Source organism: Heteronotia binoei, chromosome 4 (assembly GCF_032191835.1).
Source record: "Heteronotia binoei isolate CCM8104 ecotype False Entrance Well chromosome 4, APGP_CSIRO_Hbin_v1, whole genome shotgun sequence".
NCBI classification, from domain to species: domain Eukaryota; kingdom Metazoa; phylum Chordata; class Lepidosauria; order Squamata; family Gekkonidae; genus Heteronotia; species Heteronotia binoei.
Window position 1 is genome coordinate 18455567 of NC_083226.1, and position 144179 is coordinate 18599745.

The window sequence follows — 144179 nt, forward strand, 5'->3', positions numbered from 1 at the left end:
GCCCTGCATTGGAGACTACGCTCTGCCCCCTGGTGTTCACCTGAAGGAAAGGCTCCCTCTGGGCCGCTCTCAGTGCCGCCGGATTCTCTCCCCTGCAAGAATCAGAGGGCTTTTTTGGTTAGCAGGAACGCCATTGCATATTAGGCCAGTTCCCTCTAAGCTGAGTTAGTGTGAGCTAGCTCACCCTTTTTTTTCAGCCTCTGGCTCACACATTTTGGTCTTCGCTCACAAAAAATTGCCCCAGAGCTAACTTATTTCTGCAGGAGCTCACAACTTTAATGCTAGCAGCTCACAAAGTAGAATTTCTGCTCACAAGATTCCGCAGCTTAGAGGGAACGTTGGGCCACACCCACCCGATGTAGCCAATTTTCCAAGAGTCTACAAGGCTCTTCGTACAGGGCCCACTGTAAGCTCCAGGAGGATTGGCTACATCAGGGGGGCGTGGCCTAATATGCAAAGGAGTTCCTGCTACAAAAAAGTGCCTTATCAGAAGGAATACCTTGGTGCAGAGAGCAAGGGAATTCTCTCTGCATTCAGCCAGCAGGATAACAAAGACTGAAAAGCCACCCCACCGCATCGTTTTGGATGCCTCCCAAGGACCATTTGAGCAGCACAACCTCAGCAGAATTCTAGATTTCCTGGCCCTTGGAGAGCACAACCAGCCAGAGCATACAGGGCTTCTACTCACTTCAGCCCCAAATGCATTTGTCCAGTACAGAAGCTGGGAGCAACGCCTCTAACCCATTGCTTTCTGCCAAAGCTTTCCAAAAGTACCAAATGCGACAGCAAACGCAGCATTCAACTTCTGGAACATCTCAAGATTCTCCCCACCCACTTTTGTTTATAAACCAAGAGCATGTTTCTTTGCCAGTTATTGACAACGTCAGCTGAAACATCTAAAAGGGTTTCCAGGTAGGCAGAAATGACAGGAGCATGGTAAGGTCATGGAACCAGAGGCAGTCACCTTGGAGGAATTATGCACATCTCTAACACTTGTGCAGGAGGCAGACCTCCCTTTTCCTTGGCTCAGAACTCTGACAAACAGAATCACAACATCTTTTTTTCTCAGCAGATGAAGCTGCATATGCCTTGCCCAGTTTTTATGTTACTTAAAATTTCCTCATGCACCTTTTAAATATGAGTCGCTTGCTTGCAAATTATGGATAGGTTTTGTTTCTTTAAGAAGAACTGGATTTCTATCCCGCCCTCCATTCCGAATCTGAGAGTGGCTCACAATCTCCTTTATCTCCCTCCCCTACAACAGACACCCCGTGAGGTGAGTGGGGCTGAGAGGACTCTCACAGCAGCTGCCCTTTCAAGGACAACTCTGCCAGAGCTATGGCTGATCCAAAGCCATTCCAGCAGCTGCAAGTGGAGGAGTGGGGAGTCAAACCCGGTTCGCCCAGATAAGAGTCCGCACACTTAACCGCTACACCAAACTGGCTCTCAATTTAACCAATTAAACGTCTTGGATCACTCGGAGGGCAAGTTTAAGCCATTGACAGGTAAAACCTTCAAGGTATCCCCTGTCTGTCAAATAGCTGCAGCTTCGTCAGTCTTGTCTTCAGCATTTAAGCCAGGGCTGGGGAACCTTTTTTCTGCCAAGGGACATTTGAATATGTATAACGTCATTCGCGGGCCATACAAAAATGATCAACTTAAAAAACTGTGCTCCGGCGAGGGAGAACGATCCAGGCTGGCAAAATGAATGCAAATAATTGTTTTTCTATTTGAAATCATGTGGGGAGAGCCTAATTTGGCGTCCCCCCTGGCCTCCGCCCTAGGCAAGTGCCTAGATCCAGGGGTTTTATTGTAGAAAAAGCCCAGCAGGAACATATTAGGCCACATCCCCTAATATTAGCATATTAGGCCACGCCATCTGGGATAATCAAGTGCAAACTGAACTGGAGGTAGCTGGCTCCCACCCTTCACTCCCTGTGGAAACTGCAGCTGCTCCCAACAGACCTTTAAAGGCACCCACATACCCCAGCAGCGGCCCTTCACAATGCCCACCACTCAGGCTTCCTGAGGGCCAGACCAAGTGCTCTCGAGGGCCGCAAACGGCCCTCAGGCCTGACGTTCCCCACCCCTGATTTAAGCCTTCTAGAACTCAGATTTCTTTATTCCCATCACCGAAAGTCCGCCTGTCTCGCCGAGGCTGCGTTCCGCCCTCCGCCACAACTCGACGCACCTGTGCTCCTAGCTGCTTCTGACTCCGCCCTTGCCAAAGGGCAGAAGGTAGCCCAGCCCCCAAGGCTCCACATACACTCCAGAGGCTTTGCTGCCGTGCAGCTTGAGGAAGGCAGGGAGAGGCTTATCGCCAGCTGCCAACAAAGCCTCCCCTATGCTCCGTGCCCGGAACATGCGGTGCGTCAGCAGGCAGCCCTCCGCAGGACAACCTGCTCTCCACAGGACAGCCCGCCCTCCTTTATGGCCATGGCCCTTGAGCCGCAGTCATGAACATCAAGTAGGCCACACAAGCTCCCGCAGTGCTCCCTTTTGGGGGGGGGGGCCTCCGTGGCACAGAGCGGTAAAGCTGCAGTACTGCAGTCGGAGCCCTCTGCTCACGACCTGAGTTCGATCCCAGCAGAAGCTGGTTCAGGTAGCCGGCTCCAGGTCGACTCAGCTTTCCATCCTTCCGAGGCCGGTCAAATGAGTAGGTGAGGTGGGCCCACTGCACAGCGTGGGAAGGTGGCGAGCTTAGCAACAGTGGCGGACTGGGTCTGAAAATATTGGTTGCCTGGAGATAAAGAACTTCTATTATATTGGAACTTCTATTATATTTTCAAGTCACTAAAAGGTCATTGATGAGCCCCGTGGCCCAGAGTGATAAAGCTGCAGTACTGCAGTCGGAGCCCTCTGCTCACGACCAGAGTTGGATCCCGGCGAAAGCTGGTTCAGGTCGCCGGCTCCAGGTTGACTCAGCCTTCCATCCTTCCGAGGTCGGTAAAATGAGTCCCCAGCTTGCTGGGGGGAAAGTGTAGATGGCTGGGGAAGACAATGGCAAACCACCCCGTAAAAAGTCTGCTGTGAAAACATTGCGAAAGCAACATCACCCCAGAGTCGGAAACGCCTGGTGCTTGCACAGGGGACCTTTCCTTTCCTTTTGGGAAGGAAGTGCTGCTAGTGCGCAAGTGCGGCAAGGGCACTGTGCCTCCGGCCTCCCTCGGTGCAAATGTCGCAAAAAGCAACAGGATTGCCAAATGAGGGCTCTCAGCAGAGGAGAGGGTTGCTCTGTAGCACCGGCCGATTCAGAGACTCTGGCTCCTCCCTTGCCTATCATGTGACTGGGGTCATGTGACATCCCGCCCCACGCTTGCAGAGCAGTAGGCCCCATGTTGTTGCCCAGGGTTGAACCCAGGGTCAGAAAGCTGGAAGACATCAGATCACAACTCATTCTTAGTCCAGTGCTGGATTAAACCCTGTGGAGGCCCCTAGGCAGTTCAAATCTTGGGGGTCCCCTTGCAAATTATCTCAGCATCGGAGTGCCCACTCCGCCACCTGCGGTTTCCACTGCAGCCTGCAGGCACCTTCTCAAAAGCCCCTTTGACTAAGCTGCGGGGGAGAGGCAGAGAGAGGCATAGTTGGCGATGACGCCAGCAGCAGCCGCACCAGGCAAGTCGGGCAAAGAGCGGCTCAGTTGCTGGCTGCTCGTGAAGGCTGGGAGGGCTGCAAGCAGAGGGGAAAGCTGGCCCAGGGCCCCTAAAGGTGTGGGAGCCCATCGTTGGCCTGATTGTTAATCCAGCCCTGGTTCTTACCCAGCCTCAACTCCCATATGGCTTTGCTCTTCCTTCTATTGCAAGCAGCCGAATGCTCGGGTCCCGAATCTGTGCAGGCCAGGATTTGCGGCCTTGCTATCCACGACACACTCTGGTGTTTTTAAAGGTCTCCCACCTGAGTATTCTTGCAACGATGAAGGGTCCCACAAGCCGCAACACGTTCTCCGGACCCTCAACCGCGCACGTGGCTTTTTTGCAAGAGAAAACCCCAAAGGCTATCCTTTTCCCTTGATTGGAGTGCCTGCTATTTGGCCATCCAGCTTTTGTGCATTTTATCTTTTTTTAAGGGAACGCTTCTAAGGTTGATTTAAAGCTTGGATTGTTTTTCAAATGTCTTCGCCTGCTCCAGCCGCGGCCCCTGGTTGTTTTAGGTTCTTGCCAAACGTCAGCTGACTATCGCTAGAATAACACCCTCCTCCGTTCTGAAGCGGTTTCTGGAACTGCCAGCTCTCTGTGCCAAACCTTTTTATTGCCCAGTTATCGGTGTCACTAAAAATGTTTATACAGCATGCCTAATAATGCGCCAAAGGCAAATGCCAATTCCCCCCCACTCCCCGAGGGGGAAACCGTAGATTCATGGGGAAAGGACCACCAGTGGGGGACATTAAAAATTACTGCCGGATAGTAGCTATACAATTCAAAAAAACCATTCCTGTAATTTAGCATTGTGCCGTCCAGCATGTGGAAACGGATTACTGGAGCTAGTGCCGTTCCTTTAAGCATCAGCCAGATTCAAACACAATTTGATTGATTTCTGTTGTCACAGATTGGGTTGTGTGGATTCAGCAGCGCAGGGGTGGGCCAACGGTAGCTCTCCAGATGTTTTTTTTGTCTACAACTCCCATCAGCCCCAGCCAGCATGGCCCGTGGCTGGGGCTGATGGGAGTTGTAGGCAAAAAACATCTGGAGAGCTACCATTGGCCACCCCTGCAGAAGTGGAAGGCTGCGGCCGTCCCATTGCCTTTTCTGAATTCTCAACTATTTGGGCCGCGAGACACATCTGTGCAAATGTAACAGGTCTAAAATAAAGTAAAACAAACTGGGTTGGGGGGGGCGGGGTCTGATTACAGAGCAATTAACAAATATAAAAGGCTCACAGAAGTTTGTGAAGTCTTTCTGTCAAAGAGGAAGTCAATCCTTCACCCACTGGGCCCTGCCACAGCTGCCTAAAAGAGGAACTAGAACCGGCTGAAACTTGCTGGAATAAGCACTAATAAGCATTGAGCGAAAGTACCTAAGGAATATGTCTCAGGAGCAAGTCAAAAGCGCAGAGCATGTTTACGATGAAGGATATTGCTTAGGTATTTGCAGCGATAATGCCATGTGTGGAAAGACCCTCCCTGTCACCTCCTTGTTCCTTTAGTAATGTGACGCTTGTAATGATGTATGGCAGGGTGGCCAACAGTAGCTCTCCAGATGTTTTTTTTGCCTACAACTCCCATCAGCCCCAGCCAGCATGGCCAATGGCTGAGGCTGATGGGAGTTGTAGGCAAAAAAAACATCTGGAGAACTACTGTTGGCCGCCGCTGATGTATGGGACATGGGGGTGGTCCTTTACAGTAATTGCGTGACCCTTTACTGAAAGCGATTGCCTGTGACTATAAAACTGTAAACCTTCCTGAAATTGGGGCTCCCAGATTCTTTCGGACATGAGTCTGATCTGGGGGGGTCCGTGTGCACGTTAAATAAAGTTTGCTGTTTTCCTGACCTCGCCTGTGGCCTGATCTCTGCCCGGACCACTAATTGCTGCTACACAAACAGATCCTCCTTCTGTGTAATTTTGCTGCAAAAAAAAAAAAGAGGGGGCCAAGAGGATCAGAACCACCCGGCTGGAGAAGGGAGGGTTTGTTCTCCCTGCAGCATTTCCCCATTCGGAAGTGACCCTCCTAACCTAGGGCTGCTGGGTCCGAGTCAGGAAATAATCGGGGAACTTTGGGGGTGGAGCCAGGAGACGTTGGGGGCGGAGCCAGGAGCAACCTCGCAATAAGCACCACTGAACTCTGAAGGGAGTTCTGGCCGTCATATTTAAAGGGGCCACACGCCTTTGAAATGTTTTCCCTCCGTTGGAAATAATGGACGGGGGCACTGCCTTTGGGGGCTCAAAGAACTGGACCCCCTTGTTCAATCTTTTTGAAACTTGCTGGGGGGGGAGGGTGTTTGAGGAGAGGCATCAGATGCTATGCTGAAAATCTGGTGCCTCTACCCCCAAAAAACAGCACCCCCCCTTGAGTCCCAGATCGATTCTCCGTGATACCCTATGGGGGTTGGTCTTCGTCGGGTATAATAAGAGTGCCAACTGGACATTCAAACTTCCCTCAATCTGCTTTCTGATATCTCTTATGTGAGGGGGAAGGACTCCAAAACCAGGATTCCCCTGTTGTCTCTTCTGATGAAGATCAATCCGGCCAATGGAACTAAAGACCACCGGGGGGGGGGGGGGATTGGACAGTTTTATTTCTAAAGCGCCGCACCGCTGCTGCTGGGTTCTAACTAACGAACACAGAAACGCAGCACCTCTCTCTCTTGTTCCCCGCAGGAAAAAAAAGGGTCGTGCTAATTGTCGCACAGCGTGGAGCTTTAAGTATCATTTTGAGGGCTTTTGCACGGAGGTTAAATCAATCCCTCCCCCGCGGAAAAGACCTGAAATCTTTTCACAGACACAGTTTTGTGACTGCAGGTGATGAAAGTCTTTGGAACTGGTTCCTGGTACCTTTGCCAAACAGCTGCTCATAGGTGTCCCCTTTTAAGGTCCAGATGAAGCCGATGGAAGCCAGGGGTCCCTCCCGCCTGGTTTTCCCACCCTGGGCCTGTCCTCCGTCCCCCTTCACTAAGCTGCAAGCCAGGACTGCCCTACAGAGTGGGGAGGGGCCAGAAGAAGGTCCAGTGGGGTAAAGGGAGAGGGAAGCTGTGGCTACATCACCTGCCCCCCTTCCACACTTACTCCACATTGCAGCCTGGCAACGCCAGGTGCGAGGATCTGAGTGCAAAAGAGGTCACTCAGTCAGATGGATGCTTCTTATTCCCCACTTTTACAAAGAGGACTTCCCAGAAAGGGTCAAGGTTCACTAAAGGAAAACCCTAGAAGGTCCCGTCTGCCTTTCCCTTGTGGTCAATGAAACCCCACTAGCCTTCTGACTTCTTGATAAACAGGAGCTGCGAGGCTTTTGGCCTGTTCCGCTCCAGTCTGTAAAACTTTCTCCAGGTAAGCCCCGTCTTCTCGTAGTTTCTCGAACTCGCTCTTGATTGGCGCAAGTTTCTGAATGACCGCCTCTGCCACCACGGGCTTGTAATGAGCTGTGTCCAGACCCTTGCTCTGGCGCACCACTTCCTCTATGCTGAGCCCCGTTATGGCAGAGTGAATGGTGATCAGGTTGGAGACGCCGGGGCGGTGGTCCGGGTCGTAGGTCACCTCAGACGTGAAGTCTGTGACGGCCTTGCGGAATTTCAGCAGGATCTCCTCAGGGCTGTCGGTGACGCTGACCGTGGCCAACTTCTGAGGGTCGGATTTTGACATCTTGGAGGTGGGATCACGGAGGGACCTCACCTTCTTCGTCTCAGCTAAAAAAAAAAGATAATCATGGGAAAAGGAAGTTAAAGGAGGGCGGCTGGGGAAGACGCAAACCAGGAAGCTGACGGTTTCTGGTTTCCCCTCAGCTCCCCAGGGGTCGCCCGGCAACGGGCAGTCTCAGCCTTCGGCAATGAGAGAACAACAATGGCTGCTTTCACACATGTTGGATAAAGCACTTCCATTCTACTAGATTTTTATTCTACGTTTTCAATGGGGTACAGAAGGGAAAAAAGCGGGGGTGGGGAAAAGGGGAGAAACATCTATTCAATAAGCTTTGTTATAATTGCCCAAATATACAATATATGGGCAATTTCTTCGTTCCTTCAATTTCCTTCAGCCCACAGGGACATAGCCTATCCAACAGTGGCATTTAAAAAAAAAATCTCCTATATAACAGGGCAGAAGGGAGCTCATTAAAGCGGGCCAACGTAAACGCCCTTCGAATACGGAGACCAATCAAACGAGAAAAATACTCTGCAAGCGAACCACTAAAAGCAGCCCCCCCCCCCATTGCATCGGGGAGCAATGCCCAGAAGCAAGAAGTTCTAAATACGCTTATGGATAGCCGCAGACATCTGTCCTTTTGATAGTGGCTCTTTGACAGGGCTATTTTTGGTAGAAAAACACCAGCAGGAACTCATTTGCATATTAGGCCACCCACCCATCACCATTGTTTCACACCGGGCTTTTTTTTTTAACCCAGCAGAAACTCATTTGCATATTAAGCCACACCCCTGATGCCAAGTCAGTCGGAACTGCATTTTTGTGCGTTCCTGCTCAGAAAAACCCCTGATCTTAGAGATAATCTCAATGGGCCTTACAAGTATTTGTGTAGCAACACCATGTTCTCGAGAGTCGCAAACACTGCCTTAAAAGTCTCAAGGGCAGCAGAAGTTGGGAAGAAGGGCTAGTGCCGACTCCAAGGACCAGGGTTTTCTGAAGACAAGAAAGCACCCTTCGAGGCCTTGCATTCTCTCTTTTCCTCATGATGCAACCTCAGCTATTTTTCTTAATGGCCTGTAGCAGGAGTGGCCAAACTCGCTTAACGTAAGAGCCGCACAGAATAAAAGTCAAGACGTTTGAGAGCTGGCTTGGCTCGGCAAAGTGATTTAAAGAGAGAAACGCCTTCTTCGAGCTGGTCAGCACAGTGCTAAGGGCTTGGAGAGCCACACACGAGTGAAAGAGTCACAGTTTGGCCACCCCTGGTGTGCAGTATAGTATTGTTTTTATAGGGTTTGGGAGGTGGTTGGAACTTCAGCTGCCGTTCCTTCTGCATTGCAGCAGGTCTCTGAAGAGAACTGCATTCCCACTGGCGGCAGAAGGAAGGGCAAGTTCCAGAGGACCCCCCCCTCCTGCTGGAGCCCTTTACCTCCATACTAACCTGTGGGAGCCCAATTTCAGGGGTCACGAAGGGATGCTGTGCCAGGGTGACACTACTCATTCTTTCTAGCACCCAAGCCAAAGTTTTATCTCGAGAGGCACTTTGCGGCTGGACTCTCGAAAGCGGAATATATGTACACAGAACCAAGTTGGAGTCCAGCGGCACCTTGAAGACCCACAAGGGTTAATTCTGGGGGTAAGCTTTCGTGAGCGAGCGCACTTTAATTGAAGACGTGTGCATGCATGCGCATGAAAGCTGATCCCCAGAATTAACCTTTGTTGGTCTTCTGGATGCCACTGGACTCATAGAAGGAGAACAAGAAGAAGACTGCAGATTTATACCCCGCCCTTCTCTCTAAATCAGAGACTCAGAGCGGTTTACAATCTCCTTTATCTTCCCCCCCACCCCATAACAGGCACTCTGTGAGGTGAGTGGGGCTGAGAGGGCTCTCACAGAAGCTGCCCTTTCAAGGACAACTCCTACAAGAGCTATGGCTGACCCAAGGCCATTCCAGCAGCTGAAAGTGGAGGAGGGAGGAATCAAACCCAGTTCTTCCAGATAAGAGTCCACGCACTTAACCACTACACCAAACTGCCTATGGCTGACCCAAGGCCATTCCAGCAACTGCAAGTGGAGGAGTGGGGAATCAAACCCAGTTCTCCCAGATAAGAGTCCGCGCACTTAACCACTACACCAAACTGCCTATGGCTGACCCAAGGCCATTCCAGCAACTGCAAGTGGAGGAGTGGGGAATCAAACCCAGTTCTCCCAGATAAGAGTCCGCGCACTTAACCACTACACCAAACTGCCTATGGCTGACCCAAGGCCATTCCAGCAACTGCAAGTGGAGGAGTGGGGAATCAAACCCAGTTCTCCCAGATAAGTCCGCACATTTAACCGCTGGGACGGTGGCTCAGTGGTAGAGCATCTGCTTGGTAAGCAGAAGGTTCCATGTTCAATCCCCGGCATCTCCAGCTAAAAGGGTCCAGGCAAATAGGTATGAAAAACCTCAGCTTGAGACCCTGGAGAGCTGCTGCCGGTCTGAGCAGACAATACTGACTTCGATGGACCGAGGGTCTGATTCGGTATAAGGGAGCTTCATATGTTCATATGCTACAAAAAAAGCCCTGGATGTACACAAACTGGCTCTTCTGCTTCAGACCAAACAAAGCTACCCACCTGAATCTATATTTATAGAGATAAGCTACATTTCCTCTCATTTTACTTCGATACCAGCTTTCCCTTCTTCTCTGCCTCTTCTTCATCAAATCCTCCCTACGCATCTTTTTTACTAGACATGCAGACTTAGAAGAAGATGATGACTGCAGATTTGTACCTCGCCCTTCTCTCTGAATCAGAGCCTCAGAGTGGCTTACAATAACAATAAAAAAAAAAATACAGGTCACCCCAGCTACTCACTCAAAATGGTTTTAGGCACTGGGAAAAAATCTCCGTATTGCTTGTTGAAGCGACGGGCGAGATCTTGGGTCAGCTCCAAGTGGAGGACTTGATCTTCTCCAACAGGGATGTGAGTTGACCTTCCAACAGCAAGCACACACACAAGAAGTCTTGCATAGCATTCCCCTTATTAAGGGACCAGAGGGAATGGGCTGTGACCTCCTTCCCCCCCGCCCTAGACACTCACCACTTCCAAAATATAAGCTCCTGCAGACAAGCGGCATTTGTGCTGGCTCACCTAAAGACAGGCAACCATATCTCTCTGTAGTTTAATGGCCATAAGAACATAAGAGAAGCCGTGTTGGATCAGGCCAATGGCCCATCCAGTCCAACACTCTGTGTCACAGAAGAACATAAGAGAAGCCATGTTGGATCAGGCCAATGGCCCATCCAGTCCAACACTCTGTGTCACATAAGAGAAGCCATGTTGGATCAGGCCAATGGCCCATCCAGTCCAACACTCTGTGTCACAGAAGAACATAAGAGAAGCCGTGTTGGATCAGGCCAATGGCCCATCCAGTCCAACACTCTGTGTCACACAGTGGCCAAGAAACCCCAGGTGCCATCAGGAGGTCCATTCCAGTTGCCCTTTAATCATTCTAGCTGGCCATGCATATGCTACCCTGCTCTGAACTGAATGAACCAGGCTGGCCCCATTGTCAGACCTCAGAAGCTACGTAGGGTTGGCCCTGGTCAGGACTTGAATGGGAAACCACCAAGAAAGAAATCCAGGGTTGCTACGCAGAGGCAGGCAACGGCAACCTGCCTCTGAATGTCTCTCGCCTTGAGAACCCGACAGAGCCGCCATAATCCAAGAACCCATCACAGAGATGATAGAATCAGAGTTGGAAGGAACCTCTAGAGCCGGGGTGGCCAAGCTTGCTTAACATAAGAGCCACACAGAATAAACATCAGCTGTTTGAGAGCCACAAAACAGGAAGGAAGGAAAGGTGGAAAGAAAGCAAATAGAGGGTGGTGGAAAGGAGAGGTAGCAAGCAAGCAACTTTAACTTTCAATGCATTCAAGCCGCTGGCTGGCTTGGCGAAGTGATTTAAAGAGATCAATGCCTTCCCCAAGCCAATTGTCAGGGTGGTGAGAGCTTTGGGAGCCACACAATTCGTGTGAAAGAGCCACATGTGGCTTCCAAGTCACACTTTGGCCACTCCTACTCTAGGGTCATCTAAGAAGCAGACTGCAGATTTATACCCCACCCTTCTCTCTGAATCAGAGACTCAGAGTGGCTTACAATCTCCTATATCTTCTTCCCCCACAACAGACACCCTGTGAGGTGGGTGGGGCTGAGAGGGCTCTTACAGCAGCTGCCCTTTCAAGGACAACTCCTGCGATAGCTATGGCTGACCCAAGGCCATTCCAGCAGCTGCAAGTGAAGGAGTGGGGAATCAGAGTCCGCACCCTTAACCACTACACCAAACTGGCTCTCTCCAATCCCCTGCACAGTGCATGCTGCTGTGGATCGCAGGGACAAGAGCCAGCTGCCAAAAAGCCGTTCGTTCTCAGCTACCTCAGCCGGCCACCCTTCTCGACCACCGGTGAGCCTCCAGCTGGAAGCAGATGTGACCTGAGCATCCCCAAAACTTACTTGTACAGGAGGATATCCGCTGCCTGGAGGACAGGATACGTGAACAGACCAGCTGTTCCTTCATTCATTTGGCTGGCGCTCTTCGCCTGTTTCCAGAGAGAAGGAAAGGACATCAGCGAAGGGATTTGGAGGGGGCTGAACATATGAGGCTGCCTTCTACTGCCTCAGACCCTCGGTCCATCAAAGTCAGTATTGTCTACTCAGACTGGCAGCGGCTTTCCATGGTCTGAAGCCTGGACCCTTCTTAGTTGGAGATGCCGGGGATTGAACCTGGGACCTTCTGCTTACCAAGCAGAGGCTCTACCACTGAGCCACCCTCCCTCCCCAATCATTCTGGGTGTTCTTTTGTCAAATCAGAGCACGTGTGGTGTTGCGTCCAGAACGTCAACACCACACATGCATCACCCATGCACCACACATGGAAGCAGCCAGCATATCTTGACTCATCATGTTTTGAATATATGTGAGATATAGCCTTTATACCTCAATTGGAATATCTGACAAAGCTTACTTTTGTGAAACGGCCGGTTCCAGCTTGCGGCTCCATTATTGTAATTGGTGGGGTGCTTGTGCATATTTATTCCACTTGCATACTAAGAAGAGGGCTACATCCCTATATGAATGTCCGAATGTGCAGTGGACTTTGAAGGTGTTCTTTGCCGCTTAATGAGGACTGCTGACGAGTCTTGGTTTGAAATGAACTGTGATCGATTGCAGAGAAGGGCAACTAGAATGATTAAAGGGCTGGAGCACTTTCCCTATGAAGAAAGGTTGAAACGCTTGGGACTCTTTAGCTTGGAGAAACGTCGACTGCGGGGTGACATGATAGAGGTTTACAAGATAATGCATGGAATGGAGAAAGTAGAGAAAGAAGTACTTTTCTCCCTTTCTCACAATACAAGAACTCGTGGGCATTCGATGAAATTGCTGAGCAGACAGGTTAAAACGGATAAAAGGAAGTACTTCTTCACCCAAAGGGTGATTAACATGTGGAATTCACTGCCACAGGAGGTGGTGGCGGCCACAAGTATAGCCACCTTCAAGAGGGGTTTAGATAAAAATATGGAGCAGAGGTTCATCAGTGGCTATTAGCCACAGTGTGTGTGTGTATATATATAATTTTTTTTTGGCCACTGTGTGACACAGAGTGTTGGACTGGATGGGCCGTTGGCCTGATCCAACATGGCTTCTCTTATGTTCTTATGTTCTTATGATTGATAGATCCCTATTTGTGATTCTTTTAATCTGCCAAAAACATTCCCATGATTCTACACTGCCCACTTACATTAAGAATTGCCGCTTCCATTCCCATTTTGTCCGATGAAGTCTGCTGAAGAGCATACGAAAGCTTACATTCTGAATAAAACTTAGTTGGTCTTAAAGGTGCACCTGTCTACTGCTTTGTTCGACCGATTGATTTCACGTGTGCGCTACACTTTGTGAATATTTAAGATTTTTGCATCTCATGTCAAATTTTTGCTTAATGTAATAATTTGCCAGTAATTAATAACCGTGAGCTTTTCTATTTCCTGCTTCCTGGCATCCAGAATTAAAACAAAGCAACAGTGGCCAGGGTCTCCCTTTAAAAGCAAGGCACAGCATGAAGCGGCTCAGCAAAGCGACACTCCGGGTCAAGCCCTCAAAGCGGCTGACTAGAGCACCGCGAGGAAGAGGATGCTGATGCCCTGCAGTGCGGAGCACCAAGCTGCTCTGGGTGCCTCCCACAAGGAACTCGCACCAAGCAGAGGACGAGGGCTAGACAGGGATAGGCAAAGTGCACATGAACTTCCCACTCCGCCCCGCCCCCCACTGCTCAGTGACCCATTGTACCACCTGCACACCCACTTAAACGAAGAAATGGAAGAACCACGGGTCTGTTGACCTGCAGGGAATCCTTCGAACACAGGTACAAAGCTCATGGAGTAATTGTCTCATGCCCTTAAATGGCCACCTCATTCACTTGTGAAATCACGTGTCTATTCCAGTAAGAAATTTAGTGCACTTATTCTTTGCACTTTCCTTTTAGATGTACACAGGGGTTTTTTGTTTGTTTTGTAGCAGGCACTCCTTTGCATATTAGGCCACCCCCCCCCCCCCCGATGTAGCCAATTCTCCAAGAGCTTACAGGGCTCTTCGTACAGGGCCTACTGTAAGCTCTTGGAGGACTGGCTACACTGGGGATGTGGCCTAATATGCAAAGGAGTTCCTGCTACAAAAAAAGCCCTGGATGTACACAAATCTAAGGTTAAAGGCAGATTCTACTTTGTTAACCTCTGTACTGCAATGTTTAGACCATTCAATAAAATAGATTTCCGGGGGGGAGGGGGACTTTTGATAGACTAACCCCACCCCCTTTCAATAACTTGAGAGAGCAGAATGTTTCCTTCCCCTTTTGTAGTTTTTAATTTTCTGGTATTGTTGTTCCCAAGGAGCTACTGATAACTTCCCTCGAGACACGGAATGAGTGACTCCACAACCTCTGGGGTTGTTGAAACACAGCCTTTTTAGTTTAGCCAAAAAGCACTCCCAGAAACCTTACCTTCCACTGTGGAAAATGCTGCAGACGCGATATGTTTGTGAAGCATCCCAGAATCCAACCAAGCTCTGCATGCTCAGGCACCTGAAACAAACCAGGTATGGAATGAAGGATGTGTTTTCTCATGACAACATGCCGCCCCTCGGCCCACCTCCTCCCCCACTTCCAAAGTCAAGTAACATCCAAACTGGTGAAAACGTTTCCTTCTCCAGAAAACTTGAGGCATGTTGCACAGACTTCTTTCTACCGCTGGACCTGCTTACGGGCGCGGCAGATTTCTGGCCTCCCTAAAAACCTGAAAACCCCGTTAGGCCAGAATTTCAGCAGAACAAAGGAAGCGGCAGCTCTTGCAGACCAGCTTCAGCTCCTTTTAAACAATCATTGACTGATTCTGCTTCAGCCTTTGTCCCGGTCTCGTTTGCAAGGGGCAGGGAACACGCAGCCCCTCTATGGAGTTGCCAATGCAGAATCTGGGGGAAAGATCCCGCTCAGAAAGGAGGCAAGCACTAAATGCACTATCGGTCAGAGTCTGCTGCTAGAAACGTAGAGGAAACAGCTGAACTTTCTGGAGCAGCAAAATCTGGCCGATTCAGGCATCTATGAAAATATCTTTCCTCCTTTGACTCACGCCGCGGCGGGTCAGAGCCAAGCGACAAACCACACTCTCCATCCTCCCGTGCTTTTAAATAAAAGCAATATAAAGCAATATTAGTTTTCTCCCTGCCCTATGTTGGCAAATAAATATTAAGATAAAGTCAAAGTTTATTGCTGAATCAGTGGTCAGCTTCACAAAGTAACGGAGTCAAATATTTAAAAACACACTGCAACTGGCAATGAAAGAGAAAAATCAAATTTACAGGGTGAGGGCTATACCACCAAATCATCATCCCGGCACGGCCCATCATTGGCTTACGTGAAAGGGGCTCTAGTCGTAGCAACCAACAAAGCGAATTCTGCAACATCGTATGAATAACGTTATTTGATTTAGGACTGAGAGTTTCCATGGCTCCAATTCTGGGGTGTTTCCTATACTTAAAATAAGAAACCCACAAAGGACAGCAGCAATCAAAGCTTTTATTACAGCCAGATATATTGATTTGACATTCACATGGAATTGTGCACCGTTCATTCTCAGGTTCCATTCCAAGGAAAAGTCATGCTGAGCCCCGCAGTGTAACGCAGCATCCAGTTTTCATTAAGCAGCAGTAGTAGAAGATATTGGCTTTATACCCCACTCTGCAGTCTGAATCTGAGAGCAGCTCACAATCTCCTTTACCTTCCCCTCCCCCACAACAAAACCCTGTGATGTAGGGTGGGGATGAGAGAGTTCTCACAGAAGCTGCCCTTTGAAGGACAACTCTGGAAGAACTATGGCTGACCCAAGGCCATGCTAGCAGGTGCAAGTGGAGGAGTGGGGAATCAAACCCGGTTCTCCCAGATAAGAGTCCACGCACTTAACCACTACACCAAACTGGCTCTCTGCAGAGTTAAGCCATCCAGCAAAGGCAATTAAACACCATAAGAGAGGAAGCATGAAGAACTAAGCAAGTTAACCGCTGAGGCTCAGCTACATATGAAACCAGAAATTCAGAGCACTTATTTTCTTGAAAAAGCAGGTGTGTGAGTGTGTGTGTGTGGGGGGGGGGGTGTGTTCTCGTTTGCACTGTGACAGCAGCACAAAGAAGTGAAAGGGTTAAGCTCTGATCTTCCATTCCAAAATGGCCCCCGGAAGCTTCCATTTGCCCTGGGTGCATGTAGGTTGGTGAAAACATATAAGAACCTGTATCGGGGATGATTTCTGCTCAGCATCTTTTCTGTGGGGTGCAAATTTTAGAAGTCAGCTGAGCTGAGTGATAGAGGTTACCGTGGACAAGAGAGATAAAGACAAGACAGTGGAGTTTCCAGGACAAAACCTCGTCTAGAACCCGTTAACAACAATTACACAACAGCCACACATATGCAGCAAAAAAAACAACAACTAAGAACTCTCTCCGTTTACAAAATAGTTTCTCTATATAGTATAAATAATTTTCAACAGTTCATTTTCAAGTTACAATACGGTAATACAGTGAGAAAACCATCCCATGCACACAACATTGCTACTGTCCAAAAATCATGATATTTTCTGAATAAAGCCCAACAATAAAAGAACCGGTCCAATTTCCTTCCGGATCTGAATTGCCCTTCTTCTCCAATTTCTTTTCGGATCCGAACTATCCTTCTTCTAGGGACTGTCTTTCTCATTCATAGGTGTTCAGCAGTCTTGAAGTGCCAGTTCAGATCCGAAATGAAAAAAAAAAGATGAATATTTCTCAGTCAAGTGACAGAAAACTAGACAATGGTCACCGAAATGGGAAGTATAAAGATTGAAATTCTGTTGAGAATCTACTTTATGCACATCTGGAGAATGTATATTCATACTACTCTTGAGTGTTGAATATTCTTTACATATTCCTTGGAAGCCTGTAATTGTATTGGAACTTGGTGGTTTAGTTTATGTAATTCTGACCATTGTATTTATTGGAAACATTGTGTGTGTGTTACAACATTTTGACTTTTTTGCCATATGTATTATTAGTATTTTGCGTATTTTTCATGTATTTGTGTAATTAAGTGCATTGTTTTCACTGAACAAGGGAGATATCTGGTGTTTTCTGGTTGCTTAGTCTTTCTCTCTGTCCCTGTTTTTTCATTTATCTCCACCAAGGTGCCATTCGGGCAAACAGGGAAGTTTTTAAACACACTTCCTGTCTCACAATCTGCAGCCTCGTATCCAGCAGGCCATGGGTGAGTTCTGAAAAATGGCCGCCACCTAGCTGGCAGGCACCACACAAGCCAAACAAAAGATAACAAACCACAAAAACATGTGTGCACCAAAGGGCCACTGAAAGGAAAACAGCTTGCGACTAAAAGGGGCAGTAAAGAAAGAGCTAGAAAGTTTTGAAGCTGTGGACAATTCTGACCATTGTATTTATTGGCAACAGTGTATGTGTTACAACATTTTGACATTTTTTGCCATATGTATTATTAGTGTTTTGTGTATTTTTCATGTATTTGTGTAATTAAGTGCATTGTTTTCATCGAACAAGGGAGATATCTGGTGTTTTCTGGTTGCTTAGTCTTTCTCTCTGTCCCTGTTTTGTCATTTATCTCCACCAAGGTGCCATTCGGGCAAACGGGGAAGTTTTTAAACACACTTCCTGTCTCACAATCTGCTGCTTCGTATCCAGCAGGCCATGGGTGAGTTCTGAAAAATGGCCGCCACCTAGCTGGCAGGCACTACACAAGCCAAAAAAAAAGATAACAAACCACAAAAACATGTGTGCACCAAAGGGCCACTGAAAGGAAAACAGCTTGCGACTAAAAGGCGTAGTAAAGAAAGAGCTAGAAAGTTTTGAAGCTGCGGACAAGAAAGGATTTGACAGAAAACATCAACGTCGACTTGCGAGTGGCTCCTGAAACTAACTTGCTTAACAGAGACAAACTGGGGTCCTCCAAAGCCCTGTTCTTCTCCCCTTCGGTTTCGGGCCCAACACTAACACAATTGACTGCGCCACTTGAACGGGCAACCGACACGGTTTCGTGGCTCCCTCCTTCAAAAACCATCATAAGCCCTTTCCAAAGCACAGAGTCCAGCTCAGCTACTCTAACATCGCAAGCAGCAGTGCTTCCTTGTGAACTGGAAACAAAGAGGGAAGTTTGTGTGTGGGGGGGAAGAGGAGGAGGAAACACACAAATCTGGGCTTCATCCGCCATTTCCCAAGCCATAGAGACGACTGAGTCACTGGCAAGTGGTGATGGGAAAGATAAGGGCATCCGAAGCAGGTGCCTTTTTTGGGGGAAAGGACCATTATTTCCTCTGTATAAAAGGAATGAGCACTTAAATGTGCCCATAAATCTGGCCAAATAGCATTTTAATGGGTTTTCCTGAATCAGTTCTTCATTTTCAGTCTGGCAACTGTTCAGTGCACATTCTAATCATGCCTAGTAATTTCCACATTGCTCTGTTTGAAGGATTCATTTTCCTAGCCCATAATTTTGTCATATTTTTTGAGGGGGAAATATGATTTTATACCCCATTCTCCCCCTCCAACCCTCAAACAAACAAGGATCGGAAACCAGATGGACAGCAAACCAAGAAGAAAAGGAGTTGGTGGGGAGAGCCAGTTTGGTGTGGTGGTTAAGTGCTTGGACTCTTATCTGGGAGCACCAGGTTTGATTCCCCACTCCTCCACTTGCAGCTGCTGGAATGGTCTTGGGTCAGCCATAGGCAGTTTGGCGTAGTGGTTAAGTGCGTGGACTCTTATCTGGGAGAACCGGTTTTGATTCCCCACTCCTCCACTTGCAGCTGCTGGAATGGCCTTGGGTCAGCCACAGCTCTCACAAGAATTGTCCTTGAAAGGGCAGCTGCTGTGACAGCCCTCTCAGCCCCACCCACCTCACAGGGTGTCTGTTGTGGGGGGGAGAAGATATAGGAGGTTGTAAGCCGCTCTGGGTCTCTGATTCAGAGAGAAGGGCAGGGTATAAATCTGCCCTTCTTCTTTTTATACCCTGCTTTTTCTCTCTCTCTCCAGGAGTCTCAAAGTGGCACAGAGTGTTAAAACTGCAGTACTGCAGTCCTAAGCTCTGCTCACGACTTGAATTCGATCCCCGGTGGAAGCTGGCTCAAGGTTGACTCAGCCTTCCATCCTTCCGAGGTCGGTAAAATGAGTACCCAGCTTGCTGGGGGGAAAGTGTAGATGACTGGGGAAGGCAATGGCAAACCACCCTGTAAAAAAGTCTGCCGTGAAAACATTGTGAAAGCAACATCACCCCAGAGTCAGAAACGACTGGTGCTTGCTCAGGGGACCTTTTCTTTCCTTTTCTCTCTCTCTCCAGGAGTCTCAAAGTGACTTACAATCACCTTTTCCTTCCTCTCCCCACATCATGCACTTCGCAGGGTAGGTGGAGCTGAGAGAACTCTGAGAGAGCTGCAATTGACCCAAGTCACCCAAGCAGGCTCTCCATGTGGAGGAGGAGTGGGGAATCAAACCCAGTTCTCCAGATTAGAGTCTACCATTCTTAACCACTACACCACTGTCACACAGCAGGGGACCAGGAAGGTGCCACCACTCGGTAAGGGTCTGTCTGGGGGGGGGGGCAGAGCCCACTCCCAACCACTCAGTTTTCCTTATTACTGTTTAATCATGACCAAGGAGACATAAGGACCCAGGCAGTTTAACAACAATAACAATGTATTTATAGTGCTCAAATAACAAATGAGTCATAAAGACTATTAAAGGTAAAGCTAGTCCCGTGTACAAGCACCAGTCGTTTCCAACTCTGGGGTGACATTGCTTTCACAATGGCAGACTTTTTACGGGGCGGTTTGCCATTGCCTTCCCCAGTCATCTACACTTCCCCCCTCCCCCAGCAAGCTGGGGACTCATTTGACCGACCTTGGAAGGACGGAAGGCTGAGTAAACCTCGAGCTGGCTACCTGAACCCAGCTTCCACTGGGATTGAACTCAGGTCGTGAGCAGAGCTTAGGACTACAGTACTGGCAACAGCTGCCAGAGGAGGTGTGAGCCCTGCAGGACCTCAATCAGTTCCGCAGGGCTTGTAAAACCGTCCTCTTCTAACTTGCCTTTTAAGGTGGAATCCTGGTAATGACATCTAGGCATCTCTATAAATGTGCTGAACTGCAGCACCTTCAATTTATACTGGTTTTAACTTATTTACTTAACTTATGAATTTGTAATTTAATTGTATTTTAACTATATTTTATTGTATTAACTGTATTTTATTGTAATCATGGTATGCACCATGTCTTGTGAGCCGCCCTGAGCCTGCCTCAGCGGGGAGGGCGGAATATAAATAAATTAAATAAATAAACTAGCAGGAGCTCCTTTGCATATTAGGCCACACCCCCTGATGTAGCCATTCCTCCAAGAGCTTACAGGGCTCTTTTTGGTAAGCATTATTATTATTATTATTATCACTCTGTGCCAAGGGGCTCTTCATAAAGACTATTAGTATCCAGTGAATAAAGAAACAGTAAGGTTGGTGTAAATTTTTTTAAAAGCCCTGATGCATCTGACTAGACGTTCCCTTTCATGTTCTATTTACAAACTGTTAATGCCGCCTTTGCACAGAAAAACGTGCAAATGTAAATTAAATTGAAGTCTGCAACAGAGCAAGGCATTAGAAGAAGGGTTTAAAAACTCGCTGCTGGTTTCAGAACGTAATCAGGGATGCCTCTGGGGAAATTTAACTTTCGTTTCGTTGTCCTCTGAAAAAAAAATCACGTTGACAGTGTTGGGTAAATCAGAGGTGCAGAAACCCTTTCATACAGGCATTTGTTTTCACTGGGGGAAGGAAAAAAAACTGGTTTCCCAGTGACATCAAGAAAGAGAGCCAGTTGTTCTGAAAAACCTCCTGTTTATTTAACTTCAATCCCAAATGTAAATTCATTAAAGCATATAAGAAATCATACCTTAATCCGGAGGTTGAATTCTAGCAGGAGCTCCTTTGCATATTAGGCCACACCCCCTGATGTAGCCATTCCTCCAAGAGCTTACAGGGCTCTTTTTGGTAAGCATGTAGAAAACGCCGTTGGTGCATGTAGAAATTCTACCGGTGCATGTAGAAAAATGCTGTTGAACTGCGGCTGACTTAACGGCAACTTTTCGAGGTTTTCAACGCAAGAAATATCCAGGCGTAGTTTGAAATTGCCTGCTTCTAGGCCCATAGCTACGGTAGTGCCCAGGGGGCCCAGGCCCATCCTTTCAACCCCCTCTTCCGTCTATATGGCTCCTCCATTGGAGCGCTCCCAATCTGTCCCCTTTTCTCCCCGCTACTATGAACAAGTATTGCTGCTGGTCTTTTCCTTTTTTCCCCTCTCCCTTTTCCTAACACAGCATGCAGAGCAAAGGGGGGGGGGGGAGTTAGTTTGTGGAACTCAAGGCACCTTACAGCGTCAAGAGGCCAGGGCCACAAACAGGGTGCCCCCCGCAAAACACCAAATCCTGCTGTGGGACCCACCAAACATGAAATCCTGGCTACAGCCCTGCCTGCTTCTGCACAACTAACAACCCCGGACTTCTTTGTGGTCTTCCATCCAAGTACTAACTCTGGCCAGTCCAGCTTAGCTTCCAAGAGCTAACCACATTGGGCTAGCCTTGGCCACTTTGCTCGCAAACAATCAGAGACAATGTATAGAATGGCGCTGAGAAGTAAATTAGGGGGACAAGAACGAGAAAATACATGTCCTTTTGTTAATTTACCTAGACTTAGAGCGACATCAATTAGCAGGCAGCTTTTATTACCTTTTACGGCTATCCAAACCAAATGGCCTTCTAATTTGTCACACTGTTCCACCATACGATCCCAGTTTGCCCTCTTCACCCACCAACGTCATCTTTTTCAGTCCACTGTACCTTATTCCCTCGTCGGAAGAAGGGTGCTTTTAAGCACACAAAAGCTCACGTTCTGAATAAAACTTTGTAGGTCTTAAAGGTGCCACTTGACTCCTGCTTTGTTCAGGGACATGGGTGACACTAACGCCAGCTTCAAAGCAGACTACAAAGAGAGTTTCGGTTTGAATCGGACCCTTGAAATCAGATGGGAGTTCAGCTGAAACGGGGGTAGAACCTCGACCAGTTCCAACCATATGCCCCTCGAGAACCTTACGCAGAATTTGCAATTCTGCCACCTCCTCATTTGCTTCCCCTATACCCCTCTTGCACATTTGTAAATAAAGCCGAGACATACATGCATTACAAAGACCCTACTTAGCTTACTCCATCTTACTCAGCCAAAGGAAAAAAAACCCTGAAGACCTGCGCTTATTTTTTTTTTACAATATTACTTACATATCACGTAGATCAAGGGTGGCCAGTGGTAGCTCTCCAGATGTTTTTTGCCTACAACTCCCATCAGCCCCAGCCAGAATGGCCAATGGCTGGGGCTGATGGGAATTGTAGGCAAAAAAACATCTGGAGAGCTACTGTTGGCCACCCCTGGCATAGATGCTGGGTAGTACAGTGCAGTACATGAAATATGAACTATGTGTACACATTTGGATATCTAATTACCCAACCAAGGACAAAGTTTAAAGCAAAAAACCTGATGCTTTTAATCAAGAAACTAAGACTGAACTCTGCAATCGATGTCAGAAGGAGTGCCTTGGGTATACACAACTATCTACAGGCGAGAACAGGCATTACCACTACGCTAGTCTAAACTGTATTTGTTTATATAGAAAAAAAAACAAGTTTCATACATCACCAAAAAACCTTCCATTATAACACAGAAGTGATATTACCAGACAAGCATCAGTGAAGTATTCTGCCTTTTCTAGAGTTGTACAATGCTGTAGATAATGCAGCCCACGCAATGCATCCAAGAACACTACAATCCTACACCCCAATACTGTGTCTCGTGTGTTCTTAGAATGCTGTCATTATGTTAAGATTCGGCGCAGGATTTCATCGTTAATTCTTGATAGAGCTTCCTGATTCATATAAACTGCTGTACATAAGAACATAAGAGAAGCCATGTTGGATCAGGCCAATGGCCCATCCAGTCCAACACTCTGTGTCACACAGTGGCAAAAAAAAATTATATATATATATACACACACACACACACACACACACACTGTGGCTAATAGCCACTGATGGACCTCAGCTCCATATTTTTATCTAACCCCCTCTTGAAGCTGGCTATGCTTGTAGCCGCCACCACCTCCTGTGGCAGTGAATTCCACAATCACCCTTTGGGTGAAGAAGGACTTCCTTTTAACCATTTTAACCCGACTGCTCAGCAGTTTCATCGAATGCCCATGAGTTCTTGTATTGTGAGAAAGGGAGAAAAGTACTTCTTTCTCTACTTTCTCCATCCCATGGATAATCTTGTAAACCTCTATCATGTCACCCCGCAGTCGACGTTTCTCCAAGTGTTTTAACCTTTCTTCATAAGGAAAGTGTTCCAACCCTTAAATCATTCAAGTTGCCCTTTTCTGGACCTTTTCCAATGCTATAATATCCTTTTTGAGGTGCGGTGACCAGAATTGTACACAGTATTCCAAATGAGACCGCACCATCGATTTATACAGGGGCATTATGATACTGGCTGTATCTACTAAACAACAATGATGGGAACACAACAGATGCTGTGGCAAAGTTTCTGTAGGCTGCTCTTCTTATATGCAGTAAAAAGGTAACTGTAGTCCCCTGTGCAAGCACCCAGTCGTTTCCGACTCTGGGATGACGTTGCTTTCACAACGTTTTCACGGCAGACTTTTTACAGGGTGGTTTGCCATTGCCTTCCCCAGTCATCTATGCTTCCCCCCAGCAAGCTGGGGACTCATTTGACCGACCTTGGAAGGATGGAAGGCTGAGTCAACCTCGAACCGGCTACCTGAAAACCCAGCTTCCTCCTGGGATCGAAGTCGTGAGCAGAGCTTAGGACTGCAGTACTGCAGCTTTAACACTGCGCCACGGGGTTCTTACATATGCAGTAATGTACTGTAATTTAAATTTTTATTAGACAGATTGATAATTTTGACTTATTTTTGTATAGATTTTAGACCCTTTTAGAATGTTCTTTTGTCTTGACTCATGTTTGCATGCTTCATCTATTTGTATGCCTATGTGCGTACATCTAATTTTTCTCTTTTATCTCTCCTTTAATGCCAATAAAGGTAACTGAACTATTAAAATGACAAAGCAGCACTCAAGATGTAAGAGCACATAAAGGGAAAAGAGCCCTCAACTGCCACGCTGTGAGAAAGGTGCAAAGGAAAGGGAGAGGCATGGGGAAAGTAAATGAAGCATCAGCTACGGGGCTGTATTTGTTGTAACGCGTACGAGAGGTGAACAACCAGTAAATAAGATAAACAAGCCATTATGGTGTCGTGGTTAAGTGCGTGGACTCTTATCCGGGAGAACCAAGTTTGATTCCCCACTCCTCCACTTGCAGAGGCAAGGAAAAGACAAGGTTTTATTCCAGCATCATAGGCGGATACAGGCGTTGTTGGAACTGGCTCTCCTGCCAGCTCCCAGGTCTTATAACCCCTTGCCCTGACCATTACAGTTCAAGCAAAGCATGCCAAGCTAAGCGGGGGTTTTGCGCGGGTTCCCTCCTACTCTATCATCACCCCAGGTGTCTGTTATCTACCCCTTCGGCTACTTCTCCACCAGCTCCCTTGTCCTTGGTTGCATAGTAACATACGAATTCCCAGACATGCCACCCTCCCTCTAGATAAGCAGTGGGGATGCTTCAAAGCAATAGCCAGCATAACAAGCACAGCATTAGCATTGTGTGATTGTTAACTAATTGGATACATATGGCAAGAGGAACAAAGATGGAGTGACTCTTGACAGCACCTGCTGGAATGGCATTGGGTTAGCCATAGCTCTGGCGGAGGCTGTCCTTGAAACGGCAGCTTCTGGGAGAGCCCTCTCAGCCCCACCCACCTCACAGGGTGTCTGTTGTGGGGGAGGAAGGTAAAGGAGATTGTAGGCCATTCTGAGACTGTCCTTGAAAGGGCAGCTGTTGTGTGAGCCCTCTCCACCCCCACCCACCTCACAAGGTGTCTGTTGTGGGGGAGGAAGGCAAAGGAGATTGTAGGCCGTTCTGAGACTCTGTCCTTGAAAGGGCAGCTGCTGTGAGAGTCCTCTCCAACCCCACCCATATCACAGGGTGTCTGTTGTGGGGAAGGAAGGTAAAGGAGATTGTAGGCCGTTCTGGGACTCTGTCCTTGAAAGGGTAGCTGCTGTGAGAGTCCTCTCAGCCCCACCCACCTCACAGGGTGTCTGTTGTGGGGGAGGAAGGTAAAGGAGATTGTGAGCCGCTCTGAGACTCTGTCCTTGAAAGGGCAGCTGCTGTGAGAGCCCTCTCCAGTCCCACCCACCTCACAGGGTGTCTGTTGTGGGGGAGGAAGGTAAAGGAGATTGTAGGCCATTCTGAGACTCTGTCCTTGAAAGGGCAGCTGCTGTGAGAGCCCTCTTCAGCCCCACCCATATCACAGGGTGTCTGTTGTGGGGAAGGAAGGTAAAGGAGATTGTAGGCTGTTCTGAGACTCTGTCCTTGAAAGGGCAGCTGCTGTGAGAGCCTTCTCAGCCCCACTTGCCTCACAGGGTGTCTGTTGTGGGGGAGGAAGGGAAAGGAGATTGTAGGCCGTTCTGAGACTCTGTCCTTGACAGGGCAGTTGCTGTGAGAGTCCTCTCAGCCCCACCCACCTTACAGGGTGTCTGTTGTGGGGGAGGAAGGTAAAGGAGATTGTGAGCCGCTCTGAGACTCTGTCCTTGAAAGGGCAGCTGCTGTGAGAGCCTCTCAGCCCCACCCACCTCACAGGGTGTCTGTTGTGGGGGAGGAAGGGAAAGGAGATTGTAGGCCGTTCTGAGACTCTGTCCTTGAAAGGGCAGCTGCTGTGAGAGTCCTCTCAGCCCCACCCACCTCACAGGGTGTCTGTTGTGGGGGAGGAAGGTAAAGGAGATTGTGAGCCGCTCTGAGACTCTGTCCTTGAAAGGGCAGCTGCTGTGAGAGCCCTCTCCAGTCCCACCCACCTCACAGGGTGTCTGTTGTGGGGGAGGAAGGTAAAGGAGATTGTAGGCCGTTCTGAGACTCTGTCCTTGAAAGGGCAGCTGCTGTGAGAGCCCTCTCCAGCCCCACCCACCTCACAGGGTGTCTGTTGTGGGGGAGGAAGGTAAAGGAGATTGTGAGCCGCTCTGAGACTCTGTCCTTGACAGAGCAGCTGCTGTGAGAGTCCTCTCAGCCCCACCCACCTCACAGGGTGTCTGTTGTGGGGGAGGAAGGTAAAGGAGATTGTGAGCCGCTCTGAGACTCTGTCCTTGAAAGGGCAGCTGCTGTGAGAGCCCTCTCAGCCCCACCCACCTCACGGGGTGTCTGTTGTGGGGGAGGAAGGTAAAGGAGATTGTAGGCCGTTCTGAGACTCTGTCCTTGAAAGGGCAGCTGCTGTGAGAGCCCTCTCAGCCCCACCCACCTCACAGGGTGTCTGTTGCAGGGGGAGAAGATATAGGAGATTGTAAGCCGCTCTGAGTCTCTGATTCAGAGAGAAGGGCTGGGTATAAATCTGCAATGCTTCTTCCAAGATACATATCCTCATTCAATGTGCTTTTTTCCCTATGTTTTCTCTGGCAAATATAGCCCCTTTGGTACAACCAGTTTATATATTTAATGAGAAAACCTCTACGCCATCTCCCCAAGGAACCCTCCCAGGGCTGGTAACAAAGTAAAACGTAACAAAAACAGCTGCAGAAAATCATCACTGATGTCCCAGTCAGCGCACTGAAACAACCTCAAACCCTGAGCCCCTTGAAACGAGTTTCACAAAACGTTTCTCGGGCAAGGAGCAGACTATGAGAGCGATGTCCAAAGATCAAGCCCTTTGTTAAAAGCCTGGGTGCGGAAGCATTTTAGCCTGGCGCTTAAAAGACAGTGGCTTGCATCCCACAAACTGATTCTGTGCATTCTCATCTCTGCCACGGAATGTGCGTCTTCTTGCGCCAGGATTGGAGTGAGATCGATGGTTTTCCCTGAGCCCTGGAGCGAGAGACAGCATGGTACGTCTGGCAGAGACTTTCTAGCACACCAAGAACTTGTTCACAGGATCCAAGCCAATGGGGTAGATGCCAGGCTGGTCTTTAGGGGGAAGGCATTCCTCAGGCGAGGCGCCACCACCGAATTAAGATTTGGTGAGAATTTGCCTATCTAGAACTGTAAGCTTTGCCCCAGTTAATCCATCTTCCCTCTCTTTTGCGGTAACGTGTGTTAATCTGGAACTAAACGATGCCAGAATCCCTCCTTCTGATGGAATAAGGGGGTGGGCCTCATATTCACCGTTTTGTTTTCTATCCACTCTAATTGTTGTTTCTTCCTTTTTGTAATGCTGCAACTCTTGGCTACTACCCAATGAGAAGCCTCATGGGAGGGCTGATTTTGATTGACCAAAGCCAGATTCTCGCAGTCGGTAAGCAAGGATCCCTCTACCCCAGAACTGAAGCCTGTGTTTCTTTTAAGCTTTTCCTACACTTTTTTCTTTGGTGAAATTTATCCGTTTTGGAGGGCAAACTGGAAAAATCGCCATTGTTCTGCCAGCCTATGTGCGCCGTGCTTTAATTCAGGGGTTCCAAACTTATTTGATATGAGGACCGGATCTGACATAAACGAGACCTTGTCGGGCCGGGCCACGTGTTCCATAAAATGTAACGCCAGGTAGCAGAGATAGAAATTTTATGAAGGGCATAGACAAACACGATCAAAGATTTTTTAAAAAAAAAACTTAAAAGATGCTTAAAAGATTAGAAGACGATGATATTGGATTTATATCCCACCCTCCACTCCGAAGAGTCTCAGAGCAGTTCACAATCTCCTTTACCTTCCTCCCCCACAACAGACACCTTGTGAGGTGGGTGGGGCTAAGAGAGCTCTCACAGCAGCTGCCCTTTCAAGGACAACCTCTGCCAGGGCTATGGCTAACCCAAGGCCATTCCAGCAAGTGCAAGTGGAGGAGTGGGGAATCAAACCCGGTTCTCCCAGATAAGAGTCCACACACTTAACCACTACACCAAACTGGCTCTCTTGCAATATTACAGAAATCTCATGGTCTACGTTTTGAGCCCAGGACCCAGGGGAAAACATGAAATGGCCGGACATTGAGAGCTCTTGCATATAAGTTGCTTCATGTGCTGGCCAGCCAATGGAGAAAACAGAGGCTTTGCTCTGTAGCTCCTGTGCGATTGAGCAAGCCTGGCAAAGCAAGCTGTGAAGTGGAAGGAAGCGAGAGAGAGAGAAGGAAGCAGATGACAGTGAGTCGTTCGCGGGCCTGGTAAGAGTGCTCCAGGGGCCTGATCCAACCCTCGGGCTGCACATTTAACATTCTTGCTTTAATTGGACAGCTCGATCGACCAAAGCACCCTAAAAGATTACCCAAAGTGGACTTTGAAAGCAGATACAGAGGAGACGGCACAGAGACGCACTACGCCCACGCAAACACAGAGCACCTCAATGGGGCTTAATAAACTGGACACATGCACTGACCTGAGATTGCTGGAAAAGGATGCACTTCTGTGGATTGATGCCACAGGCCAGGAGAACTGCTGTGACATTTAGGATGCTGGCACGAAGGGCGGCTGGGTCTCTTGGAACTGTGAGGGAATGGAGGTCCACGATGCTGTATAGCACAGAGCTGCATTCTTCCTGTAGCTTCACCCAGCTTGTGAGAGCGCCAAGGTAATTCCCCAAATGAGGGACCCCAGTGGGTTGAATCCCAGAGAAGATCCTCTTCAGGCCTTTATTCTGTAACAAAACCACAACACAATACTGTTTAATATCGACTAGCAACAGTCGCGCGTAAGCAATACAGAGGCACCTGTATCTATGTGGGTACACACAAACATGTCTACATCCATTTGCACATGCACAAACAGCAAATATAGGAAGTGTGGAATAATCCCTTTCCAAAGCCTAGATGGCTATGTCACATCTGCTTCATGAGGTACCACATGTGCAGGAATTCCCATTCCTTCCAATGAGGTTCAGATAGAACAACCTTGCCCAGTGAGTTACGCTCTCAAAGTTGCCTTTCTGTAAGAATTATTCAGATACATGCTTAACACAGCAAGAACACAATTTGCTTCTATATGGAAAACAGAAGACTGTCCAACAAAAGATGTTTGGAGTGACAAATTAGCTGAGTATGCTGTAATGGCGAATCAAGTAAACAAATCAAGTAAACAAAAGACTAAGCAAAGAATTTAAACAGAAATGGAAAGTAGATTATTTGTATTATGAGTAAAGGTTATTTACTAATGTATTCTATCTACTTTAGCAAAAGTTTTAAGCCTATGCTAAGTAATCAACATGTAGAGTTCTTTATTTGGAAAAATAATTACATGGTCTGCTAAATACACACACACACACACACAAAAATTATGATAAATTTATACAACTGAGTTGAGAATAGAAATATCTCAGTTATTCTACTCTTGAAGGTCTTGATATATATATTATATGTAAAAGCTTTGCATGACTAATGACTACTTTTGTCCCCCTTCCCCTTTTTCTTTTCTGTATCCATATATATATGTTTGCCATCTGTCTGTCTGTAATTCAATGAAATTCTGATTTTCATCTTATGGAAAGTGCCGTCAAGTGACTCACAACTGATTTATGGTGACCCCACAGGAAAGACAGAGGTTGTATGCCATAGCCTGCCTCTGCGAAGTGACCCTGCACTTCCTTGGTGGTCTCCCATCCAAGTACTAAGTAGGACTCAACCTGCCTAGCTGCCAGGAATCCATACTTTATGCAGCACACAGTAACTACAGATACACTTTGTGGGCATGCAGTGCGGTACAGAGCACACGTGGCATACCTACAACTTTGCACAGCCACGAACGTTCTTCTGAAACCCCAACATGGCATGTGCTCAGTACTTAAAGGTGAAAAAATATTTATTAAGTTCTTGTAGATTGCTATGCACTTCACAATTCTCTTCATCGAGGGATCGTTTCCAAAAGTTATTTACTTTCCACCAATACTCCCTCTAAGCTACGGAGTCTTGCGAGGAAAAATTCTACTTTGTGCGCTACTGGCATTAAAGTTGTGAGCTACTGCATAAATTAGTTTGCTCGGGGGCCATTTTCCTGAGCTACGACAAAAATATATATATATATTTGCTTTTCTGTATGTAATTCAGTGAGCGGGAGGCTAAAAAACTGTGAGCTAGCTCACACTAACTCAAGTTAGAGGGAACACTGCTTTCTACCCAAGTGAATACCGTGGGAAATAATCTTCTGACAAAGCATATTGTGAAACACATGGGGATCCATAAGGATTTAATTTTTTCTACCTTGCACTCATTCTACATTTTTTTTCTGCCAAGTGGTACAGTCATTCTCGCTTTCTTTCTCAGATAAAGACATGGACATATAGCATGCACTTCACAGGTTTTGGCACAGAAAACATCAACAAATGCAAAGTAATTACACTTGCGGCCTGCGGTGCTGACCCACTTGGGAGCACTTTGCACAGGCTAGAGATGGCACTGCCTGAGGTAATGGAGGTCAACAATGCTGTACCCAACTTATGAGAGCACCAAGGTAATTCCCCAAAAGAGGGGACTTCACAGGCCGGCTTCTACTATTTACTTTATTTACTTCCCACCTTTCTCACAGATTCCAAAATACAACATAACAAAAACACCACAAACCACATAAGAGCTGTATCGCACACATTAGAAAACAATGCAGTCAAAACGAGGCTGTACAAATGACAAGCAGTACAACAAACTACAGCCCTCTTCCCTTTATGAAAATTCCCTCCTGACCCGTTTGGTTTCTTACAAACTTACTCCCTTCTATAAAAATGTTCTCCCGAATAATTCCATTTCGCACATTCCGCAAAAGGACAGAAACACGGGAGCCTCCCTGACTTCATCAGGCAGGCCTTTCTACCAGAGGCGAGCCACAATGGAGAACGTTCTGGAACAGCCAGCTGTTGCTCTTATCCATTTGCAGCACAGCGCCTTCAGAAAGCTTCGCATGGAGGCAGAAAGCTTTTGCAGCCGCACATAGCCAGGGGGAGATGCAGGGTCTGAGGCCATGAAGGACTGTAAATAATAACCAGCCCCTCGAACTGAACTCAGGTAACCGGCAAAGGGCCTGCAGAACAGGTGTGAGACAAATTTTCAAGACACTCACAGATTGACCGCATCTGTTCTAATTAGAGATGAAAAATACTCCGAAATTTTGAAGCTCAGCCCGGAGGGGGATGAAAAACCCATCCCCACCCGGCGGCGGTGGGGGGAATGGACATTTTATAAGAAAATCGAAATATATGCAATAGTTACATTATTATTGAGTCATTGTACTGCTTTAACATAAAACACATCATTTATTACTTTAATTAAAGGTATATTAAGAATATAAATCTTTCCTCCTGCCTCAGCTTCCCCAGCCTCTCTTCTGCCTTTTCTCTTTCTCCCAGATGTACCCTCTTGACTTCCTCATTCCAATACTCTTTGGCCCTCGGAGGTATTTTCTCTACAAAGGGTTCAAAATACTGCATTTACCAGATTGAAGGCTATTGTCAAATGGCATTGTTTCCCAAAATAAAACCAGCACTTGTGGATTTTGACTTGTAGAAGTAGGAATGAAGGAGAGGTATATAAGTCTCCATGCAAGCGAAGTTTAAACATCACACATGAAAATCCAGTTCCAGTCTATCAATGCTCTCAAGCACAAAAATCCCAAAAGTGTGTGAAAAGTTTACACTAAAAGCTGAAGCAAAACCAATTTTTGAAATGTAATTGTTTTACAGGGGAACATAAATGCAAAGAGGGATAAATGTATACAAGGAAATGAGACAGAGGGCTAGCAAATGGAAATCATAAAAAAGTCTGAAAACTTCCTTTGAAAGGAGAACCACATTGTTCGGTTAACTTGGAGACAATACTCCTAAGCTGTGGAATCTTGTGAGCAAAATTTCCATTTTGTGAGCTACTGGCATTAAAGTTGTGAGCCGCTGCATAAGCTAATTTGCTCTGGGGCCATTTTTCCTGAGCTAAGACAAAAATGTGTGAGCCAGAGGCTAAAAAATTGTGACCTAGCTTACACTAACTCAGTTTAGAGGGGCACTGCTCAGACAGCATGCTGTATAAAATAGGTAGCAAAATTTAAAAGCCCGGGAAGAGACAAAATCGGTAATGTAAAGTACTGTGTTCATCTAGATCCCATATCTTAAATGCCATTTTCTAAAATCTTAATAGACAGACAGAAGGATTAAAATTAAACTAAAATATGATCCTTCGGTCTGGCTTTTAAATTACGGAGAGGATGTACAAAGACAGTGAATAATAATGGTGTAAAATCTTGTAAAAACCAGAGGATGTTCCAGAAGAATTTTGGAAAGGGAAAACAGAACCTGCTAAGGGACTAGTTATTAAGATTTGGGATATGACCAAAATAGTGAAAAAACAATAATATAGTAACATTGTCAGACAAGGTAATACTTAAAGGTAAAGGTAGTCCCCTGTGCAAGCACCAGTTGTTTTTGACTCTGGGGTGATGTTGCTTTCACAACGTTTTCACGGCAGACTTTTTACAGGGTGGTTTGCTATTGCCTTCCCCAGTCCTCTACACTCCCCCCCCCCCAGCAAGCTGGGTACTCATTTTACCAACCTCGGAAGGATGGAAGGCTGAGTCAACCTGAGCCGACTACCTGAAACCAGCTTCTGCCGGGATCGAACTCAGGTCGTGAGCAGAGAGTTCACACTGCAGTACTGCAGCTTTACCACTCTGCGCCACGGGGCTCCTCAAGTAATACTTACAAATGAAGCAAAATATTTACTTCATTTATACACCACATTTCTCCCCAAAGAGGACCCCGAATGGTGTACATTGTTCTCTTCTCCATTTTGTTCTCACAGGAACCCTGCGAGGGAGGTGGGGCTGAGATTGTGTGACTGCTCCAAGGTTCCCCAGAGAGCTTCCATGGCAGAGTGGAGATTCGAACCCAGGTCTTCCAGACCCAAACCTGATGCTCTAACCAGTGTACCATGCTGGCTCTCATTACTTGGGACAAAATGGTAGTCCCCTTACTAAAATTTCACATGAAATGTGGGTCACACCTGTATCTTTTTTCTTGCGTACATCTCTGAGTGGTGTATTAAAATAAAGACATGTTTTAAAATAGATCTTATATACAATTCTGAGGTTGGCCGCAGAGGATAGATCAAAAAATCTAAACAGTGGTGTCAGGAAAATAAAGGGGGGATGGCTTTTACAAATTAGAGCTAGCCCTAGATTTGCAGGGGGTTCAATTTTTTTTTTAAACGAAAGGTATAATCCCCTATAAAAAGTGGACACCTGTGTGCATATAATTTTTTATTTTAAAAAATGTCAACCAAGACCATACAAGATCACAGTCAGCTAGCAACCTTAAACAACCAAGTGTTAGGGAAGAAAGAGCAGAGACAAGAAAAAGGGGAGAAAGTTGCGGGGGGGGGGGGGAGAAGGAATAGCAGGAAGTATGAGGGAAGGGAGGGAGAAAGCAGGGATGGGAAAGGGGGTGAGCAAGGCGTGAGGAAACAGGGTCCAGCCGATGAGACTTTCCCTCCCCCATTAAGTCCTTCCAGAGCCCTCCTCTTGTATATTCTGAGGCGGGGATATATAAAGGAATAAAGCCAACCGAGTGTTTCTAAGAGAGATCTTTTAAGTTATGAACAAATGCCAGATGTGTCTTGTTGCCATTCTAAGCACAGTTACTTGTGTGTAAACCCCAGTAAATACAGCGGGAAAGTAAATAGCCAGAGCCTTGGAAATAGCTGGAAAAGGGTTCCAGTCTACATGGAATTCTGTAAGGTCAAGCATCTTATCAGATATTATTCAGTTTTCCCACCTTTGGTTATTCTAGTGATTTTTGCTCAGCCTTTCATACTCTCATTGACAAAAAAACGTTTCAGGCATGAACTACTTCCCCTTATTCCTGTTAGAGACTATCTGTATTATCATGGATACAAACAGGAAAGCCAAACGGAAGACTTCTCAAACCGAGTTACCAAATAACTTCAGTCGCCTAAAAAAAAATCTCAGATATAAACTGGCATTAATTTTTTTTTAAAGGAATCCACTTAGATCATCAATCATAAGCGAGCCATGACAGTTTCATCTCTGAAAGAGGGAAGCAACTCTCTGGGTGGTCCCTTCAGACTTTTACTCTCCACGTTAAACGGTTCACCAGAACTCACACTCAAAATTCCAGTGCACAGCGGAAGAAATGTTTTGCCAAACAGCCGTTCACCAAAACCCACCGAGATCACACGCGCCATGGTGATGACTGAAAATTTGGTGCAGAAAACTTGCTTGCAGAAACAAAGGGTTGCCACTGTGTTTTTTTTTTTGTAGAAAAAGCCCAGCAGGAACTCAGTTGCATATTAGGCCACACCTCCTGATGTCACCATTGTTTCACACAGGGCTTTTTTGTAGAAAAAGCTCAGCAGGAACTCAGTTGCATATTAGGCCACGCCATGTGATGTCAAGTCAGCCAAAACTACATTCCCCTTTGCGTTCCTGCTAAAAAAAAAGCCCTGATTGCCACCAAAAATGGCAGATTCCACCAGAATGCCATAGTAAAACAATAGAGTTTTCATGAAATCCTAGAGCGTCACACGGACAAGCTGACAGAACTTCCAGGTTTGCCCTAAAAATGATACCGTAACATTAATTTGAATGTCCCCACTCACTAAAACTCGCCAACTGTGTCCCCTATCAAAAAGAGAATATAGTAGGTAGAATATAATAATAATACCTTTTATTTATATCCCGCCCTCCCCGCCGAAGCAGGCTCAGGGCGGCTAACAACAGAGTTCAGTATACATAGTACAAAACAACATTTTAAACCACAATTAATTAAAAGCTATTAAAATTCTAAAACAGTAAAATTATATTGTGCTATTACCTAGATGGCGAACTTACTTAGCAGTTCTAGTCTGTGAAGGCCATTCGAAACAGAATGGTCTTGCAGGCCCTGCGGAATATGTATTTTATCATTCAATTAAATCTGCCCAAAATTCCCTATGCGTTTCGCCAACTGACTTAGTGAGGAGAACCTGTTCGTCTCGCAGTAGACTGCTCTTTTACTCTTTCTGAAGAACTACTGCAAGACGAACAGATTCCCCTGATTAAGCTTGTCAGCGAAATGCATAGGGAATTTCTGGAGATTTAATCGAGTAATAAAATACATTTTTACCTGATTTTGAACTATTGGTCTCGGCCCTATTTTTTCAGCTCCTGTCCTGGCGGCAGCCAATGCAGCCCTAAGGACAAGGGAAAGAAAACATTTGCAGAACATGAAGCCATCGGAACATCAGGGTAAATTCCACTGCACGTTATAGAGGGGGTTAAATTTGGGTAGGAGAGCCAGTCTTCCGTGACATCCAACACATAGTTTTGCTCTTAGCTGAGGATATGAAGAGCATACCACGACGTCTGTAGACCCAGCAGAAATTGCTTTTAATTCTTCCTTTCGATCCATGCAGCATTGCAAACTGCTTTGGAAATGCGAAGTCGCTGAAGATGTGGCCTGGTGGACTGCTGATAGAGTGGCCGTACCACGGCAAAGCTTTGCATGCACGCAATCCAAGGTCCAGTCCCCAGACTTTAATTTAATTTTTGGATTAATATCCCGTAAGCGGGCTCACGGCGGCTTACAACAGTAAAATCAAACACAGTTAAAATAATATGATAAAAACAAAACATGACAAGATCAGGAGCAGCACAGTAAACAATCTTACAGACACAGGCGGCAAAACCACCGAACAGCATGTGGTTTATTTTATCTCTCAGGTTTATAACTGGTTGATGGCTAACAGCATAATATAAAGACCATAATGGTGAAATGCTGGGGGAAGTGATGACTTTCCAGTGCAAACTACTTCACTGTTGCAGGGATGGGAGAAAAAAACCTCAGCCCCTGCGAGCCAAAGTGGACAATACGAAAACCTAATGGATCAGGAGTATGCGGTGGCTTCATACCTTTGGTTTTTTTTTAAAAAAAAGGAAGCTTTTGGTAGCTCTTTGAATGCTGTGCTTAGTCAACTGCTAGGAAAACAATGCTGTGTGGATTCTAACAGAAGTCCAGTTTTCAAAGGACATTCCCGAAAGTAGGGAGTCCGAAGTAGGGAGGCCTTCTGTCCCTGGCCTCCCACTGCTGCCTTAGTTCAACAGTGGGAGAAAAATAGTGAGGGAATTGAAGTCACTGTGACACCACTTCTAGCATGAATCAGGAAGTGACACCACTTCTAGCACCAACAAGGAAGTGACATTAGCATGGTAGTCTAGGATTCCACCAGAACACCATGATAAAACAATAGAGTTTTCATGGAATCCTAGAGTGTCACACGGACAAGCTGACATAACTTCCAGGTTTCCCCTAAAAATGATACCGTAACGATAATTTGAATGTCCCCACTCACTAAAACTCGCACTTGGCTGGCAACCTCAGCCGGAAACTTTCCACCCAGGGCTTTTTTTTGAGCAGGATCGCACAGGAACGCAGTTCTGGCTGGCTTGGTGTCAGGGGGTGTGGCCTAATATGCAAATGAGTTCCTGCTGGGCCTTTTCTACAAAAATAGCTGGGCTTCCACCAGGAGAGTGGTTTAGGACACACAATTTTGACAACAATCAGAATGCAGCCGTGCTTTAATTAGAGGTGTAGAGGTGTAGAGCCATACAATGCCCAAACCAAGTCAACGAGCGATCATTCAAAAACAGACCTAAAAACACTTTGAGCCATTGAGGCATCTCAACAACACAAAGATACTTGGCAGTCTGGACAGAGTTCAGAGGGAATCAACTGAAATGATTAAGTGCCTGGGAACAACCAGCTGGGGGCAGGGGGAGAGATTAAAAGAATTACATATGTAGAGTTTAGCTAAATTACAGGGCCTTTAGAAAGTTTTGCTTTCTTCCATCTCAGTCTCTCCGGCTGACCAGTCTCTTGGCGACTCAGGCTGTCACGATTTGATCTATTACACTTCAAACATTCCAGGATACCTCAGCATCAACTGGAAATATTTTTATTTAAAATATTTTCCATGTGCCGTTGTCAAAGTCTGGGAAGAGGGGCAGAGGCTCTCTGGGCTTCTGAGAGAGAAGTTCCGTTTCCCCCACGAAGCGCCTCCAAACTGAATCCCGTTCAGTCGTTAGCATCCGAGAACAAATTCATTCATTCTCATCAGTCCATTAAGGACTACGGAAGGCGAACCTGGTAAGTTCCCACTGCTGTCGTGTCCCACGGAAGGAAACTGGATTTGGTTTGATGCAGTTTAGGCACATACCCTGACAGCAGCTTAAGACTCTAAAGAAGAAAGTGCAAGAATTAAGCTCCACGAAAGTTATTAATTATTAATAGAAAAATTATTTCTATCTGTATGACTTGCTCTCCCCTCAACCATGGGATATTACCTATCGCAGGCCATCCTCCCAGTTACCTTTACCAGCTTCAGAATTCAACACGTAGAACCTTTTCACTCACTAGGCTTAATGTCTTCTCCTCAACAACCCTAATGGGAAGAGTCAATAGCACACCTTTCCTCAATAGATTATGTCCCTGTGTGAGTGGTGCCATCAGACAGTATCCCAAGTGGTATCAGAATGCTGTTACTACATCAATGTATGGCACAGCATTTTATCACCAATTCTTGGTAGTACTTCCGATTTACCTGATACACACAAATTGCTTTTTCTGCTAAATAACATTGCGGAGAATATCACTGAAAATGTGGCAAAGTTCCTCCATTTATACGTAGTACGATGGCAACCTGAGCTATTTTATGATAATTTAACTCATCTTATTTTGGAATGCAACTGAAATATGGAATATGTTTTTTACACATGCGTAATGCCTTAGTTCTGCATTTCCTTTTATCCTACTCTTATCTATGCTAACGCTTTTTATAATGCTTATAAAGGAAACTGCTGTGTGGGGGGTAATAAAGGGACTAAGGGCAGGCTCTAAAATACAGAGCAGCAACTGTACCACGTTTGAGCATTAGTCCCAAAAAAGGCAAACACACCAAACGCAGTCAGAGGGCCAACCAGAATGGACCTGAATACAGTAATAAATATCCCGCATTGATTCCCAACGGACAGACCAGCTGGTGAAGTTTCAAACCCAAGGCCAGTCATTTTGTTGACCCAGCAATTTTTTAAACAATGGGTTGCATGAGGCATTTGGCTTTACTGACAAAAACCCTCCATTAAAAACTGAGAGTCCTGAAATTGTAGCACTAAAATAAAAACCGCACAGAAGATTCCGGCCTTCTCCAAACTTCTGCTCCATGTTTATTCGCCCAGCAAGAGTCAGAGAGCAGCCTAGCAGGGGCTCGGCCGGGTACCATGAAATCACGGGGCTGGAATGCGCTTCAGCAAAGCGCTGAGGTCAAGACATCGGAGCTGCCTGCTCGGGAGATCTGGAGTTAGTAAAGGGCTCCTGACGGGGAGAAAATTTAAGCCACGGATTGTCGGAGCTCGAGGCCTTGTGCTTTTGTCAAGCGTCCTCCAGACGTGAGAATTCCGTACAGACTACAGAGCTCTTCTGCTGTTATAAGGATGCATAAGCTGGGTATGGCTGTCTAGAATAAAACAGCAAGAGGACTCATACGTTGACTCCCAAGCATGTGAGAAAGGCAGGAGTCTTGCGCTCATGCCCGCAGTGAGAGTCAGACGCGGTGAGATGCTGCAACTTTCCAGAGGCCAACCGGTAAACACCAGAGCCGAGGAGGTGATCTGGAATTCCTTCAGGGAATTCTTTCACAGGGGTGCTCTGTTAGTCTACCATAGCAAACAATTAACGGGAGCTTTATGGCCCCTATAAAAGTAACAACAAATAATATTCCTGCCGGAATTTCATGGATTAGAGCCCGCTTTTTTCAGCTGCAATGCAGGGGATCCTCACTAGGCACGCAGTTCATGCAGAAGGAATAGAGAAAAACAGCAGGCTCGGGGGCCAAGAAATGCGGGACTACAAGGCGAAATTCCATAAAATACAAGCTGCACCAGGAGAACACAAGACGGGATTCAGCAATCTTTGCTGGCTTTCTTTCGACATCGTCTGAAGCCTTGTGCAGGTTTTTCTAACTTTTTCACAAAAAACCCCAACAACTTGTCTTGCTCCTCAGGTTTTGAACAGCTACACAATATAAAGATTTCACAAGTGAATTTTCCCCACCACTTCTGTCCATGGGAGAAAAAGCATCCCCTGTTTGATTTCGGCCTAGGGGATTCATGCACGAGGAGCTCGTGAGCAGGGCAAATTAGAAAGTAGCAGCAATAACTCTTTGCTTTTATATCCTTGTTTACCCGCCCTGCTTTATACTAAAAGGCCAAGGTAGTCCCCTGGGCAAGCACCAGTTGTTTTTGACTCTGGGGTGACGTTGCATCATGACGTTTTCATGGCAGACTTTTTATGGGGTGGTTTGCCGTTGCCTTCCCCAGTTATCTACACTCTCCCCCCAGCTACCTCCCCCCCCCAAAAAATCCACTGGATGCAGAATATAGCTAGAAGCATTGTTCCTCTAAGCTGAGTTAGCGTGGGCTAGCTCACGGATTTTTAACCTTTGGCTCACACATTTTTGTCTTAGCTCAGGAAGGATGGCCCCTGAGCAAACTCATTGATGCAGCAGCTCACAACTTTGATGCCAGGAGCTCACAAAGTAGAATTTTTACTCATTAGACTCCACAGCTTAGAGGGAGTATTGGCTAGAAGTCCTCAATGCACACATTACAAAAGATTCAATGCGCAAATTCTGGGCAAGCCAGCATTACCCATCGGACACAGCCACACAGGTGCCTGGAAATAATCCATTTCTAAATGCTGGGGGCGGGGGGGATAACATGCACAAGTGAATTCCTTGAAGCTAAAATAGTTTTTGAGGCACTGAAACATCAAGAGAAAGCGTATCCACCACATCTTGGGCCAGGGGTGGCCAAACTGTGGCTTAGGAGCCACATGTGGCCCTTTCATACATATTGTGTGGCTTCTGAAGCCCTCACTACCCTGTTGGCTGACTTGGAAAAGGCATTTGTCTCTTTAAATCACTTCTCCAAGACAAGCCAGCTAGCAGCTTGGAAAACACATTTAAAGTTGCTTTCTTTCCACCTCTCCCTCCCCTCCCTTCACCATCTATTTTCCTTCCTTCCTTCCTTCCTTCCTTCCTTCCTTCCTTCCTTCCTTCCTTCCTTCCTTCCTTCCTTCCTCTAACGTTCATGTCTTGCGGCTCTCAAACATCTGTCATTTATTCTATAGGGTTCTTACGTTAAGCAAGTTTGGCCACCCCCGTCCCGGATCCTTATGCAGCCTCTTATCTTCCATCAAAACTCTGCCACTGGCATCCGACTGCCTTGTGTTTTGGCAGGGGCTCCAATCTACGGCTGTTACGGCTATTTCCCCCAGACTGGAGCAGGTGAGGGGCTGCAGCAAAGCTGGTACAGGTGGTGTGAGCGTTGGTGTGGGTGAGAAAGAACTAACGAACAGGAAGAGAGGAGTGAATCGCTGCTGACATGTGGGACAGGGAAGATTGATGGCTTCCCCCTCAAGTTTTCCCCACTGCGAAGGCACACCGGGGGAGGGGGGGAAAGGGACGAAGAAGCCGCTGTGCGGGGCGACAAAGCCGGCGCGCTCTGCTTATCCCTGATTAATGAGGCGGCGGCAGCTCAGGAAACAGGGAAGGATCGGGCTCAGACTCCCCCCTCCCCTATTTCGGACTCAATTACAATTTGATCCACAGCATCCCACATGGTTTCAGTTGTGTTCGGTAGTGAGGCCTTTGCAGGCCGAGTCAAACAAAGAGGGATTTGCTAAGCCGGGGAGAAACCGTTTGAGAGGTCTTACCTTGAATCCAAAGGGGGAAGCCCGGACCTTTGAGCAAACATGGTTCCAATCAACTGCACACGCACAAGGAAAACAGAGCGCTTTCTACCTGCGCTAAAGCAGAAGAGAGGCTGGAGACAGCCCCATTACACGAAGCAGCTCTGCCCACAGTACACCTATACTTTCCTCTTAGCATCACACGCTTACGTACTTACGGGCAAGACCTATGTACATGCAGACAACACGGGGAGTCTATCGGATTAAAATAATCAGTTTCATTTGAGGGGAGAAACCCCACTCTGCTTTAAAACTCTGGGGGGAAATACATCCGAGTCCCACCTGAAAGGTCTCTTCCAAATCGTACACGGTACGCAGATCATTTACAAATGATCGAATCAACATTAAAGAGAGCCGCACGGAAAGGAAATGATACAGAAAGATGCTTCGGCAAAGGGACAGCGATGGTGGGCTATACTATGCTGCTATGCGCCATTACACTTTGAATAAAACTTTGTTGGTCTTAAAGGTGCCACTTAACTCCTACTTTGTTCTACTGCTATGCACTGTTTTGTCATGAGCTTGCTCCCGCTAAGTAACTTCTGCACTGTTTAATGCGTCGAGTTTAAATGCTTAAGCTTTGCTTCAGGTTCGGATTTAAGGCTCGTTTTCAGATTTCCGCAGTTCAAACAATTGCACCGCTTATTACATGCCCCATCCTGTTGATTCTGTTTTGAGTTATAGCAGGGGTGGCCGACGGTACCTCTCCAGATGTTTTTTGCCTTCAACTCCCATCAGTCCCAGCCATGGGAGTTGTAGGCAAAAAACATCTGGAGAGCTACCGTTGGTCACCCCTGAGTTATACTGAGTTATATACCTGAATAGCCCAGGCTAGCCTGGTCTTGCCGGATCTCAGAGGCTAAGCAGGGCTGGCCCTGGCAGGTATTTGGATAGGAGACCTCCGAGGAATACCAGGGTTGTGACACAGAGGCAGGTAATGGCAAACCAACTCTGAACGTCTCTTGCCTTGAAAACCCTATGGAAGGGGTGTCAAACATGCGGCCCAAGGGCTGAATCAGGCCCCCAGAGGGCACCTATCAGGCCCATGAGCAACTCACTGTCATCTGCTTCCTTCTCTCTCTCTTGCTTCCTTTGGCATCGCAGCTGGCTTTGCCAGGCTCACTCATTTAAACTACAGAGCAAAGCCTCTATTTTCTCCATTGGCTAACCAGCACATGAAGCAACCTGCGTACAAAAACCTCACAATGCCCAGCCATTTCATGTTTTCCCTTGGGTCTTAGGCTCAAAGCACTGACCTTGAGATTTCTGCAATTAATGTCAATAAATCAAAAGGAGGTTTGCAACTTAATAGATACACACCTGAACAGCCTACTCAAGATTGCTACAGCACAAACACTGTCTTCAGTTTTTGATGCAATAATTCAGAGCAAAAGGTGTCAGTTATCAGAAACTGTTTAATAAACAAAATATTGCAAGTGTGCTAATCCTTTAAGCATGTCTAAAAATTTTTTTTAAATCCCTAATTTGTGTTTGTCTATGTCCTTTATAAAGTTTGTATCTCCACTACCTGGCATTACATTTTATGGCACGCATGGCCCAGCCTGACAAGGACTCATTTATGTCAGATCCGGTCCTCATAACAAATGAGTTCGACACCCCTTTCTTACAGGGTTGCTATGTCAGCTGTGACTCCACGGCACTTTCCACCACCAGCACCAACTCATAATCCAGCTTGAGTCTCAGTGAGAAAGGAGGACAATAAATAATGTAAATAAATATCCCTTCATACCTTCAGCTTCAATTGAAATGTTGTGACAAATCCACATTTTAAATCTACTTAAACCTATGTATTTAAGTTATGCTCTGTCACCTGCCAACTATAAATAATGTGATAAAATACATAAAAGGCCTCTTTGCACAAGTCATATGAACATATGAAGCTTTGCACAAGTCATATGAACATATGAAGCTGAATCAGACCCTTGGTCCATCAAAGTCAGTATTGTCTTCTCAGACTGGCAGCGGCTCTCCAGGGTCTCAAGCTGAGGATTTTCACGCCTACTTGCCTGGATCCTTTTTGGAGATGCCAGGGATTGAACCTGGGACCTTCTGCTTCCCAAGCAGATGCTCTACCACTGAGCCACCGTCCCTCCCCATAAGAGTCAACTTTCACAGGCAATGAACATATATGAACTTATGAAGCTGCCTTATACTGAATCAGACCCTTGGTCCATCAAAGTCAGTCTTGTCTACTCAGACTGGCAGCGGCTCTCCAGGGTCTCAAGCTGAGGATTTTCACGCCTACTTGCCTGGATCCTTTTTGGAGATGCCAGGGATTGAACCTGGGACCTTCTGCTTCCCAAGCAGATGCTCTAACACTGAGCCACCATTCCTCCCCAAGCTTCCACTGAAACCTAACGACAAAACCAAAGCTTGAAATCTACTTAATCCTAAACATTAATTAACCAAGCAAGCCAGAAATTATGATACCGTTCTTTATAATGTGTTTGCATTTAATGACCCTGACCTGGTAGCCCAGGGTACCCCAATCTCGTCAGATCTCAGAAGCTTATCAAGGTTGGCCTTGGCTAGTATTTGGAAGGGTGACTTCCCAGGATTACCAGGGCCGTGACACACAAAAGCAGGCATTGGCAAACCACCTCTGAATGGCTCCTGCCTTAAAAACAAGTCTAGCTTGCCATCTCGTGGTGCATAATGTTAAAAGAGCTAGCACTTCTGCCTGCCAGACAATCTCCTGGCTATACTACACACAAGACCATACAATTACCATCATCATAATCAAATCTGCAACAGACAGAGCAAAGCCAGAGTGAAGCAGGCACACGGCACCCTCCCCCATTCATAAGACACACAGGTATTTCAGCATACAGAAACACAAAAATGGCAAGGTTACTTGACGCCGAAGGCTGAAGCCTGAAACATTTTGTTCTAAAGAAGAACCACTAGACCAGGTTCCCCCCATCAGTGCCTGAAGAATGCAGCAGCCGGCAGGTTCAAAATCCCAAGACGTGTGGCTTCACCACATGTAGACGCTTCGCTTAAGATAGCAGCTGCAGGGCAATAAAGCCCTCATCTTGGTGGACACACAGATATGCTAGGCCAGCATTAACAAATGCTAATTTGCTGACTCCCTCCCCTTAAGACTAGAATAAAGGTTTGCATGGGCACACATGGTCCCAAGCTGTGCAAAAAAAGTATTTTTAAACGGTGCCATTACAAAACACATGTGGAAAACATTTCTGTGGACAATTAACGGACCTCAAGCCTGCAAAGCGAAAGCAAGCAACAAAATTCCGGCACGTCGAAAAAAACAGTTCACACAACTCTTGTTTTCGACGGAGGGAAATGTTTGCTGGGCACTCCATTATTTCCTATGGAAACCAATTCCCATAGGGTATAATGAAGAACTGATCCATGGGTATCTGGGGCTCCGGTTTTTTAGATAGAGGCACTGAAATTTCAGCATAGCATCCAGTGCCTCTCCCCAAAATACCCACCAAGTTTCAAAAAGTTTAGACCAGGGGGTCCAATTCTAGGAGCCCCCAAAGAAGGTGCCCCTTCATTATTTCCAAATGGAGGGTAGGCATTTAAAAGGTGTGTGGTCCCTTTAAATGTGATTGCCAGAACTCCCTTTGAAATTGTTGCAAGCAGAATAGGCAAAATAGGTCTTAGAAAGTTGCAAGTTACATCACCAGAGAGATCTACAGCTTCCCAACAAGCTGCCTGGCCTCTCAAAATGGCTGCTGTGTAGCAGTCGGCTCTCTTTGAGAACCCAGCACTCTCCACCCCCTTTCTCCCTTAATCTCCAAACCCTCCTTCCTGCCCAGGAACTGGTCACCTTTTCCCTAGAGCACTCAAGTTCAAGCTCAAGAGCCTTTAATGGCATAAAACCTAGAGCACTCTGGGAAGAAGAGCCCCAAAGCACATCTGGAACTTCCTATTTTCATCCTGCCTCTCTAGAAGATGACTCCCTCCTGTGTGGTTAAGAAAGGGAGGGGTGAGAGAGAGAGCCGTCTCCTGCCCTTATGAGATACAACGGGGCAGCCAAACTTGCTTAATGTAAGAGCCACATAGAATAAATGTCAGATGTTTGAGAGCCTCAAGACATGAGGAGGGAGGGAGGGAGATGGGGCAGGGAGAGGTGGAAAGAAAGCAACTTTAAATGCATTCTCCTAGCCGCTAAATGGCTTGACATGGAAAAGTAATTTAAAGAGACAAATGTCTTTTCCAAGCTGGTGGACAGGGCAGTGGGGGTTTCAAGAGCCACACAATAGGTGTGAAAGAACGCCATGCGGCTCCTGACGGGAGTTTGGCTCCATCCTGAGCTGTAGCTGACTCCCTCCCACAGAACAAAGCAGACCCTTTTTAAAAGTAAGTTCCAACAAGGAAGGGATTTCATCACAGATCCCAACAAGATTTTCAGGGCATGAGCTTTCGAGAGTCAAAGCTCCCTTTGTCACATATGGGTCGGAATGGAGATCTCTGAGTCCTTATATCCCTGGGTCTCTCTGATCCTAGTCTGAAAATCTAACCACTACCCAGTTTGGTGTAGTGGTTAAGTGTGCGGACTGTTATCTGGGAGAACCGGGTTTGATTCCCCACTCCTCCACCTGCAGCTGCTGGAATGGTCTTGGGTCAGCCATAGCTCTCGCAGGAGTTGTCTTTGAAAGGGCAGCTTCTGGGAGAGCTCTCTCAGCCCCACCCACCTCACACAGTGTCTGTTGTGGGGGAAGAAGATAAAGGAGATTGTAAAGCACTCAAGACTCTGATTCAGAGAGAAGGACAGGGTATAAATCTACGGTCTTCTACACCACACTGGCTCTCATACATGGGTAGAGTAAGAAACCACTGCCACTGCCTAGATCAAAGCCACTGCCTAGACCCAGGGGCACAGCTCAGGGGGTTAATACAATGCAGGGGTTTCATTCTCCAACTTCTCTCATGGCACACCAACACATCCCAGTGCACAGTTAGCAAATTCTTGGTCAAATGCCTGGGCTTCGAAAGGTTAATTTCAATACAGTAATGTTGTGAACTGAAAACACATCAAAAGGGCAGAGTCATACCAGATTAACAATGCCAATTTATGCCCGCAACTGTTAACTGGCACAATGCAGAAGCCTGGAACAAATTTAAAATACTAAGACTCCAGTTTTTCCAAGGCTTACAGATACATCTGCACATCTTAACAAAACAGGACTGAAGCAGCAGCATATAAATACTTCTAAATATATAACAAATATATATATATCTTTAAAAACTGGTTGTCATTAATAGCCAGTATCGATTCTGTCCCAGTCAGCAATTTTTAATAAGCTCTTTGTGGGGGAGGGGAATCACTTTCTAAAGGTCATCAAGAAAGAGGTTTTCTTCTCTAACTCCGGCAAACCGTCCCAGGTTTTAAAAAAAAAAATGAGAAAAAGGTTTAAACCTATACAAGGTACAAGAGTCATTTATTAATGCCTTGAACACTTACTTAAATTGGAAACATCATCAAATTAAAGCCCTTAAAACAACAAGGCACACAGTGTTGGAGAATCCAAAGTACTGGAACAAATTCAGAAGTTCACGCATCCTAAACCACAAAATGCTCCTGTTACTTTTGACCACGGTCAGTGCAGGACAACTGTGATTTTTTTTAAAAAAACACCCTCTTATCTTATGCCACTCCACTTCACAACAATGAACAGACTGTACCACTTCAGACTGCAGGAGCTGGATGATTTTTTCAAAGTTCCCCTTCATTAATTACCGTACTTCCCTTCAAGGGGCAGACTAGCATGTAAAGTTTGTAAACAGCTAAGCACTCTCTCTCTCTCTCTAATGAAGAAGCAGGAATGCATAGGGTCAGACCTTCTGCTGGATAGGTATGTGGCAGACACGTCTAGGAGTTCACATTACCAGCTTCGACTGGTTAGCATTTACTGGGCAAAAAAGATCTGGTCACTGTGGTGCATGAGCTGGTTACATCTAGGGCAGATTACTGCAATGCGCTCTACATAGTGCTGTCCTCAAAAACCAAAGCGGTGAAGAGTGGAATATTGTGGTCAGGGCTTTTTTTGAGCAGTAATGCACAGGAATGCTTGGAGTTGGGGGGGGGTGCAATATGCAGATGAGTTCCTGCTGGGCTTTTCTACAACCCCCCCCCCCCCGATTGTGGTGATGGCTACTAGCTTAGATGACTTTCCAAATATGAGCAATAACCAGTTTGGAGTAGTGGTTAAGTGTGCATACTCTTATCTGGGAGAACCAGGTTTGATTCCCCACTCCTCCACTTGCACCTGCTGGAATGGCCTTGGGTCAGCCGTAGATCTGGCAGAGGTTGTCCTTGAAAGGGCAGCTGCTGTGAGAGCCCTCTCCAGCCCCACCCACCTCACAGGGTGTCTGTTGTGGGGGAGGAAGGTAAAGGAGATTGTGAGCCGCTCTGAGACTCTGTCCTTGAAAGGGCAGCTGCTGTGAGAGCCCTCTCAGCCTCACCCACCTCACAGGGTGTCTGTTGTTGGGGAGGAAGGTAAAGGAAATTGTGAGCTGCTCTGAAACTCTGAGATTCGGAGTGGAGGGCGGGATATAAATCCAATATCATCATCATCCATTTTAATCCAACCCTTCCTTCAAGGATTTCAAGGTAGCCTAGATGGTTCCTTCACAAGGAAGAGAGATTCAGTCTACTAATGGATATTTTCTATGACAGTTAAACAGAACCTTTATGTTCAGTTGCAGTATATCAGAATGCTGGATGCTGCAGACAAACAACTGGGAGAGAGGGTGTTTCCTTGGTCTGTTTCCTAATTTTCACAGAACACTAGGCGTTGCTGTTGGCAGCCAACTGATGAAATAACAAGCCCTTTGATTTGATATGATCTGTTATACACTTGTATCCTGACCACATGAGACACAGAAAAGAAATTTAGTTTTCAGCTTCACACACAAGACCCCTGAATGAGAGAAAGCCACAGAAACTTCAGTGTATTAAAAAAAAATCTTTTCCCACAACCAGCAACAAGATTAAATTCATGGATGACAGAAGAACTGCTTTGCAGATCTCACTTATAATTAACCGCTGTCTGTACAATCATTTCTGCAGTTGAGGTAGGGGTCCCTATACATTTTTAAGCCTTTGGGGGATCTTCAGAACTCTAACACAGGGTGGTGGGTGCAGCCACAATGTGACTGCCACAGGAAGCAAAGTCATACACACATCCAGAGAAAGTCCAAGTGAAGGGGAAATAAGGGGCTAATATGACAAATTACAGTGGGGAAGAGAAGAGAGAATAAAACCAATACTGTAATTTCAGCTGCCATAAAAGCAGTGTTATTTTAGTCACAGCCATATCAGAATACTAAAGTCAAATTAAAAGCCACGCTAGGCAAGAGAATCACCTAACCCCACCTACTTTCTGAAAACACTTTGCCGGTACCAGGAAAGGTGTCTGCAGGTGCCATGGAGCTCACAGGCGCCAAGCTGGGATCCCCTGATTCAAAGTATGGTGCACTCCATGCAATCCAACATGCATCACAAAAAAACTGCTTCAAGCCTGATGAGTAAGTATCACCTGAACGTGGCTGGTAGTACTGCCTGTGCTACTCTAGTATGCCAAAAATACTTAGGACAAGCAGTATCAAACATCCAGATTATGAACAGTTATGTTTTGCTGGCACTGGACACTGACACACCAGCAAAACTATTCTGGACTGGACTGTAAAATCAAAAGCATACTTACTTAGATCCTGCTATATGGCTGAAAGAGGTGATAGAATTCTGAAGTATCAGGATGCATTGTACCATTTCAGACTGCAGGGTGAGGGAAGCCATTCTGACCATTCCCCCATGTAAAAATTCTCTACAAATAAAAAAGTTGGCACAGCAGGGAGAAAGGTTCAAGCCTAGACCATTCCTCTTGCTGTGAATTAGTACTGAGTGGGAAATTTGGAAAATGTAATCCCTCACCTGCAGTCAGAAATGATATGGCTCATTTTGATCACATAATTCAACCAAGTCCTAGATTAGTACTTAAACACTTCAGATTTGTGAAATCAATGGGTGTTTGGAATAAAACACACATAAGGCTGCAAAATTAAAAGCCACAGGAACAGCTAGACTCATACTCTTCTCTTTTATTACTCATTTTAGTACATTCTTATTCTGCTCTTCCACCAAGGAGCTGACGACGGTATAGATAGTTCTATCTCCACTGTCTCCACTGTGTAACAACTTCTGCAGAAATGTTAGGCTGAGAAAGATTAATGGGCCCAAGGTCACCTATGGAGTTTCTTGGCAAAGCGCAGACTGGAAACCCAAATCAACCTGTTCCTAGTCAAACGCGTTAACCACTACAGCATGCTGTATCTTTTCTCTGGCATTTAGTTTCCTGGGTGGAAAGCTGCCCAGTTTTCCTGTTGTTCAACCCATGATTCCCAATCCCCACCTACAGCCTGAAGGGGAGCAGTCCAGATAGGGTTGCCAAGTCCAATTCAAGAAACATCTGGGAACTCTGGGGATGGAGCCAAGAGACTTTGGGGGTGGAGCCCAGAGAAAGGTTGTGACAAGCATAATTGAACTCCAAAGGGAGTTCTGGCCATCACATTTAAAGGGGCCACACATCTTTTAAATGCCTCCCCTCCATTGGAAATAATGAAGAATAGGGGCACCTTATTTTGGGGCTCATTGAATTGGATCCCTAGGTCCAATCTTTTAGAAACCTGGAGGGTCTTTTGAGGAGAGGCATTGGATGCTATGCTGCAAATTTGGTACCTGTACCTCAAAAAACAGCCCCCCCTTTGAGCCCCAGAAACTGCGGATCAATTCTCCATTATTCCCTATGAGAATCAGTCTCCATAGGGAATAATGAGTGCACAGCAGACATTTCCCTCCCCATCCCCACTTTCTGATGACCTTGAAGCGGGGGAAGGGTCTCCAAACCGGAGGATCCCCGCCTCCATCTGGGGATTGGCAACCCTAAATACAAACTACTGACCCTGTGCTTAGCCAGAAAGTCGGCAGACAAAGGCGACGCTGAAGCGCGGCAACAAGAAAGGCGGAATTGGTAGGCGGGAAAGCACCTGGCGGCTCAGATACGGGAAGAACCACTTGGCCGGCCGGCTACCCGAGCGAAGAACGGGGCCAAACCGTCAGAGGACAGCCCTTCGCCTCTCCCTAGGAGGAAAGGAAGGCCGCTTCCTCGCTCCCGACGAGATGCGTCTCCTCCTTCCCTGTCTCAAGCTGCAAAAAACGGCATACCTGCAGGAGGCGAGTGGAAGCTCTGGGCGCCGCCATGATGGACGAGGCGAGAGAGCGATCATGTGATAACCTCGCGCCTGCGCCCTGCCGGCCGTGTGAAGGAAACGGGGTTCGCTTCAGTAGCCAATCAGGGCTCTCGGCTGCCTGAGACTTCAGCTGTGGCAGAGGCTCTGCCCGGGCAGGATGCGGGAGTGGAAGCAGCGTTAAATTAAACGGGGCAGAATAGATTGAAGCCGCCTAGTAACAAGCGGCCAGAGGCTGGGATGGAGGATAGTTTTCTTCTTCAACTCTCCTCTAGTAAACCTGCCTGAGGGACTGCGGCGCTGTCAAAACTAATCAGGTTTTAAACACAGTATGAACTTTCTGTGGACTAGAGCCCATTTTGGCGCAAAAAGAAACAGTAATCTATCTGGTGGTGGCACTTTAGGAACGGATTTCTAAGGACTACAACCCTAGCCAAATTTTATTCCAGCATAAATTTCCAAGGACTAGAGCTGCGGTGTAAGAGCCACATAGAACAAACGTCAGATGTTTGAGAGCAAGGAGAAATGAACATCAGAGGAAGGAAGGAAGGCAAATAGGAGGGGAGAGAGGAGGGAAGAAAGCAACTTTAATTTAAAATGCATTCTCCAAGCAGTCAGCCGGCTTGGCTTGGAGATGTGATTTAAAAAGACAAATGCCTTCTCCAAGAGAGCCAACAGAATGGTGGGGGCTTGCAAGAGCCACACAATATGTGTGAAAGAGACACATGCGGCTCCCGAGCCACTGTTTGGCCTAGGGTTGCCAAGTCCAAGTCAAGAAATATCTGGGGACTTTGGGGGTGGAGCCAGGAGACATTAGGGGTGGAGCCAAGATCAAGTCTGTGAGGATCATAATTGAACTCCTTAGGGAGTTCTGGCCATCACATTTAAAGGGACGGCACACCTTTTCATTTCCTTCCTTCCACAGGAAATCATGAAGGATAGGGGCACCTTTTTTGGGGACTCATAGAATTAAACCCCCTAGTCCAATCTTTTTGAAACTTGGGGGGTATCTTGGGGAGAGGCACTAGATGCTGTACTGAAAACTTGGTGCCTCTACCCTGAAAAACAGCCCTCCCAGAGCCCCAGATACCCGTGGATCAATTCTCCATGATTTTCTATGGGAATAAATCTCTATAGGGAATAACAGAGTTCCCAGCAGACATTTCCCTCCCCTCCCCCCGCTTTCTGATGACCCTGAAGCGGGGGTAGGGCCTCCAAACCGGGGGATCCCCTGCCCCCACCTGGGGATTGGCAACCCTAGTTTGGCCACCCCTGGACTAGAGCCTGCTTCAGCAGAGACATCTACTGTAATGGCTTCTGGAGCAACAGACAGTACCAACAGTACACGGTCCATAGCAGGGGTGGCCAAACTGGTTCTTTCACACATATTGTGTGGCTCTCAAGGCCCCCACTGCTTTGTCGGCCAGCTTGGCAAAGGCATTTGTTTCGTTAAATCACTTCACCAGCAGCTTGAAGAATGCATTTAAAGTTAAAGTTGCTTTCTTTACATCTCTCTCCCTCCCCATCTCATTCCTTCCTTTCTATGGAGCAGGTCTCCATATGAAATTTTGAAATTTCTCTGAGTGCCTACATATGATATTCCATGCACCATCAACTTGGTTTGTGACTTTAAGTATTTGCAGCTATCTCGAATCGTGACTGGAGAGACTTGAATGTATTAGCGCAGGGGTCCTCAACCCCCGGTCCATGGATCGGTCCCCGTCTGTGGCCTGTTAGGAACTGGGCCTTGAGTTGTAGAATTATTTCATTATATATTACAATGTAGCAATAATAACAACAATAATAATTCCTACCCTCCACTCTGAATCTCAGAGTCAGAGCGGCTCACAATCTCCTTCCCCTTCCTCCGCCACAACAGACACTCTGTGAGGTGGGTGGGGCTGAGGGGGCTCTCACAGCAGCTGCCCTTTCAAGGACAGAGTCTCAGAGCGGCCTACAATCTCCTTTCCCTTCCTCCCCCACAACAGACACCCTGTCAGGTGGGTGGGGCTGAGAGAGCTCTTACAGCAGCTGCCCTTTCAAGGACAACTCCTACAATGGCTGACCCAAGGCCATTCCAGGAGCTGCAAGTGGAGGAGTGGGGAATCAAACCCGGTTCTCCCAGATAAGAGTCCGCACAATTAACCACCACACCAAACTAATAGAAATAAAGAGCACAATTGTATCATCCCGAACTCACCCCCTCCCTGGTCTGTGGAAGAATTGTCTTCCACAAAACCGGTCCCTGGTGCCAAAAAGGTTGGGAACCGCTGTATTAACACATGCGTGTATTGAAAATCTTCTGTATGGTTGCGAATTTTGTATTTCTCACAAATTGTTTTTTGAGTTACTTGGTATGCTCTTCAGAATCTGGTCCAATCCTTTTGAAACTTGGGGGGTATTTTGGGGTGAGGAACTGGATACTATGTTGCAAATTTGGTGCCTCTATCTCAAAAAACAACACCACCACCCCCACAGAGCCCCAGATCAATCGGTCTCCATAGGGAATAATGGACTGCCCAGCAGATATTTCCCTCCCCCTCCCCCGCTTTCTGATGACCCTGAAGTGGGGGGGGGAGGGCCTAGGGTTGCCAATCCCCAGGTGGGGGCAAGGAATCCCCTGGTTTGGAGGCCCTCCCCTCGTTTCAGGGTCGTCAGAAAGCGGGGGGAGGGGAGGGAAATGTCTGCTGGGAACTCTGTTGTTCCCTATGAAGATTTATTCCAATCGAAAATCATGGAGAATTGATCCACGGGTATCTGGGGCTCTGGAGGGGCTGTTTTTTGAGGTAGAGGCACCAAATCTTCAGTACAGCATCTAGTGCCTCTCCCCAAAATATCCCCCAAGTTTCAAAATGATTGGACCAGGGAGTCCAATTCTATGCACCCCAAAAGAAGGTGCCCCTATCCTTCATTATTTCCTATGGAAGGAAGGCATTGAAAAAGTGTGCCGTCCCTTTAAATGTGATGGCCAGAACTCCCTTTGGAGTTCAGTTATGCTTGTCACAGCCTTGATCTTGGCTCCTCTCCTAATGTCTCCTGGCTCCACCCCCAAAGTCCCCAGATATTTCTTAAATTGGACTTGGCAACCCTAGGAGGGCCCCTAAACCGGGGGATCCCCTCCCTCCACTTGGGAATTAAAACACAAAACAACCAACTGTGAAATAAATAACAAAAAGATCCAAAAACTTAATCACAATTTAACAAATGTTTAAAGCAATACAATATTAATATTCCAAACACTATAAATTAATTACAAACATCCCACAGTTACAGTTTCAATAGTAAATATCCCAAACAAGCATTTTATTCATTCAAGTCCCTTTAAAGGCATCAATTTCTGACTTTTAAAACTCATGACGATTCATCGGCTTCGACGGGCTGAATTAAAGTGCTGGTGCTCCCAGCGTGGCCATGCAAAAAAAGGGTTCCTGAAGTTTCCGCATTTTTCTTAATTGTCCAAATTCATGGCTTCCAGTGTTCATAAATGAACTTTTTGCACACAAAACTGTATGTAATTAATGAGATATAGAGGAGAATGTGATAGCAGTAAGCAGGGCTTTTTTTTTTTTTTTTTTTAAAGCAGGAACGCACAGGAACGCAGTTCTGGCTGGCTTGATGTCAGCCGGAACTGGCGGTAAGGTTGAGATTATCTCCGTGCTTGGGTGCTGTGTGCAAGTGACTGGCGGTAGAACTTTTGCAGTGGGATATGCCTCTCTGAAGAAGGGTTTTCCCGGAAACAGAAGTAAAAGCGCATTCCTGTCAGAGGCTTATATCGTACCCACTTCGGTTTTGTGTGCAGAAAGTTCATTTATGAACATTGGAAGCCGTGAATTTGGACAATTAAGAAAAATGCGGAAACTTCAGGAACCCTTTTTTGCATGGCCACGCTGGGAGCACCAGCACTTTAATTCAGCCCGTCGAAGCCGATGAATCGTCATGAGTTTTAAAAGTCAGAAATTGATGCCTTTAAAGGGACTTGAATGAATAAAATGCTTGTTTGGGCTTATATCGTACCCACTTCGGTTTTGTGTGCAGAAAGTTCATTTATGAACATTGGAAGCCGTGAATTTGGACAATTAAGAAAACTGTGGAAACTTCAGGAACCTTTTTTCGCATGGCCACGTTGGGAGCACCAGCTCTTTAATTCAACCCATCGAAACGGATAAATCGTTGTAAGTTTTAAAAGTCAAGAATTGACCCCTTTAAATGGACTTGAATGAATAAAATGGTTGTTTGGGATATTTACTATTGAAACTGTAACTGTAGGATGTTTGTAATTAATTTATAGTGTTTGGAATATTAGTATTGTATTGTTTTAAACATTTGTTAAATAGTGATTAAGCTTTTGGATCTTTTCGTTATTTATTTCACAGTTGGTTGTTTTGTGTATTGTTCCTTACTGTGATACTCTAGGCGCTCTGATCCACCTGGGGATTGGCAACCCAGCAACCCCACCCAACTGCATTGTATCAGCTCCATGTTCATTCAGCAAGAACTGGCCTGAGAAGGCAGTGGAAGGCGTGTTCTGCCTCCTCTTTTTCTCCCGAGTTTCTCTTCCCGCCCCCCCCCCCCCCCGCAAGCCGGTGAGATGTTTTTTAAGGTTAGCTTGAATTACAAAGGCCGTATTTCTATTTTGAAATAAACTTATCTTGAAACAAAGGCTCTTTTGATTGCACACATATGGAGGCTTTCATTCTGCAACATCTTCAAACCACATTGGGTCAGGAGACGGTCGGGCTCGGATTACAGGCAAACCTGAGGTGATGGGTCTCTCCCCACATTTTTGGGTTCTGCCTCAATTTTTTTTCGAAAGGCTTCAGGGGAAACAAGAAAAGGAGCTGGTGTCCCCACCCCTCTCATCTCTGAAGCAGTTAATCAGGGATGTCAAGTCCGTTAGTCACCCCTCCTTTCTCTTGAAATATCCATGTTAAGGTTAAGCCCAACTGCAGATGGGGCTTTTCCTACAAACATCTTTCCATCCCTCTTTCTACTATATATTTTTAAAGCATCTTGCCTGAGGAACCATTCTCCAGATTGGACCAGATTGAACTCCAAAGCTGGCAACAGAAATTGGAACTGTCCTGAAATGCCAGAAACTGTTCATCTTTACTGCTGTCTGCGGCCATCTGAACAATCTCTGTCACAACATGTACCCTATCTAGAAAGTTGGGACATTGTGCTGATGGAGACATGGAAGTTTCCATAGTGGGCAAAGAGAGCTTTCTTCTTCTTGTGGTTAAGTGCAGGGACTCCTATTTAGGAGAACCAAGTTTGATTCCTCACCCCTCCACACACCTGCTGACCTTGAGTCAGTCGCAAGTTCTCACAGAACTGCTCCTCTCAAGAACGGTTTCTATCAGAGCTCTCTCAGCTCCACTTGCCTCACAGAATGTGGGGAGGGGAAGAGAAAGGAGAATGTAAGCCACTCGGAGACTCCTTCAAGTACTGAAATGCAGGGTACAAATCCAATTTCTTCTTCTTCTCCTGCGGGATAGGGCGGGGTATAAATCACAAATTAAATTAAATTCTTTTAAGAACATAAGAGAAGCCATGTTGGATCAGGCCAACGGCCCATCAAGTCCAACCCTCTGTGTCACACAGTGGCAAAAAATGTTATATACACACATACACTGTGGCTAATAGCCACTGATGGACCTGTGCTCCATATTTTTATCTAAACCCCTCTTGAAGGTGGCTATACTTGTGGCCGTTACCACCTCCTGTGGCAGTGAATTCCACATGTTAATCACCCTTTGGGTGAAGAAGTACTTCCTTTTATCCGTTTTAACCTGTCTGCTCAGCAATTTCATCGAATGCCCACGAGTTCTTGTATTGTGAGAAAGGGAGAAAAGTACTTCTTTCTCTACTTTCTCCATTCCATGCATTATCTTGTAAACCTCTATCATGTCACCCCGCAGTCGACGTTTCTCCAAGCTAAAGAGTCCCAAGCGTTTCAACCTTTCTTCATAGGGAAAGTGCTCCAGCCCTTTAATCATTCTAGTTGCCCTTCTCTGCACCTTCTCTAATGCTTTTGACTCAAAGGTCTTAAATAGATCAGGACCCAACCTTCTTACAGGCAATCACTGCAACTGAATATTTAACCACTTCTCAAGTATAAGGAAAACCCAGGTAATTTTATGAGATGATAAAGTGACATAACCTAATAAGAGGGAGGACAAATAGTGTTTCTCTCAAATCAGACCGGATTTCACATTCTAATAAAAGATATTCTAAGAACCTGAGATGATGATAGGGTTGCCAATCCCCAGGTGGGGGCAGGGGATGCCCCGGTTTGGAGACCCTGCACCTGCTTCAGGTTCGTCAGAAAGCGGGGGGGAGGGGCGGAAAATGTCTTCTGGGAACTCTATTATTCCCTATGGAGATTTATTCCCATAGAAAATCATGGAGAATTGATCCACGGGTATCTGGGGCTCTGGGGGGGGCTGTTTTTTGGGGTAGAGGCACCAAATTTTCAGTATAGCATCTAGTGCCTCTCCCCAAAATACCCTCCAAGTTTCAAAACGATTGGACCAGGGGGTCCAATTCTATGAGCCCCCAAAGAAGGTGCCTCTATCCTTCATTATTTCCTATGGAAGGAAGGAAATGAAAAGGTCCCTTTAAATGTGATGGCCAGAACTCCCTTTGGCGTTCAATTATGCTTGTCACAGCCTTGATCTTGGCTCCACCCCTAATGTCTCCTGGCTCCACCCCCAAAGTCCCCAGATATTTCTTGAATTGGACTTGGCAACCCTAGATGATGAGATGAACATTTATGAACTCTGTCAGAGTACTCCATGCCTGGGAATTGGCCTTCCAGTATAGCTGAAGAAAATAATGTAACTGAGAGAGCATAAATGTTCTTCTATAATACAGGAGATCCTTAGGTGTCTTCAGCTGCTGGGCATTGCACAAGACAAGCGTTAAATACTGGGTCTGATGCATGAGGAGGCTCTTGCAAAGTGATTAAAGCTCTTTATTAGTGATTCAGCATGTTTGCTAAGTGACTACAAAACTACCGCCAAGCCCCAGAACATGTGGCAATATATACAGTTGGGGCAGGAGAAACCCAGCCCCCAAGAAGCAGAAACCCTCCTGTGATTGCCCTTTTTGGATCCCTCATTAGCATATGCATCCTCATTGGCAGATCCTAGGATCCTCTGATACTGCCTCCCAATTGGCCAGTTTGAATTATGTAGCCAATCGGGATGCAGATCTTTGAATCCTCTAAGTCTATTGTGTTGTGCCTCAATTCAGGACCCTACACCCAACATGTCCAGGCATGCCTTCACACACAATACATTTACAGGGGTGGCCAATGGTAACTCCAGATGTTTTTGCCTACAACTCCCATCAGCCCCAGCCATGGGCCATGCTGGGGCTGATGGGAGTTGTAGGCAAAAAACATCTGGAGAGTTACCGTTGGCCACCCCTGCACAACAAGGGAATTCCAAAGAACACTGGTGAGTATGCTTGCCATGGCTTCAATAAGGTGATTGTTCCATCCAACAATTTTTTTTGTAGCATTTTAGGCCACATGCCACACCCCTGATGCAGCCAATTCTCCAAGAACTTACTGTGGGTCGCCAAGTCCAATTCAAGAAATATCTGGGGATTTTGAAGATGGAGCCAGGAGACTTTGGGAGTGTAGCCAGAAGCAAGGTTGCGATAAGCATAACTGAACTCCAAAGGCAGTTCTGGCCATCACATTTACACGCCTTTCAAATTGGAAATAATGAAGGCAGAGCTTTGCTTTATTGGAAATAATGAAGGCTAGGGGCACTCATAGAATTGGACCTCCTGGCCCAATCTCTTTGAAACTTGGAGGGTGTTTTGAGGAGAGGCACCGGATGCTATGCGGAAAATCTGGTGCCTCTATCTAAACAAAAACAAAAACAGCTCCACCCCCATTCCATATACCTGTGGATCAATTCTCCATTATACTTATGGGAATCGGTCTCCATAAGGAATAATGGAGTGCCCAGCAGACATTTCCCTCCCCCTCCCTGCTTTCTTGGAGTATTGGCTGTATCAGGGGAGGTGGCTTAATGTGCAAAGGAGTTCCTGCTAAAAAACAAACAAAAAACTCTGGTTCTATCCAAATTCAGTACTGAGGGCACAGGATTGCTAGCCTTTAGGTAGTATTATAACAAAAGGGGGGGGGGGGGAAACAGTATAAATGCAACAAGATACAAGTCTTGGCTTGCTACTCTGTATTTTGAAACAAACAATTTATTATCAATATCATTGACAAAAAACACTACACGCTAAATGCCAGATTTTAACAACACTGGCAAAATTACAATAGAGGATTGAGGTTACAGCAACAGCAGCTGCAACGGATTGCCTAGGGAACTATCCATTTCATTCACCTTCTTCGGGCTGCAGTATACTAGGTAAAGCCTTGAATTCAATAACGGAATGCCCAGTATTTCCTTCAAATTTATATTTAGACACTCTCCAGCTTTTACAATTGTAGTATAGACAGTTGCAGTTGGCGCCTCAGAGACCAACAGTCTTCCATTAGGGGTTACCCTTTGTCAGATTCAAAATGTCTCTGTGCTAAGCTCAGATGTTCAGACCGGCAACAGCTCTTCGGGGTCTCTCAGGCAGAGGTCTTTCATATCACCTAACTGCCTGTTCCTTCTAACTGGAGATGCCAGGAATTGAACCTGGGACCTTATGCATGCCAAGCAGAGGCTCTTCCACTGAGACACAGCCGCTCTTCCACTTTAACTACAGTCTGAGGTACTGGAAGAGATCGCTGTTCTTGTTGGCTGTGGGACCCACAGGGAGAACTGCCGTTGTTGCACTTCAGGGAAGTCCTTAAAACATTTAAAGAAACCCCACCAGCATGCTGATGTGGTAGAGAACCGGTGTAATATAGTGGTTAAGAGTGGCAGGCTCTCATCTGGAGAGCTGGGTTTGATTCCCCACTCCTCCTCCACAGGAAGCCAGCTGGGTGACCTTAGGCCATTCACAGCTCTCTCAGAGCTCTCTCAGCTCCACCTACCTCGCAAGGTGCCTGATGCGGGGAGGGGAAGGGAAGACGATTGTAAGCCGCTTTGATCTCCTTGGGGTAGAGAAAAGTAGAGTATAAAAACCAGCTCCTCTCTTCTTCTACTACCATTATTATTTCGTGGTTCCACTGCTTTCCTTCCACATGCTTATGTTGTGTGGTTTGCAGAGGTATCAAACTCATTTGTTACAAGGGCCAGATCTGACAGAAATGCCACATTGCTGAGTTGGGCCATGTGAGCTATAAAATGTAATGTCAGGTAAAGGTCAAGGTAGTCCCCTATGCAAGCACCAGTTGTTTTCCGACTCTGGGGTGACGTTGCTTTCACTACATTTTCACGGCAGACTTTTTTACAGGGTGGTTTGCCTTTGCCTTCCCCAGTCATCTACACTTTCTCCCCGGCATGCTGGGTACTCATTTTACCCACCTCGGAAGGGTGGAAGGCTGAGTCGACCTGGCAATCTACGCCTCTCCCCTCACCACGCTCCAGCATGCCGAAGTCCTCAGGAAGTCTACTAGCGGTGCTGCAGCTATGCTACGGCCAGCCGCCACTTATGTCTGGATTGGGGTGCCCCACTCCTGACATTATCTCCCTGATGTCTGCCCTCTACTGCCCTCCATTTTGCATTGGCACTGAGACATACAGGGACATAATGCCTAACCTTTGTCATCTGACAATAAAGGTAATAACCAGTTGTTTGTGGGCTGGATAAGTGCCCTGGATGGGCCAGTCCCATTCCACATACATACGTTTGAGACCCCTGTTTTATAGTGGAGGGACGGTGGCTCAGTGGTAGAGCATCTGCTTGGTAAGCAGAAGGTCCCAGGTTCAATCCCCGGCATCTCCAAAAAAGGGTCCAGGCAAAAAGGTGTGAAAAACCTCAGCTTGAGACCCTGGAGAGCCGCTGCCAGTCTGAGTAGACAATACTGACTTTGATGGACCAAGGGTCTGATTCAGTATAAGGCAGCTTCATATGTTCATATGTTCAGTGTTTATATGAAACTATGTTCATAATATTTGTGTTCAATGTTAGATCAGTTCAGTCAGCACACTCCGACTGATGTCAACAGTATCCCATCAGCTGTTAAAAAGAAGAACACTGCAGATTTATACCCCGCCCTTATCTCTGAATCAGAGACTCAGAGCAGCTTACAATCTCCTTTATCTTCCTCCCCCACAACAGATACCTTGTGAGGTGGGTGGGGCTGAGAGGGCTCTCCCAGAAGCTGCCCTTTCAAGGACAACTCCTGCAAGAGCTATGGCTGACCCAAGGCCATTCTAGCAGGTGCAAGTGGAGGAGTGGGGAATCAAACCCGGTTTTCCCAGATAAGAGTCCACACACTTACCCACTACACCAAACTGGCTCTCCACTTGTCCACTTGATCTATGCTCCACTTAAACCTCCACTTGTCCCCTTGATCTATGCTCTTCCTGGCTATTTAAGGCCAGTGGTGCAGGGAGGGCACAAACTTTCCTGGAAGACATTATTAATCTACCCCTGAGTTCAAGGGTCGTCCTGGGAAGGTTGAAGGAAGTGGTGGTGAGGTTCCTGCATTGTGCAGGGGGTTGGACTAGATGGCCCTGGAGGTCTCTTCCAACTCTATGATTCTAAGAAACCATTGCTAGATCCTTCTGATCTGGCTAACTACTGCCCAGTTTCAAACATACCATTCCTGGGAAAGGTAGTTGAACAGGTGGTTGAATAGGTAGCAGTTGAAGAGCTGCAGGCCGCCCTGGAAGACACATCAACCTTGGACCTGTTTCAGTCCAGCTTCTGACTTGGCCATGGGATGGGGACAATGTTGGTCATCCTTACAGAATCTGCACAGACAATCAGATTGGGGGGAGGGTATCACTACCATTGTTGTCAGATCTGTTGGCTGTGTTTGACACAGGTCAACCATGACTTGTTGACCCCACTGCCTTGCTGCCATTGAATTACTTGGGACAGCCCTGCAACAGTTGTGATCCTTTCTTCAAGGGCAGGGACAGAGGGTGGTGCTAGGGGAAAGGGTCTCATCATGACACTTGATAGTGTGCAGGGATTGATCCTCTCCTCAAAGCTGTTCGACATCTATATGCGTCCCCTCGCCCAATTAGTCAGGCGTTTTGGGCTAGTGGGGCATCAAAATGCAGATGACACCCAACCATATGTGTTAATGGATGGCTGACCAGATACCATTCCAGGAGATCTGGCCAGTTGTCTAGAGGCTGTGATAGGATAGTTGAAACAGAGGCATCTGAATTTGAACCCACTGAAGAGGGAGGTCCTGTAGCTAGGTTGGTGGGGAGTTTCCTGGTCTTGACGGTACACAGCTAGTATCAGCTCCCTCTGCCAGAAGTTGGGGTGTGATGCTCAGGGGTGGAATTCTAGCAAGAGCTCGTTTGCATATTAGGCCACACACCCCTGATGTAGCCAATCCTCCAGGAGCCTTTTTTGTAAGCTCTTGGAGGATTGGCTACATCAGGGGTGTGTGGCCTAATATGCAAATGAGCTTGAACATATATGAACATATGAAGCTGCCTTATACTGAATCAGACACTTGACCCATCAAAGTCAGTATTGTCTTCTCAGACTGGCAGCGGCTCTCCAGGGTCTCAAGCTGATGTTTTTCACACCTGTTTGCCTGGACCCTTTTTTGGAGATGCCGTGGATTGAACCTGGGACCTTCTGCTTACCAAGCAGATGCTCTACCACTGAGCCACCGTCCCTCCCCTAGCTTCTGCTAGAATTTCACCCCTGGTGATGCTTGATGCCTGGCTTCCATTGGAGGCTCAGGTCACAGGTATGGCCAGAACAACATTCTTCTATCGTCACCAAGCCCGGCAATTGATTCTTTACCTGTCCTGCCCACACAGTGATCCATGCAACAGTCATCTCTAGACTAGACTACTGCAACTAGACTACTGTAGACTAGACTACACAGGGCTACCCCTTGAACTTGCTCCAGAAACTTCAACTGGTCCAGAATGCAGTGGCGCAGACCCTTTCTGAGACACCCCTCCCCCTGAGAGCTCATATACAACCTGTTCTCTACCAGCTGCACTAGCTACAGATTGAAGCAGGTTCAATGTTTTGGTACTTCCTTCAATTCCCTAAATGGTCTGAGACCGTTGTATCTATTAGATCACCTCTCTTTATACACCCCTCAGAGAGCATTGCACTCATCTAGTAGTAATTTGTTGATAGCCCCTGGTCCCAGAACAGTCCGGCTGTCCTCAGCTAAGGCCAGGGCCTTTTCAGCTGTGGCCTCAACCTGATGGAGCCCCCATCTAGTGACGCTCGAGCCCTGTTCGTCCGTAGGGCCTGTAAGACTGAAATGTTCCACCAAGTGTCTGGTGGCTAAAAAGAGCACTTGGCCTCGCTATTGTTGGGCTGTGAATTTTGCTGTGCTGTGCTGGCTGCCCTCTTAGATTTGCTGGGGCGTCACCTGATACGCGTTGATCGATTGATTTTAACTGTAAGGTTTGGTTTTAAACCGTGGTTCTGATTTTACTGCCTGTTCGATTGTCAGAAGACACCCCGAGCCCTGCTTAGCGAGGGAAAGGGGTGGGATAACAACTGAATCAATCAATCAATTACTCAATCAATCAATGGCTGCCCCTTGACTTGGATAGGCCAGGCAAGCCCAGTCTCATCAGATCTTAGAAGTTAAGCAGGGTCCACTCTGGTTAGTATTTGGTTGGGAGACCTCCTTGGAATTAGGGTTGCCAGTCCAATTCAAGAAATATCTGGGGATTTTGGGAGTGGGGGAAAGGAGACATTGGGGATGGAGCCAGGAGCAAGGTTGCGACAAGCGTGTTTGAACATCAGAAGGAGTGCTGGCCAACACATTTAAAGGGAGCACGCACCTTTTAAATGCCTTCCCTCCACTTGGAAATAATGAAAGACAGGGGCACCTTCTTTGAGGTCTCATTGAATTGGGCCCTCTGGTCCAATCTTTTTGAAACTTGGGGGGTTGTTTAGAGGAGAGGCACCAGATGCTATGCTGAAAATTTAGTATCTCTGCCTCAAAAAACAGCCCTCCCCCCCGCCGATATCCACAGTTCAAGTCTCCATTATATCTTATGGGGAGCGGTCTCTATAGGGTATAGTGGAGTGAACATATGAACATATGAAGCTGCCTTCTACTGAATCAGACCCTTGGTCCATCAAAGTCAGTATTGTCTTCTCAGACTGGCAGCGGCTCTCCAGGGTCTCAAGCTGAGGTTTTTCACACCTATTTGCCTGGGCCCTTTTTTTTGGAGATGCTGGGGATTGAACCTGGGACCTTCTGCTTCCCAAGCAGATGCTCTACCACTGAGCCACCGTCCCTCGCCAAAATATTCTGCAATGAACATATGAACATATGAAGCTGCCTTCTACTGAATCAGACTCTCGGTCCATCAAAGTCAGTATTGTCTTCTCAGACTGGCAGCGGCTCTCCAGGGTCTCAAGCTGAGGTTTTTCACACCTATTTGCCTGGACCCTTTTTTTTTGGAGATGCCGGGGATTGAACCTGGGACCTTCTGCTTCCCAAGCAGATGCTCTACCACTGAGCCACCCAACAGACATTTCCCTCCACCCCTGCTTTCTGAATTCTCTGAAGTGGGAGGAGGGCCTCCAGATGAGGGGATCCCCTGCTCACCACTGAGGACTGGCAAGCCTTCTCGGAATACCTGCAGTCAGGAAGGAAGGGGCAGGCTTTAATTGGCTACTTCTCTGAATATCTTCCAGGCTCCCAGGAGGGGTCAGTCACCAGAGGTCACCATGACTTCCAGTTGCACGCACACACTTGCACGCACACACATAAAAATGAGGGGGAAATGAAATAAGTAGATGGCTGTTAGCCACTGTTTAGAAAAGTAGGAGGGAAGTGACTTAAATAAATACATAAGTGCCTTGCTCGGTCTTTTTTTCTCCATCACATGTAAAAACACACACACACACAACTACCTCCAGATGCCACGGCATGCCTGTGTTCCCCATGTGATTCTGCAGCAGCCAAACTTGGCCAGCGTAGGCCTTGTTGTGTTGTACAGATGTGTTGTACAGATGTTCAGCCTCCTGAGCCATCGCGCCTGAAATCCAAGCAAGCCATGGATGTCAGCAAGCCAGATCTTCACAATGCTTGGTAATTGCTTTCTCTGGTTTGATACTCCGAAACTTTTATCTCCTGGCGGCATTTTAAAACTGCTGTGACATCATTCCTCCGCCTTTTGTTGCTTGTAGTTAACAGATTGCAGGGGTCACACAAGTGTACACAGCATCGTTATGCCACAAAGGCTTGAGAGAGATCATTTCTATAAGCTGAAAAAGTAGTCCGAAACCAGCAACAGGCACATAGTTCTTTGGTTTGACTGTCCTCCGTGGAGGAGGAAGAAGAAGAAGAAAAAGGAGGAGGAGGAGGAGGAGAAGAAATTGGATTTATTATACCCTGCCCTTCACTACCTGTTTCTAGCCAACGCATGGGCTGCACTAAATTGCTGATCATAGACAATTAAAGGGGCCTACATACCAGGTAAAATGAGTCCCCAGCTCGCTGGGGGGAAAGGGTAGATGACTGGGGAAGGCAATGGCAAACCACCCTGTGAAAACGTCGTGATGTGACATCACCCCAGAGTCGGAAACCACTGGTGCTTGCACAGGGGACTACCTTTACCTTTTACGTACCAGCTATGCAAGTCAATCCCACGAAATAGGGTTTCCAGGCTTCCAGCTATTAGGCCACACCCCCTGACATCAAGTTTCAACTTTCAAGTTTATTTCAATTTATATCCCGCCCTTCCCACCGAAGTGGCTCATTGTTTCACACAGGACTTTTTTTGTAGAAAAAGCTCAGCAGTGAACTCATTTGCATATTAGGACACCCCCCCCATGACATCACCATTGTTTCACACACACAAAAATCAGCGGCGAACTCATTTGCATATTAGGCCACACCCCATGACATCACCATTGTGTCTACAAAAAAGCCAGTGGGGAACTCATTTGCATATTAAGCCACACCCCATGACATCACCATTGTTTCACACTGGGCTTTTTTGTAGAAAAAGCCCAGCAGGGAATTCATTTGCATATTAGACCACACCCCCATTACAGCACCATTGTTTCACACAGAGCTTTTTGTAGAAAAAGCCCAGCAGGGAATTCATTTGCATATTAGGCCACACCCCATGACATCACCATTGTTTCACACAGGGCTTTTTTTGTAGAAAAAGCCCAGCAGGGAATTCATTTGCATATTAGGCCACACCTCCTGGTGCCAAGCCAGCTGGAACAGTGTTCGCATTCCTGCTCCAAAAAAGCACCCTGTTTCTGATCATTTTATTGTTAGAATGTAACAGCATAACCTTTCTTGGGAAGGTGGGGCAGATATATTCTGAATAAGTAAAAATGGAGGCGAGGGGGGAAGCTGCTCAAAGCCCCTGGAAGTTTAAAGAATCCAGGAGTAGAATTTCCAACAGGCCTGAAGGAAAAAATGGCCTTTCTCTTTAATGGAGGTTTGACAAAGAACGAGATGACACTCCCGGAACCTTCCCTCCTGGTGTTTTATTCAAGGGTTCCACCAGGACTTTGTTTGTAGAAAAATCCCAGCAGGAACTCATTTGCATATTAGGCACCATCCCCGATGTCACCACTGTTTCACAAAGGGCTTTTTTGTAGGAAAAGCCCAGCAGGGACTCATTTGCATATTAGGCCATACCTCCTGACATCAAGGTTTACCAGATTATGCATGGGATAGAGAAGGAAGAGAAAGAAGTCCTTTTCTCCCTTTCTCACAATACGAGAACTCGTGGGCGTTCAATGAAATTGCTGAGCAGTCGGGTTAGAACTGATAAAAGGAAGTGCTTCACCCAAAGGGTGATTAACATGTGGAATTCACTGCTACAGGAGGTGGTGGCAGTTACAAGCATAGCCAGTTTCAAGAGGGGATTGGATAAGCATATGGAGCAGAGGTCCATCAGTGGCTATTAGCCACAGCTTATTATTGGAACTCACTGTCTGGGGCAGTGATGCTCTGTATTGTGTTTGGGGGGGGCACAATGGGAGGGCTTCTAGTCCCGCTGGTGGACCTCCTGATGGCACTTGAGTGTTGGATTGGATGGGCCGTTGGCCTGATCCAGCATGGCTTCTCTTATGTTCTTATGTAAACCAGCTGGAACTATGTTCCTGTGCGTTCCTGCTCAAAAAAAAAAGCCTTGGGTTCCACTACAAACTGCATCTCTCACAATGGATCGGTTCTCCCTGTTTCAGCCAACCTTCCTCAGCATTTCCCCAGCTGCCCCCTCTAACCATGGATTCACAGGGCTTAAATCCCTTGGCCAGGGCCAGCCCTAGACTGTCTGGCACCCTAGGCAAGGCTAATTTCTGCCCTGAAAACATCACCGGGGGGGCCATTTTAGCACCCCCAGAAGGCTGGCGCCCTAGGCAACCACCTAGATTGCCTAGTGACAGGGCCAGGCCTGACTGTGACCCAACACGTGGAGCCGGCCTCTCCTTTAAATGTCGCTGGTCAGGTGCAAAACCCCCACAAGGAAGAGGCTGAAACTTCATGAGAAACAGGTAAATAACTCCCCCCTCAGTAAATAACGTGCTTTTTATTTACAACACTTACCACATCCCACCTTTCTTCCCAGTCAGAGCCACGTCCCATCAAGTCCCTATTCAAAGGACTGAACATTTTTCTCCAGGCCAGGTGGCACCCCGAAAAGGAGATGGGGGATTTCAAAACTGTCCCCTTCTGCATTGGCTCACCGACCCCTGAGGGACTGCTAGCGTGTCTTGTTAATTGTTCTTCACCTGGGGGATGGAAATTATTTCACCCAAGGAAATGATGTCACTTCTGGCTGGTTTTAATTGGTCTGCTAATGGCGTGCCTTCTGCTCCAAACAATTCCAGAACATTCCTGGGAGGCCGTGTAAGCCTCTTCTTTGCCTTTCATGCCCCAGATGGCTTTGGAACGGCAGCCTTTAATGTAAGTACAAAGCGCAGCCGGTATTCTTGTACTAAGCTTGTCTGTCACAGAAGTGTCTCTGACTGCTACTGACTGCATTACTCCAACGTAGGAGCCCAGGGATGGCTCAGGGAAAGACCCTGCCTGAGGTACACATATGAACTCACATGAACCTGCCTCATAATAACTCAGACCCTTGTAGTTTGGTGTAGTGGTTAAGTGTGCGGACTCTTATCTGGGAGAACTGGGTTTGATCTCCCACTCCTCCACTTGCAGCTGCTGGAATAGCCTTGGGTCAGCCATAGCTTTTGCTTGAAAGGGCAGCTTCTGTGAGAGCTCTCTCAGCCCCACCCACCTCACAGGGTGTCTGTTGTGGGAGGGGGAAAGATATAGGAGATTGTAAGGCGCTCTGAGACTTTGATCCAGAGAGAAGGGCGGGGTATAAATCTACCGTCTTCTTCTTCCTCATAGTCAGTATTGTCTTCTCAGCAGGTCTCATTTTGGGTGGGAGCTCACAGGAGCAGAGCTCCAGAATCTCTAAATTTTTTAATGCTCAGGGCTTTTTTTTGAGCAGGAATGCCGTTCTGGCTGGCTTGGCATCAGGGGGTGTGGCCTAATACCAGGGGTGGAATTCTAGCAGGAACTCGTTTGCCTATTAGGCCACACACCCCTGATGTTGCCAATCCTCCTGGAACTTACAAGGCTCTTTTTGGTAAGCTCTTGGAGGATTGGCTACATCAGGGGTGTGTGGCCTAATATGCAAAGGAGCTCCTGCTAGAATTCCACCCCTGCCCAATATGCAAATGAGCTCCTTCCCCTGATGTAGCCTCCCAGCAGAGGCATTTGGAGCATTCACAGACATCGGGGTCCTCCTGAAATGTATTTACATATAAGCAAAGAATTGGTGGTGGAAACTGCTGTCCAAGAACCACTGGATTAATAGCAACTCCTTGGGAGTTTCAAGGCCAGAGATGTCCAGAGGAGGTTTGCATGGTCTGCCTGGACATAGTGATCCTGGACTTCCTTGGTGGTCTCCCTTCCAAATATTAAGTAGGGGCAAACCTACTTCCCTTGAGTTCTGATGAGATCAGGTTAGCCTTGGCCTTCAAGGGAAGCCAAGAATGTGTTGAAATACATTTAATGACGAATAAAACTGGTATTTTAATTTGTTCCAGCATAAGCATTCGTGACTCAGAGCTCACTTCGTCAGATGCATTGGAGCAGGGGTGGCCAAACTTCCTAGACGCAAGAGCTGCATAGAATAAACATCAGATGGTTGAGAGGAAGGAAGGAAGGAAGGAAGGAAGGAAGGAAGGAAGGAAGGAAGGAAGGAAGGAAGGAAGGAAGGAAGGAAGGAAGGAAGGAGAAGCTATTGGATTTATATCCTGCCCTATTCTCAGAGTGGTCACAATCTTTTTTGCCTTCCCCCTCCCCCCACAACAGACACCCTGTGAGGTAGATGGGGTTGAGAGAGCTCTTACAGCAGCTGCCCTTTCAAGGACAACTCCTACAAGAAATATGACTGACCCAAGGCTATTCCAACAGCTACAAGTGGAGCAGTGGGGAATCAAACCCGTTTCTTCCAGATAAGAGTCCGATCACTTAACTACTACAACAGGAAGGAAGGAAGGAAGGAAGATGACAGACAGACAGACAGACAGACAGACAGACAGACAGACAGACAGACAGACAGACAGACAGACAGACAGATAGATAGATAGATAGATAGATAGATAGATAGATAGATAGATAGATAGATAGATAGATAGATAGATAGATAGATAGATAGATAGATAGAGATGGGAGGGGTGGAAAGAAAACAACTTTAAATGCATTCTCCAAGCCACTGGCTGGCTTGGCTTGGAGAATGCATTTAAAGAGAGAAATGCCTTCTCCAAGCCAGCTGAGGGGGCAGCAGGGACTTCAAGAGTCACACAATATATGTGAAACAGTTTGGTCACCTCTGCATCAGATTGTACATCCACAGGAAATGCATTTATACATAACATTAAAAGCTTCAGGAAGATGGGAATGGGGAGATTTTACAAACAGAGGTCCATGTGAAACAATAACCGACCAAGAAGAAATCAGTCCCTCAATAACCGACCAAGGAGAAATCAGTGGGTGAAGTTCTAGTCTTCAGGGTGATTTATTTTGGTGGGACAGAATAATGCAGCCACCCCTCTGGATTAATAACATGTTTAAGGCCCATCTTCACATTAGAGTTCTTTTGTTTGTTGGGGGAATGAGACGAGGACTTGGCATCTGGCATATTATGGGAGTTGTGTGCCTCCCAACAAACACAAGGGCTTTGTAACAAGAAGACTCATCCTTAGATCGTTATACAGTTGACCGCAACTTCTGTGCAGACGATCGCTCAGAGGAGATTCAAAGGCACATCTTTCAGATGTCCAGATTCCAAAGGAGTTAAGCGCATGGGCCCTGAACAAATTGTACATTTGCAAACAGTTGTGCAGTGCGATGTCACAGCAGCTCGCCATTGCTGGAATCTCTCAATTCCATCTGTAATTTCTGGGGAGAAGAAAGTTGAGAAGGACATCTTTCCTACATGCTGTTGTTTTATCATCCATTACGGTCCCTCTGTTCTTTCTATTCATTTCAAATCTGAGTTTCCTGTCATATGCAGATTGAAAACAGAACCTTGCAGGGCGAAAGTTCTCTATTGCAAACATCTGCATCTGAACTAGGATTGTGTTTCCCTGTCCTGGAACATCAAGGGGATTTTTCCTTTTCAGATGCACACCTCCAGTTTGGGACTATGGGGAAGTAGGGATAACTGCAATTGATAACCATGTCTGTTCAACACACTTTTGTTCCTCGAAAACAGCAATTTGCATTCTTTCTTGCCATTTCCAAATTGGTTTTTTTTTTTTTTTGTGAATGTCATATTCTATCAAAACCCATTGACGTGAGTGAATCTGTTTCGGAGACAGAGGTGGAGACTTCTTTTCCACTCGCGGTTTGATAAAATTATCTTTACCCAGGAACCTTTTTTTGTAGCTGGAACGCCTTTGCATATTAGGCCACACACCCCTGGTGTAGGCAATCCTCCAAGAGTTTACAGGGCTGTTCTTACACGGCCTACTGGAAGCTCTTGGAGGATTGGCTACATCAGGGGTGTGTGGCCTAATATGCAAAGGAGTTGCAGCTACAAAAAAAGCCCTGTCTTTACCTAAATACAGAATACACTCAAACTTCTTCCAAGTGCATTGATGGCTATGAATGGACATAGACCCCTCAGATTTTAATCGTTACCTCGACAGAGAAAAGGCTGTGAGGGATCAAAACTGCATGAGCATGGATTCACTTATCTGCTGAAAGCATCCTAATAGTCCATAGTCCAGAACAAGGGTGGCCAGACTGTGGCTCAGGAACCCCATGTGGCTCTTTCACACATATTTTGTGGCTCTCAAAGCCCCCACCACCCCATCGGCCAGCTTGGAGTCGGCATTTCTCTCTTTAAATCATTTCTCCAAGCCAAACCAGCTAGCAGCTTGGAGAATGCATTTAAAGTTGCTTTCTTTCCACCTCTCCTTCCTTCCTCTCTTGCAGCTCTCAAAATCTGAGGTTCTTGTCTTGCGGCTCTCAAAAATCTGGCATCTATTCTATGTGGCTCCTACATTAAACAAGTTTGGCCGCCCTTGGTCCAAAATGGGCAGAGGATATTCCATCAGTAGGATCTGAGGGTTGAAGATGTTACTTCTCCTCTTCCTCCTTCCAAGAATTTTATTTAGTTTTACAACTTAGGAAAAGAAATAAAAGGGAAAAAAGACAAAAGAATAAAACAGAAACTAGTAGATTAAAAAATATAGCAAAATATGAATATACATAAGTGTTCTGATGTCCCCCTTTACAATTGCGGTTTCAACACAGCTCATACTAAACACTGACAGTACATTCAGTTATCATCATATTGTTACAAATCCAGTCTTCTGATTTCACTTAAACATTACATTATTTCCTTAGTTAACCTGTTCTTCCAGATAGGATGTTGTTATATTCATTTTGCATTTCCTCTCTCCCTTATACGCATAGAGATCTCCCCTTCCATAATCGCAGTTTCATAGATAACACTATGATGCATTCAATTATCAATTCTTAAACGCAACTTAATAGCATTATTTCCTTAGCCCTGTTATTATTATCCTCGTTATCATAATTTTCTTCACCACTGCTGTCCTTCTCTTAGTTCATCATGCCCTGATTATTTAAATGTAAACCAATTTTCTAAAAACTTGAAGCATTTGTAAGCTAAAATACATTATTTTATACAAACTTATAGAGCCAGTTTGGTGTAGTGGTTAAGTGTGCGGACTATTATCTGGGAGAACCGGGTTTGATTCCCCACTCCTCCACTTGCACCTGCTGGAATGGCCTTGGGTCAGCCATAGCTCTGGCAGAGGTTGTCCTTGAAAGGGCAGCTGCTGTGAGAGCCCTCTCCAGCCCCACCCACCTCACAGGGTGTTTGTTGTGGGGGAGGAAGGGAAAGGAGATTGTGAGCCGCTCTGAGACTCTTTGGAGTGGAGGGCGGGATATAAATCCAATATCTTCTTCTACAAACAAACGATCCAGAATGACAACATTTGTATATCAATAATGTTATATTTGGATTTCCCTTCAGAACATTTTATTGTTTTATGCGTTTTGCAATTCTTCGCCCTAGGCTGGAGATGTTACCTTGACTGCTGGAAACCTCTGTCCAGCTTTTGGAATGCCAGCAAGGTTTGGAAAGGGAGACCCTGCAAATGCTGAGGCTCCAGAAACCCACTTTGGAGGCTGGAGTTCAGAAGGTGGAACATATGAACATATGAAGCTACCTTCTACTGAATCAGACCCTCGGTTCATCCAAGTCAGTCTTATCTACTCAGACTAGGAGCGGCTCTCCAGGGTCTCAAGCTGAGGTTTTCCACACCTACTTGCCTGGACCCTTTTGAGTTGGAGATGCCGGGGATTGAACCCGGGACCTTCTGCTTACCAAGCAGATGCTCTACCACTGAGCCAAGAGAGACAACAGATTGAAGCAATCACAGGAGAGAGCTACTCCTTATGTGGATCTGAGACAGTGCTACAGGTTGGGTTGTCTTCTTTGGGGTGGGGTGGGTGTATTTGTTCTCCTCATGTATCTTCGTTGGGGAAGATGGCACAGTTTATTTTGTTTTCAAGGAAAGTTGATCCCTGAATGGCACCATGGAGGGTTTCCAAGCCCAGAGATTTTTTTTAAAGTCTATTTGTGTCCAAGCTGAGAAAGCACATCAGTAACACCGAGAAGATCCTGTTGCTGGAAAAGACAGAAGGCAAAAGAAGAAGGGGACGGCAAATGATGAGATGGCTGGAGAGCATTACTGATATAACTAACATAAATTTGAGCAGACTTCAGAGGATGGTGGAAGACAGGAGGACCTGGCGTGACTTGGTCCATGGGGTCGCAAAGGGCGTTTTCGCACTGACCTCAATCAGCAGCGACGCCCCTCTTCACCGCGCAGGATCTGCGCGGATTTCGCACTAATTGCCACGGAGCACCCGGAAGAGCCGGAAAGTCCCGCGGCTTTTGCGGCGCAAATGGAAACTGGTTTTGGGCGGTTTCCGTTTGCGCCGCAAAAGCCACGGGACTTTCCGGCTCTTCTGGGTGCTCCGCGGCAATTAGTGCGAAATCCGCGCAGATCCTGCGCGGTGAAGAGGGGGGGTCGCTGCTGACGGTGGCTCAGTGGTAGAGCATCTGCTTGGTAAGCAGAAGGTCCCAGGTTCAATCCCCGGCATCTCCAAAAAAGGGTCCAGGCAAATAGGTGTGAAAAACCTCAGCTTGAGACCCTGGAGAGCCGCTGCCAGTCTGAGAAGACTTTGATGGACCGAGGGTCTGATTCAGTATAAGGCAGCTTCATATGTTCATATGTTCAGACTCAACTGTGACTGAAAAACAACACCCAGGGCTTTTTTTTCCTGGAAAAAGAGTTTCCAGAACTCTCAAGAGAGAAGAAGAAGAAGATTCTAGAACTCCATTCCACCGTGTTACCAGGGGGGAAAAGCCCTGGTAACACCCCTGCCCAGAACAAGAAGATCCAGAAGTTAAATATAAAGGCTTAATTTGGAAAGCACAATTGAGGAAACGTGCTGCAAGTCCTCTGACCACAGACAAATCCATCGATCTGGGATGGAAATAAAAGAGGGAAAGATTATCTTCTTATGGCGTTGGAAGCCCTTTGAAAGAAAACTGGCTTGGGAGAGGAAATGGCTTTTTAATGGATGTATCAAATTCAAAGTTGACTAATTCCGATGAGGCTGAGCACCTGATTTCTGTTAGGCCCAGCAGACTACAAAGCAGAAGACAGTCATGGAGGACCGAGTGGGGCTGCCCAGGGCTGGATCGAGGTATTTTGCTATTCCAGGCAAGCTGTACCCCTCCTTTCCTGAGCCTGGACTACCATCAGCTGGGGCCAAGCCAGGCCCTTGCTGGCAATGGCCTCTGCCCAAAAGGGCATCTTAGTTATCATAGACCTGCTACAGATGGCTGGGAGAGAGCACAGCCCATGCTGAGCATCCTTTCCCGCCTCACTGTGCTGCCTAGGGTTAGAATCATAGAGTTGGAAAGGACCTCTAGGGTCATCGAGTCCAGGGGTGGCCAACGGTAGCTCTCCAGATGTTTTTTGCCTACAACTCCCATCAGTACTAGCCAGCTGGGCTGATAGGAGCTGTAGGCAAAAAACATCTGGAGAGCTACCGTTGGCCACCCCTGATCTAGTCCAACCCGCTGCACAATGCAGGAAACTCACAGACACCTCCCCCTAAATTCACAGGATCTTCATTGCTGTCAGATGGCCATCTTGCCTCTGTTTAAAAACCTCCAAGGAAGGAGAGCCCACCACCTCCCGAGGGCTGCCAATTGACCATACTGGATAGAAGTTATTACAAGTATCAGCATTTGAATAGGATAGAAAATTTTCTTGAAAGCTCGTAGAGGCGAATGCAAAACATCGGGTAAAGTACTGGCGCGTCGCATATCACTTCCTGGGCCTTGCTGTACAGAGGAGGAACTCTTTGGGGTGTTGTTCTCCTTGAAAGACTTTTCTTTTGGAATATAAGCTCCTTGCAAGACTTCATTGGAATTTCTGCCTACATCCTGCTGTTGAGAGATATTGGACATTTATTTGTTTCTGAGTGACTTTGTGTAATGGTATATGTTCCTTATGTACTCTTATTGTTATACAGATTATTTGTAATGGTTTGGAATATTTTTTGAGTTATTAATGAAGTGTATTATTTGTGCATAATTTTGGAGGCTAGTTTTTGTGGAGGTTTCTTAACCTTGTTTCCTCAAACCCCTGGTAGCAACACAAGTGAGAATCGATCAGTCCAGCGCTTAGTGCTGTGTGAAAGATCCACTGTGAAGCGATAGGTGGGAGGTGCTTCCGATAAAAGTTCGATCAGAAACGGCAACACATGCGCGTTCCCGTCAGAGCCTTGGGTCTCACCCACTTTTGAAATTCAACTGCTTTGAATATGTGAAACCATCAGTTCAGCTACCTGAATTTGCTAGAGGAATCTGTATTGGAATCATTGTGAGCACCGGCACCTTTAATTCATTCCGCAGGAGTGGGTAGATTGTACTTGAAGCTTCTAAAGTCGGGAATTGACACGCACATGCGAATCTTTAAATGGGCGGGATATTTTGAATGGACGGCGATAAGATTTTGTATTTGAATTTGTAATCAATTTACAATTGCAATTTGTGAAATATATAGAAATTTTGTTTACAATTTTTTGCCTTTAAATTTTTTTTTTATTTAAATTAGGTTTCCATAAAAGAAAGGGGACAGAGTAAGTAGGAATAGTAAAGAATTAGTACATGAATTGAATCACATGATACATTCTGCATGTCACTGTAGTATCAAAATAAACATGAAGCATTATAAATCGCTTAAACCAATATCGAAAAATATTGTAAATTCTTATTTAACTGTCTACTTTGGATTGTATTCTTAACATATTCATACTAATAGTTAATGTAAATTCGCATCAGCTAACCTTATTTAACAGTAAAGCCACTTAAGTATCTAACCAAACATATAGTGGCTCCCAGTATTTTCTTGCTTCATCCTTAGGTTTGCCGGCGAGTAGCGAAGATAAATAATCCATCTCAGCTGTTTCCAGTATTTTCCCAATCAGTTCCTGTTTTGTTGGGAATCCCTGAAGCTTCCATTTTTGCGCTAACAGTATTCTAGTTGCTGTGTTGATATGTGCCATTAAATGTCTTGTCTCTTTTGAATATTCACTGGGTAACATATTCAATAGAAATAGTTCTGTTTTAAACTGAATCTGTATCTTCAGCATTTTCTGTAATAGTTTATGTAGCATTCTCTTCTACAATTTTTTTTTGCCTTATAGCTGTTTTGCTTTAAGAGAGTGAATGATATTGATTGGCTACTTTTTTCTTTTCAAGTATTTTTTCATTATTATTCCACAGTGTTTTCCTGCTCCTTACTATGGTAAAGGTAAAGGTAGTCCCCTGTGCAAGCACCAGTCGTTTTTGACTCTGGGGTGACATTGCTTTCACAACGTTTTCATGGCAGACTTTTTACAGGGTGGTTTGCCATTCCCCAGTCATCTACACTTTCCCCAGTCATCTACACTTTCCCACCAGCAAGCTGGGGACTCATTTTACCGACCTCGGAAGGATGGAAGGCTGAGTAAACCTGGAGCCGGCTACCTGAACCAGCTTTCGTTGGGATCAAACTCAGATCGTGAGCAGAGGGCTCCGACTGAAGTACTGCAGCTTTACCACTCTGTGCCATGGGGCTCTCTAGTCTAAACAGAATTTCAAAGTCCAAAATCCAAGGCAGGTGTTCTGGCCACAATGGCCAGTAAGGTTCACTTGGTCTAGAATCAAGAGCCACCAGGGGGTGGGAAGGAGGTCTAAGGCAGGTGGGGCAGACACAAGTGGAAGTAGGAAATGCGTTGTGATCTTCTGACGGCTTGCTTCAGTCTGAAAAGTAAGAAAGAACGAGAATGAGAAAGGAGAAGGGCTGCGGCTCAGTGGCAGAGCATCTGCTTAGCATGGAGAAGACTAGGGAGCAGGTGTTGGGGAAAAAGAACTAAACCTGAGATCCTGGTTAGCCGCTGCCAGACTGAGTAGACAGTACTCCATTTGATGGCGCAAGGGTCAGATTCAGTACAAGATCAAGATGGGTGGCCATGTTAGCCCGTGTAGCAAAGAACAGGGATGGGAATTCTTCCAGGAGCTCCTTTGCATATTAGGCCACACACCCCTGATGTAACCAGTCCTTCAAGAGCTCTCAGGGCTCTTTTTTGTAAGCTCTTGGAGGATTGGCTATATCAGGGGTGTTTGGTTTAATATGCAAAGGAGCTCCTGCTAGAATTCCACCCCTGGCAAAGAGTGAAAATTCAGTAGTACCTTTAAGACTAACAAAATTTGTGGCAGGGTTGGAGCATTCGTAAGTCACTGCTCACTTCTTCAGATTAGGTGTGATATGCATCCATGTGGACTGAATCGAGACCTAGGTTTTCTGTCTCATTACCAGCGCTGATTTCTCCATACCTGCTACCTCTCTGAATATCACACTTTACCCAACCGCAACAGCTGTTGTCATTTGTCTGCTAATGTCATTTGGCATCTGAAATCCTTCTACTCTCCAAGATATAAGGACAGATGGATTCACATTCTAGCTGTCTCTGAAGTGAGCCATGATTTGTGAAAGCTCCTACCCTGCTACAAATTTTGTTAGTCTTTAAGGTGCTACTGGACTCTAGCTCAGGGGTGTTTAACTTATTTGTCATGAGGGCCGGATCTGACATAAATGAGACCTTGTTGGGCCAGGTCATGTCGAGTTGGGCCGGGCCATGTGTTAGGCTTCCCAACCCTCCCGCCCTGGCGGGGGACCCCAGGATTTCCAGCCTCTTCCCCCGCTCCCCAAAAAAACAGAAGCAGGGGGAGGGGGGGAAATGGTGCCAAGGAGCATGGCGAGCCGCCCCATTCCGGAGCAAACGACGCTGCCGCGCCGCTGCCGCCCTCTCCTTGCCCACCGCAGCTGCTCCTCCGAGATGGGCCCAGGCTGAGCCCATCTCGGAGGAGCAGCCACGGCGAGCAGAGAAGAGGCGGCAGCTGCGCAGCGGCATTGCCCGCCCTGCCTCCAAGGCAAAACCAGAGAAGGGGAGGGCGGAGGCAGGCCAGGAGCATGGCGAGCTGCGAATCTGGGCCCTTCTAGGACCCGGACTCGCGGCTTGCCACGCCCCCAGCCCGCCTCCACCCCCCCCTCCGATTCCACCGTAGCTGCTCCTCCGAGGTGGGCCCAGCCTGAGCCCATCTCGGAGGAGCAGCCACAGCGAGCGGAGAAGAGGCGGCAGCTGCGCAGCGGTGTTGCCCGCTCTGAGACGGGGTGGCTCGCCATGCTCCCCGGCACCGTTCCCCCCCTCCCCCCTAGCTCCACCCCAGTGTCTCCTGGCTCCACCCCCAAAGTCCCCAGATATTTCTGGAGTTGGACTTGGCAACCCTACCATGTGTGTACCTATTTAAGATCAGGCAGCAGAGATATAAACTGTATAAAGGACACAGACAAACACAGTTTTTTAAAACTTAAACCATTCTTAAAATGATAACACTTGTTGGTCTTAAATGTTCTTTCTTTGCATTTCTCCCATGGGATCCAGGGAACTGGGCAAAGGAAGCTCTGGTGCTTTTTTTCCTTTCCCCAGGGGACAGGAGGGGGAAGGAGCCTCAGCCAATAGAAGGAAGAGAGGCTTGGCTTAATAGTTTTGCTGTGCAATTGAGAGAGCCTGGTAAAGCAAGCTCTCCCTCCCCCCCCCTCCTCTGCAAGGGAGGATCCTCAGCCAATGGAGAAAATAGAGGTTTTGCTCTGTAGCTCCTGAGCATCCGAGCAAGCCTTGCAAAGCAAACTGTTATGCAGAAGGAAGCAAGAGAGAAGGAGAAGGAAGCAGATGACAGCCAGTTGCTTGGGGCCCTGATAGGAGCCTTCTGGGGGCCTGATTCAGCCCCCGGATTTATTGTTTGACACCCCCTGCTCTAGCTCTTTATACAGATTCAGTATAAGGCAGCGTCATGAATTCATGAAAGGGAAGGAGCAGAAATGCTTCTGAGAAGAAATATGCTTCCAGGAAACAGTTCTGAGCTCTTTGCAGATGTAAACGGTGCACACGTGGCAAAGGCATTCCCAAAGCGCATAAATAAATGCAGTGTTTGTAGCCGTGGAGCTTGAGGGGAGAGGGAGAGAGATTCATAGGAAGGGAAAAGAAACTGCAAACGGGCATTAAAAATGTGTAGGAAGTATCTTTTTTTTAAGAATGGCAGAGAAATCGAGGAAGAATGCGGGCCAGACTCCAAAAGCGCATTGTGCCAGAATGAATAACAGGCATCTTCTGAAACAGTGTGACTGGCCTCTTGGGCAACATTAGTGGCCGTGCCAAATGAATGACCCTGTAATCGATCCATAAGTGCACTTTTAAGCAGGGTGAATTCTTCTCCACCCCCACCCCTCCCCCAGCCAGGCCTTGTGCGCCGTTGCCTTTTCAGACCCTGAGATCTTTCACGATGGCGTGAGGCCAGGGACTGATGAGCCGTGTGCTCCAACACACAAAGCAGCTGCCCCGCTTTTTGCCATGCGCTCCGGCTCTCTGCACATCTGCAGGAGATTTAAGCGGCCGCATCTGGTTGTGTTTGGACAAATACAGTCCCAGAGTCGCTAATAATTCCTAAGGCTAAAGGCCTCTCTCCTGTAACCTTGTTAATATTCTCACAAGGCCCAGTGCGAACGCCTCGGAGCATCGGCGTCGAATTCAATCGGGTGAGACTTTTCCCTTCCCCCCCCAACCCCTTCTCACATCTCTTAACTTTCTCTCTTTCTCCTACCAAGGGTGGCCTCCAGTTTCCTGACCACCCACAAGACCAGACAGCCTCCCTCTCTGCTCCGTTCTCAGTTTCAAGGAATTTCCTTTTGTCAAAGGCAAACTGTGACTGACAGATTTCCCTCCTCTTCAAGTGCAACCTCCTTAATGCTCGATTTAACGATGTCCTTATGGGGTGGAAAGGATTACCTAGGTGTGAAGGAGATTCCCCGACTCCCCTTACGCCGTCCGCTCCTTGGCTTTCAAAGAAAGTCAGGGCACTGGCCGCAGGTCTGGCGCTTCTCGCATTTTGCACGGGCATGAGCCTAGTTCGTTTGAAGCTTGAGAAATGGCTCCAGAATAACAAACTCCGGTTTGAAGGTTTTTTTAATATTGCTTGTTATATTGTTATGATTATAGCTTGGAAGGTCAGATGCTGAAGCTGAAGCTCAAATACTTCGGCCACCCAATGAGAAGGGAGCAACCGCTGGAGAAGATCCTGATGCTGGGAAAGACAGAAGGCAAAAGAAGAGGGGGGGGGGGGCGGCAATAGATGAGATGGCTGGACAGCGTTACTGATGTAACCAATCTAAGCTGAAGAGTCTTGTGAGCAAAAATTTTACTTTGTGAGCTACTGGCAGGCCTCGGATTCAGCAGGAGCTCACAGGAGCACAACTCCTAAATCTTTCTGAGGGTTCCCCCTCCTCCCCACCACCTATCTTGTCCATTGAATAGTAGGTGCAGCTGCATAACAATCCCAGGATGAGCTCCACCACCTATTTTCCTACAAAGCGACACCTAGGGGAGGGACGGTGGCTCAGTGGCAGAGCATCTGCTTGGCAAGCAGAAGGTCCCAGGTTCAATCCCTGGCATCTCCAACTAAAAAGGGTTCAGGTAAATAGGTGTGGAAAACCTCAGCTTGAGACCCTGGAGAGCCGCTGCCAGTCTGAGTAGACAATACTGACTTCGATGGACTGAGGGTCTGATTCAGTATAAGGCAGCTTCATATGTTCATATGTTCTGGCTACTGGTATTAAAGTTGTGAGTTACTGGCATTAAAGCTGTGAGCTACTGCAGAAATTAGTTTACTCTGGGGGTCATCCTTCCTGAGCTAAGACAAAAATCTGAGCTGGAGGCTAAAAATCTGTGAGCTAGCTCACGCTAACTCAGCTTACAGGGAACACTGGATGTAACTAACATCGATTTGAGCAGACTTTGGAGGATGGTGGAAGACAAGAGGGCGTGGTGTGACTTGGTCCATGGGGTCGCAAAGAGTCGGACTTGACTGTGCGACTGAGCAACAACATATAGCTTGTAACTCGAGTGCTGATTTAGAGAGGTTAAAGATATGAACTGGGAGCTATCTTTTTCAGATGCTAGGGTTGCCACCTTCCAGGTCAGAAACAGAGACAAAGGCATGCAGCTTCCATGATTACCAGCCTCAAATTACGAAACAGAAATAAATACTGTATAAAGAATTTTAGTAAACAATATTTACTACAGCTACTGAAATAAGCTACAATCAGTCTCTCATACAAAACAAACGGAATGTATCAAAAGCCACCAGTGAAGAGTCCTGATCATCGTCAGTGCAATTCAATTCTGTTTCTTGCTAGGAAGTCTTTCGCAAGGAACAGAAAAATTTTGGCATTCTTATCGTGTATCTGAAAATGTTAATGTGAAGCTCGAAGAAGCAAATGTGAAAAAAGGGCACAGGTACGACCTTGTTGTATCTCAATGGGCTGCTGGCTGCACTCCAGAAAAGGACTTCTGAACTGATTTGACATCACCGTTATACCATATTCTTGCACTTCGCCACCAGACTTCCTAGCAAGAAATGACACTGAATTGAACTAAAGATTATCAGGACTCTTTACTAGCGGCTTTTGATATGTTCTTTTTTTATCTTTTCCGGTTTTAAAATTTTTATTTGTGCTTATTTAGGAAGACATACAAACGTATTCATGGGTAGGCAGGTATACTGTATATCAGTATAACACATAACGGAGATACAAATTGCTCACAATTTCCAGTGTGCCATAATAAATCAAACATATCTATAACAATTAGGAATGTTTTTATTTACTTACTTACTTTCTTTAGATTTTTATGCCGCCCACTCCAGAAATGGACCTTGGGCAGCTAACAGTCATGATAAAAACAATTTAAATGACAATTATAAAAGTTTAAGAACAATTATAAAAGAATATATAGGCAATTTAAAATATGATATTAGGCATGATATATGATATTAGAATATATAGTCAATTTAAAATACGATATTAGGTCCTATGAGAAAGATTTTGTAACATAGGTGGTTTAGCAGTATCTCAGTTCTCTGTTCCTTTATTACTCTATTTGCGGTCTTATGGATAGTATTGTGATATTTTGATACGTTCTGTTTGTTTTGTATGAGCGACTGACAGTAGCGTATTTCAATATGGAGAGCAAGTTTGGTGTAGTGGTTAAGTGTGCGGACTCATATCTGGGAGAACCAGGTTTGATTCCCCACTCCTCCACTTGCACCTGCTGGAATGGCCTTGGGTCAGCCATAGCTCTGGCAGAGGTTGTCCTTGAAAGGGCAGCTGCTGTGAGAGCCCTCTCCAGCCCCACCCACCTCACAGGGTGTTTGTTGTGGCATTGTACCATGCGGAGGCCCCTCCCCTCTCCAAGCTCTCCCCTCCCCCAGATCAATCCCTAAAGTCTCCGGGTATTTTCCAACACAGACGTGGCAACCCTACTAGATGACTAGCTTACTGTTCTCACAGTTCTTGAAGGAAGGTACAAAAAAATCCCCAACGAGGAAAGGCTTTGCCCATGTTGTAGGGAAGGCACAGAACAGGGGTGTCGAACTCATTTGTTATGAGGGCCAAATATAACATAAATGAGACCTTGTTGGGCCGGGCCACGTGTGCCATGAAATGTAATGCCGGGTCGCAGATATATAAACTTCATAGAGAACACAGACAAAACACAATTAAAGATTTGTTAAAACTTAAAACATGCTTAAAATGTTGGATCTCATTGGTCTTAAATGTGCTTTCTTTGTATCTCTCCCATGGGATCCAGGGAACTGGGCAAAGGAAGCTCTGGCTCTTTCCTTCCTTCCGCAGGGTACCAGGAGGGGGAGGAGCCTCAGCCAATAGAAGGGAGAGAGGCTTGGCTTAGTGGCTCTGCTATGCGATTGAGAGAGCCTGGAAAAACAAGCTCTGCCTCCCCCCCCCTTCCTCCCCAAGGGAGGAGCCTCAGCCAATGGAGAAAACAGAGGCTTTGATCTGTAGTTCTTGTGCAATTGAGCAAGCCTTGCAAAGCAAGCTGTTATGCAGAAGGAAGCAAGAGATAGGGAGAAGGAATCAGCCAGTTGCTTGGGGGCCTGATTCAGCCCCTGGATCATGAGTTTGACATCCCTGTATGTAATATGAATCATGATAACAACATAAGAGAAGCCATGTCGGATGAGGCCAATGGCCCATCCAGTCCACCGCTCTGTTACACAGTGGCCAAAAAACCCCCAGGTGCCATCAGGAGGTCCATCTGGGAGGCCAGAACATGCCCTCCACTGTTGTCCCTCCCAAGCACCAAGAATACAGAACATCACTTGCCCCAGACAGAGAGTTCCAACAATATGCTGGGGCTAATAGTTGATAGTTCTTCATGGTGATAATATATATTTGTTTCATAGTATTTAACTTTCCCCCCTGGTATCTGAGTTTGTTTTGAATTTTCCATAGACCGTGGGAGCCCGGGTTGACTTTTTCGCTTTTTCCCAGTAAACAAGAGGCAAAGAACACCCCATGGGGAACAGGGCTGGCAAATCATGCGTAAATATAGGGCTGGTAGATGCATGTGTAACTATAGTTGATCTGAACTTCTGGCATGCTTTCCAAATACCTGAGCCACCACTGCCTTTTTGAGTCCTACAAAGAGATGCGAGGACTCTACGAGGGATGGGGCAGAAGCCCCCTAAGCACAGAGACATTGCGGTGTGTTACTTGCAGTTGGGGCTGGGCTCATTCTACAGAATTACACAGCAGATCCAGACACCTGCCCAGCATCTGAATCCCATCAAGCCTGGTGTTTATTTGTTCTGCATTGTGCAAAATCAGCCCAGGTAGTCCATTTCACGATGTGTCAAAACCACATAGAGATTCTACAGCTAAAACTGGATCTAATTGTGCTAATTGTTGACAACGCTGGCTGCGGAAGAGGAGAGGGAAAAGCTGAGAGAACTAAAATCCCCTTTTCAAAAGATAATGGCTGCTTTTCAGGAAAAAAATAGCCATGGGTGTGCCAATCCCGACTTGGCAAGCAGAAGAGGAGGCTGAGAATATCATTGTCCCAGTTCAGACTCTTTTGGGAGTGCAAAGCAGACGTTAATGCAGACAAATTAGAGTGTTTGAACGGGAACAATCAACAAAATTCCTTCATCATCCAAGATCTTCTGTTTGTACTAGCGACAGAAGAAAATAAGACAACAGCAGTAGGCAGGAGAGAAAACGTAGGACAAGGTGTCAGGGGGAGCTGTTTATTTGACCTTTCAGATCCCAACATGTTTTACTATAAGCTTTGGCAGGGGATATAAAAAGAACAAAGTTAAAATAGATAGAATTATATGCTTCCTCTAAGGCAGGGGTGGCCAAACTTTCTTAACGTAAGAGCCACATAGAATAAAGGTCAGATGTTTGAGAGCCACAAGACAGGAACATCAAATGTTTGGGAGCCATGAGACAAGGAAGGAAGGAAGGAAGGAAGGAAGGAAGGAAGGAAGGAAGGAAGGAAGGAAGGAAGGAAGGAAGGAAGGAAGGAAGGAAGGAAGGAAGGAAGGAAGGAAGGAAGGAAGGAAGGAAGGAAGATAGGGGAGGGTGATGTAGAAAGAAAGCAACTTTAACTTTGAGACCTGTTAAAAGATACGGAAATCACACAGCCAGATCCTTGTTTCAACAAGCTATACAAAGTAGCATAGGCAATAGTCCCTAAGAATTTTTCTAAGGTCCAGGAGGGGACAGAAGTCCGCTTCCATGATGTGGAGAACACCAGAGCCCTCTCCATTGTGCTACCTCGGGGGTGCCTGAGTAATCTGACCCTGATGCTTATGGTACATACACACCTATGCGATGGGTGTATGAAGCAAGATGCCTCTTCAGAGTGAATTAAGAACTCCCTCCCTAATTTCTCTGCGAAGGCTTTCTCCTAGGAACTCCTGAAAAGTCCTGGGACTTGATTTCCCTGAGCTGTGTTTGAGTCAAAGACAAATACAATGGCATCTCTGAAGAAGGCCCAACATCTTTAACGCTGTCCCCCCCCCCCCCGCCCCAATCAATGTTTATTTTCTCCCGAGACAGAGAGGGGGATTGTGGGTCAGCAGGACTCACACGTTTTGACTGGTATTTATTGATTCAGAACTCCATGCTGACAGACAGATGGACAAGCAGATGACGGTTTCTGTTACAGTGACTTCATACCCTTAGCCTCCTTCGGCCCCAGGGGTCTGACACCTCCGACTCCCTCTCGGCACACTACCTCAGCTCTTCTGGCTCTGGCCTAGAAGAATGGCAGCTGCCCCTCACTGACGGGGGGCTGGAACATCATCTGACGGTGCGGAATGCCACCCGTCGCCTTTACAGCTGCATGCAGAGAAGAAAATAATCTTGTGTGTCTGCTGAGGAATCATAACCCAGCGCAATGGGGCTGTGGGTGTTTCCCATGACAGACAGACAGGTGAGCCCGCCGGCGTTCCTTTGTCTGTGGCGCAGAGGTGCTTCACCTGCCTTGACGCATCATTTTAAGCCCCGAACAAAAGTTTCATAGATTTTTTTCTCTCTTTTGCTGCTGTAGTGCAGGCAAAGGAATTCAGGTGATAAGAAGCGGTGGGTCCCATTTTAACGTGAACCAAATGTCTGTCATTACAAGAGTCAGTTTGGTGTAGTGGTTAAGTGTGCGGACTCTTATCTGGGAGCACCGGGTTTGATTCTCCACTCGCACCTGTTGGAATGGCCTTAGGCTAACCATAGCTATCGCAGGAGTTGTCCTTGAAAGGGCAGATGCAGTGAGAGTCCTCTCAGCCCCACCTACCTCACAGGGTGTTTGTAGTGGGGGGAGAAGATATAGGAGATTGTAAGCCACTCTGAGTCTCTGATTCAGAGAGAAGGGCGGGGTACAAATCTGCAGTCTTCTTCCTTGATGCAGGTGTCGGGGGAGGGGACATGCACATGGCAGGGAGCCCTGGGGGAATGTGTTGCTTTTCTGCAAAAAACAACAACAACAACACATTGCATTCTTCCTTCCTGTCCCACCTCACTCAGTGGGACTTCTGCATTGACCTGTTTCCTGTAGCATGAGAAACACTGCAAGTTTCTACCAGGTCCTCTCTTTCTGAACACTGCAGGGAACTCTGAGGTTTTCTAGCCTTGGACAAGCAGAAGTGGATAGCCTAGGGTTGCCAGCTATGGTCTGGGAAATAGTTGGAGATTTGGAGGTGGAGCCTGGGGTAGGCAGGGGTTAGAGAGGGGAGAGACTTCAACAGGGTATAATGCCATAGAGCAGGGGTTTCACACATGCAGGCCGAATCAGGCCCACCGGAGGGCTCCTTTCATGCCCCTGAGCAACTGACTGTCATCTGCTTCCTTATCCCTCTCTCTTGCTTCCTTTGGCATCACACCATGCTTTGCCAGGCTTGTTCAATTGCACAGGAGCTACAGAGCAAAGCCTCTATTTTTTCCATTGGCTGAGGCTCCTCCCTTGGGGGCGAAGGAGGGGAGACAGAGCTTGCTTTGCCAGGGTCTCTCAATCGCACAGGAGAGCTAGTGAGCCAAGCCTCTCTTATTTCTATTGGCTGAGGCTCCTCCCCCTCCTGGTCTCCTGGGGAAGGACGGAAAGAGCCAGAGCTTCCTTTGCCCAGTTCCCTGGATCCCACGGGAGAAATACAAAGAAAGCACCTTTAAGACCAACGAGTGCTAATGTTTTAAGCATGTTTTATTTTAAGTAAAAATATATATTTAAATGTGTTTGCCTGTGTCCGTTATAAAGTTTATATCTCTGCTACCTAATCTTAAATCGGTACACACATGAGCTGGCCTGACATGGCCTGACCCAACAAGGTTTCATTTATGTCAGATCCGTCCCTCATAACAACTGAGTCCGACATCCCTGCCATAAAGCCCACTCCCCTAAGCAGTCCCTTCCTCCAGGGCACCTGATCTTGATTGTCTGGAGATCAATTGGAATAGTGGGAATCTCCAGGTTTCACCTGGGGATTGGCAACACTAGGATATTTCCCCCCAAGCAGGCCTTGAATTCAGCAGGACCTCACAGGAGCACAGCTCCTGAACCTTTCTGACGGCCCCCCCTCCTCCTCCCCACTTACCTACCTTGTCCATTGAATAGTAGGTGCAGCTGCATGATTAGGCGGCGGGCAGATTTATGCTTGCCCGCAGAGCCAATTGGACTCAGAGTGCTTCAAGAAGCTCTGCGGGAACCGATGCCCCCTGGTGGATTGTTAGATGAGCTAGTGGAGGACTGGTATTCGCGGTTCTCTACTGCCATCGACCGCCCCCTGGCACCCTCTTTGTCGCCGTACTAAATCAGCTCCATGGTGTACCCTGGAGCTGAAGACGATGAAACGGCAACTTAGACAGCTAGAGCGAGTGTGGCAGAGATCTTATGACGTGGAGTCTAGAACTTCTTATAGAGCGTTTATGAAAGCCTATGAGAAGCCAGTGAAGTCCGCTATGAAGGAATTCTATGCGGCCTCCGCTGGATCTGCAAAGTCGCACCTGGCCCAGTTATTTAGGACAATTCAATCATTGACTACAATGCCTACAGGTTGCTAACTCTACCCTAACCTGTACTTCGAGCCCGCCGCCTATATCATACTGTATTGCGCTATGTCGTTGTTTTAACTGCATTTATTGATTTTGCTGATTTTATTGCTTTTACTGTACTGTAAAATCTGTTTGATTTTATCTGTATGTGATCCGCCCTGAGCCCATTTGGGATAGAGCGGAATATAAATGAACCAAATAAATAACAATCCCTGGATGAGTTCCACCACCTATTTTTCTACAAAATGACCCCTGCCCCCAAGTATGCTTAAACTATTAGGCTCTTCTAACCGTGGCAAGAAGTCTAAAGATGAGGGGAGGGGTGGTGGCTCAGTGGTAGAGCACTGGCTCGGCATGCCGAAAACCCCAGGTTCAAACCCCACCATCTCCAGTTGAAAAGAATCAGGTAATAGGTGACGTGAAAGACCTCTACCTGAGAGCCACTGCCAGGCTGAGTAGACAATACAAACTTCGATGGGCCTTGATGGTTTGATTCAATATAAGACAGTGTCATGGTTTCATAAATTTAAAACAGACGGGAGAAATATTATGATGACATGTCTAGAGTTAACACATTCTTGGAAGATAATACTGTGCTCGGGTGGTAAAGCAAGAAACTCCCCCTGTCCTGGGAGGTTCTATTCAAGGGTCTATTCCCCCTGTCCTGGAAGGGTCTATTCAACTAAGTGCTGTGTCCTTTCACCCAGGAAGTGAATGTGAACCATACAAGCTTCATATTGTCCAGGGCTTTTTTTTTGTAGAAAAAGCCTAGCAGGAAGTCATTTGCACATTAGGCCAGACCCCCTGACATGTTTCATACCAGTGGCGTCACTGGGGTGGGTTGCACCCTGGGGCCAAGTGCGTGGGTTGCACCCTGGGGCCAAGTCGGTTGCACCCTGGGGCCAAGTGTGCCGGACTCGGAGGGAAGAGCAGCAGTCCTCGTGCGCTGCCCAGAGGTGCTAAATCCCTCGCGTTCGAACAAAGGAAGCCTCCGCCTGGAGAAGCCGAAAGATTTGGGGACGGTAACCGTCCCGAAACTTGAGGAGAGGCGCTGCTCGTCCTGCAAACTACTTCTTCCATCAGTCCGTCCCTCCCAAGGCGCTGGCGGCGGCGCGGGCTTGTGCAAGACCAGTTGCTAGCCGAGAGCGGCGGCTGGGGGAGCTCAGCGCACCTGGCGAGAACCAGCGAGAAAGAAGCCCGCTTCGGGTCCTCGTCGCCTGCCCCCTCCTCCCCCGCCGCCAGCAGCAGCGCCTGCGGTGCGGAGTCTTCAGCACTGGCGCTCATGCGCACTGCCGGCAATGCTCCTGCGCTAACCCTCACCCGCTCCTCCTCTTGCTGCTGCAAGCGCGGCCGATGCCGCCTGTTTTCCTCCTGCGTGAGGGACTCCCTCGCTCTCTGCCTGCCTGCCCCCTTCCCTTCCCTCCTGCGCCCCGCGCGTCTAAAGCCTCCTTTCCCTCGCTGGTTGGCTCGCAACGTCCTCCCTTCCCTGGTTTGCCTGCTCGCCCTCTGATGCCTGCCTGCGGAGAGCTGCGCTTTCCTCTTCCCTCCCGGCCTTCTCTCGCTTCGCCACTGCCTTGAAAGAGCCTCCCCGCGTCTCCCGCCAATAAAGACTGTGATTGCTTGCCGCCTGCTGCCTTCAAAGAGCCCTAGGGGGCCAATGAGAATGCTCTAGGGGGGGCCAATGGCCCCCTTGGCCCTGCCCTAGTGACGCCTCTGTTTCATACAGAGCTTTTTGTAGAAAAGGCTCTGCAGGAACTCATTTGCATATTAGGCCACACACCCCTGACACCAAGCCAGCCGGAACTGTGTTCCTGTGAGCTCTTGCTAGGAAAAAAAAAAAAAGAACTCTTGGCTTTTGTTTGTATTTTGAGTAAAAATAACATCATTAATGGAATTTGCCTGTGTCCTTTATAAAATTTATATCTGCAGTACCTGGCATTACAATTTATGACACACCTGGCCCAGCCTGACAAAGTAACATTTATGTCAGATCTGGCCCTCATAGCAAATGAGTTCAACACCTCTGGGTCTTGACCACAAGTTGAATTAAGCCCATCCTGGGTTCACTGTAGAAAAGACAGGACATTTCCTCCCAACATCTTCTGTCCTTGCTAATATTGTGAGAGTTCAACACGCCTAGTTGCACTTTTTCCAGTGCTATAATATCATTTTTGAGAGGTGGTTACCAAAATTGTACACAATATTCCAAATGAGGCCACAGCTATCGATTTATACAGGGGCATTATGATACTGAATAACAGGGCGTTTTTTGAGCAGGAACACACAGGAACGCAGTTCCAGCTGGCTTGGTGTCAGTTCCGGCTGACTTGGAGTCACAAGGTGTGGCCTAATATGCAAATGAGTTCATGTTGGGCTTTTTCTACCAAAAAAAAGCCTGTGTGAAACCAGGTGATGTCAGGGAGTATGGCCTAATATGCAAATGAGTTCCTGCTGGGCTTTTTCTACAAAAAAAGCCCTGCTGAATAATGCTAGCTTCTGTAATTGTAAAAATTTTTATATGAGATTATAGTAATTACTGAAATTGCTTAGATAGCTCATTGGTTAATTGAGTATATGTACAAGTAGTGTTCAATAAGAACTAACCACGCCATCTTGGACTCTAGGGAATGAAACTGAAACGGATAGGATTGTTTTAAATTGTACAAAATCATATATGAAATGTTTAATGATTTCTTTATGATTTTATTTTAGCATTACGTTGTTTTTATTGTTGTTAGCCACCCTGAGCCCGTCGGGGGAGGGTGGGATACAAATGTAATATAAATAAATAAATAAATATAATTTAGATAGTTTACTGGTTAATTGATTATATAATTTATCAACATTGTAGAGTGATAAAAATAATTTTGGATGTATTGTAGCTAAGTGCTTGTGATGGCTATACACTTGGTGTAGGGTTGCCAATCCCCAGGTGGTGGCAGGGGATCCCCCAGTTTGAAAGCCCTCGCCCCACTTCAGTGTCATCAGAAAGCGGGGGCGGGGGATAATGTCTGCTGAGCACTCCATTATTCCCTATGGAGATTGATTCCCATAGGGCATAATGGAGAATTGATCCATGGGTACCAGGGGTTCTGGGGCCCAGATCTACATGTTTTTTGAGGGGGAGCAAAATTAAAAGATGACACCCCCTTGTGGGCCCATTCTACCTTATGGGTCGATAGAATAGAATGGACTCCATACACAACTTGGTGCCCCCTCTCTGGCGGCACCTGGTGCAAGCACCCCCTCCGCCCCTTCCTAAATCCGGCCCTGCTGGAGGCTGTTTTTTGAGATAGAGGCACCAAATTTTCAGCATCACATCCAGTGCCTCTCCCCCTCCAAGTTTCAAAATGATTGGACTAGGGGGTCCAATGCTATGAGCCCCAAAAGAAGGTGCCCCTATCCTTCATTATTTCCAATTGGGGGGAAGACATTTAAAAGATGTGCAGTCCCTTTAAAAGTGATGGCCAGAACTCCCTTAGGATTTCAATTGTGCTTGTCACACCCTTGCTCCTGGCTCTACACCCAATGTCTCCTGTCTCCATCCTCAACGTCCCCAGATATTTCTTGAATTGGACCTGGCAACCCTAATGGGAGAGGGGGGGTTGTCTACACCACCTGGTGGTTGGCAGTGCTAAGTTTGGTCCTTTAGTCACAAGCTAGGTAACTGCTGTGGGTGCTCCAAAGGCTAGGGGTGGCACTCCCAAAAGGACTTTGACTGCTCTGGGAACAAAAAACCAGCGCTCCTTCTCCGTTGCCACATCAAAATAGGTCCTTGTTCTCCTCAGAGTTTCCCAAGATGCTTGCCATGTGTTTTGTGGGCTGGAGGCCGGGCTGGTGCTTGAAAAGCAAACAAGTCAGAATAAGGCACCCTGGGCCCACGGAGTGAGTCATGAAGCTCTCCGGATTGTGGCCTTCCTCTGGTAAATTGCTTTCATCTCTCCGCTGAGGTGGCAGATGGTTCAGTGAATCCTTCAAGGCAGTCGCAGGATGATTTATAGCCAGCATGACAGCTGTTGTCATGGCAGACAGAGAAGTTCACGGCAGGTTCTTCAGCACGGAAGAGAGGAGCCGGACCTCAGAGGTTTGCTCCCACCCCAGGCCTGCTCCTTCACGAAGGCCTCTTGCCTTTTGGCTATGGGGCTTTAACTGCAGCTCTGACTATCCTTGCAGAGACAAAAGGTTACGGCCAGGGGTGGAATTCTAGCAGGAGCTCATTTGCATATTAGGCCACACACCCCAATGTAGCCAATCCTCCAAGAGCTTACAAAAAGAGCCTTGTAAACTCTTAGAGGATTGGCTACATCGGGGGGTATGTGGCCTAATATGCAAAGGAGCTCCTGCTAGAATTCCATCCCTGGTTACGGCAGACATCAGAAGCCAGCGACCTCTGCAAATCCAGCTCCTCCCCCAGTTGTGTGTGTGTTAAGTCCCACCAAGCCACAGGCTGAATTCCTAGATTTTATTTTAAAAACAGCAAGACGCCATTTTCATTTGAGAGATATAAGGGCAAATATGATGGTATTTCTTGACCCTATTGCTCAGGTTTGCCATGCCAAACCTACCTCTGCATAGAGACCTTGGCCTTCCTTGGTGATCTCCCATTCAAATACTGACCAGGGCTGACACTGCTTAGCTTCTGAGATCTGACAAGATGGGGCTAGCCTTGGCCTTTCACGTCAGGGCCCTCTCCTGGTCAAGGGTGGAAAAATGGACAATCTGGCAGCCTAACTGTTGAAGACTCCTCGGTGTGTAATTCCCAGCTGAGCTGCAGCAAGTACCTTAGAGAACCGTGCGGCTGATCTGCTTCGGCCAGTGCAGCTTGGTGGTTAGAGTTTTTGGCTAGGACTACGGAGATCTGGATTCAAATCCTCAAGCTGTGCTCAAGCTTAGGGGGGGATCTTGGGCCAGTCACTCTGTCGCAGCCTGGCCTACCTTGCAAGGTTGTTGAGGTGCTAAAATGGAGGAAAGGAGAACCACCAAAGCTGTCTTGATCTCCTTGAATAAAGGCAGGATAGGAATACCACAAACCACTCCCATATGATTATTATTATTATTATTATTATTATTATTATTATTATTATTATTATTATTATTATTATTATTATTATTATTATTATTATTATTATGTGTGCAGCATAGCCAGGAGATCCTAAAATTGCCTGGCAGCCAGATGTTCTAGCTCTTCTGTAGTATTATGCACCATTAGGAGGCAAGCTAGGCTTGTTTTTAAGGAAAGGTCACTTAACAAAGTTGTCCACCTCTGGGTGGCCCCTGGAGATATTATGATTGATTGCCAGATGTCCAAGATCCATTCCCCAGGAGCAAATGGTTGCTTTGGAGGCCGCACTCTGTGGTATTATTCCATGCAAAGGTCCCTTCTCTCCCCAAATCCCACTCATCCAAAGCTCCACCCCCCCCCCCCCCCAGGTATCTCCAGGTATCTCCAGATATTTCCCAACACAGACCGGCAACCCAATCACTTAGTGAGTCTTATAGAAAAGTTGGAATTTGAACCTTGGTTTCCCAGCATTGGTTGTTTCCCACATTGGCTAAAACCTATTAATTTTTCATTGCTAGGTTACAAATACCTATTTTAAATCATAGTATATATATTTTACATTGTTAACAGTTTCAGGACTTTTTACGTCCTTATTCTGATATCTTTGCTTCTTGTTGTTTTATTTTATACTGTTTCTGGCTTGTTGCTTTCAATTTTTTATACTCTGTATCTTCTTTTTTATCTTTTCATATAATCTTTTGTAGTGCTTTGTTTCTTTTCTGCAAATTTGTACTGCTTATGCATTTCATGTGGCTTCTGTAGTTCCATTTCATTTGCATTTATTTTAATTGTATTTTGTGTTTTTATTGGAAATTATCCAGAGTAAATTTTTTGGAAAATATAGTATTTAAGGATATTAAATATTGTTTGAATTACTTGTACAAATAATAATCATGTGGACAGCACGCATGAGGAAGAAATCTCAGATTTTTTTTAAAAAAAAACATGATTAATATTCTAGTTAAAATGTAATAACATCTTTGGCTACTCTTGTGAAAACTCTTTTTTTAATGAAGTTGTACAAAAGATACTGGAACATTGGTATATCTTGGTCAGAGATCACAAAATTACACAAATGGTAACTTTTTGCATGGCTCATGGGGGGATATTCTCAAATAGAGAATGACTGAGAGGATATCTTAAATTTTACATGATGCAGATTTACAGTACTAAAATCTCATTTATGATCCTATGAGGTTAGCTGAAGGAAGTAAAACTTGAGGGTTGCACATTGTGAACAGTACATTAACAGCAATTAATTGTCTAATTAACTGAACACTGGAAAGCAAATACTTTACTTTTTATTTATTCAATTATTTTAAAGACTGATAATGGTACAGAAAGGGGGGAAAGGGGAATTGGGGAATAAGCATGATTATGTAAAAACATTTACATTAGTGAAGGACATTCTTATTATAGTACATTACACCACAACGTCATACGCTTCATTCAAAATCCCTTTTACAATTTTAGCTTAACAATACAGATAGAAATCAAATACTTTTCTTGATCAGAAAGATAAATTAAACTTTGGACAGCAGTAGAAGGTTTCTAAAACCCTAACAGTGATTCTCCATGCTAAAGGTATGTGGCGGGGGGAGGGGGAGGGAAAAACTGAGCTTAAATGAGTTTAGAGTAGTCAACCAGGGTAACTTTGTATAGGATTGCTTTATTCATCTATGAGCATCGTTTGAGAAGGCAGCCATCTTGGTTGTCCATAGAAGAGCTAAATTAAAGAGCAGTAGTACCTTAGGGACCAACAGGGTTTCTAGAAGCACCGAGAAGACCAACTGACAAGACATCTGCCAAAGAGAGCTTTGACTGTCAAAAGTTTATACCCCAAAATCTTTTTAGTGTCTAGGTACGGCTGGCACCATAAAGACTAAAATGTATTGCGGCAGAAACTCTCCTGCACTCTGGTCCACAAACCCACACAACAGTGACTCACGAACCTCTTTATTTCTTTTCTTTTTAATATCAGCTGACCTTCTTCAATTAATATCGGGAACACAAACTGTCAGCCTTTTCAGACCTTGAGTTCTGTTTCTCATAAAGTTTTTTTCCCTGAAAGTTATCTAAATTTTCAGGCTCCCCCCTCCCACATTTGCAAATGAGTTAATATTGAAGAGAATTCTGGAACGTCAGCGTTTCCCTTTTTGCCACATCTCCTGTGAGCCTGAATATAGGGAGTGCATTACTGCTCCCTAGTGGCTACTGAGCCATGGAAATCCTGAACTTGAAGAGGGAGGGAATGGATTTCTGCTGTCGTTCACACTGCAAACCAGAGGACTCCAATATTTGAGCTGCCGTGCTAGCAGTGCTCTGGCTGTTGATGGGGAATGATCTCTCATTCCACATAGGATGGAAGGTCTTCTGAAAAGCCATCTGCTGCACACATTTTATTTATTTCTTTTCCTCTGGTGGCATGGAGGTGTAAACCTCGCATATTTTCTTAGCCTGTACCCCAACCAGATAGGATTGACAACTGGAGAGAGTTGGTCAGTGCTAAATGGGTTATCTGTGTTTTTGAAAAAGAAGTTGTGAGGGGGAAACTTTCTGAGAATCGCAGTCGTGCCTCCTGGCTGTGGCGAGGCTTCTTGACTTCGACGGTGGCGAGGCGGCACACCTCACCTTTGCTACCATGCGGCACTGTTAACAAAGATGATGAGGTAATTTTATATTCACTGTGCAGGTGGTGGTCTGCACTCACTAAGCACATATTATTGGAAAGTCCTTCTGCACAAAGGGTAGCACCAAAAATGAATTTAGTAACAGGGTGAAGTCAAGGTATGAAACTGGGCCGAGAATGATCATGCAGCCCTGCCTTGATCTCAAGCCTTTCAGTTTTGGCTTCACCCTAAATGGCTGTGGCAGTCCTCACAAAATGGCCTGCCCCTTAGATTTGGTGGGCTTCGTACAAAGTTTTCCTTAAGCTGGGTCAGCATCAGAGGAAGGATACCTGCACACAAGCTCATACCTTGAATAAACTTCTTGGAAATAACAGTTTCATTTGATTTTAATTTATGACAATGGAGTGACTGACGGACTGATGAACAAACCCCTTATTTTGGCCAGGAGCTCATAGGAGCAGAGCTCTGGAACCTCGAAATTTTATTGTGCTCTTTCTTTTTTTACCCCTCCCCCCCAAATACTTTTTTCTGGGCTCCATTTTTCAAACCCCCTGTAAGAATTGTGCTGAACTTTAAGATTCGACAAACTTTCTAATGTCTTTCCCCACAAAAAAAATGGGGAAATAACCAAAACATACAAAGCAGACAGATGGAAATCTTCATCCCGCCACTGTGGCCGCAGAGGAGAAAGTAACTGAAAAAAGTATGATGAGAGAAAGGTTTTATTATGACAATTCTAATTCAAGAAGCATTTGAAGGTAGATGCTGAGCTGATATAACTTAGTACACCTTCCGGTGATGACAGGGGTGTGTGGGATATGCAAATGAGTTGTGCTAATGAGCTCCAGGACCTCTTTTTCTATGAAATGCCCCCTGCTGATGAATAAACTTTTGCTGGTCTTAAAGGCCCCACTGGGCTCAAAATTTATTCTTCCGGGTCAGTCCAAAAAGAGGTGCTTATCCCACCCCCCATAAGGAAGAAAGAGCACAATAAAATTGAGAGATTCTGGAGCTCTGTTCCTGGGAGCTCCTGCCCAAAATGTGGCCTGGCTGGGGCACACATGATCTATTCTCAAAATTCCAAAAAAAAAAAAATGCCCACGTGGACTAGAAGGTAGGGGAAATGCCTGACCTAGACTGCCTCTTCAAGATCTGTTCCATCCCGGCTTTGCAGATTCGGTTTCCGGGAAGAAAGTTTGGTTTTGATAACTCAGAGAAGGCCAAGCTTATCATTCACCTCCTTTCCAGCCTGACTCTCTAGGCTGCTTTTTCCGTCACCTTCTCTAAATTGCTCTGTGCACAACTCCTCTCCTTTTGGCAGCTCTTTCACGATTCTCCGTTTCAAGAGAAACTGCAACAAAGGCCGAGGGAAATTCCAGCAAGGCGCACAAAGACATGTGTTGTGAAGAATATTAACCATTTGGCCATCTCAGACTTCTTACGCTCAAAGAGAGAGTAACCTTAGCTCCGTCCCCTGCATCTGTTTGCATTAGGTAACCTCATTACAGCAATGCCTCTCAAACGCTTTAAGGTGTCTATCACGGATTCCAGTGAACCCAGGGAAAATAATAGCTCCATCTTGGGACCCCCCTCTTTTATCCTTCCCCATTATTGCTAGCATTTTGTTGTTGTTGTTTTAAATTTCATCTCAGATTTCCAGCGCAGGAGAGGACGGCAATATAGCCTGCAGGACTCTGTTTTGAATTTCACACGTTTTCTAGGTGGCAGGAAATTTAATTCAGATTTAGGATCTGCAAAACACGCAGGCGGGAGCTACTAAGCAGTATTATTCTAGTATTATGTTTGAAAGGAGACTCTGACAGCACGAGGCCCAGCACCAATCTTGTGACAGCCAATACCTGTCTGGAGAACTATGCGGAGAATAGGGAAAATGTATTGGCCAAAGTCCCTTTGGAGAGGCCTCACTTTTCAATCCATTCTGGTTTGTTTAACGTTGCGGTTAGCTTGCTGCTTGGATATGAATATGCCAGGCAAAGAAATCACCCATAAACAGACCCATCAGATCCTTTGGGAAAGAAAAAGGCAACTTGAATCATTAAAGGGTTGGAACACTTTTCCTATGAAGAAAGGTTAAAGCGCTTGGAGAAACATCAACGGAGGGGTGACGTGATAGAGGGTTACAAGATTATGCATGGGATAGAGAAGGTAGAAAAAGAAGTCCTTTTCTCCCTTTCTCACAACACAAGAACTTGTGGGCACTCAATGAAATTGCTGAGCAGTCAGGTTAGAATGAATAAAAGGAAGTACTTCTTCGCCCAAAGAGTGATTAACATGTGGAATTCACTGCCACAGGAGGTGGTGGCAGCTACATGCATAGACGGCTTCAAGAGGGGATTGGATAAGCATAGGGAGCAGAGGTTCATCAGGGGCTATTAGCCACAGAGTATAAATGGAACTCTCTGGCCGCACTGGTGAACCTCCTGGTGGCACCTGGGTTTTTTGGCCACTGCGTGACAGAGTGTTGGACTGGGGGAGCTGTGACTGACCCAAGGTCACCCAGCGACTTCATGTGGAGGAGTGGGGAATCAAGCCCAGTTCTCTTGATTAGAGTCTTAACCACTACACTAAACTGGCTCTGGTTAGGAGATCTGTCCATGTTACCTCAAGGCACTCTATTTGATTCCAAATCACTAAAGGCCACTATTAGAAATATTTGCCTTAAGTGCTTTGGAATCGAACAGAGTGCTTGGGCAAAACAATTACTTGGAAACTTGGACTTAATCAAGTCACACAATTAATTGGACCAACAAAATATACAGGGTGGACATAAAAACCACTATGATGGCATAGTTTGGTACATGCCTTCACCATCTGGGGTTCACTGAGGAAGAAGTCATCAGAACAAGGGATTATGTGGAATCCTCATGTGGACTAGGACTTCATACTGGACATCCCATGGACTTGATGGTCTCCATTTGAGGACTAATGAGTGTGAACTTATAAATGAACTTCGTGAATTAATTTCTTTGTTTATTGGACTTTATGTACTCTGCCTGTTGTTTTAATGCTCCATGTTAAGAGGCAATAATATTGTGTAAAACTATAGCAAGATTCTGTCATCATTGACATTAATGAAAATTGTTCTTTATTTGTGTGCTACTACAGCTGACAGTGTGTTGGTTCATGTTACCTCTACAGCAGCCCCTGTGTGAGGCAACTATAAGCCCTGCTCATAATAGTATTTAATATTGGTGCTTGTGGGGGGGCTTCTGGTGTCCTGGCCCCATTGGTGGACCTCCTGATGGCACTTGTTTTTTTTTTGCCGCTGTGTGACACAGAATGTTGGACTGGATGGGCCATTGGCATGATCCAATATGGCTTCTCTTATGTTCTCTTAATATGTAATTTCCTTAAATATAATGTAGAAAGAGTTGATCCTAGGACAGGTTTTCTGTTGTAAGGGGGAAGTAACAGAATATAAGAGGATTTAACCATAGTTTCATGGACTTGCTATATCCTGGTTATGGGTATCAGTATCGTGTGATACTCCAGATATGTAGCTTTGCATGGATGCTTTCCTGTCTATGTCATTTTTGTAAAACAAAGTGTTCCATTTTTTAAAAAAACTCCTCAAATGTCCAATTTCCTCTTCAAAATTAAAAATGGTAGGATGAAATTAAGCACTTTCAAGTCTCATTCATGTCAACGGGCTTCCACAGAAGAACTTCCTGGTGATGGACCTGTCTCCTCATGAGGTACTGTTATTTGCTCTTCCTCAAGAATGGTCATTTCCAGAAAATAATGCTGACACTAAAGGGGATGAACAACCGAGGCTGAAATGCTGGTCTCTAGTCCCCCACTAAGTCCGTGAAGTAAACCTACCCAACTGCCCGCTTAGCTTTAAGACTGCGAGGTCAGCCTCTAGATTTAAAAAAAAAAACCTAATCAAGTGATGGACAGTGAAGGCAAGACACCATCGCCTTGGAAACCAAATAAATAGAAGCACAAAATCATCCATCAATGCCATCTGGAAGAGATTGGTCTGGATGTCTTTCTGTCAGGCTCTGCTACAGTATTTATTTGTGTAGCTGGGCTTTGGCTTTAGGGATTTCAGCAAAATATTTTGTCGGCGATGATTTGGCGAGAACATCGTCCGCGTTGATTGTCGAGCCACAATTAAACCGCCTGTTTCTGCGGAATCACAATTACAAGCAAGGCCCCGCTTTCCCTTTTAGACATACCTGGGGGACAACATGTGTGGAGATGATCTCACTTTGGACTCTGTACACATCTTTTTTTTTTTTTTTAACAAAAAAGCAAAAAACACTGATGAGCCCTAGCTGGTGACAGGCGCACATGTATAAAATGCATGATGGATGGTCATTATGAATGATGTATATGTAAGTTTGAGAAAAGTTGTTGCTTCTGCAAAAGACAAATAATCCCGCAAGCTCTCCCAATGCCGTCAATATGGTAGAAAGCTGAATCATGTTCTGAACAGAGCAGGACAAATAAGGAATGAATGAGCTTATTAAAAAGGCATCTACATCCACAAGCAAGAGGTGTGAAGTTAGGAACAGGAGTTAGGAAGGAGGTCATAACAGATGGCATGCGCCGTGATGCCAAAGGACATATGGGGAGGCAGTGCCCACCAGTGGCAGGAGCAAAGGGTGGAAAAAAAAATACCAGGCTGGGGCACAGAAAGGGAAGACAGCAGGGAATTCTTCTCCCTCTCCCCAAATACTAGAGGGCATCAAATGAGGCTGATGGGCAGTAGAAGAAGAAGAAGATATTGGATTTATATCCCGCCCTCCACTCCGAAGAGTCTCAGAGCGGCCTACAATCTCCTTTACCTTCCTCCCCCACAACAGACACCCTGTGAGGTGAGTGGGGCTGGAGAGGGCTCTCACAGCAGCTGCCCTTTCAAGGACAGAGTCTCAGAACGGCCTACAATCTCCTTTACCTTCCTCTCCCACAACAGACACCCTGTGAGGTGGGTGGGGCTGGAGAGGGCTCTCACAGCAGCTGCCCTTTCAAGGACAGAATCTCAGAACGGCCTACAATCTCCTTTACCTTCCTCTCCCACAACAGACACCCTGTGAGGTGGGTGGGGCTGGAGAGGGCTCTCACAGCAGCTGCCCTTTCAAGGACAGAATCTCAGAACGGCCTACAATCTCCTTTACCTTCCTCTCCCACAACAGACACCCTGTGAGGTGGGTGGGGCTGGAGAGGGCTCTCACAGCAGCTGCCCGTTCAAAGACAACCTCTGCCAGGGCTGTGGCTGACCCAAGGCCATGCTAGCAGGTGCAAGTGGAGGAGTGGGGAATCAAACCCGGTTCTCCCAGATAAGAGTCTGCAGACTTAACCACTACACCAAACCGGCTCTCCAATCTACTGGCTCAGTAGATTTCAGGACAGATGAAAGGAAATAATTCTTTACACACAGAGTGGTTAAAATGTGGAATTGCTGCGTAAATTGTAGTGACGTATCCAGGCACAGAGCTTTGAAAGGGGATTAGCGGGTCTGGCCCTGCCACTAGGCAAACTAGGTGATTGCCTAGGGCATCAGCCTTCTGGGGGTGCCAAATTGGGTTCCTCCCATGTGACTGTGTGACGTTATGAGTGCAGGGGAGGCCGCAGCCTTGCCTAGGGTGCCAGACAGTCTAGGGTTGGCCCTGGGGATTAGATAGATTCATGGAGGAGAGCTCCGTCAGCGGCTACTTGCCATGGTGACTAAAGGGAACCTCCTCATTCAGAAGGGAGTCAGCCTCTGAATCACAGTGCCAAGAGGCAACATCGGGGAATGCCTTGGCCTCTATGCACCACTGTTGGCTGTCCAGAGGAACTGGTTGGCCACTGTGTGAGACAGGATACTGGTTTAGACAGAACATGGATCTGATCCAGCAGGGCTCTTCTCATAAAATCATAAAACCAGAGTTGGACGGGACCTCCAGGGTCATCTACTCCAAACCCTTGCACAAGGCAGGACATTCACATATGAAGCTGCCTTATACTGAATCAGACCCTTGGTCCATCAAAGTCAGTAGTGTCTTCTCAGACTGGCAGCGGCTCTCCAGGGTCTCAAGCTGAGGTTTTTCACACCTATTTGCCTGGACCCTTTTTGGAGATGCCGGGGATTGAACCTGGGACCTTCTGCTTCCCAAGCAGATGCTCTACCACTGAGCCACCATCCCTCCTACATATGAAGCTGCCTTATACTGAAGCAGACCCTCGGTCCATCCAAGTCAGTCTTGTCTACTCAGACTGGCAGCGGCTCTCCAGGGTCTCAAGCTGAGGTTTTTCACACCTATTTGCCTGGACCCTTTTTGGAGATACCGGGGATTGAACCTGGGACCTTCTGCTTCCCAAGCAGATGCTCTACCACTGAGCCACCATCCCTCCCCTAAATACCTCCCCCTAAATTCACAGGATCTGCATTGATGTCAGATGGCCATCTAGCCTCTGTTTAAAAACCTCCAAGGAAGGAGAGCCCACCACCTCCCAAGGTAGCCTGTTCTATTGAGGAACCCCTCTGACTGTCAGGAAGATCCAATTCTGAGCTCCTGGACCAGCGACGTCCTAAGCAATCACCTAAGTCACCTAGTGGGAGGTCCAGCCCTGGGGACCTCCCACTAGGTGACTTAGGTGATTGCTTATGTGTGTCACTGCTCATGTCTTCAGAAGAAGCGTTGGTCTTTAAGGTGCTCCTGGACTCTTGCTCTTTTCTACAGCTACAGACACAATAACATGACCACCCATCTTGATGGATGGCCCTGGGGCATTTTCCTTTTCATGGAAAGGTGACAGAATCCACCATCATAAATAAATAAAGTATATACCGCATAGATGTTATTGGCTTAGGGAGGTACCTCTAAATGGAAAAAAAAGGACTCTGTCTCTATCAAGATCTTAATTGTGTTTCGTTAGATGTCACTGCCACTGATTTTAGCTGGATTTACTTCTGAAGAACATGCTTAGGTTTTCAGCTCATCTATAAGATCCATACACCTTTGTACATTTCCACAAAAGATCCAGGTGGGTAGCCATGTTGATCTGAAGCAACAGAACAAAAGGTTTATTTAGGGCTTTAGAACAGGGGTGGCCGACGGTAGCTCTCCAGATGTTTTTTGCCTACAATTCCCATCAGCCCCAGCCATTGGCCATGCTGGCTGGGGCTGATGCGGTGGGCAAAAAACATCTGAAGAGCTACCGTTGGCCACCCCTGCTCTAGAAGAAATAAAATATATAAAGGAACCAGTTAATGAGAAATGCTAGGTACGCCTAAAAGTAAAAGAACATTTCAACATTGGCAGGAAGATTAATTGGAAAGTTCTAATCAGGAGGAGGGGAGAGGTATATTAAAACAGAATATCGCTGTGGACAAGGCTTTTTTTGTAGAAGGAGCTCCTTTGCATATTAGGCCCTGATGTAGCCAATCCTCCTGGAGCTTACAGGGCTCTTAGGAAAGGGCCTCCTGTAAGCTCTTGAAGGATTGGCTACACCAGGGGGTGTGGCCTAATATACATGGAGTTCCTGCTACAAAAAAAAAGCCCTGGCTGTGGATCTGCAGGTTTTCTTATTAGCATATCCAAACCCCAGTTTGTAGAGTACTAGCAGCAATCCCATGGTTAGCAGGCTACAAGACATTGGTACATCAAAAGTGTTGTGTGGTAGGATTTTAGAGGGGCTTCAGTTTGTGGGACATTCCCCACAAGTGTAAAGCTTATCCAGTCCACTCAAACCCATATTTCATCTCATTGCTCTGTTCTGGTTAATATCTATCCTATTTGGGTGCTTTAAAGAGTCATCTTGGGGTTCTCCTGGTCCTCTGGATCTCCCAGCTCTCTGCTTGCTTCTCAATGCAAAAGGGATAGAACACCTTCCCTATGAAGAACGGTCAAAGAGGTTAGGGCTCCTTAGCTTGGAAAGCCGATGACTGAGAGGTGACATGATAAGAGGTTTACAGAATGGTGTATGGAATGGAATAGAGAAGGTTGCGAAAGAAGTACTTTTCTCCCTTTGTCACAATACAAGAACTTGTGGGCACTTGAATTTAATGAGCAGTGGGTTTAGAACAGATAAAAGGAAGTATTTCTCTATCCAAAGAGTAATTATCATCTGGAATTCCCTGCCACAAGAAATGCTGGCAATTACAGGTATAGACAGCTTCAAGAGAGGATTGGATAAACATATGGATCAGAGGTCTGTCAGTGGCTATTGGTCACAAGGGATACGGAACACTATATCTGGGGTAATGATGCCCTGTATTTTTGGTGCTCATGGGGCCACAGTGGGAGGGCTTCTGGAGCTCTGGCCCCACTGGTGGACCTCCTGATGGCACTTGGATTTTGGCTACTGTGTGACACAGAGTGTAGGCCTGGATAGGCCATTGGCCTAATCCAGCATAGCTTCTCTTACGTTCTTAATAAGAGTCCCATGGCGCAGATTTGTAAAGCTGCAGTACTGCAGTTGGAGCCCTCTGCTCAGGACCTGAGTTCAATCCCAGCAGAAGCTGGCTTCAGGTAGCCGGCTCCAGGTTGACTCAGCCTTTCATCCTTCCGAGGTCGGTAAAATGAGGACCCAGCTTGCTGGGGGGAAAGCATAGATGACTGGGGAAGGCAATGGCAAACCACCCCGTAAAAAGTCTGCCGTGAAAACGCTGTGAAAGCAACGTCACCCCAGAGTCGAAAACGACTGGTGCTTGCACAGGGGACTACCTTTACTTTTTAATGTTCTTAACGCCAGGGATCTCCCACAGCTGTGTCCTGTCACAGTTAGAGACTGGAATCACCATGGGCTGTCCTCCTCATTGAGGTTGGGGAGAAGACAATAGAAAAGATTATCTCTCCACTCCTTGATAGCCAAGCCTGTCAACTGCACCTATGCTCACCCAGTTGTATCCTAGAAACTTCCTTTTGAGAGGGTACAATCTAGTTTCTGCCTTCTGGTGCAGGTGGCCTATGGTGTCTGGAGGAATTCTGGAGTTCTGGCCCTGCTGGTGGACCTCCTGATGGCACCTGGGGTTTGGCCAATGTGTGACAAAGTGTGGGACTAGATGGGCCATTGGGCTGTGTGGCAGACCTAGCCTGCATCTGCTAGCTGGCCCCTCTCCTTCCCACCCCTTCCCAGACGCTGACCTGAAGGGACCATTCCGCTGTGCTTCCTCAGGATATCGCTGGCACTACTGTCCCCGTCTGCGGCTCTGGTTAGGCAGGACAGCCTCCTAACCTCCCTCCGGACTCATTAGGAACCTGTCTCAGGACTTCCCAGGGATCTTTGGGGCTCCCCTGGAGAGTTGGCAACCAGCTGTTCTACAACTTCTCCCCGCCGTAGGAATTCCCCATCCCACTGCTAGCATTCCAAGTGGTTGGGGGAAACTATGTGGTACAGAGGGACTCCAGATCATAACAATCAAAATATTTATTTACAGACTGTAACTATTTACATGCATTGCAAAAAGTAAACAGAAGAAACAAACCAGAGAAGGGAAAAAATGCTCCTTCTCTCCTTGTTTTAATACTCGCCCTCGCTGGATGACATGCAGGGCAGGCACCTTGCTTAGACTGTTGCAAGCTCCACCCATACCTTACTGTTGCCCAACTGAGGGCTTCCTGCCCCAAATCATCAATATAAAATGCAGTTCCCATCCAGGAACTGGTTTACTCTCCTGCAGCATTCTGGGAAACAGACCTGAAGGACTTACTGTCTCTCTAGGAGACCTGCCTCAGGGCTTCCAGTTGCTGGTTCCAGACAGAGGGGGAGGGGAGAGGAGGAGGAGTCCAGGCCAAGGCCTGCCTCAAGTTTAACAACCTTCTTCTAGCCAACTCCCAGTTAAATACTAGCCAAAATGGCGTTTCTCCACAGCCTGATCCAACATGGCCTCTCTTATCCTTTATGTAATGGTCCATCACCTCCTCCACTTAACTTGATCTGGGGGTTCAGTGGGATGACAGTCAGCTCCACCCTGGTGTTGGGTTATGGCACATAGAGATACATATAGGGTTGCCAAGTCTCCAGCTTCCTGTAGCGGGGGACTCTCTCTCTCTCTCTCTTGCATGCAGACTGCATGTGCGACACAATGACGTCACCCGGAAGTGAGGTCATCAAAATGGCTTCACCCATGTGGGGCCACTCTAGGTATTTCCAGGGGAAGTCTATGGCTTTCCTGGATGTTCTAGCCATTTGGGAGGTAAAAACTCCATGGTACCTATAAACCATAGAGTTTTCCCGGAAACGCCTAAAGCGGCCCCACAAGAGCACCACCATTCTGATGATGCCACTTCCAGGTGATGTCATCGTGCCAGCGACGTGGGGGGAGGTTCCCCCCGCCAGCCCAATGTGGGCTAGCGGGTTGGGAAACTCCTGGGCAGGGAAACCCCCGTCTGGACCTGGGGCTTGGCAGCCCTCAATACATAGGGAAAGGAAACTGGTATCAAACTGGTGATGAGCCTGCCCATTTCCCCTATCAAGCATAAGCAGATAACCTGTTAAGTAGGCATGCCATTGGGACTCATCATTTGCAGGGCTTTTTTTCCTGGGGGAATGTAGCAGAATGGAGTTCCAGAACCTTGTCGTGGAAAAGTAATTCTCAAAAAATGTTTAAAAGTTCATGAAGGTCACCTGCATGTTTCTCCTCCACCTTCCCCTCTTGAAAGTTCCGACACCTCTTTTCCCAGGAAAAAAGCCCCAGTCATTTGGGATTATGTAAAGACATTTGCTCCTTGGGAGGACAGCTATGGCAAACCTGGGCAGTATAATAAAAAGTAGAGACATCACCCTGCCAACAAAAGTCCGTATAGTCAAGGCGATGGTATTCCCAGTAGTAACGTATGGCTGTGAGAGTTGGACCATAAGGAAGGCCAAGCGCAGAAGAATAGATGTTTTTGAGCTGTGGTGCTGGAGAAGAATCTTGAGAGTCCCTTGGACTGCAAGAAGATTAAATCAGTCAGTCCTAAGGGGAACCAACCCAGACTGTTCCCTGGAAGATCAGATGCTGAAGCTCAAATACTTTGGTCACCCAATGAGAAGGGATCACTCCCTGGAGAAGACCCTGATGTTGGGAAAGACAGAAGGCAAAAGAAGAAGGGGACGGCAAAAGATGAGATGGCTGGACAGTGTTAGTGATACAACTAACATGAATTCGAGCAGACTTCGGGGGATGGTGGAAGACAGGAGGGCCTGGTGTGACTTTGTCTATGGGGTTGCAAAGAGTCGGACTCGACTGTGCGACTGAACAACAACAAAAAATCCTAAAGGTGATTAATTCCACTATCTGGGCTTAATCACAAGCTGGATCAATCCTTATTTTTTGCTTGTCTTCACTGGAAAAGTTAGAACACAGAGAGCCAAAAGTTGCACGGTTACATGCAGTTATGACAGTAAGGGTTCTTCAGATCTCTGGACCTACCCACTATAGGAAAAAGGGAATGTCTGAATTTGCTACTGTGGCCAATAACAAGACAAAGAACACAGTGACTTGAGGACATCTCTCACGTGCTACGATAACAAATACAAGGATGCAGCAGATACCGTTACTATTTTAAATTGTATAACAAATCCGGGAGGGAAGGCAGCAAAGTGTAGAGCTTGATCTCATCAGATCTCGAAGGCTAAGCAAGGTCGGTACTTGGAAGAGAGACCACCAAGGAAGACTCTGTGGAGCGAGGCAATGGCAAACCATTTCTACTTCTCACTTGCCTTGAAAGCCCCTTGCTGGGGTCGCCAAAAGTTGGCTACGACTTGATGATACATTACAGATGTACCCATAATAAATCTAGGGCTTTTTTTGTAGCAGGAACTCCTTTACATATGATGCCACACACCCCTGATGTAGCCAATCCTCCACGAGCTTACAGGGCTCTTAGTACAGGGCCTACTGTAAGCTCCAGGAAGACTGGCTACATCAGGGGTGTGTGACCTAATATGCAAAGGAGTTCCTGCTACAACAAAACCCCCAAACCCTGAATAAATCTATTTAAAAGTATGATCTGGGTCTTTTACAGTGATGACTGGTCATCCAGTATGATCTCTTCCTGCTTCTTCATGGGAGAGAAATCAGGTGACGTCACAAGATCAATCCTTAATTTCTTTGCAGTGCATGGTGATGGGAGGTGAACCTTTCTCCATCAGAGAGTCACTCTTGGCAGGGCTTTTTTTGTAGCAGGAGCTCCTTTGCACAGGGGTGGCCAAACTTGCTTAACGTAAGACCACATAAAATAAATGTCAGATGTCTGAGAGCCACAAGACATGAATGCCAGATGTTTGAAAGCCGCAGGGAAGGAGGGAGGGAGGGAGGGAGAGAGGGAGGGAGGGAAGGAAGAAAGGAAGGACAATAGATGGGGGAGAGAAGAGGGAGGGTGAGGTGAAAAGAAAGCAACTTTAAATGCATTCCCAAGCCGCCAGCTGGAGAAGTGATTTAAAGAGATTTTAAATGCCTTCTCCAAGTTGGCCGACAGGTCAGTGGGAGCTCCAAGAGCCATGTAGTATGTGTGAAAGAGCCACATGTGGCTCCCGAGCAGCAGTTTGTCCACCCCTCTCCTTTGCATATTAGGCCACGCCCCCTTGATGTAGCCAATCCTCCAAGAGCTTACAGGGCTCTTAGTACAGGGCCTACTGTAAGCTCCAGGAGGATTGGCTACATCAGTGGTGTGTGGCCTAATATGCAAAGGAGTTCCAGTTACAAAAAAAAAAAAGCCCTGACTCTTGGCCATTTACAAACTTGAGGGAATAAAAGATTCTTCTAACATGATAGGTTAGTGCCCACAAGGCCGGAAACAACACTGGGAAGGGGAGGAATCAGGCTGAGGTAACTTGGGAATCTGGCAGAGGGGACAGGCGTTGGTGATTTGAAGCCGGCCCTCTGAATGAGAGCTGATGGCCCCACAACCAGGAGAGGAGCCAGCCAGACACCAACGCTGCAGCACTGCGGACAGCTCCTCGGCAGGCAATCTGTTCCAACCATCTCAGAGCAGGACTGAGCCCCACACAGTGACACCACCAGACCTGAAGGAAGACTGCTGCTTCAGGCCTGGTCCCCTTGGTGAGCAGCGGCTGTCTTAAAGCGGCCGCCATCTGGCCCCAATCTTCAAGCCTTCTGGACCCGTAACTGGATAGCCCAAGCTAGCCCGATCTCATCAGATCTTGGAAGCTAAGCCAGGTCGGCCTGGCGTAGTATTTGGATGGGAGACCACCAGGGTTTTTTTTTGTAGCGGGAACTCCTTTGCATATTAGGCCAAACACCCCAAAGTAGCTAATCCTCATGGAGCTTTCAGAGGTCTTAGTACAGGGCCTACTGTAAGCTCCAGGAGGATTGGCTACATCAGGGGTGTGTGGCCTAATATGCAAAGGAGTTCCTGCTATAAGAAAAGCCCTGGGGGCCACCAAAGAATACCAAGGGTGTAACGCAGAGGCAGGCAACGGCATACCACCTCTGAATGTCTCTTCCCTTGAAGACCCTACCAGGTTGCCATAAATCAGCAGCGCCTTCAGGGGGCTTTCTGCCACCACCAGGCCTTCTAAAACCTGTTAACACACCTGTTTGGTGTCTCAGCTGAGGGAGAGTAGCTGCCCTTGTGGCAGTTTGTGAAAGAGCTCTTCTCATGAATCTTTTGGGCTTTTCTCCTCAGGTACTCGTAACATATGGAGCTGAGCGAGCGAAAGAGCTGGTTAAACGAAGGATCTAGAACGTCAATCCGATATTTCTAGTGCATCGAAATTTGGGGCATCGCTAAATGTCAAAAGCACTACTGATCCAGCAGCGCAGCTGACCTCCTTGAAAGTAAACAGTTTTAGAAGGACACTTACCGGAGCTTTTTTTGTAGCACAAACTCCTTTGCATATTAGGCCACACACCCCTGATGTAGCCAATCCGCCAAGAGCTTACAGGGCTCTTAGTACAGGGCCTACTGTAAGCCCCAAGAGGATTGGTTACATCGGTGGGGTGTGGTCTAATATGCAAAGGAGTTCCTGCTACAAAAAAAGCCCTGCCCATCACTAAGGTTGCCAGCCTCCAAGTGGGACCTGGAGATTTCCCAGTATTACAGCTGATCTCGAGAATACAAAGATCAACTCCCCATGGCTGCTTTGGAAGGTGGACTTTATGACATCACACCCTGCTGAAGTTCCTCCCCTCCCCAAACTCTGCTCTCCTTAGGCTCCACCTGCAAATCTCCAGGAATTGCCCAACATTTGGTTGAGGCAGTGGACTTCAAGGAACATCTGTCTCCCCTGCCTCAATTGCCTTAATCGCCTTAAGTGCCGCAATTGCCTCAAACTGCTCCGTAATGCCATTTTTATTAATTGGCACCGGGAGCGGTTGAGTGATTCTGACCAGAGTAATCCATCGGCTTTCTCTGGCATGAATTTCATGCATATTGGAATCTAATGGCCCGCCAAGCTGCCAGTTATGAAATTTAAATTTTAATTCTACAGATTCAATGTTTCACATGGGGTAAATGTTTGATGGAATTGTTTGATTATCCTATATGTTGTAAGCCGATAAGAGCCCCGTGGCGCAGAGTGTTAAAGCTGCAGTACTGCAGTCCGAGCTCTCTGCTCATGACCTGAGTTCGATCCCGGCAGAAGCTGGGTTCAGGTAGCCGACTTGAGGTTGACTCAGCCTTCCATCCTTCCGAGGTCGGTAAAATGAGTACCCAGTTTGCTGGGAAGAAAGTGTAGATGACTGGGGAAGGCAATGGCAAACCACCCTGTGAAAAGCCTGCCACGAAAACGTCACGATGCGACGTCACCCCAGAGTCGGAAATGACTGGTGCTTGCACAAGGAACTACCTTTACCTTTTTTTTAACCTTTTATGTTGTAAGCCACTCGGAGCCCATTTGCAGGGTAGGGGGGAGAAATAAATCCCAATAAATAAATAAACAAACTGGGAGTTGGCAGCCCTCTGTCAGTCACTGTGAATGAAATGGGGTTTGTGAGTATGCCCGCTGCCCTGGAGTCCTGAAAAAGTGCTATTTGATTTCAACAGCAGGAACCAAATCAGCACAATTATCCCCCACCCACCCCCAGAGTCTAGCAAGCATTTGGAAGGAACGCATCCAAGGGGTTCCACTAGGCAAACTAGACGATGGTCTAAGGCACTGGCCTTCTGGGGGTAACAAATTGGGCACCCCCCATGTGACTCAGGGTCACGACTCAGGGGTGGTCTTAACAACTGCTGCCACCACCCTGGGTTAAGGGTCGAGAAGGCCCAGAGTACCCTCCCAAGCCCTTCCAGGCTTAATATGCAATTAAAGGGCCAAATATTAAAAACAAAGTGTACAAAAATCATAAATCAACATACATGCATTTATTGTTGAAAGTTAAAACCATTTAAGGGCCCATCATAAGCCTCTATCCTGTGTAAAATCATAAAACCTCAAGGGGAACCCACTCCACTCGACCTGACGCGTTTCGACCTAAATTGGTCTTCTTCAGAGGTCAGAAAGGTAAGTACACATATTGGCTCATAATGCAGAACAGAATAAAACAATAGAACAATGCTGGACCACAAGGAAATTTCTGTAATATAAAAGAGAAAAATTATAAATTTGTAAAAATATTTTTTCATGCTATTTAAAGGATAACATTTAGAATTAATTCCTTACAGTGAAGTGACAAAGGCTTAGAGATATTCTTGAGGCCTCTTGTTCTATAGCCTTATGTCTTAATCAAGAGCATACCTACAGCATTCAGTGTTTTTTTGTATGCCTAAGAACAAAATATTAACCAAAATATAAAAGTTAAACCACACTAAAAATAACACCGAATAAAACCGTAGATTTCAAATTTGTCTTGGAGCAGATACATGCTCCAAAATTACAGCTTGCGCAACGTCTGAAGGCCAGAGAGACGTTTTGGATTCACACTCTAGGGACTTTAACACCTCATGGTTTGAATGAGGAAATTGATTGGTTTTGTGTATAATGGAGAGAAAATTTTGAAGTTATTTTTGTAACTTTTTAAAGTTTTCCATTTTGCTTGTAATGTACCTATAATTTCCAATTTATCTTCCCTCATGACCTTTGTTCTAATTACATCATGTGCTTTGATTGGGCCAGGATTGGATCATCTGGTTCCTAGCATTTTTAAGCTGAGCACCAGCTTCAGTGCACTACACACAACCCTTGGCACATAGGTTCTGACTTTACTCGATCAATTCTGGACCACGTGGCGAGACAACTGATTAAATTTGAAATTTATGGTTTATTCGGAATTATTTTTAGTGTGGTTTAGCTTTTATATTTTGGTTAATATTTTGTTCTTAGGCATACAAAAGAACACTGATTGCTATAGGTATGCTCTTGATTAAGACATAAGGCTATAGAACAAGAGGCCTCAAGAATATCTCTAAGCCTTTGTCACTTCACTGTAAGGAATTAATTCTAAATGTTATCCTTTAAATAGCATGAAAAAATATTTTTACAAATTTATAATTTTTCTCTTTTATATTACAGAAATTTCCTTGTGGCCCAGCATTATTCTATTGTTTTATTCTGTTCTGTATTATGAGCCAATATGTGTACTTACCATTCTGACCTCTGAAGACGACCAATTTAGGTCAAAACGCATCAGGTCAAGTTGAGTGGGTTCCCATTGAGGTCTTATAATTTTACATAGGATAGAGGCTTATGATGGGCCCTTAAATGGTTTTAGCTTTCAACAATAAATACATGTATGTTTATTTATGATTTCTTTACACTTTGTTTTTAATGTTCGGCCCTTTAATTGCATATTAACCATTTCGGTTTCTTACTCCAGTTTTTGGGCTACGTTTCTTTCCCTTCTTTGTTTTTCTTTGCTCCCTTAGCTTAGGCCAAATAATGGGCGTGAGGACCAGGCAGTGTGAAGAACAACAACAAAAAGGTTTATTAACAGGTCAGTGCAAAATAACAAAACAAGGTGCATAAAACAGTAAAACGGTGAAGGGAAAAATAACCAAATGCCCTAACGCATCTAAACTTACTGTCCCTAAACTGTGAGTCAGACCTGAGCCTACTCACCCTACCTCACAGGGCAAGGGTCTCTTCCTGGCAGCAGCTCTTCCTCAGCTCTGCCTCCTAGGAAAAAAACACACTCTGCCTGGGCTTGGCCTTTATATATTCTCTTCCCAGGCCCTACCCCTCTCTGGGCCTGTTTCCCTCCAAAACCCTTGCTACCCAATCAGAGGGATAGAGGGGATCCTGGGAAATGTAGGCTCTTTCCAGTACTCCTTGCAGGCCTCTCTAGGCCCAGGATCATGACGCTCAGAGACATTATCAATGCAGGGGAGGGGGTGCAGAAGTTAGTCTTCCCTAGGGTGCCAGACGGTCTAGGGCCAGCCCTGCATCCTTTAGATTCTCCAGGCATACGTCGGCCCAGTTGCTTTGAAGCACAAGTTAGCTCCCTGCAAGCGTGGTCCGAATGTCCTCGGGAACCTGAGAACTGTTTTCCACAAACCCATTTGAGGTGTATCAGAAGGACACCTGCCTCTACACGTTCTCAACGTTTGTTTCTAGGGTTGCCAAGTGCAATTCAAGAAATATCTGGGGACTTTGGGGGCTGGAGCCAGGAGACATTGGGGGTGGAGCCAGGAGCAAGATTGTAAAAAGCATAATTGAACTCCAAAGGGAGTTCAGGCCATCACACTGAAAGGGACCACATGCCTTCCCTCCTTTGGAAATAATGAAGGATGGGGCGCTTCTTTTGGGGATCATAGAATTGGACCCCCTGGTCTAATCCTTTTGAAACTGGGAGGGTATTTTGGGGAGAGGCACTTCTTCACCTAAAGGGTGATTAACACATGGAATTCACTGCGAGGGGAGGTGGTGGCAGCTACAAGCATAGTCAGCTTAAGAAGGGATTGGATAAGCATATGGAGCAGAGGTCCATCAGTGGCTATTAGCCACAGCATATTGTTGGAACTCTCTGTCTGGGGCAAGTGAACCTCTGTATTCTTGGTGCTTGGGAGGGGCAACAGGGTGAGGGCTTCTGGTGTCTTGGCCCCACTGATGGATCTCCTGATGACACCTGGTTTTTTTGGCCACTGTATGACACAGAGTGCTGGACTGGATGGGACACTGGCCTGATCCAACATGGCTTCTCTTACGTTCTTATGTTCTTATGATGCTATGCTGAAAATGTGGTGCCTCTACCTCAAAAAAACAGCCCACCTAGAGCCCCAGATAACCACAGATCAATTCTCCATTATACCCTATGGGAATTGGTCTCCATAGGGAATAACGGAGTGCCCAGCAGACATTTCCCTCCCTCCCCTTTCTGATGACCCTGAAGCGGAGGGAGGGCCTCCAAACCAAGGGAATCCCCTGCCTCCACCTGGGGATTGGCAACCCTATTTGTTTCAGACAGAAGATATAGTTTTCCATTCCAATAAAAAAACCAATCAGCAGCTTTGAATCGTAGATACAGATAGAACTAGCGACTTCTTGGACTACCGGATAGGTTCAACTTGCATTGCAGCGTAGTAACGAGGTAATTCTTGCAGTCTGTGTCTTTAGAGAAAGTGATGAGAAATAAGTTGGAAAGTATTCCCATTCTCACCGGATTATTTAAAAAAAAAATTAAATGGGGAAGAAACAAATAAACAAATAAACATCAAGCAAAACCAGCATTTGGGATTCTGAAGAGGAGAGACACACATGCCCACAAAATATTGCATTTGGAAATGAAATGTGAATTCATTTGAACTGCCTCGTCTATGGCTGTGGGCTCGCCACAAGCATGTTAAGGCAGCATTTATCCTCTCTGTAAAACATTTTCTGGTCCACAGGAAGAGTTTGTTGCATTAAGTAATTTATAGAGTGCTAAGAAGTTCCTTAAGCCATTATTAAAAACATACAAAATCTTCTCTGGTTAGACTTCTAGTAACTCAGACTTCTAACTAAGCAGAACTGATAGGGGCCGCCTTTTGATGTTTAATGAGTTCTGAGGCAGATGTGAGATGTGATAGACAGGGGAGCGGCGGTGATTTAGTGCTCATGAAACGAAAACGATGAGAGCCCCCCCCCCTCCTCAAGAAAGAAAATGTAGCTAAAAAGGAGAGGGTGGGTTCTCCTTCCCCCTTTTTTTCTTCTTCTTCTTCTTCTTTTCTCAGTCCATGTGGTTTTGATTTCCTCACCCAGTGCCTCTCAGTGCTGGCTCGTTTCCATTCAAACACACACAGAACACTGAAAACTAATTAGCCTTGGATGCCGCCACAGGAAGTTAAGCTGCCAAGACCCTTTTCCCCCACAATTCCTCAACTTTCTTCGCTTCCCTCAGGCCAAGGGGCTTGCGCTGGGCCTCTCTGTGAAGGTTGCCAGGTCTAATTTTACAATTTCCCTTCACCTTATCAAGTATGCCCCAGGCCCAACCAGGGAGAAAGGATCAGAGCCAAGGTTGCGTTGTGGGCCTTGCGGGCCTCCACCCAGTCCCCTCCTTCTTTTCTTTTTTCTTTCCGCCTCGGAATGAGGAATCCTGCTCATCTCCAGTTTCAGCGTTGACTTGTTAATCTGACCTTTGCTAATACTTTTTAGGAGAACCAAAGGGAACTCCACCGTCTTGTAAAACTTGAAAGTTATTCCCCTCTCCCAGACTTCTTGCGAAGGTTAACAAATTTTCCCAAGAGCCAACGCACTGCAGGTGTCAACGACTCGCCAGCGTCTGATTTCAAAGCTGGGCCTGTCACAAATGCTAACTGGCAGGAATCCAGGCTTGATTACAAAGGACAAAACAGGGGGGCATGAAAGGTTGGAGAAGATGGCAGTCTTCTTCAGTCAGCCAACGGCTACTAAGATCAGTATCTCCTAAGTGAGCCAACGAGATAATGAGTCATGCTTCTAGACTCAGTTTGGTGTGGTGGTGAAGTGGGCAGACTCTTATCTGGGAGAACGGCGTTTGATTGCCCACTCCTCCACTTGCAGCTGCTGGAATGGCCTTGGGTCATCCATGGCTCTCATAAGAATTGTCCTTGAAAGGGCAGCTTCTGGGAGAGCTCTCTCAGCCCTACTCACCTCACGGGGTGTCTGTTATGGGGGAGGAAGGTAAAGGAGATCGTGAGCTGCTCTGAGATTCGGAGTGGAGGGCAGCATATAAATCCAGTATCTTTTATCTTCTTCTATATAACCCGAGACAGACCAAATAAGCGTAAGAAAACCCTGGACAAACGGTGTAGAGATAACCCGGGATAAAAGCAGGTCGAACCCTGGTCTGTCACGATTTAATATAAAAGCAAAACAAGATCTAATTCCAGGAATGAACCTGAGTTCAGTATAAAATTTAATTCTGGGAATGGAGATGAACACGGGAGATGGCCCCAATGTGAAATCTCCCTAAATCTTCACATAATCAAACCCTAGTTCTAGGGGAAGACCTTCTTATCCTCTGGGCTTGTTTGCTGGCCCTCCAGGCTTGGCCACCGTGTGAAACAGGATCCTGGCCTACATTTGGTTGCTAGGTTCTCCCTAGTCACTGCAGGAGATGGGGAAGTAGGGTTGTCCAATCCAGGTTGGGAAAGTCCTGGGAATGGAGGCTGGGAAGGACCGGAACTTTAGTGAGGTACAATGCCATAGAATCCACCCTCCAAAGCATCCATTTTCTCCACTAGGGAACTGATCTCTAGAGTCTGGAGATGAGATGTAATTCCAGGGGATCACCAGGTCCCACCTGGACACTGGCATAGCTGGCCTGGATGGGCCACTGGTTTGATGTCCCCAAGTTTCTTCTTATGCTCATCTTCAGAATGCTTGGTTGGCACTTGAGCTTTCTCTCTCTGTCGCTCTCTCTCTCTGTCTCTCTTTGTGTGTTTCTGTGTCTCTGTCTCTCTCTTTATCTATGCCCAATGTATTCTTGGTATACTGTGTTCTCCAGACATTAACAGCCTTGCCAACCTCCAGGTGGCACCTGGAGATCTCCTGGAATTACAGCTGATCTCCAGACAATAGAGATCAGCTGTCCTGGAGAAAATGGCTGCTTTGGAGGGTGAATTCTATAGCATTACACCTTTCTGAGCTCCTTCTCCCTCCCTAAACTCTGCCGTCTCCAAGGTGTACCCTCAAAATCTCCAGGAATTTCTCACCCCAGAGCTGGCAAGGCTACAGCTAGGGGACAGCAATAATCCAAGAGTAGGATTCTACCTCGAGAAGGTGGTAAATTCTTTTACCCACCCCAAACACAGATGATATGAAGTCACTGCTCTCAGCGTACTATAATCTAGACTAGTTCAATGTGCCGCAAACACAGAACAAGAACTAGAAATATGTGGAATAATTCAAGCACATGATCTCAGCCCCCTGGCCGAGACATGAGTCCAACAAACATATGACAAAAATATCTGAGGCATTCTGGAGCCTCTTGGAATCCTATTGATGGTGGTGGTGATCTTTTGATTCAGTTTTTTAAAAAAAACCCTAAAATTTGAAGCATTAAATATCGTTATTGTTTTCTGTTGACTTAAGTACAATATGAAATAAAAAGGTAAAGGTAGTCCCCTGTGCAAGCACCAGTCGTTTTCGACTCTGAGGTGATGTCGCATCACAACATTTTCACGTCAGACTTTGTACAGGGTGGCTTGCCATTGCCTTCCCCAGTCATCTACACTTTCCCCCCAGCAAGCTGGGTACTCGTATTAATATGAAATACTGAGACTCTAACCCAAGATTAAGTGAGACCCCAAGGTAATAGTAAGTAGTTAGGTCAAGCCTGACTTGATTTTTTCCACATCTGGAGCAATCTAACCTCCTCAGGACAACCATGTGCTATAGCAGCTTTAGGGTTGCCAACCTCCAGGTCTTGTCTTGAAATCCCCACGGGACACCATACATCAACTTAGAATCACAGAATATTAAAACCACAGAGTAGGAAGGGGTCATCCAGGCTATCTAATCCAACCCCCTGCTCCATGCAGGATCAACCTAGAGCATCCCTGACAAGTGTTTGCCCAACCGCTGCTTCAAAACTGCCAGCGAAAGGGAGCTCACCACCTCCCTAGATAGCCGATGGTGGGGAAGGATTTGAAGAAGAAGAAGATGAAGAAGATATTGGATTTATATCCCGCCCTCCACTCCGAAGAGTCTCAGAGCGGCTCACAATCTCCTTTACCTTCCTCCCCCACAACAGACACCCTGTGAGGTAGATGAAGATATTGGATTTATATCCCGCCCTCCACTCCAAAGAGTCTCAGAGCGGCTCACAATCTCCTTTCCCTTCCTCCCCCACAACAGACACCCTGTGAGGTGGGTGGGGCTGGAGAGGGCTCTCACAGCAGCTGCCCTTTCAAGGACAACCTCTGCCAGAGCTATGGCTGACCCAAGGCCATTCCAGCAGGCGCGAGTGGAGGAGTGGGGAATCAAACCCGGTTCTCCCAGATAAGAGTCCGCACACTTAACCACTACACCAAACTGGCTCTCCAGGAGGACAAATATATAACCAGTCAAGGCGTTTTTGGTAGCAGGTATTCATTTGCATATTAGGCCATACCCCGTGACATCACCGTTGTTTTGCACAGGGCTTTTTGTAGAAAAAGCACAGCATGAACTAATTTGCATATTAGGCCACACCTCCGACCTCACCACTGTTTTGCGCAGGGCTTTTTGTAGAAAAAGCCCAGCATGAACTCATTTGCATATTAGGCCACACACCCCTTACACCAAGCCAGCCGGAACTGTGTTCCTGTGCGTTCCTTCCTGCTCAAGAAAAGCCCTTCTTGTGAATATGATTAATACAGACTGTAATGCAAGAAACAGCATTTTAAATCTGAATTATAGACCCTAGCACTGTGGTTATCTAATTCAAATCATCTGGTGAAAATGCCTTTCCCCCTCACCACCCATGAACAAAAATGAGCCTTGAAGATACACCCTGGCTCCATTCCAGAGAAACCCCACCTCCCATAAGCCCTGTTAAAATCAGTGGTACAGTATGGGTGCACATGGAGTAACTGAAGTCTCATGGATTTGAATAGACATGACAAGATTGGGACCATTCTCCATCACACTTATTTTTTACCCACTTTTGCTATAAGGAAACAAAACATTTTTGCTATAAGGAAGCAAAACACGTGGCCCACTTTTCGGGACATGTGACCACTCCTACAACATAAACTGGAAGGCATAATTTTTCCAAGTGAACAAAATATTGATCTATGAATCTGCAAAAGATTAATTCTCTTGCAATATTTTGTTTATTTAACAGTAGGAACACTTTCCCTATGAAGAAAGGTTGAAACGCTTGGGACTCTTTAGCTTGGAGAAACGTCGACTGCGGGGTGACATGATAAAGGTTTACAAGATTATGCATGGGATGGAGAAAGTAGAGAAAGAAGTACTTTTCTCCCTTTCTCACAATACAAGAACTCGTGGGCATTTAATGAAATTGCTGAGCAATTGGGTTAAAACGGATAAAAGGAAGTCCTTCTTCACCCAAAGGGTGATTAACATGTGGAATTCACTACCACAGGAGGTGGTGGCGGCTACAAGCATAGCCAGTTTCAAGAGGGGGTTAGATGAAAATATGGAGCAGAGGTCCATCAGTGGCCATTAGCCACAGTGTGTGTGTGTGTCTGTGTGTGTATATGGATGGGCCATTGGCCTCATCCAACATGGCTTCTCTTATGTTCTTATGAAACTCACAAATACCTCCCCCTAAATTCACAGGATCTTCATTGCTGTCAGATGGCCATCTAGTCTCTGTTTAAAAACCTCCAAGGAAGGAGAGCCCACCACCTTCCGAGGGAGCCTGTTCACTGAGGAATTGCTCTAACGGTCAGGAAGTTCTTCCTAACATTGAGCCGGAAACTCTTCTGATTTAATTTCAGCCCAGGTCCTACTTTCTGGGGGCCACAGAAAACAATTCCACACCATCCTCCATATGACAGCCCTTCAAGTACTTGAAGATGGTGATCATATCACCTCTCAGCTGCCTCCTCTTCAGGCTAAACATGCCCAGCTCCTTCAACCTTTCTTTATAGGACTTGGTTTCCAGCCCCCTCACCATCTTCGTCGCCCTCCTCTGCACCCGTTCCAGCTTATCTATATCCTTCTTAAAATGTGGTGCCCAAAACTGAACACAATACTCCAGGTGAGGTCTTGCCAGAGCAGAGTAAAGCGATACCATCACTTCACGTGATCTAGACACTAGACTTCTGTTGATACAGCCCAAAATTGCATTTGCTTTTCTAGCCACCACATCACACTGTTGACTCATGTTCAGCATATGATCCACTAAGACCCCTAGATCCTTTCTGCACATACTACTGCTAAGACAAGTCTCCCCCATCCTATAACCATGCATTGGATTTTTCCTACCTAAATGCAGCAGCTTCTTCTTCTTCGATTCACTTTGAACCGTTTCCTGAAAAGACAGGATACAAATGCTTCTCATAAATAAACAAAGGGTATTAGTTCAGCAAAAGTAGTTGAAACTCGCTCTGGAATATTTGTTTTTGTTTCATGGGGCTAGGAAGTAAAATAAAGTCATGGGAATTATTCTGGATGGTTGAGCCCAGTTTCCAGATGCAAACATTTGTGCGGCTGCCGGGTCTGACTTACTTTGATGGATATTGGCCAATATGGGCAGGGCCGGGCTGTGTATTTCCATGGCAGCTCCTGCTGAAAGAGGTCCGTGAATGACAGAAAATGTAAACATTACATCAGATGCGAGGAACTTGCTTGTAACGGTTGATACAAACTTCTTTGGCCAAGTTTCCAGAAAGTCTTTTCAGTCTGTGCAAGAAGCATATTGTCACCTGTAAATCGTGTGATGTGCATTTCAAAGCCTTTGTGTGCCCTTTGCAGCAACTGCCCTCTGTTGGCAGTCTTAGATCAAGGTAGAAAATAAATCCGTGTGTGTGTGTGTGTTATGTGCCATCAAGTCACTACGAACTAATGACCTCCAAAACATCCTTGCTCAGGTCCTGCAAACCGAGTCCTATGGCTTCCTTTACTTCCCTCTTTTCCTGCTCCCTTCAACTTTTGCTAGCTTTGCTGTTTTCTTTTCCCTCTGTGAGTCTTGTCTACTTGTCTTGTGATTAAAATATGATACTCCCAGTTTAGTCATATTACACCAGTTCGGTGAAGTGGTTAAGTGTGCGGACTCTTATCTGAGAGAACCGGGTTTGATTCCCCACTCCTCCACTTGCAGCTGCTGGAATGGCCTTGGGTCAGCCATAGCTCTCGCAGGAGTTGTCCTTGAAAGGGCAACTTCTGGGAGAGCTCTCTCAGCCCCACCTACTTGTGGGGGAGGAAGGTAAAGGAGATTGTGAGCTGCTCTGAGACTCGGAAACCAGTTTTGCACTAGACCTTTAATCCTGGTTTAGTCCTGTTCCCAAGCTGACATTCTACACTAAAATCATAGAGTCATAGGCCGTTTTCGCACTCACGTTTTACTGGCGCCACGACCATCCTGACGCCGGCGAATCTGCATGGCTTTCGCACCAGAAGCTCCGGCGCTCCCAGAAGCGCCGGCTACTTCCGTCGCTAAGCCAGCGCAAACGGAAATCGCAAAGATGCAGGAAAACGTTTGCGCTGGCTTAGCGACGGAAAGCGCCGGCGCTTCTGGGAGCGCCGGCGCTTCTGTTGCGAAATCCATGCAGATTCGCCGGCGTCAGGAGGGTCGTGGCGCCAGTAAAACGTGAGTGCGAAAACACCCATAGAGTTGGTTTCTCTGCTTCTCTGCTTCTAGTGTAGAATGTCAGTTTGGAGACAGGGCTAAATCAGGATTAAAGGTCTAGTGCGGAACTGGTCTGAAATTCAGAGTGGAGGGCGGAATATATCCAATATCATCATCATCATCTTCTTCTGAGTTAAAACTGGATTTTATCTAGAACCAGTGATTTTGTATTGGGTGGTCCACAGCATCTATAAAGCTCTCCTCCAACCCCACATTTCAAATGAATCAACTTTCTTCCTGTCTGCTTTGTTCACTGTTCGTCTTTCCAACCCAAATACAGTGATGGGAAATACCACAGTGTGAATTATCTTGATCGTGGTCTCTAGCAACACTTTCATACACTTAATGATCGTTTATATTTTCTTCATGGCTGCCTTTCCCAGTCTCAACCCTCACAAGCAGATTTCTTCATTGCACTCTCCCTTTTGGTTGATGATGGAGCCAGGGAATGGAAAACCTTGAGCAATGATCTGTTTCTATTAGGGTTAACGATCCCCATTTGGGGGCAGGAGATTCCTCAGTTTTTGGAAACCCTCCCCCTGCTTCAGGGTTATCAGAAAGCAGGAGGTGGGGGAGAGAACGGTCTGCTGGGCACTCCGTTATACCCTATGGAGACTGTTTTCCTTAGGGTATAATGGAGAATCGATCTATGGGTATCTGGAGCTTGGGTGGGGGGGGTCTGTTTTCTGAGATAGAGGCACCACATTTTCAGCACAGCATCTAGTGCCTCTCTTCAAAACATGCCCTCCCCCAAGTTTCAAAAAGATTGGACCGGGGATTCAATTCTATGGGCCCCAAAAGAAGGTGCCCCTATCCTTCATTATTTCCAAATGGAGAGAAGGCACTGAAAAGGTGTGCAGTCCCTTTAAATGTGATGGGCAGAACTCCTTTTAGCGTTCAGTCATGCCTGTCACGACCTCGTTCCTGGCTCCACCTCCCAAAGTCCTCCGATATTTCTTGAGTCGGACCTGGCAACCCAATTAATCCAGTATATTGATTATATAATTATAGAGAGCTCCAGTTTAGCAACAGCTCGTTGAAATTCTATGGGCAACAGGGATCTCAATGTAGAACAAAGCAAGAGTCAAGGAGCACCTTTAAGAGCAACAGAGGCAGAGTGCAGAAATAGGGAACAACCACCAGGTCGACGCGAGGAAAGAATCTGATCCACACACCAGCACCTAGTGTAAAATAGTGTATTTACAACTATATACAACAGACGTGGTGCGGTGATTAACATATACAATACTCAGGAACAAAGTGCTTCGCCAGGAACTCGTTCTCGCAAGAGAGAGATATTGTCTGGCACTGCACTCCATATATACATTGGTCAGCCAATCATAGCAGTCCACAAATATGCTATCTTGCAGCAGGTGGTTTCCCCAGATACAGTCCAGCTTCAACCGGCCTTCTTCCAAGGTTGCTCTGACCTGAGCTGTCAGAAGCTGTCATTGTAGATCCACTTGCTTCACCATGCTGTATCCATGCTGTCGACTATGGACTCACATACTGACAAAGCTTTCGTGTGCTCTAAGCACACTTCATCAGACAAGGAATCAGGTACAGTGAGCAGAGCTACATATAGCTGGCCTGGTAGGCAGTAGTTTAGAATGCAAAATGGTACAAATTTAAGATCCAATGACAGAATAGGAAAATTAACAAATTGAGCAAACCTTTAATCTGGGTAACATGAGTGTGAGAACCCAGATCACTTTGCTCACTTTGCTCAATTTGGTCAATCACCAACTGACGGTGATATGATAGAGGTTTACAAGATTATGCATGGGATAGAGAAGGTAGAAAAAGAAGTACTTTTCTCCCTTTCTTACTATATGAGAGCTCGTGGGCACTCAATGAAATGCTGAGCAGTTGGGTCAGAACGGATAAAAGGAAGTACTACTTCAAAGACATGACATTCACTGCCACAGGAGATGGTGGCGGGTACAAGAATAGCCAGCTTCAAGAGGGGACTGGATAAACATATGGAGCAGAGGTCCATCAGTGGCTACTAGCCACTGTGTATTGTTGGAACTCTCTGTCTGGGGCAGTGATGCTGTGTATTCTTGGTGCTTGGGGAGCCAATAGTGTGAGGACTTCTAGTGTCCTGGCCCCCCAATGGACCTCCTGATGGCACCTGATTTTTTTGGCCACTGTGTGACACAGAATGTTGGACTGGATGGGCCACTGGCCTGATCCAACATGGCTTCTCTTGTTCTTATGTTCTTCAAAGATGCACATGTTGGGGAATTTTCTTTTATAGTTCCTAAACACTTTTTCTTACCACAGTTCCCCAAAACATCTTGATTCTCCAAGCATCTAATACATGAGACCCAGAAACACTTTTTATAAACAACCGATAACCCTTTTTCTTAGTATTCCATCTACTTATAGAAACCGGCAAACATTTCCAGTTACAGATAACAAACTTACAGATTCTTCCTTTGTTAATTTTTGAAGCTTTCTACCATGTGAACCCTCCTCTCTTCTCACATTTATCTCTGATAAATATCTTGCCTCTAATGTCACTTTGACATTTTTCTCCCCACCTGCTTGTGCAGACGGGCACCCGTGCTGGCTAATGTCCCTATCCCTTTGGTCTCAGGCTGGACTCAGATATGGTCTGATTCGAACTTTTTCTCTTATTTGATATTTCCCATCTTCAGTTAGGCAAACATCTTTCTAGCCAATTGCTTTCCCCCCCTCATCTATGATTCTCCTTAGATAAACCCTCTTCTGACCTAGATTCTCTTATAGCAGCTAAGTCTACAAGCTTATAGGCATCAAGTGCTATAATTCTAAGTGCTTCGAACAGTACAGAAATGACTCACACATTTCATAGGTTGCTTTCATAAAGGGGCCAACTCCAATTTATTCTGCAAGATCAAGGTCCCATTAAATGTTGTGGCCTGAACTCCCTTTGGAGTTTAATCGTGCTTTTCATAACCTTGCTCCTGGCTCCACCCCCAAAGTCTCCTGGCTCCACCTCCAAAGTCCCCAGATATTTCTTGAGTCGGATCTGGCAACTCTACCCTAAGAGTAGCATTCTACTTCAAAGGAAAGGACCAGATAGCAGGAAGGAAAGGATGCTCTATGTGCCCTGAGCACCCTACCTGTCTAAACTCTTTGGTGCTGCCCTCTCCCAAGTCTGAGAGAGGAGACAGTGCAGTCTTCCAGTTCCAAACGCCATGTTGGTCTGCTGCAAGATTCGAATCCAGGAGCACCTTAGAGACCAATGCGATTTTCAGAGTGTGAGCTTTTGTGAGCCAAAGCTGTCATGGTCAGAGATGTCTGAATGGGGATCCCTGACTCCTTATATCCCTGCTAGAAGGTGTGTGTGTGGGGGGGGGGATTTCTGAGGCTTGTGGCCCATTCAGCAGAATCTCCGTAGCAATTCTAAAGACCAAGGGCCATTTTATGAGCTACCGTTTTGCTGGGCGGCTCATAACTCCACTTCATGCTTTGGTTAAGGAGGCTTTTGTGTGTGGGGGGGGGGGGGGTTGTCAGTTTGGTTCCCCCCCCCCCCATTGCATGCAATATGTGGTAATGCTGCTAGGACAGGAGGCATTGTTGGTCAGGAAACATGTGGTGGGCTGAGGCAAAGCTAATTATTTGCTGATTGCCAAGCGGCCTGGGTTTGTGTGTATTTCTGGTGGCTCACTGCACAAGTCAACAGGTTCCATCCTGTGTTCCTCAGAAAGTAACCCACCCCTACACAAATGAAAGCATCATGATTATGGTTTAAAGGCAAAGGGATTTTTACTTATTCCAAGACAGTTACAGGCCACAGAGCAGCTAATTTAAGAAAGGTGCAGAGTTCACTTTCCAGAATTACTGTAGTAAAATGTCTTATGCGTATTTCTATACTTAATATCTATATGTCTTCTATTTATCTAGTGCAGATATTCATATTCTACACATTCCGGGCTTTTTTTGAGCAGGAACGCACAAGAGCGCAGTTCTGGCTGGCTTGGCGTTGGGGGTGTGGCCTAATATGCAAATGAGTTCCGGCTGGGCTTTTTCCCTACAAAAAAGCCCTGTGTGAAACAATGGCTGTGTAAGGGGGTGTGGTTTAATATGCAAATGAGTTTCTGCTGGGCTTTTTCTTCTTAAAAAAGCCCTGTACATATTTGTGTTCTTCCACAGCCGTAAAACAAGCCATGAGCCATTCCTGTCTTGTGCACAATCATGAAGTCTAGGATGTGAGGATAACAATGGGAACACAAATAACTTTCATTTGATTCCTCCACTGAAATGCGTACAAACAATATTCCAAATTCAGAGCTCTTTTATAACTAAATACTGCTGCTTCCATACTGTATATCTTCTTGGAGGGACAATTCTCTCTCTCTCTCTTTCAGTTTCAGTTTTTTTATTGCAATTATTACATACATTACACTACATAATAACTGGGTATAAAGGAAAAGGGGGGGGTTAAAAAAGAAATATGAATGTAAAGTAAAAGGATGTCTTATCTATAACTTTTCTCTTCCAATATTTTTTTAAAAAATCGACCACAGAACTTGTCTGTTGTGAACTATTTCTTTGCATTCTTTGGTAGTATGTTAATTTAATTAGTAAAGATAGATTACAGCAGGGGTTTTTTTGAGCAGGAATGCACAGGAATGAGGTTCTGGCTGACTTGGCACCAGGGGCGTGACCTAATATGCAAATTAGTTCCTGCTGGGCTTTTTCTACCAAGAAAGCCCTAGATTACAGATACGATGAAACCAATCTTTTTTTTCCTGTTATGCTGTGTGGAAAAATGCCCTCCACCCTAAAGATTATGCCAACATTACAAAAGTTGGGCCTGCGTTCTGTCCATGCTCCAGAAGCCTTACAATAAGTCAGCAAATTTGAGAGCAGTGTGCCATTTGAGATTTGAATACCGCATTGGGTTCCAACATTAAAACCAGCTGATTGGATAAAGGACACCAAAATAAGGAGGTTACCAGTTATGCGTCTCTTTGTCTTTCACTTTTCTAACCATCCTTCCTAGTTTTTAAAGCAAAGGGCCAGATTTCAACTAGATTTTTCCTACCTATGACGCCTGAGACCCAAGAGCACTTTTGCCAGTCAGAGAATACACGCCTGACTTTGATAGACCACAAGTCTGACTCAGTGAAAGGCAGTTTCGTGCGTTCATGTCTTTATGCGCACAAGAAGCCGCTGAACAAGAGCGAAACTGAAAGGGGAGGGGGAGTGAAAATGAAAACACTTTATAAAAAATAAACAGAAATAGGTTTTATTTTTCTGTAAAAAGGCAAGGCCTCCTTCAGCACACAGTACAAAGAAGTGGCAATAAAGTTGCTTACACAAGCTTGGTTAGGGGATACGGTTGTGAAAAATGAAGGCGTGCCAAACCATTTACCGTATTGCTGGCCCTTGCGTTCATAAATCAAACCAGCTCCTTGTCCTCATTTGTGGATTTTTAAAAATATATTCACATTAAAAAAAAAAATTACTGCCCTTCTAGATTTTCGCCCTTCAGGGGAAAGCAGTCTGGCTTGAGTAGAGTGAGTCAATATTTTTGTGGAGAAATTCTCCAACAAGGGGGAAAAAAGGATCTCACAAATAGCTGTAACACTTGTGAAAACATCTTCTGCTAGTCTGCCCAGAAGTTTTATTTATGTATTGGCACCATGTATCTGTTGTCACACAACTTTCTTCATGAAAAACATCATAGAGTCTGTACGCTTCAGAATGGTTTGTCCTCCGCAGAGGGGCTAGTTCGAGATATTGTGTCAAGAACCATCCCTCAGGCTAGGGTTGCCAGAGGGGGACTTTTGCACACACGTGAAGTGATGACGTCACCTGGAAGTGATGTCATCATGCTGGCGACGGTGCTCACGGCCGTTCTAGGCATTTCTGAGGAAAACTCTATGGTTTTCCCAGACGCTCTAGCCATTTAGGAGGGGAAAACTTTATGGTATCTATTGTACCATAGAGTTTCCCTCCCAAATGGCTAGAGCATCCAGGAAAATCACAGTGTTTCCCCAGAAATGCCTAGAGTGGCCACGAGCAATGTTGCCAGCGTGATGACAGCACTTCCGGGTGATATCATTGTGCCAACGACGTCAGGGGAGGTCCCCCCCGCCAGCCCAATGTGGGCCAGTGGGTTGGAAACCTCTCGGGTGGGGGAAGCCCCGCCCAGACCGGGAGCTTGGCAGCCCTATCTCAGGCACATGCTGCTACCAGGTGAATCCACAAGGGGATACTATTCACTTCCTGTGCCCATAGGAAGCTGGGAACCCCACATTGTGCTACCTCAAGCTTTCACTTGTGTGGCTCGGCCAGAGAAATGCCTCTGCTAGGGTTGCCAAGTCCAATTTAAGAAATATCTGGAGACTTTGGGGGTGGAACCAGGAGACTTTGGGGGTGGAGCCAGGAGACTTTGAGGGTGGAGCCAGGAGACATTAGGGGTGGAGCCAAGATCAAGGCTGTGACAAGCATCATTGAACTCCAAAGGGAGTTCTGGTCATCACATTTAAAGGGACGGCACACCTTTTCAATGCCTTCTTTCCATAGGAAATAATGAAGGATAGGGGCACCTTCTTTGGGGGCTCATAGAATTGGACCCCCTGGTCCAATCGTTTTGAAACTTGGGGGGTATTTTGGGGAGAGGCACTAGATGCTGTGCTGAAAATTTGCTGCCTCTACCTTAAAAAACCCCCCTCAAGCCCCAGATCGGATCAATTCTCTATCATGTTCTATGGGAATAAATCTCCGTAGGGAATAACAGAGTTCCCAGCAGTCATTTCCCTCCCCTCCCCCTGCTTTCTGACGACCCTGAAGCGGGGGGAGGGCCTCCAAAACGGGGGATCCCCTGCCCCCACTTGGGGATTGGCAACCCTAGCCTCTGCCACTATTGCGTTTATAACTGTCACAGGAGATTTCATGCTTTTATCCTTCTATGCCCCACCAACAGTTACCTCTCTGTTCAGGAGCCAAGTTCATTCACGGAAAGGGCCCCACAGGCTGGGAAACCCCTCTGACATAGGCCGAGCTCTCTCTGGCAAACTGTGCCTGAGTCTGGCTTACTCCAGGTCAGATAGCAGAAACTGAACACCCAGGACTGAATTTTTATGAGGAGATTTCCAAATTTACCCACCTCCAACACTTCCTCCAAGTCCCCCAACTTGTTTATTACAGAACGTAGCATTCAAACTAGCCCTGACCACGATAGCCTGATCTTGTCAGATCTCAGAAGCGACGAAGGGTCAGCCCTGGCTAGGATTTGGATAGAAGGAGGAAGGGGAGATTGGATTTATACCCCACCTTTCACTTAAGAGTTTCAGAGTGGTATACACTAGCCTTCCCTTCCTCTCCCCACAACAGACACCGTTTGAGGTAGGTGGGGCTGAGAGAGCTCTGACTGAGAACTGCTCTTGAGAGAACAGCTCCCCTAATAACTGTGACTGGCCCAAGGTCACCCAGCAGCTGCATGTGAAGGAGGGGGGGATCAAGCCCGGTTCTCCCAGATTAGAGTCCACACACTTAGGAGACCACCGGTGTCTCAAGACAGAGCCAAGCAATGCCAAACCACCTCTGAAATGTATTGCCTTGAAAACCCTACAGGGTCACCCTAAACTGGCTACAACTTGATGGCCAAAAAATGCATTCAAAACCTTCAGAATATGTTAACGGGGGCTCTGAGTTAGCATTCTGTGGAGAAATCAGACTAAAAGTGCCATTAATACATGCTAAAAACACAGGTCTCCCTCCCCCCCGCTTTCCTTTCCAACCTTCAAGCTGAATTTTCTGTCTCAGACCTGTGTCAAACACATCATAATCCAGGAGAGGAAAGCCGTCTCATTGGAAAGAAATGCATGCGCTCTCATGTACGGTCAGTGGGAAATCTTCATCTGGCTTTCCAGCCAGCAGAAAGCAAAATAAACACTTGCAAGGGCTCACAGCAGCTGATGCACACGTTTTGTTTTGCTACAAATATCGTTGTACGAAGAGGCCCCTCCAACCTGAAGCTGGCTGAAAACTCTGTGGGCCACCTCACATCCTGTCCTACATGTGCTGAAAGTACATGCGCGTGCAGTCTTGAGGAATATTCAAGGACACACTAAAAATCTTACCTCCAGTGGGCTTCTCAGACTGGAGAGACAAAATCACCCTGTGTCCAGGGCAGTGTACCCTCTAAGCTGAGTTAGTGTGAGCTGGCTCACAGATTTTTAGCCTCCAGCTCACACATTTTTGTCTAAGGAAGGACGACCTCAAAGCACACTAATTTATGCAGCAGCTCACAATTTTAAAAACAGTCGCTCACAACTTTAATGCCAGTAGCTCACAACTTGAATGATGATGATGATATTGGATTTGTATCCCACCTTAGATGCTGAATCTCAGAGTGGCTCACAATCTCCTTTACCTTCCTCCCCCACAAGAGACACCCTGTGAGGTAGGTGGGGCTGAGAGAGCTCTTACAGCAGCTGCCCTTTCAAGGACACCTCCTACGAGAGCTATGGCTGACCCGAGGCCATTCCAGCAGCTGCCAGTGGAGGAGTGGGGAATCAAACCTGGTTCTCCCAGATAAGAGTCCGCACACTTAACCACTACACCAAACTGGCTCTTGTATGCCAGTAGCTCACAAGTAGAATTTCTGTTCATAAGACTCTGCAATTTAGAGGGAACATTGGTCCAGGGGATTGCCAGCTACAGTGTTCTGCTCTTCCTTTTGGAAGCAGGACATTCATGTATTTGATACTCCACTTTTGGGATGTAGCAAATTTCACGAAATACCAGATAATTTTCTTCTCCTTTCCCTCACAGCTATGAAGATGCCTATGAAGACTATCGAGTGCAGAATAAAATACCTTCTTCGCTCATTCTGAAACAGCACTTAGGCCACAATCCTCAGAAAAGTTTCCTTGGAGTAAGCCTCCCTGATATGCTTGCCAGCGTCCAGATGGGGACAGAAGATCTCCTCAAATCACAACTGATCTCCAAACTTCAGAGATTAGTTCTTCCAGAGAAAATGGCAACGGCTGAGGATGGATTGTTGGAACGCTTCCGAGGTCCCTCCCCTCCCCAAACTCCACTCTCCTCAGGTTCCACTCCCAAAATCTTCAAAAATTTCCCCATCCAGAGTTGGTAAGCCTACTCACTGAAGGAAACGGGACTTTCTTCTGAGAAGACCTACTTAGGGTTCCTTTAAAAAAAACAGAACAGTTTTTCTACAAAAAAGCACTGTGTGATATAATGGTGACATTGTATCACACAGGGCTTTTTTGTAGAAAAAGTGTTCTGTTCTGTTTTTTTTTTAAAGGAACCCTAAGTAGGTCTTCTCAGAAGAAAGTCCCGTTTCCTTCAGTGAGTAGGCTTACCATCAGCGGGTGTGGGCTAATATGCAAATGAGTTCCTGCTGGGCTTTTTCTACCAAAAAAAGCCTTGCTCCCAAACAAGCGTTCTAGTGAATTAAAACTTTGCTGGTCTTAACAGTGCCGCTGGACTCTTATTCTGTTGTTCCAGGGTCAACGCTGCTACCCACCTGGATCTCTCTTGGAAAGCTTGCAAGGAAGCCAAAAGAAGCTTTCCTCCGCCCAGCAAAGGCTTGCCCCCCTCCTTCCCATCTCCCTTTTTATTTTTGGGGGTGAGGCTCAAGGCCTGGAACAAGGATGGTCAAACTGTGGCTCGGGAGTCATACATGGCTCTTTCACACATATTGGGCGGCTCTTGAAGCCCCCACCACCCCGTCAACAGGCCCAGAGAAGGCATTTATCTCTTTATCTGGGATGTCAAACTCTTTTGTTGTGAGGGCCGGACTGACATAAATGAGACCTTGTCGGGCCAGGCTATGTGTGTCATAAAATGTAATGCCAGGTAGCGAGATATAAACTTTATAAAGGACACAAACACAACTAAAGATTTCTTTTTTTAAAAAACCCTTAAAATAAAACATGCCAATTTGGTGTAGAGGTTGTGTGCGGACTCTTCTCTGGGAGAACCAGGTTTGATTCCCCACTCCTTCTCTTGCAGTTGCTGAAATGGCCTTGGGTCAGCCATAGCTTTGGCAGAGGTTGTCCTTGAAAGGGCAGCTGCTGTGAGAGCCCTCTAAGCCCCACCCACTTCACAGGGTGTCCATTGTGGGGGAGGAAGGTGAAGGAGATTGTAGGCCGTTCTGAGACTCTGTCCTTGAAAGGGCAACTGCTGTGAGAGCCCTCTCAGCCCCACCCACCTCACAGGGTGTCTGTTGTGGGGGAGGAAGGTGAAGGAGATTGTAGGCCGTTCTGAGATTCTGTCTTTGAAAGGGCAGCTGCTGTGAGAGCCCTCTCAGCCCCACCCACCTCACAGGGTGTCTGTTGTGGGGGAGGAAGGGAAAGGAGATTGTGAGCCGTTCTGAGACTCTGTCCTTGAAAGGGCAGCTGCTGTGAGAGCCCTCTCAGCCCCACCCACCTCACAGGGTGTCTGTTGTGGGGGAGGAAGGTAAAGGAGATTGTAGGCCGTTCTGAGACTCTGTCCTTGAAAGGGCAGTTGCTGTGAGAGCCCTCTCAGCCCCACCCACTTCACAGGGTGTCCGTTGTGGGGGAGGAAGGTGAAGGAGATTGTAGGCCGTTCTGAGACTCTGTCCTTGAAAGGGCAGCTGCTGTGAGAGCCCTCTCCAGCCCCACCCACCTCACAGGGTGTCTGCTGTGGGGGAGGAAGGTGAAGGAGATTGTAGGCCGTTCTGAGACTCTGTCCTTGAAGGGGCAGCTGCTGTGAGAGCCCTCTCAGCCCCACCCACCTCACATGTTTGACACCCCCACTTTACATCACTTCTCCAAGTCAAGCCAGCTGGTGGCTTGAAGAATGCATGTAAAGTTAAAGTTGTTTTATTTCCACCTCTTTCTCTCTCCCTCTTCCCTCCCCTCTATCTATTTCCTTTCCTTCCTTCCTGCTCTTCCTTCCACATCTGACATTCCAGCCCCCAAGCCCCTCCCTCCAGGCTAGGGTTGCCAATCCCCAGTTGAAGGCAGGAGATCCGCCTGTTTGGAAGCCCTCCCCCGCTTCAGGACCATCAGAAAGCGGGGGTGGGGGACAGAATGTCTGCTGGGCACTCCATTATTCCCTACGGAGACCGATTCCCATAGGTTAAAATGGAGAATTGATCTGTGGGTATTTGGGGTTCTGTGGGAGCTGTTTTTTTAGGTAACTGCACCAAATTTACAGCATAGCATTCTGTACCTCTCCTCAAAATTCCCTCCAAGCTTCAAAAAGATTGGACTTGGGGGTCCAGTTCTATGAGCCCCTGAAGAAGGCGCCCCTATCCATCATTGTTTCCAATGGAGGGAAGGCATTTCAAAGGTGTGTGGTTCCTTGAAATATGATGGCCAGAACTCCCTTTGGAGTTCAATCGTGCTTCCCACACCCTTGCTCCTGGCTCCGCCCCAATGTCTCCTGACTCCACCCCCAAAGTTCTTGAATTGGACTTGGCAACCCTACCCCCATTGTCTCCCCCAATGGATTCCCTTTCTGCACCTGATGGGGGGGGGGGTAGGCTTGTCAATCCCCAGGTGCCAGTGGGGGTTCTTCTGCTTTCCCAGGCTCCTTCCCGCCCCCAGACATCTGGCCGACAGGGGGGAAGCCCTGCCTCCAAAGCCACCATGTGACTTTCCACCTCTGGAGGCTTCAGTCTCCAATTGGAAAGGCTTCCTCTTGTGGTGGTGTGTCTGTGTTACGTTGAAGAAGTTGGCTGCAACTCGTGAGTAGAGATGCCAATCCTTCGCTTCAGAGTCGCCAGAGTGGGGAGAGTGAAGGAAATGTCTGCTGGGCACTTCATTATTCCTATGTGGAGATCGATTCTCATAGGGTATAATGGGGAATTGAGCTGGAGGTATCAGGGACTCCGGGGGGGGGGCTGTTTTTTGAGGTAGAGGCAGCACAGTTTCAGTATAGCATCTAGTGCCCCTCCTCAAAATACCCCCCAACTTTCAAAATGATTGGACCAGGGGGTCCAATTCTATGAGCCCCAGAAGAAGGCACCCCTATCCGTCATTGTTTCCAATGGAGGGAAGGCATTTCAAAGGTGTGTGGTCCCTTGAACTGTGATGGCCAGAACTCCCTCTGGAGTTTAATCGTGCTTCTCACACCCTCGCTCCTGGCTCCACCCTCCAAAGTCCCCAGATATTTCTTGAATTGGACTTGGCAACCCTTTAGGGAGGGGTGGGGGACGGCGAGGTCGATTGGACCAGGCGAATCTAGAGCCCCGCCCGCCTGCAAGTGGCGAACTCAAGCTGCGGCTGGAAAGCAAACAACGACGCCCCGGCCCTGTAGATTGTAAGCAGCTCAGGTCGTAAAAGTGTCACCACGCCGTATTTCTCGCCAGGGGCTTCCCGGCCCCGTTTTACGGTCCGGGTTCTTTTTCTCCCATCGGCTTCGGGGTTCCTGGAGAGCCTCTGCAAAGCGCTCCACATCCGTCGCGCCAAGCTGGTTTCTATTATCTGCACCAGATTGCTCCTCGCTCTGCAGCCAGGCCCCACTCTCTTTTCTCGCCTAGGCCGGGCCCCGGGCCTCACTTTCTCACGCCGACCTAGGGTTGCCAATCTCCAAGTGGGGCCTGGAGTTCTCCTGCTTTCACAGCTAATCTCCAGGGGGCTGAGATCAGCTCCCCTGGAGGAAATAATTAAGCAACTGGTGCGGATGTATGTGGAAACATCTGCAAAGGACCACCGGAAACAATAATACGTTACATGTTAAAAGGTAAATTAGTTGGACAGGAAAAACTTCTGGAAAAGAAAAGCCTTCTTTTTGACCCAGGTTTATTAGCAATAGAATAATTAACTGGCATTCTCACATTCTGACATGTTACTGTTTTATGGTTTCCCACGCTAATGCAACCCAGATCAAAGGTGTCCTGGATTTGTTAATTTTACTATTCTGCTATTGGTTTTTAACTTTGGTCCACTTGGCATTCCAAACCTCACCAGCTATATGTGGTTCTGCTTACTGTACCTCATTCCTTGTCTGAAGAAGCGTGCATGCACACGAAAGCTTACGTTCTGAATAAAACTAAGTTGGTCTTAAAGGTGCAATTGACTCCTATTTTTTTCTACTTCAGACCAACAGGGCTGTCTATTTGGATTTAACTATCACACTATAAGTGTGTAAATGCATTCTTATTTCATGCAAAACAAAATAAGGCAAAGGAAAACTTAATGTTAGGGGGGGAACCCACAAAGTCTCTACTTCATTGCCCTTAAGAGACTGAATTATTGTTTCCGGTGGTCCTTTGCAGATTTTTCCCCTGGAGGAAATGGCTGCTTTGAAGGGTGGGCTCTATGCAGGGGGAGGGGGAGGTTGTAGAAAAAGCCCAGCAGGAACTCACTTGCATATTAGGCCACGCCCTCTGATGCCAAGCCAGCCGGAAGTGCGTTTCTGTGCATTCCTGCTAAAAAAAAAAGCCCTGGATGCATTGGTTAAGCAGCCATTCTCTAATTTGGGAGGACTGGGTTTGATTCCCCATGCCTTCACATGCAACTGCTGGAGTGACTGGGTCAGTCGCAGTTCTCCCAAGTGCTGTTTACTCAGGGGAAAAGGAAAAGGAAAGGTCCCCTGTGCAAGCACCAGTCGTTTCCGACTGTGGGGTGACATTGCTTTCACAACGTTTTCACAGCAGACTTTTTTATGGGGTGGTTTGCCATTGCCTTCCCCAGTCCTCTACACTTTCCCCCCAGCAAGCTGGGTACTCACTTGACCGACCTCGGAAGGATGGAAGGCTGAGTTAACCTCCAGCCAGCTACCTGAATCCAGCTTCCGCCGGGGATCGAACTCAGGTCGTGAGCAGAGCTTAGGACTGCAGTACTGCAGCTTTAACACTCTGTGCCACGGGGCTCTTGTTCACTCATGAGCAGTCCTCAGAAAAACTCTCAACCCCACCAACCTCACAGAATATCTGTTGTGGGATGACTGTAAGCCATTCCAAGTGAAGGGTGGGGCATAAACTCAAACTCCTCCTCCTCCTCCCCTCCATCAAAGAAGAATGGTGTTGTTATTGACAAATTTATTTGGAGGGTGGACTCTATGGAATCATACCTCACTGAGGTCCAACCCGCTTCTCAGACTCTTCCTTCACCAAGCTTCTCCCCCCACCCCCAAATATCCAGGTCTTTCCCAACCTACAGTTGCCAGTCATAGGCAGGGCTTTTTTTCTAGGGGAACGTTCTGGAATGGCGTTCCAGAATAGGGTTGCCCAGGGCTTTTAATACACAAAAGGCCCAGCAGGAACTCATTTACATATTAGGCCACACCCGTGCATCACCATCAGGAATTCATTTGCATATTAGGCCACACACCCCTGCCACCAAGCCAGCCGGAACTGCGTTCCTGTGCATTCCTGCTCAACAAAAAAACCCCCTGGGGTTGCCAAGTCCAATTCAAGAAATTTCTGGGGACTTTGGGAGTGGAGCCAGGAGAGTTTGGGGGTGGAGCCAGGAGCAAAGGTGTGACAAGCATGATTGAACTCCAAAGGGAGTTCTGGCTGTCACATTTAAAGGGGCCGCACACCTTTTAAATGCCTTCCCTCCATTGGAAATAATGGATAAGGGCACCTTGTTTTGGGGCCAAAAGCAAGACCCGAAAAAGAATTGAGGAAGTGGGTGACATGGCTAAAGTTTGGAGACTGCTTTAAAGTGGAGGGAAACAATCTTCAATTTAAAAAAGAACACTTAGACAAATTAAAAGACATGTTTTGTATTCGAGCAACAGCCTACTTAAAAAGGAAACTCTAAAGAAGCACTGGAATTTGGAAACACAACACTCCACCAAGGCTTTTTTTGTAGCAGGATCTGCTTTGCATATTAGGCCACACCTCCCTGATGTAGCCAGCCAGTCCTCCAAGAGCTTACAGTAGGCCCTGTAAGGATTGGCTACATTGGGGGGGGGGGGGTGGCCTAATATGCAAAGGAGTTCCTGCTACAAAAAGAAAAGGCCTGTGGAAAACTAAAAGATGTTCGCATATATTGATGTTGACTTTTGAGCAACTTGTGTGCTATGTTGCCAATGCTGACTTTGTGTTTCTTCTATTAAAAGTAATACAGTTCTGTATAATTAAAAGATACCATAATGCAATAATTATAGTAACAATGGTGAAATAAATTATTGTTAAAAATGGAAATCTACTTTGATATTTATTAGCCAAACCCGAGGCCTCAGAGGGGTGGTCTTTCTGGAATGGATACCCAGAGCTTCCAACATTCAGGAATTTTAATTCCAATGAGTATCCAAGGAATTGCCTCCCTGAACGTAGTCTTGGGGGGGAAAGTAAGAGGATTTGGGTAACTGGGAATTGCCTATTATGACTATTGTTGAGTCAAATGTTTTCAAATGAGTGTCAGCCCACAGCTTACATCCATCACATGAGGGCTTGTCATGGTCCATATCCCGCAGAAATTCTTTCACCCCATAGATATCATATTCCATGCATTCCTGTGGGGTGAACTGGAAGGCCCCGAATAGCATTTGTGAAATTCCAGTTCTTGCTTTTTTAAAAAAAAGGTTAGCCACACTAACCTTAAAAAAAACCCCATAATGTCTTTTTAGCGGCACAGGAATAGAAATTTGGAAAGATATCCTAGAGTTGCCAACTTCCAGGTGGTATAAAGCAGCATTTTATGACACAAATGGCCCGGCCCAGCAAGGTCTCGCTTAGGGAGGGACGGTGGCTCAGTGGTAGAGCATCTGCTTGGGAAGCACAAGGTCCCAGGTTCAATCCCTGGCATCTCCAAAAAAGGGTCCAGGCAAATAGGTGTGAAAAACCTCAGCTTGAGACCCTGGAGAGCCGCTGCCAGTCTGAGAAGACAATACTGACTTCGATGGACCAAAGGTCTGGTTCAATATAAGGCAGCTTCATATGTTCATATGTCAGATCCGGCCCTCATAAATGTTTGGAAACACTGTTTGTGCCCTTGTAAATGTATTAATATTAGTGAGTATAACATCTTTGGTGATGCTTTCTGTGTGTTTCATCATGTATTATATGACACATGAGTTTATTATTGTGGTGTTTTTAGTTTGCAGTCACAATACGCTGTGGAAATATCAGTGTTAATTATTTGAAGTGGAAACTTAGAATCATAGAGTTGGAAGGGACCTCTAGGGTCATCTAGTCCAACCCCCTGCACAATGCAGGAAACTCACAAATACTTCCCCCTAAATTCACAGGATCTTCATTGCTGTCAGACGGCCATCTAGCCTCTGTTTAAAAAACCTCCAAGGCAGGAGAGCCCACCACCTCCTGAGAAAGCCTGTTCCACTGAGGAATCGCTCTAACGGTCAGGAAGTTCTTCCTAATGTTGAGCCAGAAACTCTTTTGATTTAATTTCAACCCATTGGTTCTGGTCCTACCTTCCGGGGCCACAGAAAACAATTCCACACCATCCTCTACTTGAAGTACTTGAAGATCATATCACCTCTCAGCTGCCTCCTCTCCAGGCTAAACATCCCCAGCTCCTTCAGCCTTTCCTCATAGGACTTGGTCTCCAGACTCCTCGCCATCTTTGTCGCCCTCATAGAATCATAGAATTTGGTGGGTATATTATGACACTGTTTGTAACCATGTGCATTTGTGGGGGTTTTTGCATTCTTGATATTTTTTGTAGTACCTTATAGTATATTTATTTTGTAAAAACGGTAAATGCAAGCACCAGTCGTTTCCGACTCTGGGGTGATGTTGCTTTCACAACATTTTCACAGCAGACTTTCTATGGAGTAGTTTGCCATTGCCTTCCCCAGTCATCTACACTTTCCCCCCAGCAAGCTGAGTACTCCTTTTACCGACCTCAGAAGGATGGAAGGCTGAATCAACCTCGAGCCAGCTACCTGAACCCAGGTTCTTTATTTTGTAGTTGCATGCTAATTATGAATGGAGCACCCCATGCATGAAGAATGATCGAAGCAGGACGCTTCAAGTCGACCCCCTGCACGTCGGGACTCCTCGCTGTTCATTGTTGTTAACGCAATTGTACTTTGCTTTATTATTATTATTATTTCATTATTTTGTCACTATAACCGTGTGGTGGTATTTGTCTTAGCCTCCAGGTGGTAGGCAAGGAAGCAAGCCGCCGTGCAAAATGTCCCACACACTTCAAAATACTCCAAAGGCTTGAATAAACCAGAATATCAGTTTTTACAAAATATTCATATACATAGTTATATTCATGCAGAAACAGAACATACAAGAGCAGAATAAACTGTCTGACGAAATTTATAATCCTCTCGAAGACCCAGTCCCTTGACTATAATTCTTCCGTTTCTTTCCTCGGTGTTTATTCCTGCTCTGCTGTATTATAGGTGAAGAAGACCTCCTCACATTGCATTCAAGTGTAGATGTTAGTCCGAAGATTCTTTGATGTGAAATGGGTTCTTGTAGAAGTTCAATGGGTGACCTCAAGGTAGCTGCTTTACCGCAAAGGAACTTCAAGAACAGAATGGAGAGAGAAACTGCTGAATTACAAATTATCATGAAACTTGGAACAAACACCTCCCCAGGACTGAACAGGGATATTGGGTTTTTTATCTCATTACATATGCAAAACCAACTCTCACTGAGTATAGCTGTGCATCCACAGTGTTCCAATGGATTTCTCTTTTAGAACAGTGTATCAGTATAATGTTTTTGTGTGTGTGTGTGTTGACAGTTTGGTGTAGTGGTTAAGTGTGCAAACTCTTATCTGGGAGAACCGGGTTTGATTCCCCACTCCTCCACTTGCACCTGCTGGAATGGCCTTGGGTCAGCCATAGCTCTGGCAGAGGTTTTCCTTGAAAGGGCAGCTGCTGTGAGAGCCCTCTCCAGCCCCACCCACCTCACAGGGTGTCTGTTGTGGGGGAGGAAGGTAAAGGAGATTGTGAGCCGCTCTGAGACTCTGTCCTTGAAAGGGCAGCTGCTGTGAGAGCCCTCTCCAGCCCCACCCACCTCACAGGGTGTCTGTTGTGGGGGAGGAAGGGAAAGGAGATTGTGAGCCGCTCTGAGACTCTGTCCTTGAAAGGGCAGCTGCTGTGAGAGCCCTCTCCAGCCCCACCCACCTCACAGGGTGTCTGTTGTGGGGGAGGAAGGTAAAGGAGATTGTGAGCCGCTCTGAGACTCTTCGGAGTGGAGGGCGGGATATAAATCCAATTTCTTCTTCTTCTTCTTCTTCAAATAAGGAATGTGGGCTGTTTGTCTCATTACATATACTAACCCACCTTCCACTATACTTTAATACACCCTGTTTTTCTAATGGCTAACTTATATTATTTCTCTTTTAGAAAAGTGTATCAGAATATTTGGGGGGTTTTGTTTTTCGTTTTTTTATATTGACGTACTCAAATGGGGGATATTGGCTGTTTGTCTTATTGCATATACCAACCCATCCTCGACTGTATTTTAATGTCTTCTTTTTTCTAACGGCAAACTGTAATGGATGTTGTAATCTCCTGAGAAACCATGCCCTCTATTTAAACTAACAAAGCCAGAATGTTACCTAGATTTATGGCACTTCGCACCTACAACAGCAGTCTGCTTTTTATCACCCTCCAGTGTTGTTTCAGCCCTGCTTTGTCCTAACCCTAACAGACACAGATCCCTATTTGTGATTCTTTTAATCTGCTAAAAACATTCCCATGATTCTACACTGCCCACTTACATTACGAATTGCCGCTTCCATTCCCATTTTGTCTGATGAAGTCTGCTTAAGAGCATACGAAAGCTTACATACTGAATAAAACTTAGTTGGTCTTAAAGGTGCACTTTACTGCTTTGTTTTAAGGCTTCTCTAGAAACCTTAAACCTCATTTACACGTTTAAGGCATTTTCAAAGCTTCAATTGCATGATTGAACATCTCTTCAAGTCTGTAACTGCTCTTATCTCATTGTTCCCATAGGGCTACCCGTCTGCCCAAAAAAATACAATAATTCTCCCCCCCAAAAAATCATTAATGTATTTTAATACTGGTCTGCCCAAAAAAATACATTAATGTCTCTGTGCATGACGTGACCAAGACCCAGGGCTCGCTAGATGAGTTGTGGTTTAAGCGAAGCACCAATTGTGACTTGAAGATTCAGAACTCACAAAGGCTGGAGAGATTTAGAAAAAAGTCAACATTCAGCTCTGGACTACAGGCTACAGGTAATTCAGACCAGGGATGGAATTCTAGCGGGAGCTCCTTTGCATATTAGGCCACACACCCCTTCTGCAGCCAATCCTCCAAGAGCTTATAAAAAAGAGCCTTGAAAGCTCTTGGAGGATTGGCTACATCAGGGGTGTGTGGCCTAATATGCAAAGGAGCTCCTGCTAGAATTCCGCCCCTGATTCAGACACAGATTGTGCTGTGAGCATGTCGGACTCCGAACGCAAGCTGGATTTGTTGGATAGCAACTCTTCAGGGATCAGTAACTTTGTAGGACCAAATAACCTCCAACCTCACGGGTACTGAACATATATGAACATATGAAGCTGCCTTATACTGAATCAGACCCTTGGTCCATCAAAGTCAGTATTGTCTTTTCAGACTGGCAGCGGCTCTCCAGGGTCTCAAGTTGAGGTTTCTCACACCTGTTTGCCTGGACCCTTTTTTGGAGATGCCGGGGATTGAACCTGGGACCTTCTGCTTCCTAAGCAGATGCTCTACCACTGAGCCACCGTCCCTCCCCTACTTTGGCCTACAATTGCCCTTATGGTGATGACCAAGGCTTTTTTTGAGCAGGAGTGCACAGAAATGCAGTTTCGGCTGTTTTTGCATCAAAGGGTGTGGCCTAATAAGAAAATGAACCCCTGCTAGGCTTTTTCTACAAAAGAGTCTTATGTGAAACGATGGTGATGTCAGGAGGTGTGATCTAATATGTAAGGTCCCAGGACAGATCCTTGCGGCGCTCCACTTGTCACTCCTCTCCAAGAGGATGAGGAATCATTCACTAGCACTCCTTGGGGCAATCTGTCAACCAGTTACGGGATCCAAACCACATTTTACCAACTTGTCAACAAGGATAGTAGGTGGAACCTTATCAAAAGCCTTACTATAGCTTTCCACTTCCTTCCTGCAGAGCATTCTGAGTAAACTTACCAAACAGTGCTATTGCAGTTCATGATCTGTAAAAAAGAGATGCTTACATTCAAATCAGAGCCAACGATTCTCTCTGAATGGATGAACTCTGTGTAGAAAGGACGAGAAAACATAAGAGAGGCCATGTTGGATCAAGCCAATGGCCTATCCAGTCCAACACTCTGTCACACAGTGGCCAAAAAAAACATGTGCTATCAGGAAGTCCACCAGTGGGGCCAAGACACTAGAAACCCTCCCACTGTCCCCCCTTAAGCACCAAGAATACAGAGCATCACTGCCCCAGACAGAGAGTTCCAACAATACTCTGGCTTATAGCCACTGATGGACCTCTGTTCTATATGTTTACCCGATCTCCTCTTGAAGCTGCTGTGCTTGTAGCTGCCACCAGTGAATTCCACGTGTAAAAAACAGTCCCATCGTGTATTTAGCCCCACAGGATTGCTCATCCAAGTGAGCATCTACATCCATGTCCGATTCACTGGTTCTATATGCCTTTTTTACATTCCCTTCAGGACCATCACCTTTATATTCATAATTTGTAAAAATGCAAATATTATTTCATTTTCATACTTTTTTTTGCTTTTCACATGTCTGTTCTTTTTTTGGTATTTGTATTCTATGCCTTTAATAAACACTTTATCGATTAATTAACTGCATATTTTTCAAGGGGGTAATCAGAGTGTTCGGACCAACCCCTTAGAAAAAGCTTAACTACTGGTAGTGTGTCTGCATTGCTTGTGGCAATAGCATCTTTGAGGGATCAAGTGCAAAAAAATTTGAAAACCTCATGGAGAGAGAGAGAGACAGACAGACAGAGAAAGAGACAGAAACTGCAGCTGGGCTAAACAAAAGGGTGAAACAACGCCTCTTATCTGTGTTACTATTCAATATTTCATTAGAGCTTTTTGCAGCTCTAGTAAGAGATTCATCCAATACAAAAGGCATTAACATACAGCAATATCATTATAAGATCAGTCTTTTTTTTTTGTGGACGGCCTGGTATTATTTTTATCAGAACCAGAAAAGTCAGTTGAAAATGTGGGGAAACGTATAAATGAATTCAGCATAATTGCTGGTCATAAATTGAATTCCAGGAAAACTGAGACAATCCGCTTTCATATAAAGCTGGATAGATTTCCTCTCCAGCACTGGATTGAGAAGATAAAAGCGAAGAGCAAATGAACCTCATATTTAGGGATTATCTAAGGACAATAGGGCTCTCCTGAAGAATAATTTTAATGCCAAAATATCAGAAATCAAATATAAGCTGAGCCTTTGGAAAAACTTTCAGTTATCACCCTTTCGCCATCAAATTGATGGCAATAGCAAAACTTGACCATGTACTGCTGAATTTACCTTTCGTAATTCCAGTTAAAATTCTAAGAGAGTGGTGATCTATGATAAATCAAAGCAAACCAAGGACAAATTTGTAGCTCAGCCTAGGAATAAGAAAGGAGGACTTCAAAATAACTAATATTATATCAGAATGCAGCAAAACGGATGTGGGTATCAAGATGAACTTTCTGAAATCCAGACCCCTCCAAGTTAGCTGTGGAATAAAAATATGTGGCAGTGCCAAAAAAATATGTGATAAATGCCTCTAAAGACGTTTCTGTGGCTACAGAAAACCGGGAGAAAAAGGATTTATGAAAATGATAACTTGATTATAAATGGTCTATAAAGAACATGGGACAAAGGCAGGGATAAATTACATCAAAACATTTCTCCACTAGTATCAGCAGCAAGGGACTTAGAACACAAAACTATGAATTTAAATCTGTGACCCAGTGGGAACTATATGGTATTGTCAAGTCAAGTCAGGTCAGCCTTTATTGGCCTAAAAATAACATTACAGATTAATATAGTATAATATGGTATTGATACTTATAAGCTGTTAACAATGTCTCCTCTAAGCTGAGTTAGTGTGAGCTAGCTCTCAGTTTTTTAGTCTCCAGTCTCACACATTTTGGTTTAGTTCAGGAAAAATGGCCCCACAGCAAACTAATTTCTGCAGCTGCCAAATCACTCACTCACAACTTTAATGCCAGTAGCTCACGAAGTGGAATTTTTGCTCACAAGACCCCACAGCTTAGAGGGAGTATTGGCTATTAATAATAATAATAATAAAGGTAGTCCCCTGTGCAAGCACCAGTCGTTTTAGACTCTGGGGTGACGTTGCTTTCACAATGTTTTCACGGCAGACTTTTTACGGGGTGCTTTGCCATTTCCTTCCCCAGTCCTCTACACTTTCCCCCCAGCAAGCTGGGTACTCATTTTACCGACCTCGGAAGGATGGAAGGCTGAGTCAACCTGGAGCCAGCTACCTGAACTCAGCTTCCACCGGGATCGAACTCAGGTTGTGAGCAGAGGGCTCTGACTGCAGTACTGCAGCTTTACCACTCTGCACCACAGGGCTCTTTAATATAATAAATAATAAAATATTGGACTGTGATGACGTACAACAAATTAGGAACGGTAGTATGAATTGGTTTCAATATATATAGCTTTAGATTTTCTTGGATAGGCATATATGCAACAGCTCTGGCACTAGGAAACTTAACAAAATTTGAGAAATTGTAACACAGGGGAATGACCATATCTTTTCTGAAGTTTATGGAATTATATATTGCTTCGGTGCTAATGCTTGTGCAAAATACTCTTTCTAACTCAGATAGGGGGAAGGATTTCAAATATTTTGTTGTTGTTGTTCAGTTGCACAGTCAAGTCCAACTCTTTGCGACCCCACGGACAAAGTCATGCCAGGCCCTCCTGTCTTCCATCATCCTCCGAAGTCTGCACAAATTCATGTTAGTTACATCAGTAACACTGTCCAGCCATCTCATCTTCTGCCGTCCCCGTCTTCTTTTGCCTTCTGTCTTTCCCAGCATCAGGGTCTTCTCCACTGAGTGCTCCCTTCTCATTGGGTGGCCAAAGTACTTCAGCTTCAACTTTGGCGTCTGACTTTCCAGGGAACAGTCAGGGTTTCCCTTAGGACTGATTGATTTGATTTTCTTGCAGTCCAAGGGACTCTCGAGAGTCTTCTCCAGCCCCACAGCTCGAAAGCATCTATTCTTCTGCGCTCGGCCTTCCTTATGGTCCAACTCTCACAGTCATACATTACTACTGGGAATACCATCACTTTGACTATACGGACTTTTGTATATTTCATATATACAATCCCAGAAGATGGATGGAATTTCAATTTAGGGTTGCCAAATCCAGACTGGGTACAATGCCATAGAATCCACCTTCCAAAGCTTCCATTTTCTCCAGGGGGAACTATAGTCTGGAGATAAGCCATAATTCCAGGGGATCCCCAGGTCCCACCTGGAGGCTGGCATCCCTAACCCAGACAAACCCAGGGTTTTACATTTTCAGTTTTGCTGTCATTCGCGAAGATCTGCTGACGGCATGGAACTCTGCATAAAATGGTGAAAATATACGGTCATTCTTTTGAAGTTTGTTGGTTTTGCATGTCTGATAACATAACGCTAACGGCGTGCATATGTGATGATCTTTATCAAGGGCAGAGGAATACTGATTGTCAGAGGTGGAGCGTATGAAAAAGGATCTATGGCTGAAACTCCCTAATAGCCCAGAGGCTATTCTCTTAGACTATGGACTTGTGTTCTGAAAAAAAAGCAATGTAACATAATTCTGCATTTAATAACAGCAGCCAGAATAGTATTTGCACCGTACTGGGGGAAATACTGTTATTCCTACCACTGCAAAATGCAAAATGGATTACTCTCCTCCTCCTTCTCCTCCATAAAAGTTTTGAAACATTAAAACTCACCCACCTGGAGGTTCATACTATTGCATAGTAGTGCACAGAGGTGGAATTCTAGCAGGAGCTCCTTTGCATATTAGGCCACACACACCCTAAGTAGCCAATCCTCCAAGAGCTTACAAGGCTCTTTTTTGTAAGCTCTTGGAGGATTGGCTACATCAGGGGTGTGTGGCTTAATATGCAAAGGCGCTCCTGCTAGAATTCCACCTCTGGTAGTGCATAGACACACATAGGATCAGCCTGCACTGTTCGATACAGGCCTACAAAAATCCCTTGTTTGAAAACTCTATATGAAACAAAAAGGGACCTGCAACCGAGCCCATGGATAAGGCATTGTCAGAAACATGTTGCCTGGGTTAAAAAAAAAAAAAAAGCTAAGTGGGACGTTTCAGAGCCCATCAGGCATCAACTCTGGCAAACAGAGTCAAACAG

The 144179-nt window shown here is 46.3% G+C and overlaps 1 protein-coding gene across 1 annotated transcript; it reads right to left on the reverse strand.

Annotated features, from left to right (window-relative positions):
• Positions 1–6210: 6210 nt before the first annotated feature.
• Positions 6211–50130, reverse strand: WARS2 (tryptophanyl tRNA synthetase 2, mitochondrial). The gene is made up of 6 exons (XM_060236343.1): positions 49979–50130; positions 28369–28626; positions 14326–14406; positions 11787–11872; positions 10148–10266; positions 6211–7337 (listed from the first exon to the last, which is right to left on the reverse strand). The coding sequence occupies exons 1-6, from the start codon at positions 50012–50014 to the stop codon at positions 6889–6891; spliced, it is 1029 nt and encodes a 342-aa protein (XP_060092326.1). The 5' UTR covers positions 50015–50130; the 3' UTR covers positions 6211–6888.
• Between the last annotated feature and the right edge of the window lie 94049 nt (positions 50131–144179).

Bases quoted from the DNA above. Each gene is read 5' to 3' on its own strand.
- WARS2 (XM_060236343.1), bottom strand. From the start codon at position 50,014: ATGGCGGCGCCCAGAGCTTCCACTCGCCTCCTGCAG. The intron at 28,627-49,978 runs GTATGCCGTTTT...GTTTTGTTACAG, and splicing joins CTTCCACTCGCCTCCTGCAG to AATAAAGGCCTGAAGAGGAT. The intron at 10,267-11,786 runs GTAAGTTTTGGG...TGCTGTTGGAAG, and splicing joins GCGGATATCCTCCTGTACAA to GTCAACTCACATCCCTGTTG.